The sequence below is a fragment of the Pongo abelii genome, chromosome 4 (assembly GCF_028885655.2).
Source record: "Pongo abelii isolate AG06213 chromosome 4, NHGRI_mPonAbe1-v2.0_pri, whole genome shotgun sequence".
NCBI lineage: Eukaryota > Metazoa > Chordata > Mammalia > Primates > Hominidae > Pongo > Pongo abelii.
The window spans coordinates 95,917,736-96,061,914 of NC_071989.2; the positions used below are offsets into that span (position 1 = coordinate 95,917,736).

The 144,179-nt window shown below is 36.3% G+C and overlaps 1 protein-coding gene and 1 long non-coding RNA gene across 13 annotated transcripts; one reads left to right on the forward strand and one right to left on the reverse strand.

Annotated features, from left to right (window-relative positions):
- Window positions 1-8,398: 8,398 nt before the first annotated feature.
- Window positions 8,399-89,375, reverse strand: TMEM161B (transmembrane protein 161B). Of its 8 annotated transcripts, XM_063724178.1 has the most exons (15): window positions 66,171-66,887; window positions 61,324-61,427; window positions 48,993-49,076; window positions 46,383-46,480; window positions 41,161-41,317; window positions 27,596-27,747; window positions 27,013-27,073; window positions 26,388-26,528; window positions 23,334-23,447; window positions 19,361-19,535; window positions 18,046-18,142; window positions 16,750-16,862; window positions 9,307-9,412; window positions 9,115-9,201; window positions 8,399-8,686 (listed from the first exon to the last, which is right to left on the reverse strand). In XM_063724178.1, the coding sequence occupies exons 1-15, from the start codon at window positions 66,252-66,254 to the stop codon at window positions 8,490-8,492; spliced, it is 1,770 nt and encodes a 589-aa protein (XP_063580248.1). In that variant the 5' UTR covers window positions 66,255-66,887; the 3' UTR covers window positions 8,399-8,489. The 8 variants fall into 8 exon arrangements, with proteins under 8 accessions (XP_063580248.1, XP_054411703.1, XP_009239159.1 ...); XM_054555728.2 differs by lacking the exons at window positions 8,399-8,686; window positions 9,115-9,201; window positions 9,307-9,412; window positions 66,171-66,887 and adding an exon at window positions 89,293-89,375 and having other exon boundaries at window positions 15,569-16,862; XM_009240884.3 differs by lacking the exons at window positions 8,399-8,686; window positions 9,115-9,201; window positions 9,307-9,412; window positions 66,171-66,887 and adding an exon at window positions 89,226-89,370 and having other exon boundaries at window positions 15,569-16,862.
- A 24-nt stretch (window positions 89,376-89,399) lies between these two features.
- Window positions 89,400-114,123, forward strand: LOC129059459 (uncharacterized). 5 transcript variants are annotated; one of them, XR_008525364.2, is made up of 3 exons: window positions 89,400-89,580; window positions 89,960-105,152; window positions 106,254-107,631. It is a non-coding gene; the product is annotated as an uncharacterized LOC129059459 (long non-coding RNA). The 5 variants fall into 5 exon arrangements; XR_008525365.2 differs by having other exon boundaries at window positions 89,400-89,532; XR_008525366.2 differs by lacking the exon at window positions 89,400-89,580 and adding an exon at window positions 107,958-114,123 and having other exon boundaries at window positions 89,689-105,152; window positions 106,254-106,364.
- The last annotated feature ends 30,056 nt before the right edge of the window (window positions 114,124-144,179 follow it).

The window sequence follows — 144,179 nt, forward strand, 5'->3', positions numbered from 1 at the left end:
AAAATATCTCATGTATACACCTACTATGTAGCCACAAAAATTAAAAGTTTTAAAAAAATTAAAGTAGGTGTTTGTGTATGTATGGGTCAGTTCCTGGAATTTCTGGTCTGTTTTATTGGTCACATTTTTCTAAAACCACTTAGCAATAGCACATCGACTTTATTAGAAGAACTTTAGAATGTATCATTTTCTCTGGGTTCTTCTTTTTCAAAATTGCATCAACGAATCTTGGTTTTTTGTACTGTATATGAATTTTTAAATCAACTTACTAGTTTCCACAAAGATAGCTGCTGGGCTTTTTATTGAGACTGTACTGAAATTGTAGATTTGAGGGATTGACATCTGTGCAATAATACTTTATATATCTCTCCATTTATTTAGAAATTCTTCACTTACAAAAATGTTTTGTAATTTTTCAGTGAGGAGGTCTTGGCACATCTTTTATTAGATTTAGTCTTATGTATTTGGGGACTTTTGATGTTACGGTCAAGGGCAACATTTAAAAATATTGTTTTCAGTCAGTTGCTGGTATGTGAAAATACAACTAATTTTTTAAATATTGACCTGTGTACAGCAACCTTGCAAATACAGTTTAGTTTTTATATTTTGATAAGGAATTTTAAATACATATTTTAGGTACACATACACAATCATATTGAATAGTGAATAATGACAGTTTTGACCCTTCTAATCTTAATGTTTGTTTGTTTGTTTTGATCTTGCATTACTTTACTGCCTAGGACCTCCAGTACAAGATTAAATGGAAGTGGTCATAGTAGGAATCTTTGTCTCATTTCTGAGCACAAGAGAAAAGTCTTCAATAACATGCTTCAAGATTAATGTTTGCTGTTGGTTTTTAGTAGATAATCTTCCTCCAATTAAGGATGCTTCTCTCTCATCCTAATTTTCCAAAAAGCTTTATTGTGAATGGCTACTACATTTTGTCAAGTGCTTTTCCTGAATCATAAGATTTAGTTTAGCTGTTTGCATTTTTTCCTCTCAATCTGATAAATTATGTTAACTGGCTTTTAGATGTAAAGCGAACCTGGATTAAATCTCACTTGGTTTGATGCATATATCACTAAATTGGATTAGCTAATATTTTTACTAAGGGTATTTACATCTATAATTATGAGAGAGATTGGTTTTTAATTTGTTCCTTTCTTGTAATATCCCTATCAGATTCTGGAGTCAATATTACCTTGCCTTATAAAAAGAGTAAGGAACCATTCACTCTGGAAGAGTTTGTGCAAAATTGTTATTATTTCTTCCTCAATTATTGGGCAAAATTCGCAGATGAAGCCATCTGGGCTATGAATTTTCTTTGTACAGAAATTTTTAAATAATGGATTTCCTTTATTTAATATAAGATTTTTCTATTTCTTCTTTTGCTGCTTTGGTAATTGCCTTTTCCAATAAATGTTTCTCTTCATTTGTCAAATTTATTGATGTAAGGCTGTTCATAATACAGATTATCTCTTACCCAAAATGCTTGCAACCAGAAGTGTTTCAGATTTGGGGTTTTTTCTGGTTTTGGAATATTTTTGCATTATACTTACCAGTTAAGCATTCCAAATCCAAAAGTCTGAAATCCAAAATGCTCCAATTAGTATTTCCTTTGAGCATCATGTGGGCACTCAAAAAGTTGTGGATTTTGGAGCATTTCAGATCTCATATTATCAAACTTAGGATGCTCAACCTATATACTCTTCATTTTTCAAAATTTCATTATAAATATTTCAAGTAATATTCTTGGAAGGTTGAATTTTACAATGAACACACATGTATGCTTCACTTGGATGCTACATATTTTATGTTTTAAAATGTATCTATCAACTCATCTACTCATAGTTCTAGCAATTTATCTTATTTCAGTAGGAATTTTTAATTTTTACTTCCCCCTAAATATTCTTTGCATATTATTCGAGTTCAATATGTTTAGTTTTTTTCCTCATAGTTTTTTCCTTTTTGGGTAAAATTTACATTAAGTGAAATGCACAAATTTTAAGTGGACATCCATTGAATTTTGACAGAGGCATATACCCATTTAACCCAAATCCTACAAGATATAAAACATTCTCATTCCAGAAAGTTTCCTTATGCCTCTTCCCAGTCAATCCCTACCTCTACCCTTCCTGAAAGTCAACCATTCTTCTGATATTTTCCACCGTACATTAGTTTATTCTAGAAATTTATATAAATTGAATTTACAGTATGCACTCTGTTTTATAAGACTTATTTCAGCATATTAAAGATTCATCCAGGTTTTGCATAAATCATCAGTTTGTACTTTTTTCACTGCTATTATTCCATTGTATATTTATACCAGTGTGTGTATATATTCTACTACTGATAGACACCTGGGCTTTTTTTAGTCTGGGACTACTTTGAATAAAGCTGCTATAAACATTCTTGACCTTTTTGTAGGTGTGTCTTTCTCTTGAGTAAACACATAAATGTAAAATTGTTGGGTCACAGGATAGGTGTAAATTTAGTTTTATAAGAAACTACTACAACATTTTTGTAAAGTAGCCGTGTCATTTTCATAGTAGTTGTACCCCAAAGTATCAGAGTTCCAGTTGCATCATATCCTTGTCTACATTTGGTATAGTGGTATTTCATTTTGATTTTAATTAGCATATTTCTGATGACTAATAATGTTGAGTTGCACATCTTTTAAAATTGTATGTGAATGGAAGCCTGTCTCTGAAAGGAATATTACTGGGGGAAGAAAAATTCTCTAAGAAGAAATTAAAATCAGAAGCTGGGGACTTCCTCTTCCAATTAAGGTGAAATTAATAGGGAGCAGATTCACTCCTCTATTTTACAAAACTAAATAACTAAAGAAATTCTACATGAAACCTTGATTGTTCCAGCTTACTGACTTGATTGTCCAGTCACAGCACAGGGGAAAAACTAAACAAAGCCCAGTGGTCTTCCTGAGTTGAGAATCTGGTAAGGCTAAGGGAACTACAATTGACAGAAAACAGTACCAGAAAGGAAGGCTGCGGGGTGAGGAAGCTCTATAGAGGTAGAGGGTTCCCTCACATCTTCAGCCAAGTTCTGACCAATGCATGCATTTGAGGAAATTTCTAAGTGTTGGGGAAAGAATCACCAAAAAGGACAGGCAGAACAATCCTCTGGACTCATACAAGGATAGGAATAGTGTAATTCCTGTTCCCATTAGCCAAAGTAGGAAAACCTTTTAATACCTGGGGCATTGGTAGAGTATTCAAAAGGGTATTGCCTCAGTATGGGTAAAAATTAGCATGAAATTAAAGTCTGATCTCACCTTAAATACAAGCCTCAAAAGAATCAAAACTGCCTCCTTGGTTTCCTATTGACTTAGTTGGATTCCAGCACAAAGCTCAAGAATACAATTATGCACTGGTTAACGATGGAGACAGGTTTTGAGAAATGTGTCATTAGGCAATTTAATCATTGTGCAAACATCATAGGGTGGACTTACACAAACCAAGATGGTGCAGCCTACTACACATCTATGTTATATGGTATAGCCTATTGTTCTTAGGCTACAAACCTGTGCAGTTTGTTACTGTCCTGAATACTGCAGGCAATTGTAACACAATTTTAAGTATTTGTGTATCTCACGATAGCTAAACAGAAAAGGTATAGTAAAAATACTGTATAAAAGATTAAAAATAGTATACTTGTCTAGGGTACTTACCATAAATGGAACTTGTAGGACTGGAAGTTTCTTTGGATGAGTCAGTGAGTGATGAGGGAAAGTGAAGGCCTAGGACATTACTGTACACTACTGTGGACTTACAAACACTGTATACATAGGCTACACTAAATTTACAAAGATATTGTCTTTCTTTAATAATTAATTAAACTTAGCTTACTGTCACTTTTTACTTTAGAAACTTTTTATTTTTCAATTTTGGGTTCTTGTAATAGCTTAGCTTAAAACACAAATACACAGAACTGTACAAAAATATTTACTTTCTTTATATGCTTATTCTATATGCTGTTTACTATTTTCAAAGCTTTTTATTTTTATTTTTTATTTTTTAAACTTTTTGTTAAAAAAACAAGACACACCTGCATTAGCCTAGGCCTGCACAGCGTCAGAATCCTCAAAAACCCTGTCTTACCCTCTACATCTTGTACCACTGGAAGGTCTTCAGGGGCAGTAAGAAGCACGGCACTGTCATTTCCCATGATAACAATGTCTTCTTCTGGAATACCTTCTAAATGACCTGCTTTTTTCTTCTAATAAGTAGGACTATACTCTAAAATAATAATAAAAAGTATAACAAATACATGAACCAGTAACATAGTAGCTTATCATTGTTATTAAGTATAATGTGCTGTGTGTAATTGTGTGCTAGGCTTTTATATGGCTGCCAGTGCAGCAGGTTTGTTTACGCCAGCATCACCACAAACATGAGCAATGCAGTGCACTACAATGTTATGATGGTTACGACATCACTAGGTGATATAAATTTTTCAACTCCATTATAATCCTATGGGACCACCATTATATATCCAGTTCATTGTTGACCAAAAAGTTATTATGTAGTACATGACTCTATTTAAGGAAAAAAATACCTTGTACTCAACAGGCAAAATTCATAATGTCTGGAATCCAGTCAACGATTTTCAGTGACACAAAGAAGCAGGAAAACATGACCCACAATGAAAAGAAAAATCATTCAATAGACACAAGATAAAATTAGTAGATAAGAACATTGAATCTGCTATTATAACTATATGTTATATGTTCAAGAAAGTAGAGGAAAGCATAAACATATTTTTAAAGACTCAATTTGAACTTAGTTCTAAAGGTTTTTTAAAATGTCTGAGATTGAAAATTTCACTGAATTAGTTAAATACCAGACAGGATGCTGCCAAAAATAAAAAGACAAATTGAAAACATAGCATAGCAACAAAAACTATCCAAAATGAAACACAGAAGGAAAAAGGAAACCTGGAAAAAAATGAACAGAGCAACAATGAGTTGTGGGACAAATTCAGTCAAACGGACCAAAAAATGTTTGTATTGCTTTACAAGTTAGCAACAAATACAGCTGAATAATCATAAACATGGCACTTCTAATTCTCAAATTGGAGGGACAAGACCAGGAAAATGCTCTTCCACTTAAAACGCATTTGTTAAAACTGAAATCCACAACTTCTGTCAAGACCCTCAATATTCTCAAGCAAAATCAACACCTATAAAGAGTCAAAGAAGACTATTAATAGTATCAAGTTTACTCCACATGTCTGAGTATGTAACTGAAAGGTCTTACGTGTTTTTATACAGGTAGGGCTTTTACTAAACATTTTATGTAGCCATCCTAGGCACTTTTAAGAATATAACACCCTTTAAACATATTCTTTTGCAGAAACAGATGTCAAGAAAATTGTAAAATCCAACGATGCATTGCAATCAAATTTCTCCTCTTTCCTCAGGAGGAAAAACTAGTCAGCCTTTAACATGGCCTGAAATAAAAAGCCAATGATCAAAGAACCTGAATGAACCCAAGAAATAAGAAACATAAAACAATACCAAGGATCATCATAATTGAATTGCTAGAGGTTGAACACTTTTTCATGTGCTTAATGGTCAACTGTGAAGTGCCTATTCAAATGTCTCACCCATTTCCTAATCTATTTTTTTAATTCTTTATATATCCTGATTCCAGTCTTTTGTCTCATTTAGCAAGTATTTTATTTCAAGTTGTAACATGTCTATTTCCTTAACTTTTTTTGATGAGCATAAGTTTTTAATTTCTATGAAATCTTTTATTATTAAAAACAATTTTATGGGGGCCAAGTGCGGTGGCTCACACCTGTAATCCCAGCAATTTGGGAGGCCGAGGCAGGTGGATTAGCTGAGGTCAGGAGTTTGAGACCAGCCTGGCCAAAATGGTGAAACGTCTCTACTAAAAAAAAATTAGCCACACGCCTGTCCTCAGGAGGCTAAGGCAGGAGAATTGCTTGAACCCAGGAGGCAGAGGTTGTAGTGAGCTGAGATTGTGCCACTGCACTCCAGCCTGGGCAACAAAGTGAGACTCCATCTCAAAAAACAACAACAACAACAACAAAAAAAAAACCAATTTTATGGTTAATACTTTGTGTCCTAAGAAATCTATATCCACCACTAATTGCCAAACTATGTTGTAGCTTTTACATTTGGCTCTTGAATTGATTCTTGTGTACAGTATGAGGTAGGGGTTGAGGTTGATTTTTTTAAAATGTGGACATCCAATTATTCTAGCACCAGTTGTTGCAATGACTCTCCTTTCACCATTGTATTGCTTTGACACCTTTGTCAAAAATTAAATGAGTGTGTAAGTATGAGACTATTTCTCAGCTCTCTTTCATTGAACCATTTGTTTGTCTTTACGGCAGAACCACAATGTTGCTTTATAGTAAATCTTCAAATCCTCTAATTTTTTCCATTGCAAAATACTTTGGACAATCTAGGTAATTTACATTTCCATATAAATTTAAGATTAGACAGAAAATTTTTATTTGAGTTTGGTGAAACTATTATTTGGATTGTGTTGAATTTATATAACATTTGTGTTAATTTATATAACATTAAGTCTTCCAATACTTTCATGTGAAACATATAATTTACTTATGTCTACTTTAATTTCTCTTAACGTTTTGTAGATTTCAGTGTATAGGTCTTATACATGTTGGTAAAAAGCTACTTCTAACTTGCCTTTTGACACTATTGTAACAAGAATTACTAATTTTTCAAGTGTTCATTGCTGTATTCTTACTTTTTAAATGTCTGTAGTCATCTCATATTTTGATTACTGTTTTTTAATTAGCATTGACATGGGTTACTGTTTTTAACTTTATTTCTCCTTGAACCAATTTTGGTAAGAATATAATCAACTTCATTAATCTTTTGGAACAATCATTTTTAGCTTTATTAATTTTCTCTATTATACATTTCTGTAGTATTTCATTGGTTTTTGCTGAATTATTCCTTTAATTCTACTTCCCTTAGGTTTGATGATCTCTTATAGCTTCTTGAATGGGAAACTTTAAATTTTGTTCTACAATGGGTTAAATAGCATCAAAATTTGATGTCATGTTCTTTACCTTTCAAAATACTTCATAGTTTCTTTTTATTTGCTCTTTAAACAATGAACTATATAGAAATAGAATGCTTAAAGTTAAGGTAGTTGAAATTTTGTTCTCTTTTTTATCATTTCTAGCTTAATTCCATGGTGGTCAGAAAACATTACAAATGATTTCAGTATTTTTACTTTTTTTTTGGAGACACGGTTTCACTCTTGTTGCCCAGGCTGGAGTAGAGTGGCATGATCTCAGCTCACTGCAACCTCCGCCTCCCAGGTTCAAGCGATTCTCCTGCCTCAGCCTCCTGAGTATCTGGGATTACAGGTGTGCGCCACCATGTCCAGCTAATTTTTTTATATATATATTTTTTAGTAGGGACAGGGTTTCACCATGTTGGCCAGGCTGATTTCAAACTCCTGACCTCAGATGATGCACCCGTCTCAGCCTCCCAAAGCGCTGGGATTACAAGAATGAGCCACTGTACCTGGCCATCTTTTTGATAATTTCTAGCTTAATTCCACAGTGGTCAGAAAAACATTACAAATAATTTCAGTATTTTTACATTTCTTAATCTATTTTTTATTTGAATGGCCCAGAATGTGGTTGTGATGGTTAATTTTGAGTGTCAACTTGATTGGACTGAGGATACAAAAAGTATAAAGGATAAAATAAAGCAGGCAGAAGAAAGTGGAATTGCAGCAGGATGAGCCACAGAGAAAACTCCTCAGACACCGGATTAAAGGAAGAGGTTTTTTATCCGGCCGGGAGCATCAACAGACTTGCATCTTAAGAGCTGAGCCCCCTGAATACAGAGTTCCTGACCTTTTTAATGGCTTACAGCTCTAAGGGGTTCCATGTGAAAGGGTCTGATGGACTGAGAGCACATGTGGTTAGAGTTGGGGGGGGTTAATCTTTTAACCTCAGGCTGGGTCATCAGTGGCACCGGCTGGTCTTGCCACTGACTTCCTTCTTGTTGTTTTTCAACTTTTACTTCCTCCTCCTCTTCAGAGACAGGAGACAGTAAGAGAAATGGCTTCGCTCCTCATTCCCCCCTTTGAGAACCTCACTCACTAGTGGGAGTTCTCACTCTCATCTACACTACCCAGGTCTTCCTGCCAGTCCAGTTCCATTGACTCCTAGAGTTACATACTCTCCCGCTTTCCAACAGGGATTAAGTAGCTCTAATGGGTTATAGCACACATCAGTCTGGTCACTTCCTGGGCTGCATACCTTGTACTGGGTGGCATTATACACACAAGTCCCTTTTAAACAAAAAAGACTATTTTAACTTTTTTTTTTTTTTTTTTTAACCCTACCTCAGTCTGAGGAAGGTCAGTTGAAGTCCTTACTGTATAAGTCCAAAATTTTAAAAAATGAGTTCCACGATGAACTTCCTCATGCTTCGGCCATGCGTGGACCAGTCAGCTTCCGGGTGTGACTGGAGCAGGGCTTGTTGTCTTCTTCAGGGTCATTCTACAAGGGTTGTCCAGGCTTGGTCTTGCCTCCCAGGTTTCAGGCGCTGCAGGTTTTACATGGCTGTGGTGGATCCAGGCTGGGATTCCCTCTACCTTCACAGCAGTGGAAGTGGTCAGGACAACAATCTGGGGTCCTTTCCACTGTGGGCACGAAGAGGCTACATTCCAGTCCTTGATCCACACTCAATCATCTGGGGAGAAAGGGTGAACTGGGGAGAATAAGCTAACAGGGCATCTCTCATTTACCCAGGTTGAGATTGTGTAATTTTTCCTAAAGCCTGTAGCTGTCACTGTAACTCAATTTCACCTAACTCTTGGGGAGTGCCTGGAAGTCCCTGCAATATGGGAGGGGGCCTATGATATAGTATTTCATAAAGGGAATATCCTGTTCTTTTAGAAGGGGTACATCTAATTTTAAATAATACCATAGGGAAAGCCTGTATCCATTTTAATCCTTTTTCCTGACATACTTTCCCTAAACTATTTTTGATAGTCTGATTCATCCGCTCCACCTTTCTGGAACTCTGAGGCTGGTAGGCAGCATGCAGTTTCCATGTGATCCCCAATATCTTTGCCGTCTTCTGTACCAAGTCAGCCACACATGCCGGCCCATTATCTGAGCCGATCCGTAAGGGCAGTCCAAATCTAGGAATAAGATCTCAAAGAAACACATGGGTTATTTCACAAGCTTTCTCAGTTCGTGTTGGATAAGCCTCCACCCACCCAGAGAAGGTACACACAAGAACTAGTAAATACTTGTTACCTCCACACTTTGGCATCTCTGTGAAGTCTGCCTGGAGATCTTTGAAGGGGGCTGCTCCGTAAGCTTGTATGCCGGGTGGAATGGCTGGACCTTGCCTTGCATTATGCTGTCGGCAGGTAACACACCGCTGTGTCACAGTTTTGGCAAGGGCTGACAAATGCGAGATGTAGAAATACCGGCCTAACAACTTTTCAAGTGACTCCTGACCTAGATGGGTGGTTTCATGCACAGCCAGTACAACTGCAGGTCCTAGCAGCTGTGGCACAGCTACTCTCCCATCTGGTAACTGAATCCATCCTTCCTCCATCACTTGTCCTCCCTCTACCTGGAGAAAGTCCTTTTCTTCTTTAGAATAAGTATGTACAAGATCAGGTGCTTGAGGGAGCAGAGGGGCTGTGACTGATGCCCGGAAAGGGGCAGATGCTGCTTTTGGAGACTCTGAGTCAGTGCAGGAATTCCCCAAACCCACCAAGGTGGAAGCTCGCTGGTGTCCTCTGCAATGCAGAACTGCCACCTTGTGGAGTTTCCATACTGCTTCTAATTGCAAGATTTCTTGCTGATATTTTATGTTTTTTCCCCCAGAGTTCAATAGGTCCTTTTCTTTATATAATGCTCCATGCACTTGAAGGGTTAAAAAGGCATACTGAGAATCAGCGTAAATGTTTACAGTCTTACCTTCACTGAGTTCTAATGCCCGAATTAAAGCAATGAGTTCAGCTTTCTGGGCTGAAGTGCCCTGGGGCAACGATCTGGCTTCAACAGTGTCCAGGGTTACCACTGCATACCCTGCATATCTCTCTCCTTGTGGGTTGATGAAGCTGCTCCCGTCCACATATAGTTCCTGGTCTACTGATGCCCAAGGCTGGTCCCAGAGGTCAGGTCTGCTAGAGTAAACTGAGTCCAACACTTCTACACAATCATGCTCCACAGGGCTCTCTGATACTGGGAGCAAGGTGGCGGGGCTCAGGGTGTTACAAACTTCAATGGTTATATGAGGATTTTCACAAAGCAAACTTTGGTACTTGGTGAGTCTAGCATTCGTTAGCCAATGATGTCCTTTAGCATTCATTAAAGTCACCACAGCATGGGGTGCCTTTATGTTCAGGTTTTGCCCAAGAGTCAGCTTATTTCCTGCCTTTCCTTGAACATCAGACTCCAAGTTCTTCAGCTTTTGGATCTTGGACTGACACCAGTTGATTTACCAGGGGCTCTTGGGCATTCAGCCACAGACTGAAGGCTGGGCTTCCCAACTTTTGAGGTTTTGGGACTTGGACTGGCTTCCTTGCTCCTGTTTGCAGAGAGCCTATTGTGAGATTTCACCTTGTAATTGTGTGAGCCAATTCTCCTTAGTAAATTCCCCTTCATATATACATATATCCTATTAGTTCTGTCCCTCTAGAAAATCCTAATACAGTGGTCATATTGATAAAGTTCCATGTAATCTTGAATGTGATTGTTATTATTTTGTGATCTATTATAGGTCCAAAATTGTTCAGAATTTCTATGGTCTTGTGTGTGCGCGTGAGTTCTTTCAGCCACTGAAATGTGTTAAAGGTGAATGACTTCCGTTATGATGAAATGTATCTCTTTTGTAATGCTTCTTGTCTTAATGCATACTTTGTTCTAATAGAGTAATTAAATTTGGTTTATTTTGGTATTTCACTTTATTACTTTCAATTTTGTCTTTTTAACTTTAGATTTGACCCTTAAAAGTACCATATAGCCAGTTTTGTTTTGTTTTTAAACAATCTGAAAATACTTTTATTTGGGATATTTAGTCCATTTACGTTTAATCTAATTTCTGATATAGTTGCATTCATTTCCACTACTTTTGATTTCAGTCCCATCTGGTTTGTTTTCATCTTTTAAATTAATATTATTCCATTTCCTTCTTTTATTTACTTGTTATAGATTCTTTTATGGATTATCTTAGAGATTACAGTGTACATTATTCTTTTATCACAATACAAATTACATTCACACTTTCATGATACTGCTAAAAACACATTATTTTAACTTCATTTATCCTTTCCTTTTCCATTGTTATTCTGAACTTTAAATATGCTGAATTTTAAAATAACACAGGCATTCAATAATTGTTTTTCGTCCATTTGCTTAAATATTTATGTCTTCCTTGTCCATTTCCATGTCTTCATCTATGATTATTGCCCTTCATCCCGACCACAAATCTCCTTAGTTTTTCTTTTTAAAGTCTTTCTATTAAAAGCCATGGAATCTTATATTAGTAGCTATTTTCTTTTAACATATTAAAGATGTAATTCCAAACGGAGAATGATGTCAGCAAGAAAGCAGAAGAGGAAGTCCTAGACCCTCCTTCCCCCAACAGGGACACCAGCTCAACAATACAAATACAGATATCCTCTATTAGACTCTTCATCTTAATTTATTGTCTGCATTCTCTCCACTAGAAGCTAAGCTCTTGGAGGGAAGAGATTTTGCTGTTTTGCTCATTGCTGTAGCTAGAGTGTGTGGAACAGCCTATGGCACATTACAGGCACTCAACACGTATTTATTGAAAAATAATTAAATGGGTACAAACCAAATTATTCCAGACAAAACACTCTTTGTGAAGTCATTTTCAAATAACAATAAATGAATGCCCTCCAACATGATCTGTAACCATTCCTAAAATCAAACATAGCTGTATATTTTTCTCATAACACAGAGAAATCAGTTATCAGATTTAGAAATACATAGCCGGCCAGGCATGGTGGCTCATGCCTGTAATCCCAGCACTTTGGGAGGCCGAGGCAGGTGGATCACAAGGTCACGAGATTGAGACCATCCTGGCTAACACTGTGAAACCCCGTCTCTACTAAAAATACAAAAAATTAGCTGGTCATGGTGGCAGGCGCCTGTAGTCCCAGTTAACTCGGGAGGCTGAGGCAGGAGAATGGCGTGAACCCAGGAGGTGGAGCTTGCAGTGAGCTAAGACTGTGCCACTGCACTCCAGCCTGGGCGACAGAGCGAGATTCCATCTCAAAAAAAAAAAAAAATATATATATATATATATATATAGCCACATATATATATATAGCCACATATATATATATAGCCAAATATATATATATAGCACCACACGTTTAATGTAAATTCATTTTAAAGATGCAAAAAAAAAATAACTATAGACAGAAATCGGATGAGATGTTTTCTGATTCTTAGATTAGCATTCTGCCTACGAAACTATGCTACTACATTATTTAAGAAAATAAACTGTCTTTTCCCAAACGGGAGAAAGAACAGTAACCACATGCAGGGAGTGATGGGAGGAAAACAAAAGAAAACAAAACAAAAAACAATAGGATGGAAAAATACACACTCTGATCCATTAAAAATAGGCCAGTCCAACATGAATAGTTCATAGCTAAAAAAGAAGTCCCATGGTAACAGAAGGCATATATGTAAAAAGGCTCTACCTGTTTTTGTTCCCCACCTTAGGAAGAAAACAAAAATATGTGAAAATGTTTACCACTTTAAAAAAGGAAAAGGTTGACATTAGCTTGTATTTTAATCCCAAGATATCATCAAGCAAGACATTAGCTTTTTGACCATCCTCGGTGTCCATGTCAGAGTCTTCACGGCACATAACGAGCTCAGCTCTAAACCCAAGGTATGAACATAGTAAGATGGATAGGAGTTAAAAGATGAGATGGTACCACTATTCGAGACACTGGGTTCTAGCTCTAGTATCACTAGTGTGTTTAAATCTGATTCCTTAAGACACCTAAATCTTTGCAAAGACACAGGATGATCTGCATTTAAAAATCACTTAGTTTTATTTTGCTGAATAAAGCCATATACCTTGATAGACCATTTTCAATTAAGTGATGGCTCAGAAACTGTGTATGAATTCAGAGAATGTTGAGACCTTAGGCTTCATAATACTGAGAATTTAATCTTTCATTTGAAAGAATAATATCTATCCAGTGAAGTTCCAATTACAGATTTCATAATGAATTCTATTTATTGCTTCCTGGACCTGTCAATTCCATTAATGGATGAATATCTCTTCTGAATCATAACTGAGGAAGAAATGCCACTATTTTACCAATGATATTTATATCAGAAACAATAAGACAATGAGCCCATTCTGCTTGCATGCATTGGTCATTTTATGCACATCAATTGGGATTCTAGGAGAAATACTGATATAATAAAAATGCACATGGATATTAAGATAAAATTATATGCTTTTCATTTCAGACAAATCAATGGGGGTAGGAGGAAGAATACAGCTCTGATTTTATAGTGCAATGGCTAGCAAGTGGGGGAGTAGGAAAGACAGGAACCAATAAATTGTCACAATCCTACTAATCATACAAAACCAAGATTATAAGGGCAAACATATATAATAAAAATAACTTCATATATGCTTTGAAGCATATTATATTGACTAAAGTATAACATACAAAATAAAATAACTATACTGTTCTAATCTGGGGGTATTAAAATATTATTTGGTTTACATAAAATACAAACCCTTTTGTATTTAGAGAACTCTTGGTTCAAAGACAAAATGCATAAATAAACCAATTAGTTCAAATTTGCTTTGAAAGGCTAAAAAAACTAAACCAAACCTGTTACTTAAAATACTTGGTTTGCCCAAGCCAGAGTATACTTAGAGTTTAAGTTTAAAAAGAATGAATTAACAGAACTTTAGGAATACACATTATTCCATCCAATAATGAATTCTATGTCTTTTACACCGTATTACTGCACTGTACAATCTTTGAAACTTAAAATAATAACTTAAATTTTACTTTTTAAAATGTAGCTCTTTGGTAAGAATGATTATAAATACCAGGTGAGATTCTTCTCTAGTCCAACATGTGAGAACTTTCAGATACAAAACAAATGTCAAATTTTGGTATCATCTTATTATAAAACAAACACATTTTGATAATGCTGATATATCTCAAAATATATTTGAAATGCTTCCTTTGGAAATACACATGAAGCGTCATTAAGATATATTCACAATTCATTTCAGAGTTTTATCCAGTTTAAGTACTTATTACTCAATTTTTTACATGTTTTATTTTAGTTTCAGGGAGTACATGTGCCGGTTTGCTATATGGGTGTATTGCACAATGCTGAGGTTTGGACTTCTAGTGAACCCATCAATCAAATAGTGAACATAGTATCCAACAGGTAGTGTTTCAACCCTCATTTCCTTCCCACTTCCCCTCTTTTGGAATCCCTAGTGTCTATTATTTCCATTTTTATGTCCATGAGTACTCATTGTTCAGCTCCCACTTATAAAAGAACATCTGGCATTTCATTTTCTGTTTCTGAGTTAGTTCACTTAGGATAAGGGCCTCCAGCTTCATCCATGTTGCCACAAAGAACACGGTTTCATTCTTTTTTTATGGCTGCATGGTATTCTATGGTGTATACATACCACATTTTCTTTATCCAATCAACCACTGATGGCCACTTAGGTTGACCCCATGACTTTGCCACTGTGAATACTGCTTCAATAACAGATAAGTGCAGGTCTCTTTTTGATAAAATGATTCCCTTTCATTTGGATTGATACCTAATGATGAAACTGCTCAGTCAAGTAGTAGTTCTATTTTTAGTTCTTTGAGAAATCTCCATACTGTTTTCCATAGGAGTGGAAGTAATTTGTATCCCCAGCAGTGTATAAGCATTCCTTTCCTTTTAAAACATGGCTATTTCCAAAATATTTAAATCTACATCCAAAGACAGGAATTTGCTATATTAAAATTTTCAAATGACTGTGAACCTTAAAAGCCCTGAAAGTTATTCCAAAAGAAGAGTTTCAAATTTGTTTTCAACAGTGGTAACAGCACTGAAACATAAAGACAGCCTCCTAAGAGTTATATGGAAAAGTATATATTCATTTATTTGAAAAGACAAAAAAACTACCTTTATCTCTTACACATTTTACAATCTTGACCCTTCATTTTGAACTTTAGATGTAAAAAGCATCAAAAAGAGTTTTACATTTTTTCATTTCCCTTGAATGTTTCATCCAAATTATCTCAGTTTTGGCCAGTAAAACAAAAATATTTCTAATTCTAGAAAATACAAATTTAAAACAAGTCCTATTTAACAAAGGCATACATGATACCTGTAGACCTGATTTGAGAGGGAAAGATTCTGATTTTTGGAAATGACAGAAAAAGAATTTTAATTTGGGAGAAATCATTAAGCATCCATAAAACTTTAAATACACTCACACATAGGCAACACAAATAAATTGCTTACTCTGCTGAACTTTCAAAATGTATTTTAATCTCATTCCAAAAAGAAATAAAATTTCTAGATACAAATACATCTCATTCAAGTCACTTTTTAACATACATTCTGCAACTTAAAATATTATAAGGATTCGATATTTTCATCTTTTATAATCTCAATATATTATATATTTAATATATAATATATATACAATACATACAGGTAGTCAGCAGGTTTACAAAGTAATTTCTTTAAAGTCTGATCAGTATTGATAAATATTTTTAGCCTATTAAAAGGAACTATTGAGGATCATAGAATAAAATAAAATATGGCAGGTTCAAACCTAATGGCAAGATTACAAATGTTCATATGGCCAGTCATTTTAAAAGAACTCTCAAGTTGGGTGGAATATGTTTTAAAACAATACTCTTGCTATTCTCAAGCAGCAGTAGTTATATATTTTAACCATATTCATCTCCATTAAATTTAAAATAACTATGCAGCTTTCTTTACTGTAATATACAGTAGCTATCTCTTCCTTTCTGTTGGATTTTATTGTTTCAAGAGTAACTAATATATTACCAACAGAAGAGACTTTACTTTAGCCCCTTTCCCTCCCCTAAAGCATGGCTCAGTTTGAAGATTGTTCTATAGGCAGCCACTATGACTATCTACAGTACCATAAAACCATTAAAAGCAATCAATAACTAGAGTCATGTGAGATGTTTCAAAGACTGCTGGAGGTTTCTGTAAACCAGGGTAATCAGAAATATTACCCTTGTAGATAGCCCTCTCATACCAGTAAATACAAAGAGTTAAAATTCCAATGCCACAGTGTAACAGTTAACAATCTATTTTGTAATTTTAAATATTACTACATTAATTCACCCTGAGAATACAGAGGAAACATTTAATACAAGACATTCTGATATGTTTTGTTTTTATTTTTTTCCATTGTATTTGCTTTCTTCTGGTTTTCATCAGCCCTTTAAGGGCACAAATATTTTAATTTAAAGTGTGATTTGGATATGCTTTTTTGTTAACTGAGATTCATGCCACAGTCAGATACTGGTGATAGAAAAGCCCAAAAAGGCTTGTAGAAAAGAGGCAAGCAGCAATCCACCAGGTCAGAAAAGACAGAAGTCCTCGGAAAAGAAGAGGAGTAAAAATATTTTTTAAACTGCTCAGTGCCACTGTTATTTGTGTAACAGTTACCTTCATTTTCCCTTCAGCTGATGGTAATTCAGAGTAAACAGAATTGGACAGTAGACTATTATCCACTGGTAAGGTAGAGATAGATTCTGGATAAATACCCCAGGAATGATTACCTAGAAAATCAAAGACACAAATACAATTTGAAGAGTAACTAATTACAAAGCTTTTTATTAAAAAAAAAATCTTTACTATATTTGAAATTAACAATACTTTTAGTGGCACAGTACATCATTTTATGTTGAAAATAAAGTAAAATAATAATCCTTCTAGATCCCTAAAAAATTAACCTGACTAGAGACTATCTGGCCTCGTCAGTAAAGGTACACATTAAAGCAAAAAGTCTGATATACTTTTAATTAACTGCACTAAAAATTGGTAAAATAACAAAACAATTTCCTCATTGTATAAGAAATGAATCAGCTAACTCTACTGGAGTGACAAGGACAGATTCAATAACTTCTGAGAAATCTTTTCTACTTCTAGAATATCAAAATAAATTCCTTTCTCAGAAACTAAATATGATTTCAATGTGAAAACCTATTAATAGCTTCCAAAAATTTATTTCATCATATACTTTCCTACAGTGGATAGGAAATGAGCCACTTAATTTACAATTGAACTACCTATCCCTTTACATTCCGTAGATTCTTACAGGGCACCTATACCTATCATCAAGTCTATGACACCTACTAGGTCCATGAAGCCAAATAATACTTTTAGTTCTTTTGGGTTTCTTAAACCCTAACAGTGGCTGATTGCCTGATCTAAGAAAGGGGAAATGATGAATGCAATAATAGATACTTCTTGAATAACACCACATAGGGACTTGATAGCTTAGTGAAGAGACTTGTAGAATTTTATACTAAGAAATCTTCACCCTTTTGATGTAAGTTATCTAAACTAGAACTTACCATAGCATTCTGTAATTTATGTAAGTTTATAATTGCCTTGTAATAATTTAAATGTTAGGCAATAACAAAACCTTAAATCATCCTCTTATAACACGAAAGTAACTAAGATCAACAGTGCTTACTAAAATTACTGGGTAAATCTGAGACTTAACCTTTAGTAAACAATTCTTGAAGACAAAGCATAAAGTTATAAAACCATGGGCCTGAATTTTCAAAATGAAGATGATAAATCACCTTCCACAGCTAAAACTTTCCCATGGTTCTTTTTACAACTTTTAAAAAGAGAAACAATTTTAAGAGTTGCATTTCTTTGTTGGTGACAAAAAGCCTTATTAATTATAGGTAGAAAGTAAAAGATGCTTCCTAGTTGCCAGGGCATGCCTACCTAGTGTTTTCAAAAGCAGAGTTGTGTGAAGCAGCATTACCAGAGGCGCCACATACTGCAGTGCAATGACACAAAGATAATAAAAGACTCGAGCCACCTGCAACCAACAACATTCTTAAGTGTCTAATGCAACTGACATGTTAGGAGTGAATTAAACTTTCATATAATTGTCATACCAAAATGCTTAAGAGATAATCCTTTCACAAGAAGGAAGCTAAATGTCAATAAGTTGTGCTGCATGATAAATGTCCCCAAAATGACTTTGGAAAGGCTCAATTTGAAGACAAGTTTTTAGAACGTGAGACTATTAAAATAGATTCCTTAAAAATAATTCTTAAATGATGTATATATATTGGAGAAAATAACGACTAAGATTCAAATGGTATACATTTACTTATATTTCAAAGATAAAACACAATGTAAGGGCATCTACCTAAAATATCCAACTAAATAACAATAGTAGGCAGAGCCACATATGAGCATAAATCCCTCATAAATAAAAATATTAAGTCCCCATTCTACATGAACATATTTGAAGTCAAACTATGGAAAATATAAAAATACATAAAAGGTAAAACAGAAAAAAGTTGTTTAAATCTTAATAAATGCCCCTAACTATGGAGGTGAATCAAAAACTGAAGCAGGTTGGGCATGGTGACTCACGCCTGTAATCCCAATACTCTGGGAGGTGATGCAGGAGGATTACTTGAGCCCAGGAGTTCAAGACAAGCCTGGGCTACACAGAGAGACCCTGTCTCTATAAAAAATAAAATAACAATGATAATAATAAAACAAGGTAGCTAAAAACCACCTCTCTTAAAAAAGATACAATCAGGTTATTGGTCCACTATAGTGGCAGATGGATTCCTTGTCCTTTTATTCTCTGGAAGCCTCAAATAAATTAAATACTTACATTTTATGTTCAATTACATTGAGTAATATTAAAATGAATAAATTTAGCCACTAAAAGTAGTTATTTCCCACTCTTTAAGTCTCAAAGTCTGGACAATATGTTATAATGTCTTTCAAATCAATTAGAAGGGTCCCATTTAGCAATATTAGGCATAAAACAGCTTTGTACCACCCACTGTATGACAGCAAGCACTTAAGGCAGGAAGAGGAATTAAGACCCCTTCCTTCACTTGGCACCAAAATCAGATCACGGTCTCTTTGATATCTGTCAGCTTAAGATTGTTATGTTTATTTATAATAAGAATATGACGGGTTGAAATACTATCTACTAAAGGAAACCAAATTTTTTTTTTTACAGTGCGGGTTTTGCTATTTTTCATTTTGACTAGGGTATAAAACTTACCATTTTCTGTAGCTCAACCGTGCTTATTCGCCCTGCTTCTTTCTTCATCTGATCCACACATTTTTGGGCTAAATTTAAATAAGCTTGCAGGTGACTACGCATCATGGCCAACCGCAAAGCACACAGCAGGATTATTAACCAGAGTCGCAGAGTATCGAATGTGGCTTCTGTCATTCTACAGATCAAAAAGTTGATACGGTGCTCTCAAAGACAACAATATGCTAGCATGCTCGTTATATGTTAATGCTCACCATATAAGATATAAGAAGTCTATACTTCGCAACAGTTAGACACATGAAAGAATCTGACTCTGCCGTAGACTTATCTTTATAATATTTTCACTTGAATAACAGAACTAGATAAATGTATCATGAAAGCATAAGAAGTTAACAGGTATCTAGAAGAAAAAAGTAGAGCAATACATGAGATCCTTTTCTCTATATACCCTCCTCCATGTATAAAAACTGGCGGTGACATGAAAAGACAAGTTGGGGAAAGAAAGAAAACTGCAGGGATTGCCTGTGGGACTAATCAAGTCAATCACCCAGCATCACTGGGTACAGCTTTGCCTGATCATATACCTACTTGGATGGGATCTTTCACTCTGCTGAGCTTTTACTTGGGACCACTGGAAAATCAAAAATTCTGATATATTATGAAGAAATCAGATGCCTGAGATTCCTCTACAACAATTCATTTAACTTGCTATGCATTGAAGCTGGCTCGGTTCTGAGCAATTCCTCAAGGTTAAGGTTAGGATTCCAGGTGAAAATACGTAACGTAAGGACACCGTTTCAGAAACCAGACCACTGATGAGGGCTGCTTAAAGAATTTTTAGAAAGAAGAGATAACGTCTGATGTCCTTTTGGTGTTTAATGTTTTTAAAAGACCATGGGTTTCTGCTCTGATGAAGAACTACATTGCAAGTAATTTGAATGTAGTGACTAGACCACCCTTGGCATCTAGTCTTATATCTAGTACCTATCAGGCACTTAAAATGACTATTGTAACGCACAGACTCATTTGCCAGATAAAACCTGGAACTCAGAAGGGTCTCCCTGAAATTCTTAAGAACATGAGGGTAGAATGGATGCATATAAAGAACAAATGAGAAAAGATTAGAAAAAAAAACCTCATAACTAAAACTACAATATAGGAAAATTTGAAGTGTAAAATTTTGCTCGAGCTGTTTATGAAATGGAGGTAAGAAATGTGGGACAAAGGCTTTACTATATATATTCTCTCATTTCTTTTTATTAAGTCATGAGGGGACATTGACATAAAATTTCAATGGAAAAGCAATGTTGGCTAAGAAAGATAAAGGCATAACATTTTATCAACATGTTTCCACTACAATGAACCATGAGATTAAGGAGCCATCACGTGAGAGTAACAGCACACAAGACACAAGCCTACCCACAGCCTTGACCCTTTCCTGGGGACCTGTAAACAATACTGTGCTCCCTCCAGTTGTGCAGCAAGGACAACTAACTGGCAGCAGCCTGAAGACAGCTACTTCACAGCCTTTGAGAATAACAGGTAATGTGAATGAAAGGAACAGAATAAGGTAGTGAACTAGAAAATTATTTGTTCAGTTTATGAGTTGAGGATTTAGGATAATAGTCATTAAATAGTACTTTCTAATTAGATTATTCAATATCATCATAAATACCTGATAAGTTGATCTGACAGAGTATCTCAAGAAGGAGCATGAGGAGGGGCTTAAGGTATATAGGTAAAGAACAGGCAGAAGAAATTACCCTAAATTCCTGATGCCATTCTGAGCTTTCCTGTATATGCTGTGTTCTTCTTAGGAGGTTATGAGCACACACGGACTCTGTTTACCATATTTTATTTTTTTCAATGCTTTATCAGAGCACATGATGGACTCAAATACATTTCTGGGTTGAAACTACATTATACCATATTTTTTGCTTCTGATTACAAAGACCTTTCCACAAATCAATTTGTCTGTGACAGAAGAAGAACCTGTCACTTCATTTTTCCTTCATCCTACCCTCTTTGACGGGCAGCCATTTTTTCACAATCTATCACATGCACTTTAGATTTTTAACAAAAATTAAAAACTGCCTCTAATAACTTAACCATGAATTCAAATTAAAGAAGAATAAAAGAGAGCAGAGGTAAAACTATAATTTTGCTTGGAATGTTTCTGAAACAGGTCAGAAATGGGGATGGGACAAAGGGGGAAAAAGCTATAGAAAGAGAACCTCAGGTCTTTATATACAAACAACATTTTTCCTATAATTTACTATACACACAAGGGAAAAGTTCCTTATTCCCATTTCTATTAAATAAAGTATTCACTACTAATAAATCCACAAGAAGTTTAATCAGACTGGAAGTGGGAAGTGAATGTTGGTATAACTACCAAGTGTTTTATGTACACGCGATCTGGCTGAATAACCTTAGTCAAATTATTTAACCTCTGAGCCTGTTATTTCATGTATAAAATAGGATGACAACAGCAACAAATGGACAATTACCATAAGAAGACACAATATGTAAAGTATCAATATCTCACATAATAACTGGTATATAAGCGTTTTATAAATGCTAGTTTCCTTATTTTCTCAATTTAACTAAGGCAAATATAAAATCAGGGAACATAGTTACAGGAGTATGAAATCCAGTTTCCATGACCAAATTTCAAGGATTGGGAATGCTTTCAGTATCAAAGATATGAATTAGTAGTTTCTCTGAGACTTTTCTAGAACCTTAGATCCTTAGAATTACTTTTCAATACTTAGGGAATCTGTCAAGTGAAATTACCATTAAGGTAATTAGTGTGTGTCGGCGGCGGGGAAGCATTACTTTTTCAGTGGCTATTTCCCGGGTTCAATAGGATTAACTCTAAAAAGAAAAATTATCATGGTCGTCACTGATTTTATATATGCTCCAAGACAAACCGGTACCAGGATATAAAAGAAGTACACAATATAAAAGGTACACTGCAGAGTCAATGACTAGTCAAGTATTTCTATTTTAATTCTGATCAGGCAAAGCAGTGAAAAGAACATTTATTAAGCACTTAATTCCAGCTGGTTGCATTACATGTGTTCTTTCATTTATTCCAGTGATAACCTTGTGAGTTAGATACTGTATCTTCATCTTCCAGATGGGGAAACAGAGGCTCAGTGAAGTTAAATAATCTGCCTCAAGTGAAGATTTTAGTGAGGAGGAGAGCTGGAGTTTGAACCAGTTCTGTCTGAAACTTTCTATTACTCTAACAGTTCTGACAAGGCTAACATATCAAGTCTAGTTATCAATGCCTATTAATAAACTGTTTGTTTCCTCACCATCTTCTTCTGTTAAAATACAGTTGCCTAACTGTAGAAATATAAACTAGTATTAGATAATAATGTTAAGGTATTAGTATTAGATAATTGTTAGGTACGATGATGTTATTGTTATATAGGAAAATATCCTTATTTTTTTTAAGAGGTGCAAACTAAAGAAAGTACTAAGGGATAAAACTGTTACGTCTCTAATTTACTTCAAAAATGCTTCATCAAAAAACAAAACAAAAAATGGATGAAGCAAATCTGGAAAATGTTAACTGTCAAATATCGGTGTTGAGTATATGAGTTTCCATTTATATTACTTTTTTTCCTCCATAATTTTCAAAATTCAAACAAAAGAACTCCAGAAGGTATCTAAACAATAGCCACAATGACAACAGAAAAATGATGACGACTGGACATAAAGAGGAGGAAAAAAACAGTGTATAAGGTAATATTAGTGCAAGGTAATAATCATTAACATTAATAAAGATCACAAAAATGTTAAATGATGGTCTATAGTTTCAATTTTCTAACACATCTTTTAGCATTCCTATTAATGTCTGAAAAATACAGTGTCCTGATTTTATCACTGAAAACCAAATACAGTAAATAACATTTAGTAAAGCAGTTTTGGTGATAAAAATCAGCCCTCAAATGCCCATACTTACAAAGGGATACTTTCTTTACCCAGTGGTGGGTTCATAATGTAGTCTTTGGTGATTGGTTTTACCCAGAGCAGAACCATAAATAAAGGTGCCAAGAAGTTGATATGAAGTAAAGTTCTGAAAGTATGTAAGAAATAAATATAAAAATTCAGAAACAGTATGTGCTAATAAACTACAGAAGCTGGGGTCTTACCAAAATGGAGGTAGGAACTTACTTGCAGTATTCTACTACTTACGATACTACTGTCACCATCATTTTATATTTATCATTATGATTTAACACTGATTTGAGCCTGTGAGAAACTACATCATTATCTTAATTTTTCAAATGAGAACATTTAGATACAGAAAAGTTAAATGACTTGCTCTTTTATAGGACTAAAATTCAGATTTGTTCACTTCTATTCTAATATTCTTTAATAATCCCATACTTTATTCCTGATTTAATAAGCAGGTATTTAATGATTCTAACTTTATATAGTCAATGAATCTAATGGATTTTCAGTACAGAAGAGTCATCTGATACTTTCTAGCGCAACTGAAACAAAGTGTCTCCTCATTATCTACAAGTAAATGATAGTGATTAGCCAGGTCCATATTACTAGAAGGCATATGGCAGACGGAACCTACTGCAACAACCTGCAACTGAGGAACCTTTTAACGTGTAATGATCATTTATAATTTTTAACTTCCATTGTTAACAATCGTAAGTGATTCCACATTTTAATTTCTTTTTGAATGAGTATGAACACACGACATAATTTCCCTATCCTACATATAATATATATATAGTATATATACACTATATATATATATAGTGTGTGTGTATATAGTGTGTGTATATATATATACTATATATATATAGTGTGTGTATATATATATACTATATATAATATAGTGTGTGTATATATATACTATATATATATAGTGTGTGTATATATATATACTATATATATATAGTGTGTGTATATATATATACTATATATATATAGTGTGTGTATATATATATACTATATATATATATAGTGTGTGTATATATATATACTATATATATATATATCAAAAAAATTTGCATTACTCCTGACAAGGCAATATACCTAATACAGCAAAGGTTTCAGGTCTGTACTATAACTTCATTGTTAATTGTCCAAGTTTGTATCCTACAGAGACAGATGGCTAATAAAAACTTTTCTTATCTTAGAAAAAAGGCAAATTCTTCACATATTTTGTTACCATAAACTGCTTTCATTATCAACCACACTTAAGAGCTAAACTGGAGGGTTCAAAATACACACAAACACCACATTTTAAAGTATCATTACACAGGCAGACAGTGATCTGTGTGAGCGAACAGGGCTGGGTCAGGAAGCCACAAACACCTGACAGGGAAAGGCAGAACTCCTGCTCTAACCTCTGATATAAAAACACGTCCTAATACCTAGCCATAGGGGTGAAGAGAATGCTGCTCTTTGTGCCAGTCATGTTACTCTCACAACAGAACTAGCTTGCCCACACCCTTGTATCAAGGCAGAGTGCTACAACACAATGAGGGGCTGCAATAAACTGAAAATAAAATAAAACCCCAAATCCCCCAAGGGAAAAAATCTTAAAATGAAGCCACATTTTACTAAAAAGGACACTAAAATGTGCACTCCACCCCCAACCACCACTAAATGCTTTAAATGTTTTTATAAAGTGATTCTTTCATCCCACAGCCTGGGTAAACCATCGATGTGGGGAAGAAAGAAGCAGTATTAGGTATGCAGTGTTGCTAGGGAACACTCCAGTATCAAGGAGCAGCCCACAGCGGTTTCAGTAGCTTGTGAAGGGCTCCCCTCCACCCACCCTTTTCAGCTTATTTAAATCATAACACTGGGGTTAGTGGACTGAAGTGTGTGTGCAGAGAGGAGGGGGAGAACCAGGTTTTGTCTTAAAAGAAGCCATTAGGGAGACGGGTGGTGGGAGAAAGACGGGATGCAGCCAAAAGCACACTGAGTAAAAGGAGGAAAAAAAAAAAAAGAGGGATGAAGGAGTGTGTAGTGGGAGGTGATAGTAAGTAAACACACGTACAAAGCTTATGTAGAAAAATGGAACTGAGGTAAAAAAAAGACAGTCAAAATTAAATTAAAGGGAAATGACATAGGTAAGAGAGACAAGAATGTGAAAAGACTAAAGAATCAGCATCATTAAAAATAGGTTTTAAATAGAAATGTTAGGAAATAAGATCACCCAGAGAAACTTAATGGTTATAAATACATATCAAAATGAAATATTCTCAAGTTGGGCTTCTACTGCAAAACAAAACGGTGAGACAGGAACTTTGATCTGAATATGATTTGAAGTAGATATAAGCCTATCTTTCTGCCAAGATGTCTACATCAACAAAAAAAAATCTGTGACAACCACAAAGAATATAGTAAATGGGCTTTGAACTACATATAAAGATGAAATATGACTTGTCCAAACTAACATATAATTTCAGAACTAAAACAGAATTTGGCAGTTAGAAGTAATGTACAACATATAACATTGTAGAGTATTAACAATCCCAAAATAATGTATTATTTTAATAAGAGTCTAATAAGCAGGTCAGTAACTTAAGGAAAACAAACATCTCTTACAAACAACTTTAAGTTTTAAAATGTTTTTAAATAAAATTTCACATTAAAAAGTTAATTTAAATAGATTTATATAAAAATTTAAAACAATATTTTAAAGTAAAATGATCTTATTTTTTAAGGGAAATTTCTATGGAGCCTCAGTTTAGTTGTAGAGATTGCAATATAAGCCCTTGAATTAGAAAGAACATAAATTTTAAGATTTTCATTTTAACAGATAAGACAAATTTAGTAATCGACGGTGTATCTTTTTAAATACAAGACAAAATTTAGAAGCAAATAAAAGAAACTTGCTTATAGTTGAAAGAGGAAATAGTGTGACATCAAATGGTTATTAATTTTCAATACAATAATTTATGATTACATTACAATATTATACCTTCATTAAGATGGAAAACATATATTTATCTGCATGTGCTTATGTACATTTTCCGCTTACTGTGTAATTTTTTCTGTTGCCAAATTCAGGGCATCCAGATGCATTTGAGCCAGCCGTAATCCAGGAAATGTCAAAAAAGCCCCAATGAGTGAACAGAAAATAGCCAGGAAAAATTTGAAAGTAAGTTTTGAAACAGGACTCCTAAAAATAAAATTTTTTAAAAAGCTGATAAATTTTTATAATTAGCTTCTGAAGAATTTCTTTTCTTCTAATCAATTATCTTACAAATAACAATAACAGTAAAACAAAGCAAATTTCTACAAAAAGATTGCTATTATTCAAGTACCTATAATGGATTCTGGTGAACTGTAAACTAAATGAGGCATCTCTTTAGTCATAGTCACAGCAACCTAACCTACACATTCAACAGGGAATTGACGTATAACTTGGATATAAATTTAATCTCTTGAGGGAGAGGAATTTAAGAAATGCAAATTTACATAAGAATTCTATAAAAGATACTAACTTTATATAGTCGTAAAAATTATGAGTAAGGATGTTTCTAGAAGTGACAGTTCAACTTAAAACTCTCTACTAATTTAAAACAGCTATTTATAGTAAATACTGCTTTATTACAAATAGAAAATGTTAAATTTAAATAATGCTTAATGTTTCAAAAACTTACTGAGATTCTAAACCTTGCTTTTCAAGAAACTTCATCGCACTATCTGAAAAATTTGTAAACCCTGTAGAACAAAAAAAAAAAAACAGATTACTCTTATCACAGATGTGAAATACAGAATCTTTCCGTGGAAATAAAATGCTAGAAAACAGAGCATCTTAAATTTTGAAGTGACTAGCTTAGCTCTTTCATGTGTTAATTAGTATGCCATAATGCAATAAAATTTGGTTATTAGCAGAAACAGTCTTTGAAAACATCCCTTTGATATTTGCACATTCCATGAGTGTGCATAAAATTTGCATTAATTCTTTAACTATGTGAGTAAACTTTAGCATTACAGAAACTTATTTAACTGTAAGGAAAAAAATGAGACAGTATTTTTGGAAAAAAATTAATTAAAAACAGCTAAAACAAAAGCAAAAAATGAAGCTATTAATAATAAAGGTTAATTATTTTGAACATTACAGAGTATGCACTTTAAGTTTAATTTTAAATATTTATTAGATATAAAACTTAAATACTGAAGTCAAAAATATTAACACTAGATAAAGCAAAATTGATTTTTAAAGTTCTATGAAACTATTACCTGTTTCAAGTCCAAATTCCAGATAATTTTCTGTTACAATCAACACTGCCATTGCTTTGACAAAGAAAAAAAATCCAAAGGTGACACAAACAGATCTTTCACCACCATCTTCTACTTTAAAATAGTGTGTAGTTAATGAAAATAGAACTTTGCTGCAGAAGGAAAAGTTCAGGAAAAACCACAATAACTTTATGGGAGCTATACACAATGATCTTTATAGGACTTGACTGCAATAAAATTTGACTACAACATTTATTTCTAAGTGGAGTTTATAACATTTTTAAATTAAGGAAAAGAGCACCCATATACTAAGTTGTAGCTAGGGAATGTATTTCTAGTTTATCTCACTCAAATTTTACTAGAAGGTTATTTCAAGATTTTTATGCAATATGTTCTCAGTGACATGAAAAGCCAGGGTAGAGGTTATTCTAGAGAACTGTCTTTATTAGGCATGTCTGTTAAACCAGTTTACATTTATAATTAAACACATAACATAGGAATCATCCGTAATAATTCAACAAGTTAAAATTTGAGAATTTTACTAGTAGCTATTGTTGATCTGTGGTATGAAAACTAAGTCTGTGGTCACCACTGTACATTAGTAATAAGAAAAAATCTTTAGAGAAAACAAGTTCCAACTGAGTATTCAAAAACAGCCAGTTTCAACATGCTCACCTATTAAAATAGGCTGAAGAGATTATCTTATCTGAACCACTCCAACACACACAAATTGATTTAATCAAGGTTAAATCAGTGCATGGCCCAAAGCTAGAACTCAGATCTCCATTATACACCAAATTGTTCTCCTTGAAATCGCAAAACAAACTAAGGTGCTTGGCAAACAAACCTAGAAAAGCAACCTTTACGTAAAGTTTATGTCAAGCATGGAAAATAACAGCTATCATTTAGTACTTGCCATGTGCCGGGCATTACCAATTAACTTTTAATTCTCACATTAACCACATTATTATTGCTACTTTACAGACATTTTTAAAAACTTAAACAAAAAACAACTGTGGGCCGGGCGCAGTGGCTCACGCCTGTAATCCCAGCACTTTGGGAGGTCTAAGCGGGCGGATCACCTGAAGTCAGGAGTATGAGACCAGCCTGGCCAACACGGCGAAACCCCGTCTCTACTTAAAATACAAAAATTGCCGGGCGCGGTGGCTCACGCCTGTGATTCCAGCACTTTAGGAGGCCCAGGCGGCTGGATCACGAGGTCAGGAGATCGAGACCATGCTGGCTAACACGATGAAACCCCGTCTCTACTAAAAACACAAAAATTAGCTGGGCATGGGGGCGGGCGCCTGTAGTCCCAGCTACTAGGGAGGCTGTCGCAGGAGAATGGCGTGAACCCCGGAGGCGGAGCTTGCAGTGAGCGGAGATCTCGCCACCGCACTCCAGCCTGGGCGACAGAGTGAGACTCCGTCTCCAAAAAAAATTAGCCGGACATGGTGGCACACGCCTGCAATCCCAGGTACTCGGGAGGCTGAGGCAGGAGAATCGCTTGAACCCGGGAGGCGGAGGTTGCAGTGAGCTGAGATAGCACCACTGCACTCCAGCCTGGGCAACAAGAGTGAAACTCCGTCTCAGGAAAACAAAAAACAAAAAAACAAACAACAACAGCAACAAAAAAGCAACAACTGTGGCAGAGAGGTAAAAGTAAAAATATCAAAATCACAGCTAGATTAGAGAAAGTTGAGGTTTAAAACTAGACAGTCTGGATCTAGAATCTGTGCACTTAACAATTGATTATATTGCCTCTAAAACACTGTACATAGCACCTAAGTCAATGTGGTACTTTTAGCAGTAACACATAAAATCTTTTCAAAACAGAACTGCCCTGACAGAAGTAAAGAATTAAAACATTCTCATAATCAGAAGAATCCTTTCATATATATCTCATACACATAGTCTGAAGGTAATTTTATACAATATATTTAATAATTTTGTGCATTAAAAGATTTTTGACTGCATTTTAACCGCAATCTCTCACATGAGGCCCAGTGTAAAGTTTTCTACTTCTGGTGTCATGTCAGTACTGGAAAAGTTTCGGATTTTGGATTGTAACGGTCAACCTGTATCAAACAATACAGGTCCATCCATCTCTTTCTTGGCATTATAAGGAAGAGCTTACATATTAGAAGAGGACAAAGAAAGATGAATATAGTCAAACTGCAAAACTACAACTGCTTTTAAGATACAGCTATGATCTCTCATAGCCTAAATGCCTTAAACGCATGTTTGAAAAACACTGCTTTATTTTTAAGGAAAATGTTTACTAGAATCTATAAGGAGACAATTTCCAACTTCTTTCTTAAACTGAAAAACAAAATAGTATCTTTGGCCAAAAGTGGTACCAAATCATCAGAATAAAATTTCCCAAAAATTACACCTACCACCGCACTTTGTTATCCTAGAATAATGAAATTACAAAATATGTCAACACTAAAGGAAAGCAAAATTACATGCAATCTGATCCAGACATGAAGCATGATCTTGCACTTATCACTAATACTTTACAGTCCCACACCACAAATGCCTAAAATGGTATAATCACTGCATCCTCACTTCATATTGCATACTGGATAAATCTTAAAAACCTAATTATTTATTAGGTTCCACATTAGAACACCATCTCCCAATAACCCATATGTAATACTATGATCTGGCCACACTCACATGTTCAAGTTTTCATTCAATAGTCCCCAAATCTGCACCTCACTCTGAATAGTGTACTTGCCATCTCCTGAGTGTCATCACTACACTGTCTTGGATCATAATCTATCATATGAACTGCCCTCTTCCCTCCTCCTACCTAATTCAAGACTCAACAAAAGCTCCACATCTTTCATGATACTTAACATTACCTTCCCAGCTGAGGCCATTCTTTTCCTCTTTTGAACTTATTGTATCACTTACTAATATAATTCACTTGCCATGTAATCATATACTATCTTAAACTATAGTGTGACAAAGTTGTAAGAAAGCATTCTCTAGACCTAGAGTGTCTGGCTTAACCCTGGTTCTACTCTTACTAAACTATGTGATCTTCCACTTGAAAATTAATTTCTCTGTGTCTTAGTTTCTTCATTTGTAAAATGCCGCCAGTCCACAACCTCACAGGGCTGTTTTGAAAATCAAAGATTAAGTCTTCCTAGTTCTCGGCAACAACTTAATGTTTTCTAGACAACTGAATTAAATATTTAACATGTAATACCAAAAATATGGGAATGTATACAAAAACATATGGATCAATACAATACAAACAGATAATGATACCATTCCTGATTGTGTTTAAATGTTTAAAATTCTATGATAATTTATTTTAAGAGGTACAAGATTAAGAAGTATACAGGCAGTGATGTGCTGTGCACTGACTTCTATGTAGGTGGCAACTAGACTCACAACTCTCCACTCTGCCTTTCTATGCAGCCAGACCACTATGACTCCAGCAGAAGACTAAGATTTTTGCCCCTGAAGAAACTGAACCTGAGGCACAGAAGAGTTTAGATTCAGTCAACTGCATCAAAAACAGGATGATTAGGTGAAAGTCTACACACTCAAAGGTAGTACTCACCTTGGAAACATGTGTAGCAGGTTTGTACACTCCAGGCAGGAGATTAAGAGATTCTCCTCTAGAGAAACTGAAAGGCCTCAAGGAAACGACCAATAAACAATGACACTATGGGCTACCTAAAATAAAGCTGGTTTTAGTATTACCAAGCTATTCTTTAGTGAAACTAACCAAGCCCTAATTACATACAGAGCTTCCAATCAGCTTTTAGAGGCCATCTCTTAAAAATCAAAGGAATCCTTAGACATTAAAAAAGGAATCGGAAAACATTTTCTATGAAAGACCAGATAGTAAATACTTCAGGCTTTGTGGTCCATATGCAGTCTCTGTAGCATATTCTTCTGCGTACTTTGTTCCCCTAATCCTTTAACAATGTTAAAAAGCCATCTTAGCTCAAGAGCTGTACAAAAACAGGCTGCAACCCAGATACTGCAAGCCATAGTTAGGCAACTATTATTAGATGTATCTAATATATCTAATAAGATGTATTAGAGCATCATATCTTATAAAAAAAATACGAGCTAAAATCGGCAACAGAAAAAAAGTAACTTCAAGAAAAAAAGAGATGACAGACATAGCAGAATAAAGTTTAGGTATATAACTATATATACAGAAACAGATACACACATATTTTTATTTAGAGATATTTATAAACATAGGATATGTATATTTCATAAAGCTAGACAAAGATGAACGCATCTTTGAAATAAGAGCAGGATGCTATGAAAAAGGAATGGTCAGACATCAACGAGAAACAGGACAGGAAAAATAAGAAAAAAAAAAAGTCAAAAGTTCCATCAAGCAGAACAAAAAGACAAAATGAAAAGTAAGACAAGGCCGGGCATGGTGGCTCGCACCTGTAATCTCAGCACTTTGGGAGGCTGAGGTGGGCAGATCACCTGAGGTCAGGAGTTCGAGACCAGCCTGGCCAACATGGCAAAATCCCGTCTCTACTGAAAATACAAAAATTAGCTGGGCGTGGTGGCGGGCGCCTGTAATCCCAGCTAACTCGGGAGGCTGAGGAAGGAGAATTGTTTGAATCCAGGAGATGGAGGTTGCAGTGAGCCGAGATCGCACCACTGCATGCCAGCCTGGTAACAGAACAAAACTCCATCCAAAAAAAGGAAAAAAAAAGTAAGACAAAAACCGATGAGAGGTTAATCCAGAACATACAATATCTGACTAACAAAAGTGAGACAGAAAAAGAAAATGGGAGTGGAGGGACAGAGGGAAGAAATTCTCAAAGACATAATCAAAGAAATTTTCTAAACTTGATGTTTCCAAATTAAAGAGCCTACCAAAAGTGCACCACAAGGAAGTAAAAAAGATCCTCATGAGGTACATGAGCATGAACTTTCAGAAACAAGACAAATCAAGAGACAACTGTAAAAGTTTCCTCAGAAGAAAAATAAAGCAAAACTAGGTATATGCAAAAGATTAAATATCACCATGATAAGTAATTCTTAATAGCAATTTTCAAGGTTGAGGACAATGGAGCAATGCCTTCAAAATTATGAAGAAAAATATGGATAACCTAGAATTCTATAACCAACCAAATGCCAACAGAATGAGTATAAAATTAAAATACTTTCAAAACTGCAAAGTCTAAAAATAGTTACCTACCCCATATTCATGCTTTAGCAGAAAGCGCCACCAAAACATTTCAACAAATCAAGAAAGAAAGACACTAAATTCTAATAGGAAAGAAAAGTCAAGGACAAGTAGGACAATTTCCTCAGGAGGAAGTATTTTAAATATTTTTACCTTCAAGCGAAGATAAGCTTCCAAATGATGAACAGATTCAAGTTTTAGGTCTAAAATGGCAAATTTCTCTCAGATTTAGAATAACAACTTAATTAAATAACATATACCTATAAAAGTACTATTATGGGCTGGGTCCAGTGGCTCACACCTGTAATCCTAGCACCTTGTGAGGTCGAGGTAAGCAAATTGCCTGAGCTCAGGAATTCATGACGAGCCTGGGCAACATGGTGAAACACCATCTCTACCAAAAATACAAAAAATTAGCCAGGCTTGGTGGCATGTGCCTATAGTCCCAGCTACTCAGGTGGCTGAGGCACAAGAATCACTTGAACCCAGGAGGCTGAGGCTGCAACGAGCCAAGATCACGACTTCACTCCAGCCTGGGCGATGGGGTGAGATTATCTCAAAAAAAAAAAAAAAAAAAAAAAAAGTACAAGTACCATTATGTTTCAACTTAGTTTATAAACTACTTTAAAGGCCCAATTCTCAAATTAAGAAAATGCTGTTTATACGCTAACATCCTGAGATTATTCAAAGATATTTTATCAATGCTCTTTTGAGAAGAAATAGACAATATTCCAAGAAGAAATATTTTGTTGCTAATACACAAGTATGATAAATAGTATCCTAAGGGATAAACACAGAGATTTCTCAAAAAACTTTCACAAATTTATGATTATCTCTTTAAAATAGAACACATTTCCACTCAACTAAGTGATTTTTATGTAAACTGAGTTTTTCTATTCTGTGAAAAAAGATTCTATTGTTTTTCTGACCGCTGCTACTAAATAAAATCCCTAGTGTTTTTCTATTCAAATAATTAAATCTTCCACCTCTGTTTTTCCATAAGAAAAGGCAACTAAAATACTCAAAATACATTATACTTCACATTCTACATTGCAAAGAAACCTAGAAACTATACCAAGAACTTATTACAGATATACACTGAAAACTAAAAATAAGTACATTAATCCTAATGACCTATTAAGTAAAAGTCTTAAAAATAATCTGATCCTATCTTCCAATGTTAAAAAAATTTTTTTAACAAAAATAATTTTAAACTAAAATATTTTTCGTACTTTCTTAGATATGCAGGTTCCATTACTTTAATTACAGAGAAAAAGAACCTAAAATTCCCTTAGATATAAGCAAAAAACTATCATGCGTGTTTAAAACGCCATTCCACAAAAAAAGCTCACAGCCAGCCTCAGCCTAACCAGACTGTGAAGAGAATAGCCAAAAATTTCTGAAAGCATAATATACAACCTTTATTTAAAATACAAAAGAAAACTATCTTTTAGTTTCAGAAAAATTTTTATTTTCAGAACAAAATTTTAGTTTCAGAAAAAAAATCACTTTTCAGCTAAAAGGGCAAAGTCAGACTCAATTATAAATTAATAAACAGAAATAATGTCCTATTACCCCAAATCCCTATTTAACTCTAGGTTTTTGTTTTGAAATCTGAGTAATATGACAGCATTAATGTCACAAAAAAATCTCCATGTTCATACAACAAACAAGCGTTGACATAACATGACATATACAAATTTTCAAGATAAAACAAGTACCTTGGCTCAGATTCAATAACTCTGAGTTTCATTCCTTTTCTCACTAGAACTGAAATCTTATGCAGTTTACTTCAGGGTTTAATGTTTTGTTTTTCCTTATTAATCTAAAGCAGAACATTTTTGTAAATAAAAGAACATAGTAAGTTAGAGCCTTTGAAGGAATTTAGAAATGGTGACTAAGTTGTACTAGTTTGTTGTAGTTGTCTATTTCCCACAGCAAACAAAAGCAACATTTGTAGACTTTTAATATACAAATCTACATATAGAACTGAATATTAAACCAGAAAACTTTAAAATTTATTTTAACTTAAACTAGTCACAGCTTTTAGCTTTGTATAAAATTTGTATGCCTGGCAACGAAAGAAAATTAAAATTTTAACATAGCCATGAAAACATACATAATAGGGTTTTGTACCTTAAACCTCCACATTGTAAAATACAAGCACTGTGGAAATGTGACTAATGATCCAGGCCTTTAACCAAATATAATAGGACTACTGAGAAGCTTTATCACTCTTTGTAGAATAGCTTTCTTCTCACTTAAATTCACATAATTGACTCAGTATTACTCTCTGTGCTACAGCTTATTTCTAAGAAAGGTTCTTGGGAAAAAAAAATCTATACATTGTAAAATATTTTCATTTTTTAAAGTTTTACTTCCACCAAAGGACCTCTGGCTTTGCAAGCAACATTTTTACCTTTTTACTTTTCATTTTTTCATAAGCGAAAATGATACACTTCATATCCATAAAATCAGTACACATTCCTACAGCGACTCTAAGACTTCATGGGCCATCATACAGGAAAGACATTTACTAGAAATACTCCATCCTCATTGCAAGGGTTTCTTTACCTTTTTCCTTCCCCATAACATGTAACTTGGCATAAATGGAAGTGGAACACACAGACTTGGTCAGAGAAGATGGTTAGAATTACAAATGAGAAAGAAAGAAGAGTAGAGCTAAGAATTAGTTTGGGTTTAGGAGTGAGATTGAAAGCAGCTGTGATGGCTGAGATGCATGAACAACTCAGGTGAAGCAGAAAGCAGAGCTGATGACAAGAGAGGACTCAGTTCTAGGTTTCAGGGTTCAAGGTTTTAGTGTCACAAATTTTAAAACGTCATTCCTGTGCTTTTAGAACTTTTAAGATTCTGTAGAAAGCATAATTTGCTGTCTTATGTATGTCACATATAAGTGATGGGGGAAAGAAAACAAAATGACCATGGAAATTAAATACTTTGCTTACTTTTAAGTGAACTGATTTTTAAAGTTTTATGTGTCTAATTTGGGGACCACTTTAACAAAGAATATTTCATCAGTAACAACTGCAGAGAATTTCTGAATTAACTGAGGTATGTATGACTATGGAATTAAGCAAAGCTATAGTCCTGTGTAATCAGTGCAGACACGTGTTTAACTACTAAGTAGGCACATACAATAAGAAAACAAAGAGAAGCCAGGCGGGTTACTTCTGCTATATTCCAATCATAAGGTATGAAAGGAAAAACAGGTTATGTTATAACTAAAGATAAAAGCTAGGATGTAAACTTATTTCTCTCTGTTGTTAAACTGGATGTTAACTTTATCACATGATACAGGTTTGAACAATAACAAAAAAATCACATACCCAAGCATACACACAATTTTACTGCCTTCTTCCCCACCCTCTTTTTGGAGAATCAAAGCTGGCAGAAAGTAGCTTGGCCTGTAAGCTCTTCAGAACTTTCTGTCCTCTCTGGGATAGGGAGACAGCCAGCCAGCTACAGGATTCCTGCAGAGATGTTACTGTTTGATGCCTTTCAGGAATGGATTACTTAAAACGAAGCAAAGTCAGTTCAGTGCTAAAGGCTGTGTGGGACCTTTGCTCCCACATTATTAGGCATTATAGAGTAAAATGAAAGATAAAATTTACTCACATAAACAATATGAATAGCTATTAAAAAGTATATTTTTCTAATTTCTCTGGTAGGTATGTATCAAGGGCTCAATCACATTAAAATAAAACTGCATATCAAGTATATGCATTCCCACATATGTGTAAACCATGAAGAAAGTAAGGAAAAGAATATTCAATAATAAGCAATACTGGCAGGGCACAGAGACTCATGCCTGTAATCCCAGTGTTTTGGGAGGCCGAGACAGAAGGATGGCTTGAGGCCAGGAGTTTAAGGCTAGCCTAGACAACATAGTGAGACCCCATCTCTATAAAAATTAAAAATTAGCTGGGTGAAACTGCAGTCCTAGCTGCTCTGGAGGCTGAGACAGGAGGATCACTTGAGCCCAGGAGCTCAAGGATATGGTGAGTTAGGACTGTGCAACTGCACCACAGCTTGGGCGACAGAGTGAGACCTTGTCTCTGGGGAAAAAAAAGAAAAGGCAATATTTTGGAGAACATGAGAACTCACTGAAATATAAAAAAAGTAACATGACATATAATCAGCTCATGCTAATTATCACGGGAAAATATTTTTGATGTGTTTTATATGACTTGATGTCTAGGGATAGGTCTTTATTCTGATTGAATGGTATTTTCACATATTTAATACTACAGAATTTAAAAGGAATATTTCATGTGCTTGAATTTAAAATCTGCTCTTGGAGTTAGTGCAACACTGGATATCTAAGATGTTTCTCAGCTGACACACATGATTAGTATTTCTACCCAGTACACTACATACTTTGTGAGGATATTGACTCTTAAGACTTTGTTCTGGCTCTTCTAGTCTAAACTATACCTAAATCAATCCAAAAGAGGCAACGGAAAGGTAGTACCCTGGTGATGAACTGTCAAATTATATCATATATTTTAAATGGTATCCACTTAACAGGTTTAAAAGATGGTGCCACAGTCTCCGGTTAAATATTAAGATGTAAGACAGGCATTTCCTCTGCTCATTCTCACAATCTGACTAAGGCACATAAAAAAGTAAAAAACCTCAAGAACAGATAACAGAAAAAGAGACAACAATTAGTAAGTAAGTAAATAAATAAATAAATAAGAAAGCAACAAAATTTTGGAAGATGTTAAGTGGATAAAAAAGCAATTAGGTTTCAGCTTTTTCTGCTATACTTGATCTGCAAGGGAAGGAACTCAGTAAGAAGAAAGCCAATTCATTCATCAGAAACTTGGGAAAAGTGCTGTAGACACGAGGTACCTTCAAATACAGGGTTGATGAATGGATAAAATAAGATTAGAAGTCTGTACTGCAGTTATTAAGACTTCCCGGATCTAGCCAGTTGTGCTGGCACATGCCTGTACTCTCAGCTACTTGGAGGGCTGGGGTGGGAGAAACATTTGAGCTCAGGAGTTAGAGGCTGCAGTGAACTATGATCACACCACTGCACTACAGCCTGGGCAACAGAGCAAGACCCTGTCTCTAAAAAAAATTTTTTTAAAGACAGATTAAGCAAATCAGTTACTTTTTATCTCTTCCTAAATCCCACCAAAATGATGGTAAAGGAATCTGGCTTTAAGGAACATAAATGAAGTAAGAGAAAAAGCAATAAAATTGTGGAAGCTAGAAAGCAGACTCAACAGAATGAGGAAGCTCAATTGGACGCTGAGAAGAAATTTGACTTTTTACTGCAAAACTCCCCAGAAGGATAAGGAATTGGTTAGATGACAAATAACTCTCTACACTAGGGTGAAAGTGCTGGTTACTGAATCTGTGTGTGGTGGTGGTGGCAGCAGTGGGCGAGGGGGTGGTGGGGGGTAATAATAGGAGGTATTAAAAATAAGTACTAATGAAATTAGTACTTTTTAAAAGTAACCAGTTCAGTCTGCCCACATCTGAAGCAAGTATGGAGATTTATGCTTTGGAGAGGCTAAAAAGATAATCTCTGGCCTACCCATATGATTCAGCAACTTACCTCACCATGTGCTCAGAGCTTCCATTCAGCTTTTTAATGTCTCACACTTAATTACGGACAGGCAAACACCAATCACTAGAGCTCTCTAAGAAAAGCCTTTGATGTGAAAGACAGCAACCAAACAAAAGCAACTCAGAGTAAAAAGATACTAGGCAGAAAAAAAAAAACCTTAACAAAATCTATCATTAATATCTTAAATAGACACGGGAAGATAATGTAATCATAAAACGAGCAGAATTCCATCAAAGGGGCAGATGAACAGAAGAGGTTGTGAAAATTAAAAATTATATCAGAAATTCAAAATAATAAACTCAATAAAAGGTTAAGAAACTTAAGAAAATTTCCCAGAAAACCAAATAATATAAAAATATAAACATAAACATATGCATGCAAGAAAGAGGATGACATTCCTGGGAAACCAGTCTAGGAGATCGAATATCTGAATAATAAGCATTCCAGAAAGAGAAAATAGAGAAGAGAAAAATCACCAATAAAATAATTTAGATGAGATTGCGTGTGTCCAGAGTGGTATGGCTGTAGACACGAATAAAATAATTCAAAACAATTTTCTAGAACTCAAGAACATGAGTTCACAGACTTGTAAAGTCCCAACACAGGCGATGAAAACAGACCCTAAATAAGGCACATCATCATAAAATTTCAACACACTAGGTGGCTAGCTAAAAAAAGATGGTAACGATAACACAGAGAAAAAAACAGAATTTTAAAAAAAATCAGATGGCTGGGCACAATGGCTCACACCTGCAATCTCAGCACTCTGGAAGGCCAAGGCAGGAGAAGCCTTGAGGCCAGGAGTTGACACCAGCCTGGGCAAGCTGGGGAGACCCTGTCTCTACAAAAAATAAAGAGAGATGTGATTGCACTACTGCACTCCAGCCTAGGCAACAGAGTGAGACCCTGTCTCAAAAGAAAAAGAAAATAAATCAGAAATTGGATTGGCAGCTGCAGTTCTTAAGAGTACGAATGGAACTTCAAAGACAAAAACATAATTTTTGGCCTGGAATTCTATTCTCAGCCAAAGGAAAAATTAATTCTTAGGGTAAATTTAAAATATTTTCAAAAGCGCAAGGTCACAAAAAATGTAGTTCCCATGCAACCTTTTTGAAGATGATACTGAAGAATATGCTCCACCAAAATCAGAAAGTAAACCAAGTAGGAGGCAGACATAGAATATCTTTAAAAAGAGCTCCAATTTGAGGGAGATGCAAAGAGAATCTCTAAGAAGATGATAATGAGTGATACTAGGGGCATAGGTGCACATCAGGTGGGAAGGTCAACCAATCTAGACTGGAGCTTATCTGAGGGTTCCAGGAGAAGAACTCTACTCAAGATGAAATTGACATATTACTTGATACTTCTGAATATATTAAGGCAAGTATTCATCTGTGAATGGTGTTTACATGATCATAACATAAACACTGAATACTGTTCTAAAAACATGACATCACTATATGTGGAAGATGAAATGAATAGAAAATGATCAGTGGTTAACTGGCAGCCCAAAGATATGTGCTTAATCCTTATTTCCAAAGTGAAATGGCAATAGTTAAAGCTTAAAACTAAAATCAAGGAATGGCCTTGAAAGTACATGGAAATATAAAAGTAAGCATGAAACAGAGAAGAGCAAGAAGAAGTTGCCTCTGGAGAGATGGAAATAGAGAAAAGAGTAGGGAACATATATAATTTTAATAAAAATAAGAAAACAAAAAAATCTCCCAGTAGTAAAAGACATGAGTTTTAAAGGGTAAATCTAGAACTTAGCACAATGATAAAACGTCAGAAACCAGAAGAATAAAAAGAAAAAAGCTTCCAGAGGGTGTATGTACAAGGCAAAGATAGGTATATATGAAAAGCAAAAGGATATCCAATTTCTCAAGAGACTTCAAAATTCTGAGGAAAACCTATTTCTTTCTTAGAATTTTCTACTGAGCCAACCTATCTATCAAGTATGAGGGAAAAAATAAAGATAATTCCAGGCAAGCAAGATTTCAAAAAACAATTTAGCACCCTTTCTAAGGACACCATAGGAGAATGTACTCTGCAAAAAAAAAAAGAATAAACCAAGGAAGAGGAAATCATGAGACCCAGACAGGGGTAGAGGGAATTCTTGGAAGACAGTGAAGAAAGTCACAGGATATTAGCTATGCTGGAAGTTTAGAAAACTGAGGGCTCCAGGAGGATATTTCCATGGGAAAAAAAAAAAAAACAGAAATGAAGTATCTGAACTATTGAGGTTCTACCAATTCTGTGGAAGTTTATAGTTTCCACAATTACAAAAATAAAAAATTATTTAAGGAAGGTAATAATACACTATAATGCCTGGCTGTAAATAATATTTTCATAGGCACAACATGGTAAAAGTGACTATAAATTTAATAAAATGTTATCTCTAACTATTTTGGGAGAATGAAAGAAGGGAAGAAAAGGGAAGAGGGAGAAAGGTGCAATAATATATAAATAGTACCATTATCACAAAATATTTAAACACAAGGAAGGAGTTCCCAAAAGAAATGCCTAAAAGAGGTGAACGTGGCTGTATCTGTGACATTAGACTTGGATAAGAAAAAGCAGGGCACTGGCATTTTTCTTATATTTAGCTTTTTAAATTATTTACCTCTATTACTTTGAAAAATATTTTCAATTACATAAAAAAGATTTCAATAAAGAAAAGTCATCTAATGACATCAAAGCTTTCTCAAATCAGAGATGAGATCTAATGGTGTTATCTGCAAAATAAATTATTATTAATGATGTTTTGAAGGATACATTGCAAAAGACAAAACAAGCAGGCACCAGACTAAGCTGATATTCATTTCCTGTGTAGGCTTCATAAAACTGTAGTAGACTTCAGTTACTAGATACACAACTGTAGCAGCCACTGTGAAATCCACCAGCCACTGGTATTCTGGAAAGTAATGCAATGCTGCAAAAAAAAAAAAAAAAAAAAAAAGATCAAAAAAAAAAGTTTCACTTAAATTTTCATAAATAACTTATGAGGATTTATTTATAATTAAAATATGCTAGACTTTATTTGTTCATTTGCAATATAAGATTTACAAATATATGAATCTAAAAATGCAGGAAATAGACTGAGGAAGTTAGCATCCCAAACTAAATTTTAATACCTCACAAATTAAAATAAACGTTAAAAGATTACCAAAAGTTATTTAAGTTGTTGGTAAAGTACGATTGCAAATTTACTGGTATTGTCTTAACTGATTAGCTACTTTTTACAGAAATTATTAGTGTTTTCTTTTAAATATCTAGCTATGATACCTTAACTTCAGAAAACAACTTAGTCGGGAACACAACAATTTAGTTACACTGTTCACTTTTGTGAAGTAAGAGTTTAACTTTATGTTATAATTATTGGCTGTACTAATTGTAAACTAGTAATTCTGTGAGATACTACAGATTAAAATAATAAACAAGGCTGGATGCAGTGGCTCACGCCTGTAATCCCAGCACTTTGGGAAGCCAAGGCGGGCGGATCACCTGAGGTCAGGAGTTCGAGACTAGCCTGGCCAACATGGCGAAACCCCGCTTCTACTAAAAATACAAAAATTAGCCGGGCATTGTGGCAGGTGCCTGTAGTCCCAGCTACTTGGGAGGCCAAGGCAGGAGAATAGCTTGAACCTGGGAGGCGGAGGTTGCAGTGAGCTGAGTTCACACCATGACACTCCAACCTGAGTGACAGAGTGAGACTCCATCTCAAGAAAAATAAAATAATAAACTAAATATACCTCTTATACCCTATTTTGCTCTGCAAAAAAGTTTATAAAATGTCTGTTGATTTTCCATAAAACCATACCCCTTCAACAAACTATTCCATTCTTAAGAGTTTACATTGAAATTAACATTCTTTGAAAGTAAATATAATTCCATCACCCTTTGCATCTCAGTTGGCATAGGTATTCTGGTTTACTTCTACCAGAGTGTAGTCCAAAACATCAACATCATTTTTTAGAAGGCCTCCTAAAAATGTGGAAGTAAATCATGTACATAACCATCAATTCAGATGTTCTTATGGCACATAATAAAATGATCTGCATTGCTTTGGACAATTTTTAGTCATAAAATATAATACAGTTACACTTGAAGATACGATATCCTTATACAAAAAGTATTTTGAAAATATCACATACAGTAAGACCTATTAAAAGTAGTATCAAAACAAACTAACCAAATTTTATACCATTTCTATAAGATGATCATAACATTTTAATAATCCAAAATCCTTTTATGATTAATTTTTAAATTTGCATCAAGTTATTTTAACACTCTTAATCTGCTTCAACGTACTTTAACTTTTAGGTTAACTGCTTTAGGTTTTCTGAGAGTGCAGTGGTGCGATCATAGCTCACTGCAGCCTCAGCTTCTCAGGCTCAATCTTCCCACTTCAGCTTTCCTAGTAACTGGGACTACAGATGCACACCACCACACTCGGGTAATTTTTTTATTTTTTGTACAGACGTGGTTTCACTATATTGCCCAGGCTGGTCTCAAACTCCTGGGCTCAAGCCATCCTCCTGCCTCAGCCTCCAAAAGAGGTGGGATTACAGACATGAGCCACTGCCCCCAGCCCTGCTTTAGGTTTTCTATTGTGATTGACCTACAGCTTCTGAACATAAGCCTGAAAGATCCTGATGTGGTTACAGGATGTTTACCCTCAATCCCTTCCCCCTGCTAAGAAAAAAAAATCACCCATACTGAGCTTTCTATCTGGAAGGAGGTCAGGGAAGTGGATGGAAAGGATAGACCAAAATCCATTTAAGGTTTTCAATTTTATTATCAATAATTGAAGTAAGCATCCTAATTCTCCAAACCTACCCATACTCATACGGACTTCCTCCATGGAATTCACTTATAGCAAACAGTGAAGTGACATTCAAAAGTTCTAATGTTCTTTAAGAGGTTCTTATAATAGATAATACAAATTAAGATAGACTTTCATGATAATTATTGGGACATCAATAATATATACATTCCATGAAAGTACAAATTATATATATTCTTGGCTATTTAACTCAAGTATTATATTCCTTGTGTAATCAATAATACAATTATATATATGCCTTTTAACAAAATATTGAAATCAAAAGAAGTTAAGACAGAAAACCCTGTACTTTCACCTAATCACACATACAAAACATGCATTCACAAATGACTACAAAAACTTATAAACATATATGAACATCTCCCTGCTATTCTGGTTAACTGGAAATGCTCTTGATATTACATGACCAATTGATAAACGAGTATCATTTGCAACTAGTTCTCAAAATCCTAAAAGTGAAACCAAATGCTCCATAAACTACATGCTAAAGCTACAATACCCTAAATTCATTTTTTTTTTTTTTTTTTTTAGTTCATTGAAATAGCCTAGTTCTCACTGAGTGGCTGTACCACATTCAGTGTGTAACCCTGGTCCATGTTATTGAACTCTTCTTTCTAATGAGTTAAGAAAAAAAAAACAAAAAAAAACTGGTAACAGTTACCCACTTCAGAATTGTGCGGATGGGGTAATACAAGTAAAATATTATAACAATGTCTGATACTCAATAATTTTAAGATCTTATTAATTAGCTGACAAATTATTCAATAAACATTATTAGTAAAAATGTCAAAACTACTAAAAATCAGGAAGAATGTTTATATATTCTTGTATTTATACACATTTATGAACATTTTATACAAGTAAGCACATATAGGAGTAGTGAAACAAATGTGACAACTACTAATCAAAAAGTCAAAGTGCCTTTAAATGTTTTAAATGTTGAATGTAAAATAGTTAAAAAGAAAAAAGAGGAAGACATAACCAGTCTTAAAAGTCTAAATGGGCCAGATGCAGTGGCTCACGCCTGTAATCCCAGCACTTTGGGAGGCCAAGGTGGGCAGATCACAAGGTCAGGAGATCGAGACCATCCTGGCTAACATGGTGAAACCCCGTCTCCACTGAAAAATACAAAAAAATTAGCCAGGCGTGGTGGTGGGTGCCTGTAGTCCTAGCTACTCAGGAGGCTGAGGCAGGAGAATGGCGTGAACCTGGGAGGTAGAGCTTGCAGTGAGCCAAGATAGCACCACTGCACTCCAGCCTGGGTGACAGAGCAAGACTCCGTCTCAAAAAAAAAAAAAAAAACAGTCTAAATGATATTAGACAAGTGATTTATATTGTTCTTCACTGATATTTTTTAGTTCTAGGACATGCTTTACATATACATATAACATTTACAGATGTAATAATAAACTTTCACGTATTTCGAAGCCACCTTGTATCACAAAATAATCCTACTTGAGATGCTAGACCTCTTAAGATTTTTTGATGGTGGTATGACTTAACCCAAGAAGGGTCAAATTACATAATGACACCTTATATGACATTATCAAAATTATTTTTTAAAAACACGCATCATTTCATTTATCACATAAACCAGTGGTTCTCAAACCTACTCAAAAATCAAAATCACTTGGAGCACTTTTAAAAATACAAATTCCCAAAACCTACTCTAGATGTACTGAATCTTCAAGGATGGGAGTAGGGAATCTATTTCAAAGAACTCATCAAGTGGTTTTGATATATCCCCAAGTTTAAAAACCAGTGTTTTAAATTATATCAACTTAGATGCCTTTCCCTTCTAGGATTCAAATAATTTCATATTAATATTATTTTAAACTTGAATCATTGTCATTATATAATTACAAAAATTGAGATACTACATTTCTATAATATATAGGAGGAAAACTAAATGACCTATTTGGAAATAAGAAATGGATGAAAGTAAATCCTGAATAAGTAAATTTTTCTGATTTCTAATCCAGTTCATTATTCTAAAACCATTTTCCTTTCTACTATATGTGAGAATAAAATTGAATTACTCTAAATATGGGTAATTCAATAGAAATGCAGCTGACCCTTGAACAATACAGTTTGAACTGTGCATGTCTACTTATATGCAGATTCTCTTCCACCTCTGCCACCCCTGACCAGCAAGACCAACCCCTCTTCTTCCTTCTCCTCCTCAGCCTACTGAAAGTGAATATCACAGTGTTGAAGACTTTTATGATGATCCACTTCCACTTAATAGGAAATATATTCTTTCTCCCTTGTGATTTTCTTAATAACATTTTCTTTTCTCTAGCTTACTTTATTGTTATAACACAGTATATAACACACACAACACAAAAAATATGTGTTGATTTTTTTTTTTTTTTTTTGAGATGGAGTCTCGCTCTGTCGCCCAGGCTGAAGTGCAGTGGCGCGATCTCAGCTCACTGCAACCTCCGCCTCCCGGGTTCACGTCATTCTCCTGCCTCAGCTTCCTGAGTAGCTGGGACTACAGGCACCCGCCAGCAGGCCTGGCTAATTTTTTGTATTTTTAGTAGAGGCGGGGTTTCACCATCTTAGCCAGGATGGTCTCGATCTCCTGACCTCATGATCCGCCCGCCTTGGCCTCCCAAAGTGCTGGGATTACAGACGTGAGCCACCGCACCCAGCCAAAATATGTGTTGATTTTTTATGTTATTGTTAAGTCTTCTGGTTAGCAGTAGGCTATTAGTAGTTAGGTTATGGCGGGTAAAAAGTCATACTCAATTTTTCAACTGCATAAAAGTAGGCACCCCAACCCCTGGGCTGCTCAAGGCCGGACATTTCAAATGCAGTTTTGCAAGCCACATTAGAAAAGGGCAGACTGAAATAAACAGTAAAAGGAAGTCTAGAATTCTAGATAATAAAAATTGACTGTGAGCTCAATCTAACAAACAGAAACTGCGTAATAAACTTGTGTAAGTTAGCCTCTTCCGAAAACAGGAAAAATAATACAAGTTAGGTGAACAAAAAAATAAATTTAATTCAAATGAAGTCATTTGAGCTTCTAAGTTCTTAGAAAGATTCCATATTCTGTATAATGGACTTGATGAAAATGAAAGTACTTTCACTACTATAATATAAGACTGAGATTTATAGAACATTTTACCAAGATTTCCCTTACCTAAAGTATCCACTTCTGTAACTGACTTTGTTTCTAGATGAAGGTCAATATCCTTTGGAATGGTTAATGGCTTACTTTCAATGTGACCATTATATTTCCTATAAAAATCAGACAAGTGACACAAAAAACAAGTTACCTACACTGTTATCCAAGTGCTTGTTTCAAACTAATTACAGATGAAGTTTTAAATTCCACAGTGAAAAGGCAGAATTTCTAATATTTCATCAATAAGGAGGTAAAGTACTCAAAGGTAGTTTTTAAAAGGGTACTATAAAATTTGAATGTAAATTATCATGTGAATATACAGATTACCAGGGAAATAATTACCTAAATTAGTTACTGCAACAAAATCTTTTTTTTTCTAGCTTAGCATTTCACACCCATTTCTCCTATTCTCTTTTCTCTTTAGGCACAAGAGTAAATGCAAATGAAGACAAAGTGTACTTCTCCTTGAAGTGATGTGTATAAACACACACACATACATACATATAAACAGACCCGGAACCATATGCAAGTCAGAGTTGAAGAAAGATTTATGTGTATGAGAAATTCAGGAACATGAAAGACTAACTCGGAATAGTTTTTACTAAAAATCACAGATGAAGGAAAACAAATTCTTCCGGTGTATCTGTATGATTCCCAAATTTAATTTTCAAAGACAAACATATAGAAAGGAATAAACTAAGGTTTCAATTTATTAATTTATGTATTTCTTTACACAGTTGCCCAGGCTGGACTGAAATTCCTGGGCTCAAACAATTTTCCTGCTTCAGCCTCTGGGTAGCTGGGACTACAGGTACACACCCCCATGGCCAGCTTCAACTAAGTTTTAATAGTATTAATTTCAATACTGAAAAACAACTTTGCATTTATCCTTGAATAAAAAACTGGAAAGCCTCAATAAAAAATAATTTCACGTTAATAAACCAAACAATAATTCTTGTTACTAGGAACAAGGCAGCAATGTTAATGTATCTTTTTGTAACTATAAGGCATGTTCAACCTATTAAAAATTACTGCAGAACAGAATTATTAATTACAAGGCATTATAATAAGGATTCAGGCCAGATGTAGTGGCTCACCTGTAATTCCAACACTTTGAGAGGCCAGGAAGATTGAGGCGGGAGGATTGCTTAATCTCAGGAGAGACCAGCCTGGGTAACGCCGGGAGACCCTGTCTCTACAAATTTTTTTTTTTTTTAAACTAGCTGGGCATGGTGTTGCATGCATCTGGTCCCAGCTACTCGGGAGGCTGAGGTGGGAAGATCATTTGAGCCTAAGGAGGTTGAAGCCGCAGTGAGCCAGAATTGTGCCACTGCACTTCGGCCTGAGTGACAGAGTGAGACTCTTTCTACGTAACTAAATTTTCCAAATGTTGAACATGGTAGCTATAAATAGGTGGAAGTGGAATAGTTAAAAAGAAACAGAAACTAAAAACTAACCTAGATTCAAATCCTGGTTACCAGTATGTAACCTTACCAGTTATGTAAACTTGGGCAACTCATTTAACATCTCTGATCCTAGTTTCTCACTAGTAAAGTGTCAATTACATTATTAGCTAACACGGTTGTTTTGTGGATTAAGTAGAACTAGGTATAAAAGTGCTCTGGAAACTATAATGTTAGGCAGGACTATTTTATTAAAGAACTTAACTACTGGAATAAAAAGAAGGAAGGTTTACTATTAATAGTCCAATGAGCTTCCAGGTATATTTGTAATGATAAGTGAAAAAGGATGGTAGTAAGATCAAAAAAGACAGTCTTTTCAAATTTCCAATTTGATGCCAAATAATCATTAATGTTTAATTATTTTTTAGCTTCTATAAATGTATTAGGCTAGGTTAGCATTTTTATGATATACATGAGAAATATGGTTATAATTTGTTGTCAATCAATCATGATTTCAGAGTCACAGGGGACCTAAGAAGTCCTCCTGGATCCCCAGTTGAGAAAACTACGGTCCATTCAGAGAGGTAATTAACATACACTTTCCCTAAGAATTCTATTTAAATAGAGATATAAAATTTTAAAGCTGGAAGGATTATTCAAAACATTGTTTTGTTTACTCTGTCCAACTCACAGATGAGGCTATTATGGTCTGTTCTGTGAAGTTAATTAGTAGGCAGTTCTCTTCATAAACTTTAAACATGAAAAGAACATTCAGGAGCTGATGGGACCTATACAGTTATATTGTCCATCCCTTTTAATTTTAAAATCAGGAAACTGAGGCCAAGAGCAGGTTAATTTCCCCAATGCCACAATACACAGTAGCAGCAAAAACTGGAAAATAACCCAAATCAACTGACATCTTTAATGAGTTGTAGGATAAAGATATGGGTTATAAGTCTCTCCCCAATCAACCCCCAACTACATTTTCTTTAGTATGATGGCTATATTGTTTTCATGATTTAAACAAAGAATAAAGTTCTTGAGTAAAATGATCTCTATTTTGTGTGTATATATTACTACAGATTAGATTTTCATGGGTTTTGATCTCAAATTTATCAACTACTTACAATATAATTGGTACGTTTCTTTAATCAAAGCACAAAAATGTATTTATATAAATTGTGTTAAATATTTATCACTTTACAAGCTCAATATAACTTACCTATCTTTTTTGGTTTTCCCTTTTTGCTGTTTCCCTGCAAGAATTCTTAATTCTTCTTCTGTAGGATGTTGATACCACCTCAAACTAAGCAAAAAAAAAAATCCTTTTAAATAAAGCACTTAAAATCACCAGAATTATTCTTTATCCTATAAATATTTATTAAGTTTCATATTTGTGAAGACACTGTCGAGAAATATCAGGTGAAAACTGTAATCTGAAACAAATACTACCTCTTAAACTTTAAAAGGGTTTAGATAAACATCCAGCAGACACTTACCAACCACTTACTAGATGCCAGGTCCTACAATGCCATTTGTATGTATATTTCTTACAAATGACAATGTATTAACACATATTAAGATTATACAGGCTTATTATTAAAAGTAAATAAAGTGAAGTCTGTAGCCAAGTGGGCAGGAGCACATTAATTCTCTACTAATCCCTCATTTGAAGGAATTGAGAGTTATCTTAAAAAGAGAGTTGTTTGAATGAATTCTCACATTTACAGGTAGTCTTTCCTTTCTTTCCCTTTTTTAATTTAGTTTGAGAATTCTCAAACTTTGTGGTAGAATAATTACAGAAAATCATTGTATTACAAAACACTTCACTTTTAGCTATATCTAATCTTCCTCAGGTAAGGGGCCAACAACTGGTTGTATTCCTCTCTACCACAGTCAAAATACTTTAATCTGAAGTGAAGAAATACTCACGATCCAAATTAATCAATTATTCCCTCCCAAGTACCAAGTGGCTCATCCTAAATTTCATGGCTTGCCTAGTCATCCCAACTATCTACAAATCACTTAAATTTGATATTCATATCTTATTTTCAATGTGCCCTCTACACATATTATTATTAATTCCGTTTCTCAACTCTTAAAATTCTAAACTCTGCCCTACTGCAGAGACCTTAGTTCAGACCTTAGTTCAGTGTATCTTCCTCTGAACATCTAACTACTGCAAAATTCTCTCACTGGTATCCTCCCTGCCTTCCTGTGGACACATTACTCATCAAATGCATCTAAGCTTACCTCTAGTTATTGGTTTTGTTTTTTATCTTACAGAAAGGCAGACCACCTTTACTTTTTTTTTCCATAATACAAATCTTATCAAGACCCATGCCTGTTTAAATCATTTCCAAGGCTCCTCACAGGGAAAAACAATGAATAAGGCAGCTAGGCAAAAACTTTGACAAAGGCCCTATTATTATAAAGGAAGAAATGCAGATCTAGTATGCTAGACCCCCCAATTCTTCAATTACAAAAATCTAGATTTTTTAAATTTGAAATTTCCCAATTGCTGTTCCTTCCGTCCTCAAAATAGAGACAGGGGCTCACTTGGTTGCCCAGGATAGTCTTGAACTCCTGGCTTCAAAGGATCCTCCCTCCTCAGCTTTCCAAAATGCTGGGATTACAAGCATGAGCCATGGTGCACAGTCTCTTTGATGTGCTGTTTTAAAAACACTGCAGGCCAGGCATGGTGGCTCATACCAGTAATCCCAGAACTTCAGAAGGCTGCAAGATTGTCTGAAGCCAGGAGTTTGAGACCAACCTGGGCAACACAGTGAGACCCTACCTCTATAAAAAATTTAAAAACTAGCCAGGCCTGGTGGCATGCACCTGTGGTCGGGGGAGAGGGTGAGGTGGGAGGACTGCTTGAGCCTGAGAAGTCAAGGCTGTAATGAGCCATCATTGTGCCCCTGCATTCCACCCTGGGCAACAAAGTAAGACCCTATCTCAAAAACAAAACAAAACAAACAAACAAAAAAACCGCAACAACTGTAGAATTGGCAATCTGAGTACTGACTGAATATTTGATGATATTAAAAAATTTAAGGTATGATAATGAGATTGTGGTAATTTTTAAAAATCTCATTATTTTTAATATATACACTGAAATGTATGCTGGGGGAAGTACAGATGAAACAAGTTTGGCCACCAGCTATTAATTGTGATGAGTACACAGGAATTCATAATTCTATCTACTCCTTGGATACTTGAAAATTCCCATTAAAACACATATTTCAAGGCCCACATGTGTATGGGGGTCATGCATTGTCTCTTGCTTCTACAGCCTTTCATGATCTGACCAATGCCTACTTCTCTAGATTCACCTTCAACCATTCCCATTTGAAAGTGACACTTTCTGGCTTGACTAACTGACATTTTCTTCCTCACAAATTCTTTCATCCCTTGGTGCTTTTTGCATATATTCTTCTCTCCTTGTAAACACCTATGCCCCTACTTGGCAAACTCTTAATTTATCTCTTATTGTTTACAAGCAGTCTTCTTGTGGTATAATAAAAAATATATCTGCTCTTTGTCCCCAGTTCTTGGCCCAGAGTTTTAAAAGTCTTTATAAAAACAAGAGTGTAGAAGTATTTTTGTTACGCTAATGAGGTAGGTCAAGGTGGGCCCCAGATAGCTGCAGGATGGAGCTGATTATCAGAAACACCAAGCACATGATTAGAGGGTCAGGACTTTCAGAAACTTGACCTCCAGCGATGGGAGGGGCCTGGAAATTGAGTTGGACCACTGAAATCAATTTTGTATCAATGACTTAAAATTGTACCTATATAATGAAACTCAAAAAAACTCTGGAGTTCAAAGCTCAGAGAAATTTCCTGTTGGTTAACACACTGATGTGCCCAGAGGGTGAAATCCTCAGACTCCAGAGCGAAAGGCATGGAAACTCTGCTCTTTCCCAGAACTTACCCTATGCGCTTCCTTTAAATAAAACTGTAATAATACATAAAGCAGTTTCCTAAGTACTATGAATCATTCTAGTAGATTACTGGATCTGAGGGGATCATGGGAATCCTCAAATTTGTAGCCTATTAATAAGTGAGAAGTGCAGGTGGCCTGGGTACTCTGAAAACTTGAAACTGGTATCTGAAGTAGGGACAGTCTTACGGAGAACTTCGCCTTTAACCTGTGGGGTCTGTACTAACTCCAGGTAATTATTGTCAGAATACAAGTGCAGCATACCCAGTTGGTTTCAGATAAGTTGGATTAAAATGGAATGTTACCCTAAGTGAAAGATTCTTGGAGAAAAGATTTCATGGCTTTCTTGCTTTTTGTATACTTCAAAGCTAGTACAGTTACTGGCATATAGCAAGTGCTCAAAAAGAGTAACTGAACCAAAAGGAATTCAGTTCTTTGCCTAATGAATTTAAGATAAAAAAATATATATATCCCAACCTAAATTACAATAAACAGGTAAGGAGGCACTTCCTGAATTTATACTTAAGTCCAGAATTTTAACTTACAGAATTGATTCTCGTTATTCACGGTAGTTACGTTATTTTATAAAGTTGCCACGAACACTGAACCATTGCTCCTAGGGGAAATACAGGGTTAGGTTCCTGCGAGCCTCTGGTCATAATATTTTCATAAACTGATCAATACCCAAGCTTGTTTTATGTGTGTTTCTGTTTAAAGATATTTTATTTAATATATATCATTGATTCACTAACATTGAATTCACAGCCAAAAGCATAACTCATCCCTGAGCAAAGCTTACCTAATACCAGTAATCATTAAGTATAGCATTTTTTTTGAGTTCTGTGTGTCATTCCAGCAATTTTTTTCCATAAGGCAGTCTTCTTGTGCTTAGGAATACTAGACACTACCTTCAGCACTATGCTTGGGGGCCATTTTAGACAGCAAGGTCACCAATGAAAAGCAAAACTGTAAAAAAAGTGGCCCTAAACAGATCATAAAAAAGAGATTTGTTTACAGTATGACAGCCGAAACAATAAGGCAGACTGTTGCCTTGTTAGACCTCAACCAGGAACATGCACGTATGGACCACTCAAATTTTTCGTCCCTGTCTATGTCCATTAATGACCATAAAAGCACTGATTTTGGAATTACAAATAAATTTTAGCAAGTAGGCAAATCACAAAACAAAATCCACAAATAATGAAGACAAGTGCATAACATTTAGAAGAACACTTATAAGAAATAACTCATATAAAAGAACATGATCCAGAATAACTCACGTATAAAGACTAAAATTAGTTGTTCAGCTTTGAGAAATAATAATTAGTGAAAGAACTCTCAGTATAAGAAAAATTAGGTTTTATTTAGAGCCCTATAGTAATGAAATATTTTAAGACACATTTTCTTATTTTTTTTTCTGAGACGGAGTCTCACTCTGTCGCCCAGGCTGGAGTGCGGTGGCACGATCTTGGCTTACTGCAAGCTCTGCCTCCCGGGTTCATGTCATTCTCCTGCCTCAGCCTCCCGAGTAGCTGGGACTACTAGCGCCTGCCACCGCGCCTGGCTAATTTTTTGTATTTTTTAGTAGAAATGGGGTTTCACCATGTTAGCCAGGATGGTCTCCACCTTCTGACCTCGTGATCTGCCCGCCTTGGCTTCCCAAAGTGCTGCGATTACAGGCGTGAGCCACCGCGCCCAGCCTTAAGACACATTTTCTTTTTAAATATACTCATGTTTGTTAAATCTTATTTTGTAAACTCATTTCTCTAAAATGGCTTAGATTTATTATATTTCCCATGGGATAACTCAGGGCTATCTTTATTAGTGAGAATTATTGTTCAAAGTTGGAATCTAAGGATGCTCGATACTTTTAGGGTCACTTCTAGTCTGTTACTCACCTACCCATTCATTCATTTATCAGTCACTTAGGGAGAACCTTCTGTATTCAGATACTGTGCTAGGCAGAGGAGTTATAATCACAACCAATTAAAGCCAAAGCCTTTGCCTTTTTGATGGTTACATTCCAGTTGGGGTAAAATTTAACCAATTAAACAGTGAAAAATAAATTATAATACCACATGAAAGAATGAAACAAGTGGTGAAAATGTGAGACAGCCTTAGATATTAGGTGAGGAAAAACTTCTCTGAGACATTTAACCAGCAACCTAAAGAATGAGAAAACAGAGGAAGAGCATTCCAGGCAGAGAACACCAAGTCCAAAAGCACAGAGGCATGAAAGAACATAGGACATTACAGTAACTAAAAGGCAATGAGGCAAGAGCTTCAAGGAGAAACATAAGAGGGGGCTGAAGAGGTAAGAAGGGAACAGATCATGCAAAGGCCAATAGGTCATAGTATGGACTTCAGATTTTATGCTAAATAATGGTCTCAAAGCAATGTAGATAAATAATTTGATTCACATTTTAAGATCCCTTTGGTTGTTCTGTGAATTAGAGGGAGACAAGGGCAGTGAATCAACAGGTCTTGCTGATGGAATAAGGGAAGAGAGTGAACAAAAGTAAGCAATAAAGGATAATATCTACATTTCTGATTTGAAGATGATGGTACCTTTTCTGATATGGAAGAGATCAGGAAGAAATCAAGAACTTAAAAATGCTAAGTTTTAAGTACCCATGAGACATCAAGTAAAAGTGACAAGAGGGCAACTACGTATTAGAATCTGCAGTTCAGAGATAATTTGAGGGGATTATATAATTGTGGTACCTAAATCCATAGGGATTAATAAAACCAACTAAAAAGGAACTAAAAGATAGTATAACACTAGTTAATGAGAAAGTGAAAAAGTAAAGTTTATGTAGACAACATTTCAACAAATTCGGCTACAAAGGGAAACAGAGGAATGGCCAAAAACTAAGAAATGGATATGGAGGGGCTTTGTTTTTTAAGGGCGAGAGAGGTAGGGCTGTGACTTCTTTATTCGTTGTTGTTACTTTAAATGGGAGAACTTTAAAAAAAAGTGTGTGTGGTAACAGGAATAATCCAACTGAAATGGAGCAGGTGACAAAATACATTTTACAAATTTAAAGATAAAGAAGAGGGGCTGCACATTTAACCAGAGTTGTGGTTTGGTAGTATAGAGATGAGAGTGATGGGCTCTGGTTTCAAGAGCTTAGGGTGAGGCCGAGGTAGAGATGCTTAAGTTTTGGAGAGAAAGGATTTAGGTTGAAAAAGTTGTCTGAGAAGTACAGCACACAAACTCTGCCAGGCGGTATAAAACAGCCATCTAAGGTCTGTGATCATAGATTCCAAGTAAAACCTACAAGTACAGTTTCACAATTTTCTTTAGCAGTCAGTGTTGCATATACAGTTTGATTCCATATAGTATGGTTCCCACCTACTACATTTTGTATTCTGGTCTCAATTTCCAGTCTTTTCCTTTGGTATTAAGTGGTATGTCTATCTCAGTAAAATGACGGCCTGCTTGCAACTGCTGCACTATGCTTGCCTTTCTAATATGGGCTTGTAAGACAGATACAGATATAAAAGTCATTAGAATGTAGCATGTAGAATGTACTGTTTTTGAAATGGGAAAAAATATATTTCTTAGAAAATAGAGAGTAAGTATTAACAGAATCTCACTTAAAAACTCAGTTGGGTGTGGTGGCTCATACCTGTAATCCCAACATATTGGGAGGCTAAGGCAGGAGGATTGCTTGAGCCTAGGAGTTTGAAACCAGCCTGGGCAACATAGCAGGATCCTGTCTCTAAAATAAATAAATAAGCCTTTCATATTTAAGTTAAATATACAACTTTCAGTACATAGCTTTTACTTTGGCTACTTGGTGGCTTTTTTCACTTATGCTCAGATTATTTGCAGTGACTCTGATAATAAAGCCAATCTGATATTGTACTCTACTAAATTAATTTTTCAATGATCATTCTTATATAAACCTCTAATATAAAATATTATCAGACAACTACAACTCTTACTAAAACAGTTCAACACTGAAAAAACATGTAGCAGAAAATATAGAATGTCCTGACCTAGACTTTATTTTTAAAATTTAAGTAGCATTTATAGTGCTATAGACATTTTAAGAAATAAAACTTTCAGAAATTTAAAATAGGAACCTAAATGTGAGCAAACACAGAAAAGCATAGTTTTAATAGCACAAGCTAAATAAGCTTTAATACATAATCATATAAAACTCTATTTCATGATATACCACATAGGTCACTGCTATAGACTGAATGTTTATGGTCCCCACACCCCCCCAAATTCTTGTGTTGAAATCTAAACCCCAATGTGATGGTATCGGGAGGTGGGAACTTTCAGGAGTTTCTAGTTCCTGAGAGTGGAGCCCTCATTAATAGGATTACTGCCCTTTTAAAAGGAGGTCAGAGAACTAGCTTGTTCTCTTTCCACCAGGTGATGATACAAGAAGTAAGCAGTCTGCAACCTGAGAGAGGGTCCTTACCAGAACCTGACCATACTAGCATGCTGACCTCAGACTTCCAGCCCCCGGAACTGAGAAATACATTTCTGCTGTTGATAAGCCACTCAGTCTATGGTACTTTGTAATAGCAGCCCTAACCTACTAAAACAGTCACTAATGACAGTTTTAGTCTCCATTCTAAATCTATAATTTTGACCAGTAGCGCTTAAGCAAAAACAAATACCACTTAAAACCTAGACAGCATTTCAGCACAAGTAGCTAAAATACTATTTGTTGTACACATTATATACACTTGTTGGAAATTTTGATAGAATATCATGAACATTCTGGAACTGGAAGTTAGAAAAGCTAAGGTGAGGAGAGCAAGGACTCAGGCATTCCATTAAGGGTACTAGCTAAAGGTTTAAACCTTTCCCTTAGGTCATAGGTCCCACCTACTGTGCATTTGAATGGTAGGTTTCTCTCACCAAAGGGAACTTGCAGATTACTGGATCAGGCAACATGCAATAAAGAACAGGCAAAAAGAATTAGAGCAATTGGATATGAAGGTGTTATAACACCCTCTTTAACCGATATGGGATGAGACAAAAATCAGAATAAATCTGACCATAATATATTTTCAGTGAGGGACTTATGAAGGGAAGCAGCAGACCAAACTAGACTTCGGAAGATAAAGGGGTAGAGAAAAATGCATGAGGTTTGAACTGAGCAATTAGAAAAAACAGAAAGCAGGTTCAGCAAGGAAGCTATCAAAGAGAAAAAGCAGTATCCTACTCCTCATGCAAAACCCATTATTCAAATGTACAAAGAATATAACCTAACACTTACCTCTCCAAGAAAAGAGGGGCCAAGCAAACTTCAAAACAAAAAGGAACTTTTATTACAATACAAAGTAGTAAATACTTTGGCTACAAATCAGTGGTATGTGGGACATGATAAGAACGTCTTTAACTGATATGACCAACTGTTAGAACAAGTGTTCCTTATATGAGGGAAAGCAGTTCACAACAGAGAAGCAACTTCTTAGGATTTTTCTTCCCTTTTAGAAAGGAAAGAGAAAGAGACAGTGTGAGGGCATTAGGTTCTTAAACTCTACTTAATACTTAGCATGCTTTTGGTAATCAAATGCTGATGTGCCTTTTAATTTAATTTAAAATAAAAGCTGATTATGTTGTCATGGAGAATCCATAAGAACATAGCAAGTGAACACTACTTATAACCTGTAGGATATATTCTAAAAGACAAAGTATGGCTTGAAAAACAATAGAAAAGGAAAATAATTTAAATAAATTACTCTGTAAACTGCCAACAAAAGTCACAGTGATTGTAGAAAAGTTGTATTTGTCTCCTCAACCAAATTTAAAACTCTATTCAAGTATGACAGTTCCAGGACAAGATATGGAACTGATGAGCAGCCATAAATCACTAAATACTAGACTGTGAATCAGACTTTCAGGATAAGAGGTCTGAATCTGTTTCATTTATCAGTGTGTGAAACTGAGTAAATCATTTAAAACTTGTTTTGTCATTTGTAAAAATGGAGATAATATCACCTATGGCAGAAAGTAACTAAGTACTCACCAATCTTGTTTTTTATATCATAAGTATTATTTCCCACCCTCCCTGCACTTTGGCCAGAACTAGTCACAAGGCCCCAGCCTCTGTAATGTGGGCAAAAATGATGTATCTACTTCTAAGTTTGACATTTAACAATCTCCTGAAAGATCCACAGCTCACTCTCTCTTCACTCACCAACTGGCACAGCAATCTAGCAGGGGACTCCAAGGTAGCAGGGAGAACAGAGGAGCCATAAGCTCGGAGGATAGCTGAGCCCTTGAGTCATCATTTTGTGAGGGACCTACCTGGAGAGCTGCCCAATCCCTTTCTGATTCCCCATTTGACCCTGCTTCCTGTCTGAAGAAACTGAGAAACTTTCATTAATTTTATAACACTGAGATTTTGGAAGTTGTAACATACCACCACATCTCCCTAGCTCAATGAACAGATCTTAATGAAACAAAACATTTAAAAAATTGTATCAGTATAAAATTTTAAACAATTATAAGGGTAATATTAACGGAGTTAAACCAGACTAAACACTATATACACAGTTTCTTTTAAAAAAAAATTTAAAAGAACAGTCTAAAAAAATACTAATAGCAATATGTGTTATTTAACAAGAGCTACAAAATTAGTCAATTTTTTAATATTAAAAATCAACTAACTGCTAATTTGTAAGTAAAAGCTGCTTATTCCTTCAAGTATAATTGCTTATTTTGTCAAGGTATTAACTCTTTCAGGAAAATGGCTTACTCATTAAGTCAACATACAATTGTCCCCAGGTATCTGAGGGAAATTGGGGGTAGGTGGGGGACCATCCGATACCCCCAACACCCCTTCCAGGATACGAAAATCCAAAGATGCTAAAACTCCTTATACAAAAGTTTTTATTTGCATAAAAACCACGCACATTCTCCCTTATATATTAAATAATCTCTAGGTTTCTCATAATACCTAATACAACACAGATGCTATATAGTTTTTATAGTGTATTTTTTTAACTTAAAAAGTTTATTTTTTTTCTGAGTATTTTTTATCTATGATTGGCTGAATCCAGAAATATGGAGGGCGAACTGCACTACAATCAGCTGCAACTTCAAACTCTCCATTTCGAAGGGAAAGAGGTCAATGAGAGACAGGACAGATTAATTGACACCAAAAGAGAAGCCATAACTTAAAAAAAGAACATTTATTTACAACTTAGGATACCAATGGAATAAATGAATATTAACATGATATATACAGAAACAAATTTCTTCTGTCATACTCATGACTAATCTCTCATGTTATCTACACATCTATTTACTTGAACAGTTCTTTTAAATAGTTCTGTTCAATTTAGTCACTCCCAAGCCATCCTACACTATTCATAGTTGTAAAAAAAATTCATGATCCTCTCCCCTTAAATTCCTTTAAGCACTTTACAGACCCTAAAGAATGCCCTCAGATTTCTCTCTTCAACCCAACTGCATCATATGATTTAAAATGCAAATTGTCATTTCTGATCAGTAATATTTTTACATAGGCAATTTATAATTTTAGGTTTTTTTCTGTTAAAACAGAATCATTATATATTACAAAAGGCTCATAAAACAATAATTATGCCAAAAGGATAAAATCAATAATCTTATTCGACTGAGATAAATGACAACATGACCTCAATATTTCAGGACTTAACATTAAAAAAGGTAGATAATCTTAAAAACAAAACAAAACAAAATTGAGAGGAAATGAAACTACCTATAGCAGAAAAGTAACCATTACTAGACTTTCTCGACATCCTTAGAACCTGATATGGCATTAAAGGCAGCATTAACCAACACAAAAGTTAATCTATTTACAAAAACAAGTCAAGATCACAAAACCAATTTCGTGTTTCTTTTTAAAGGCTGAGCTTACTCTCAAATTATCTATGTATACTTATGACACATTCCTATCAGAAAAAGATTTTAAATATAAATCTTCCAATATTAATAAAGATAATCAGTTTTTTTATCTCTCAGGCTTTAGTTTTCACTAGTGAGTATAAATTTTATAGAAATAGATGGAAAACAATATGTAACAAGATGAAAATGCATGTACACTAAAATGGGACAAGATTGTCAAGGTCTTTACAGACAAAGGAGATACGGAAGTGACATTACATCATAAACATAGTTTAGAAACACACAATTCTCAGGAGAAAGTAAGCTACCTTAATGTATGTTATGTAGTTTACTGAGACCCTTTTTACTTCAAATTGATAATTTGCCCAGCTGATGTTTATCTTTTCCTGATCTTCGAAAATGGTTTTGCTAAGCTAAATCAGTAAACAAGATTGCACAGGCATATTAAGCCTACACAGTAAAAAAATAGTTAAAGATTATTTTCACTTATTTTACACTTTACCAAAACTTTAGTCATTATTTATTTTGCTCCTAAAAATGTGCATTTGTGAACAGCTCTCTCACACATTCATTATACACACACACACCTGTGTATCACATTGTTCCAAAAAAATTTTAAAGCAGTCTGAATAATATTTTTCAATATTAAACATCAAGATGGAAAAAGTAGAAAGCATAGAGAAGAATACAAATAATTTAAAATAGAAAATAAATTATGTGAAGGAAATTTAAGCTTTGTAAATGGGATGACCCTGAATGAAAAGCGTATTTGTCTTGTAGAACATGAAATCATTACTAGGACAGGTATCCATTGTTTTTCTAACTTCAATAGGCCTAACCAAAAGAAAGCAGTAACAAAATTTGGTTATTTAACTGAAATGAACAATTGAAATAGTCATGGTACCAAATTTATCACTTACCTTTCACAATTACACAGGATTTTGGCATGTTTTTCTGTGTGCAGACTTTCCTTGATTTCTCCCCACTGTATCTATACCTATACTTTTTTAATCTAATTTTTTTGGGGGGTGGGAGGTACATGTTTCAGCAAGCCTACTTAGCTCCTTTGTGGAAGGAGCAGGGATTGTGAGCTTATAATGTAGTAGACAAAATTAAAATCCCCAACATAACTTTATCCCCCTCCTTGCTAAATTTAACAGTTTAAAATTCTTTGCAGTAAAACTAAGAACTCCTAATATCTGTATTATAATAAATTCTGGACTGAGCCACCAATAGAATATATGCTTTCAGTATTTTCTTCGAACAATAGCAAAAATATTTAAGCACTTGGATTTACAATTTCTCACCCCCTTGTTGACCAAATTTTTTAAAGGTAATTAGAAAAATATGTGGTGTTTTCAGTGACCACAGACTGAAAAAAAAAAGAAGGTAGGGGTGGGAGGACTGAATTCTTGTCCATGACCCTATTACCTTTGTGCTAAACAGATAAACTACTAATATCTCAAACTAAGAGTAATAAGGAAGCTATAACGAGGCAATCCCAGAACTTTGGGAAGCTGAGGTGGGAGGATTTGCTTGAGGCCAGGAGTTGAAGAACAGCCTGGGCAACATAGCAAGGTCTTGTTCCCCCCAAAAAAATTAATTTTTTAAGAGAAATAAGAAAGCTAGATTTTTCTTATGACTTCCCTTTGTTATAGTTTTAGAAACAGTAACTAGGAAGTTAATCATTTTGGTAAACTAGAGATTGAAAGTGTCAGTTGAAATCAGCCTATCCTTGCCTTACCTGCCATTACAGAGTAGCCATCGAGCAAGAGAATAGTGAGGTATAATCTTCTGCATGACACTGGCCATCACCATGGTAACAACCAGCTGTATACCTATCACACCCTGTGTAAAAAAAACAAACAAATTTAATAATGAATGAATTTGGATTTGGGGACATTGCTGGAAAACTTTCTGTACATTTTGAAAATTACATTTTAAGAAAAATGAGTTTACTATTAAAATACATTACTCTCAGCCCTCCATATCTGCAGGCTCCACAACTGCAGATCAAAAATGTGCAGGAAAAAAATACAGTAAAAAATAATACAATTAAAAATATATTACAAATTTTAAAAATAGAGTATAACTATTAACATAGCTTTACATTGTATTAGGTATTATAAGTAATCTAGAGATAATTTCAAGTATACAAGAGGATGTGCATAGGTTATATGCAAATACTATGTCATTTTATATAAGGGACTTGAGCATCCTCAGATTTTGGTATGGGGTGGTCCTGGGACAAATCCCCTGGGCGGATACTGAGGGACAACTGTTAAATTCTGGTAATTAGGTATTCAAGATCACATAGTCTAATATAAACTTAAAATGAATTAGTATACACATCTATAATCTATTCTCAAGAAATGTTCTGCATAAATTAAGGATATCAAAATGAAGTGGAAAGTGATTTCTTCATCCTTCTCCAATTTACTCTACACACTAAAAACATTAGCTTGACAAGCTTTAAAAGTAATATGCCTGGTTTTAATCCTAGGTGGTAGTGATCATAAACCATTAACTATACGAAGTGTGATGGCAGAACTGGCTTGAAAGTCACTAATAAAGAAAACTGAACTCATGCTGTTACCACCCACTTCCAGCGAATGGGTCTTACTGTCCAACAATCCTCTTAGTTTACTCTCATCAATCCTTCCCATATTCTCCATGATGGCTAATTCAAACCTTCTTTCCTCTCTTCACATCTCCAATCCCCTTCAAACATCTAACTCTCCACTCAGTAGAGGACATCTACTTTACAGGAAAAATAGATACAATCAAATGGGAACCCTCTCACTTCCCATCAATAAGCTCACAAAGTCACTTGTATCTACATCTGTCTTTTCTTATACCCGAGAAATAATAGAGCATCTTCCATAGAAAGCAAATCTATCTGTGCTTTAGAGCCCACTCTCTTTGATTTTCAGGAACGTGCGCCATTGAATAGTCTTCCTCTATCTTCTTTAATCTCTTTTCTATTTTGAATCCTTCCTATCAGCATTGTGTAATACCTGTAAGTCTCTTTCATTTTTTCTAGAGAATAACAGTAATTTCCCCCTGTTTGACAGTCTTCTCTCAACCTCATATTCACAGCCACTTTTCAAGACTTGTTCTCACTGTTTCCATTTTCTCATATCTCCCATACAGTATCCATCTGACTTCTACTTCAGCATATTCCACTGAAACATATACCATAAAGGAAGATTCACTCCATCTTGACAAATTATTTTTCCTCAACTTAAATCTCAGCAGTATCCTACATGGTACACCACATTCCTTGCTTTATTACTACACTGATGATCAATCCTTTATCCTCCCCTTTGCTGGCTCCTCCTCTAGCCAAGTACTCCAAAAATAAAGTTGAATTCCTACCTCAAACCTTCTATACCAAAAAAGCACTTAAAAATGTTAAAAAATTTAAGAAGAAAAAACAGTATGCCTATTGGTTTAAGAGAACGGCTTCTGAACCCTAACTGCGTGAGTTAGAAGCTGGTCTCCATCACCTACTAGCTATATGACTTTGGACATGTTATTTAATCAAACATTCTGCAAGTCTAGTTCCTCTTCTATAAAATGGAGTTAGAAATTCCATCTACTTCATCAAGCTGTGATTAGAAATTATGCCTGGTACAGGGTTATGTTAGCACTATTTGTTTTTATTGCCATTGTTATTATCACTACTAGAAGACACAATTTTTCTTATGTCAAGAATAAAGACTTTCGAAAAGAGACAGCAGTCTCCTAAATGATAAAAGAAGACCAAAACAAGTTGAAAAAAATGAAATAAAATTTCTGCATGAAGAAACTATAATATAAACAATGTAAAAAGATTAACTGGGGAAAAGTATAACTCATCAAAAAGAGCTAATTTACTTATTGGATATTATAGAGATTATAAATTAATTAGTAAAAGATCAATTGCCTAATTTAAAAAAGAAAAAATATGTACAGACAGTTCTCAAAAAAGAAATTAAAAATGGTTCTTAAACAGGACCATTTATTTTTTTATTTAACTTTTATTTTAGGTTCAGGGATACATGTGCAGGTTTGTTATATAGGTAAATTGCATGTCACAATGGTCTGGGGTGCAAATTATTTCATCACCTAGGTAATGAGCATAGTACCTGACAGGTAGTTTTTCAATCATCACCCTCCTCCTACCTTCCATCCTCAAGTAGGCCCTAGCGTATGTTGTTCCCTTCTTTGTGTTAATGTGTACTCAGTGTTTAGCTCTCACTTATAAATGAAAACATGCGGTATTTGGTTTTCTGTTCCTGCATAAGTTTGCTTAGGATAAAGGCCTCAAATTCCATCCATGTTGCTTCAAAGGACATGATCCCATTCTTTCAATGGCTGGATAGTATTCCATGGTATATATGTATTAATACCACGTTTTCTTTATCCAGTCTACCACTGATGGGCATTTAGGTTGACTCCTTGTCTTCGCTATTGTGAATAGTGCTGCAATGAACATACACATGCATGTGTGTTTACAGTAGAATGATTTATAGTCCTTTGAATATATATCCAATAATGGGATTACTGGGTCAAATGGTAATCTGTTTTAAGTTATTTGAGAAGTCCCCAAACTGCTTTGCACAATGGCTGAACTAATTTACATTCCCACCAGCAGAGCATAAGTGATTCCTTATCTCCATAACCTCACCAGCATCTGTTATTTTTGACTTTTTATTAACAGCCATCTTAACTGGTGTGAGATAGTATCTCACTGTGGTTCTGATTTACATTTCTCTAATGATTAGTGATGTTTAGCATTTTTTCATGTTTGTTGGCCACATAAATGTCTCCGTTTGAAAGGTGTCTGTGTTCCTTGCCCACTTTTTTTGAAAGGTGTCTGTTCATGTCCTTTGCCCACTTTTTGATTGAGTTGTCTGGTTTTTGCTTGTAAATTTGTTTAAGTTCCTTATACATTCAGAATATTACACCTTTGCCAGATCCATAGTTTGCAAATATTTTCTCTCATTCTGCAGGTTGTCTGTTTACTTTGTTGATAGTTTCTTTTACTGTGCAGAAGCTCTTTAAAAAAGTATAATTAGGTCCCATCTGACAATTTTTGTTATTGTTGCAATTGCTTTTGGCATCTTTGTCAGGAAGTCTCTCCCAGGTCCTAAGTCTAGACAGTATTTCCTAGGTTATCTTCCAGGGTTTTTATTGGTTTTTGATTTTAGGTTTAAGTTTTTAATCCATCTTAAGTTGATTTTTGTACATGGTGTAAGGAAGGGGTCCAGCTTTAATCTTCTGCATATGGCTTGCCAGTTATCCCAGTACGATTTACTGAGCAGGAAATCTTTCCCCATTGCTTGGTTTTGTTGATTGTGTCAAAGATCACATGGTTGCAGGTGTGTGGCATTATTTCTGAGTTCCCTATGCTGCTCCATTGGCCTATGTGTCTATTTTTGTACCACTACCACGACGTTTTGGTTACTATAGCCTTGTGGTATAATTTGAAGTCGAGTAATGTGATGCCTCCAGCTTTGTTTTTTATTGCTTAGGACTGCCATAGCTATTTGAGCTTTTTTGGTTCCATATGAATTTTAAAATATTTTTCTAATTCTGTGAAGAATGTCATTGGCAGTTTTGATAGGAATAGCATTGAATCTGCACATTGCTTTGGGCAGTATGGCCATTTGGACAATATTAATTCTTCCTATCCATGAGCATGGAATGCTTTTCCATTTGTTTATGTTATCTCTGATTTCTTTGAGCAGTATTTTGTAATTCCGGTTATACAGGTCTTTCACCTCCTTAGTTAGCTGTAATCCTAGGAATTTTACTCTTTTTGTGGCTATTGTGAGTCAGATTGCATTCTTGACCTGGCTCTCAACTTGGTGTTGATGTATAGGAATGCTACTGATTTGTATACATTGATTTTGTGTTCTGAAACTTTGCTCAAGTTGTGTGTCAGATTAAGGAGCTTTTGGGCAGAGACTATGGGGTTTTCTAGATATGGAATCACGTCATCTGCAAAAAGGGATAAAACAAAACTAGAGGTATCATGTTACCCAACTGTTTTTAAAATGTCTACCAAACCTGACTCAACTATGGTTTTATTTGTGGATATTTTAATGTCTTAAACTCTATCAACTAGGTTAAAGTTCAGTTCATTTTTCTACTGACCTAACATCAAAGGTTGCATTTTTTACCCTTTTCTTTCACATTTCCTATCATTTGAATTTACTATCCTATTTTCTGTGAGTTTGTGATAGAAGTTCTACAATCTCCATACAATGAATACCATTACAAAGAACTCTTTCAGGCAGAACAAGACCAAGAAATACATTAGTAAGTATGCCAGAAGGTTGGTCTATCTGAGATTACAGACTTAAAAGCAAGAGATCATTTTGTAGTCATGGGAAGTTTTGTAAACAATGGGAACATCAACCTAGCTTTGAAAGAACTGACAGCATTACACAGAATCTTCAAGGTCATAATTCAGTAAAATCTCTCACAAACATCTATAATAATTTATTAAGAGTATATGATTTCTGCTCCTTAACAGCAAAAATTATGTCTCAGTCACAACTACTAGTCATAACTGTTAAATGGTATTTCAGAAAGACTGACCTGGAAGATACATATGAGGCAGTATATAAACTGGGGAAGAGGGCATCTTGCCCAACTCTCCCCTTCCTCCAAATCACCAAACATGATGAGATACTGCTGACAGATCTACCTTTAAAGATGTAAATTATGTTAAGGCAAAAACAAACAAGGAAAAATCAGTGAGCTGGATTGACTAGAATTAGGAAATACCAACTAGCTTTCTGTAATAATCCAGACAAGAAATTATGAAACTTTAAATTACAGTGGTATCTTCGGTACCCAGAAGAGAAATACATTTTAGAGACATTGTTGAAGAACTCAGAGAGTGATCAAACATAAAAGAAAAGAAGAAATTAAAGAGACTGACCATAAGAAAGGCAAGCATCATAGTACATTCTCAGTGTTAATGTTTGACTAAAATAATGTTCAATACAAAAATGTAACCTCACTCTATCTCTTTACTATGCCATTTCCCTCTTCTTAAATGAGGCTGAAAATAATTTCCCAAAACATCACCTGAATACTATGCTAAATAAATATATTATTATATTCTTCTATATAAGTCAACAGATCTATCCTACAGTGTATCTGCTCTTAGGTGACTAAATATGTGCTACTGAAAAAAAAAAGTAACTTTTATACCAATACAGGAATCTAATCTACATAACTTTTTGGAGAGACAATTTTTAAATTGTGTGGAAAATATTTCACCAGTTGCTCCTTTTCATGTAAATTTAAAAATGAATCATCAGAATACACTTTCAAAATAGCAATCATTTTAGAGAATTATATGTATTATCAATTTAGTATATTATTAATGTTGAACTTCAAATCAACTTTTAAGATATTACTATGCAATTGACAATTACAGTGTACATGCCAGGGATTAATGTATTAATGTATAAACTACACAGTTCATTAACTAAGAAACACAATCATTTAAACTTCAAAAACAAACCATTCTAATAACCTGTCTTCACCAACCAATTTAGTGTCACTGTATAAGTTTATACAAAAGCAGAACTTCTAAATGTTCAAAAATCAAATATCCTGAATATTCTTCATAATTTTTAATTAAAGGAGAATGCTTAAATAAATTTATCCATAATCTTAAACATAAATTTCACAATAGAAAACTGGTCAAATGAGCAGAGATGCAATGAAAATACCAAGTCTATCATGGCTGAGGTCTCAAACACACAACCATATGGGTCATTGATTCAAGTAGCCTTAATGGTTTTATTAACACTTCAAAACAATAACTGACCAAAGAGATGGTTTCTGTCTGGATTCAATGCCTCTAGGCACTGATTCTCTTGATAACTGGAACTGGGGAAAGCCATTTAAAAAATAGCTCATAAGCACCCAAGAAGGGTGAAACATTGGGGTAACTTAGGTTTCAACCTTTCCACATCTATTAACCTAAGGCCATGAAGAGCAAGAAAAACTTATCTGCCTTTAGTCTCTAAAAGAATGATCCTTACAATTGTTGTCAGTAATAGTTTCTTGGAAGGTTACAAAAATTCTTAACAAGAAAAATTAAACAATTCTCCAAGAAATAAAATGTACCAAATAACAGTATTTTGTCTCGCTTTATTAATACTGAAAATAAAACCCTAAAAACTTAAATACAAACGTACTGCAATTTATAAATTCAAACTTTGAGTACTGTGTCAACCTCAAGAGTTGACATTTATGTTTCATTAAACTAGCTCTCCTGCTGACAGATTAAAACAAAGCATATATTGTTTACTATTGAAAGGCATATCTGCATATATACTTGGGACTCAGACCACCCCAAATGGTTTCAGTTATCTCCCTAAATATGTTAGAAAAGAGAAAATAAAAAAGAGGATATTATATCCCAATGACCTTCCTATTTGTTTGTTTCTTTACTCTTTACATGTTTTAGTGACAGCAACATACGTTGAGACAGACTTCTTAGGGATGCTCATATAATTTATACTCCAAAAGAAGATGTAAACTGCCATTTCAACCCAAGTTCACATAAAACTTAGAATTCACACTAGATGTATTTAAACAAACCATCTTTGAACAATTTATGTATAAGGAAAACAGGGTCCAAACAACAAACATCACTCAACTACCCGGTTACTGATGTATCTGGCACCCAGACAATTTCCAACTCAATGCTTTTTTCACCAGTCTATTTGGTGTATTCGATGAACATTTATTGAACAACAAACTCCATGTGTGGGGCACTGGACTACTAACAATGGGGGAAAAGCACACATTACAATACAATTGTAATGGTACTGCAATTGTAATTGCTTACAATACAATGTAATAAGACAGGAAGAGGATTCTATGAGAACACAGCAAAAGGAGAGAGAAATTATTGAGAGCAAAAAGGTGTAAAAGGGCATTTTGGAAGGTAATGCATGAGTCAAGACACAGTGGACTGAAGTTTTGTGAATCATCAGTGGTATCTGCCTCACCTGGAAAGATCCAGATAAAAATCAAGGATCCCATTTTTACACCAAATCCTGGGTCCCAAAAAGACAGAAACACTACAGAACAAAATAGTGAATTTCACTGCAAGGACATTTTTCCAAGGCTGGTGGTCAGCCCAAAGCCAATCAGCCCATTCTTCCCACAGGAGTCTTACTTCTCAGTGGGAGGTAGGATGTTTCCATACCTTCCAGGTGGTCAAAAGCATGCTTTTCTTATCTAAACATGCAAAAACCTGAATATCCCCTACGTAACTGCCATTAGCCATCCCTAAAAGTATATCTCCTACCTAGCTATTACACACCAAGGCTAAAGTTCTCTCATAATGCCAAGTAATTTCTGATGTCCCCAAAAGTAAAAAAAGTCAGGTAACACTACACAAAACAGAGCAGCAACTTTGATTCTGAGAGGGATCACTCTGCTTACAATTCTTGCGGTTCCATGAGGAAAACAGAGGTTTCTTCCAAAATTGTGGTACCTCTGTTTTTCCCAAGGAGACCCAGGCTGCTAGAAATTGCCTTAGGTTATCTCACGTGGGCATCAAGGGTAAGAGGACAGACAGAAGCAAATGGAGAAACAATTCAGTCGACTGAGAAAAAAAAAAACTTTTCCTCAATAAAACAAGATCCAAGAAGACAAAAAAGCTTATAAAGGCCTTTTAAATATATGTATAGCTTACCTACCAGCTTTTAATTAACCTGACTTTTAACCATAGAGCTCTTTTAAGGAAATCCTTTTAAATCTCTGTTTACCACACTCTAGCCATGACAAACAGATGACACCTCTGGCTTTTAAGCCTTCTTTTGTTTCCCCCAGTAAGCCTCAACTAAGATTATGACTTAACCACTGACACACTAGGTATTTCCAAAGAAATGGAAAGTGGTTTTATAAATGGCAAAAGTAGCACAAAGAAAGGAAAGTTTTGCCATGCAAACTGGGTACAACTCACATTTCGGTCTGGCCACATTCTCTAGAGTCTCAGTTTCCCAACTAACCATCTACATACAAAGGCCTCAAAGCCCTGTATGCCCTCCACAGAAAGAAAGCAGGAAATGGAAAACTGTCCATGGAAGGGAAAAGGGTCAATAAGAGGCAAAATGTCTCACAAATGTCAAACCAGAAAGGACTCAGTCCCTAAGCCAGGCATTGAATCCAGGCCATTATCACAAAAGGTAAAAGCCTTAGTTACTGAGCTTCAGTGCTGGGCAGTCACCATTACTCTTCCCAGAAGGAGCCTAGCACAGTCATTTTTGAGCTTGCAAAGCATTTCTAACTGCACAAGGGGATTCTCAAGGCTAGTCATGACATTGTTATTTAACCTCTTTTCAATTGTTAAGAATACAAGATTTCTAAAATCTTTTTCTCTTTCAATCGTGCACTTAGTTCCAATGGCAACTCAACCCAAAAACTTTTTTTAAAACTCAGATCGTAATTTTCCAGGTTTTTACCATATAAGCAAGCGGTATTTCCAGAGAAGGAGTAGAGGAAGCATTCCTACTCCCCAGAATTATTATCCCCAATAATTCTCTCTCAGAAAGAATGGGCTTAAGATAGCAAAAGACAATAAAAGGCCCATAGGGATGGGACCTTTTAAGACAAAACTCACTGAAAGACTGGATACACTGGGGCTGAAAAGTGTGCTGGCCTTTCTCAGACTTCCAGTCCTTTCAGATCAGCTGTTTCACATGAACCCCAAAACTCCCACCTCCAGATGGCAGAGACCAAGAGAGAGTATCCCCACGTGGTCACAAAGTCAAGCTCCAAGGACACAGAAGAAGACAAGAGGGAAACCTCATCCCATTTTTGCCTCAGGAACCCACAACAAAGTTTTAACTAACCAATCTGCAGGGCCAGCTGGACCAGCAGGCTTGCAGGGGTCCTATATCTATGTTCTATCCTATGGTATCCTTCACCATGACAGAACAACACAGAAAGACACCAGATTCATTACAGCCTAAGACTAGACTCATAAATCTTTTTCCCATTAATCAAAATCTTGCAAAGGAGACAAACAGTGATTTTTACCATTCTCTGCCAGTTTGCACAGAGAGAGAGAAAGAGAGAGAGAGAGACTGAGACCAGAAGCCTGGCTGGTAAGAAATTCTTACCCTTTTGTTAGCTTGCCAGGTTTCTGGGTTCCCTCTTCCTGAATGGCTCTGGTGACCCTGCATGCTGTGCTATAGCTGTGGGGGCCAAGACGTGTTACAAAAGAAAAGTCATCCTTTTTCCATTTCATAGAACTATAAAAAGCCTCCAATTAATATTTCCCATTCCAGCCAGAGTGATATACATGTAAGAAAACACAGACAAAGACAGACAAGAGGCCTCTCAGAACCAGAATCCCGACCAGAAGAGTGTTTTTCCAAACAAGCCCCTGTTCTCCATCCAACTGGAGAGAAATCTCCCTAAACCAAGACTCTCTGTACAATCTACGGAGAGCTAGGTTGGCTCAAAAGGTGCCAACCAGAACAGGAGAAGGAAGAGGATGTTGGTAGTGCTTTGTACACTCACCAGTCCAGTTTAAAGACATCTTCCAAGAACTGTTTCTTCACTGCAATTAGGCCCAAGCACTATGGGTTGACCGCATCTCACTGGCAGAGACCGTATCAGAGATGGCCCTCAGTTCAAGACAAATAAGCAACTGCCCGAGCTCACCCCCAGTTCCATTGTACCAGTGGAAGGCTGACAGATGGTGGACAGGCACCCAGAAGGGCAGATCTCGGACAAGCCCCTAAATGTGTAATTGCCTGATGGGCTCGTCCTGACTGCTGCACAGACAAAATCAATTTACAGAGATCACGGCATTGCAATAAAGAGTTTAATTAATGCAAGGCCAACCACATGGAAGAAATGGCTCAACTGACTGAGTGAGACTGATTTGAGTGAGAAGCGACTGATTTGAGTGAGACTGATCACTGCCCAAAGTCTCAGAGGCTAAATCTTTTGTGGACAATTTGGTGGACAGGGGGGCTAGGGAATGGAGACTGCTGCTTAGTTGGGGATGAAATCATAGGGGTATAGAAAACGGTCCTCATATACTGAGTCTGCCTCATATACTCAACTGGGCCACAGGACCAGATGAGTCATGAATCATGGGTCTGCATGTGGTCAGTCTGAAAAACATCTCAAAAAAACCAATCTTAGGTATTATAATAGTGATGTTATCTATAGGAGTAATTGGGGAAGTCACAAATCTTGTGACTTCTGGCCACATGACTCCTGAGCAATAAGGGATTATAAAAACTACACCTACATCCTAACAGAACTCAAGCTCCTCCCATAATTCTAATCTTGTGGTCTTTCACTGTCTTAAAAGGCAGTTTCAGGTGGTTTCAATTGGGGGGATTAGTTTTAGGAAGGCACTATTATCATCCTAGCTTCAAAGTTAAACTATAAAGTAAATGCCTCCCAAGGTTAGCCTGGCCAATGCCCAAAAATGACCTAGGACAGCTTGGAGGTTAGAAGCAAGATGGAGTCAACTATGTCAGATTTCTCTTACTGTCATAATTTTGCAAAGGTGGTTTCAAAAAGAACTATGTATCAATATAACAAATGATTTATGATCTTAAACAATGTTAAAAATCACTGTAAATCCAAATTACGTCGCCACAGAAATTATATCTATAAATAGAGCATATGAAAATTCAACTAACAACAACATGCTGTCTACCTAATATGCATCCAGTATCATGCTGTCTACCTAATATGCATCCAGTATCTTCCTGGCTATCATCAGGCACTTGGCACAAAGATGTTTGTGTTCACTGTTATATCCCAAACACTTAGAGCAATGTCATTTAGAATAGTTGATGGCTCATAGTAGCGCACTTGATTACTTGTTGAACGAATGAACAGGACTACTATAAAAGAATTTGTCTTAACAGAGCTTAAAACCCAAGATTAACATATTACATAACAATAAATATACATATTAAAATAATATTTGAGCACAAAATTGCACGGTACTATGAATATGGGTTGTAGAAATTTTTTAAATTGGATAAAGTTTCATAAAGTAAATGAAACCTAAAGACAGAAACTAAAATCACAGAAAAGTAAAGAGAAGGGAATTTCAGGCTAAATGACAAGTGTGAACACAGAAGGTATTTGCAACAGCAAAACGCCTAGCTCAACCAAAGCAAACTTACTAAATAAAAAGGAACAGTGGAAAATAGGATGAAGACTGAATTTTAGCTCCTTAAGTCTTTAAAACCAAGAGGAGGTATTTAGCTGAAATGTTTAATAGAAAGATCACCTAGGACTTCTAAACAGGCAGGGGCAGAGAGCTGAAATAATTCAAGTAACACATAATGAAAATTAGACATAGCGATATATTAATCAATTAAAGATAAAAACTAAGAATAAATTAGTTGAAACAAAAGGAAAGAACAAAGATAAAATCTACTTCAGAAGAAAATCAAACTCTGAATGTGACTGAACATAAAGTATAACAACTGTAGAATAAAACTAAGGAATGTTTCAAAGGTTATTTCAAGATGTTTTAGTTTGGATGATTGGTAGAATACTAGAACCACTGACAGGAAAAGTTGTAGACTGAAAGAAACTCACGAAGAAGGCTGACAAGCTTCAGATAGGCCTCCCAAGGAAAGCACCTTGGGTGCATCCTCAGCTTTTCCGAACACACAGCAAATAGGCTTTTGCTAATACACAAAGGATGATCAATCTTTATGTATTGACAGACTGGTTGTAATAAGGTTTGTAAGAGTTTTGTCACTTAACATACAGTGAAACAAACTATGAAGTGGATCAGATATTTAGGTTTACTAAGTGTTCCATTCGATTACTGTCTTAATGATATACTGGAAGCCAAATTAGAAACAGGATGCTTGGTGAGTAGTGATTTAGGGCAGAATGCAGCAAATATCATTAAAGGATATTTCATTCAAGGAGTGATGAAAGTCTGATGAAATATACAAAATACCACTCTAGAGTGCAGAATACTCTCAACCCCCAAATAATTTTAGGTAAATTACATTCAATTCTAGCTATTTTTATTGATACACTCTTTCTTTAGATAAAACCTATCTAAAAATTACTCTCTTTGGATATGTAAATACCATTAATTTGGCTACAATCTAGTCTACCATGGGTCCTGGAGGGAATACTTAACTTATTTCTTTCATCATATGTGGATTTTATCAAACACTTTAAGTGTTAATCACTCCTCACTGCCACCTACAAATAAAATATAAGTGGTATGGTAGAGATCAATCTCCAGTGTTATGGGAACACTCCAATAGAGTGATTAAATATATAAGGGAGGTCTGGGAAATACCAGTTCACAGAGGTGACATCTGAACTAGTTTGACAAAGTTAAAAAGAGTATTCCACTATCAGAACAGGAAAGGAAGAGAAGGTCAGGCAGTTATACCTATCCGTACAAAGACAAGGAGAACAAATGGCACAATCCAGAAATAATGTGAAGTTCCACATGGCTAGACTTTGGTATGGGTTGCACACAATGGATTCTTCTGAAAGTACTTGGAAATAATCCCAGGATATAAAGCCTGGAAGTAACCAAATCAAATACGTTTGGAGAAATGACTCTGCAACTATAATGGGAAAAATAAATTGAAGGGGTAAAAGTAATTGGAAGCAAGGAACTATATTAGAAATCCACTGAAATAGTCTAAGCAATACCATAAAACTTGAAGCAAAACAGCTTCTAAATCAAAAGCAAAATTTTTAAAATTAAAACTTTTAGAGAAAAAATAAATTAGGCATGAGATTAGTAATTATCTCTGCAAGTTTCAGTAAGATAAGACTTAGGTGATTATGTAAAGATAAAATGGAAATAATGGGCATAATCATTGGATAAACTAAGCAATAAAAGAAAAAACTGATGGTTACTAGAATATATATATATATATAAAATGTTTATTATAAGAGAGAAATGTACATGCTTAAAGCAAAAGCGAAGGAACCAATGTTAGGGAGGTGCTGAAGAGTTAAATGTGGGAATTTAATTGCTTAAGGGTCAGAAATAGGTGAGATCAAAAACATAAAAAAGTTTACCTATTAGAAGATCTCATACATCCTACTGAATTGAAAGCACAAATAGGTATGGAGATGTATTAATTCTGAAAACAGAGGTCTCACAGTTTATATGAATTTGATCAGGGTAGTTGAAAAACTAGGTCAAGGTTCTAGATCTCCTATCTTCCAGTAGATAGAGTTATTTGAAGAACTTATAGATTATTTCAAAATTCAAAATTCTCAGATCATCTTCTAAGAACCACAATGGGGTAAGGAGTTGAGCTGTAAAAGAAAGGAGAGGAAGAAGGGACAGCTAAAATTTGTGAAAATTTTGACAAAAGAGGAACAGAATTGACTGAATGATTGCCAAGCACCTGCAAATCTGCATGATTCAGCATATTAGGTAAAAACATCAGAAAAATGATTGATTTAGCAGGATGTGGTGGCTCATGTCCATAACCTCAACACTTTGGGGGGCGAAGGCAGGAGGATTACTTGAGGCAAGAAGTTCAAGACCAGCCTGCGCAACATAGCAAGACACCCCTCTACCAAAAATAAAAACAAAATAATTAGCTGGGTATGGTGGCATGTGCTTGTAATCCCAGCTATTCAGAAGGCTGAGGTGAGAGAATCACTTTAGCCCAGTAGGTTGAGATTGCAGTGAGCCATGAGTGCACCACTGTACTCCGACCTGACAAAGTGAGACCCTCTGTATCTGTAAAAATTTTAAGGAGAAAAAAAAAAAAAAAAAAGATTGATCATCATGTGACCTTATACAGGTTACAAGAATAGGAAAATCCAGGATGATTAAGTGGGTAATCAAAAGAACCAAAGAAAGCACCAAAATGGACAAGGTTTGAAAGAAAAATTTGAAGAATAACCACACCAAGATCAGGGTCTTCAAAGGAGGAAAAAAATGTCATGTCATAAGATAAAAACCAGGATTACCACTCTGGCAATGTGACTAAGAGGTCTAGAAACTTGAGAAGAAAAGTGTGATGAAACTATGTATGTGGAACTGATGGACCCAAACTGGGTTTTTGAAGATGGTTATTTCCAATAGGTTCTTCAGTAGGTCTGAGGACTGTCTAATCCAGAAGAGAAATTCTCCCACATAATGCCAAAGCTGATAAAAGCAGCATAAAACAATCATGAAGAGACCAGCAGACTTCCTCCCCATAGAGCATCTCTAGTAACCCACTACCGTGGCCTTCACTGGTTTTCTAACATACCTGCAGCCCTTACAGACACAGTAAGCTGGACTGGAAGTAAAAAATGGGGGCCTATACTAAATATGAAACGAAAGAACAGAAGAATTTGGTAGAAAAGCAGCTAAAGAATAAGAACACCTATTGACATCTAATGTACATTTATTGGTTGAACCCTATGAAATTGCTAATACTTAATTGTATTGACCTACAAAATGGCAATTTCATATAGTTCATCTTAATATTACAAATAGAATTACATATAAAACATAATTGTCAACAACTATAATTTGAACTCAGATTTATCTATTTCCAAATTTAATTGTTTACAGAATTAATTGGGTTTGTCAGCACTAACGTTTTACAGCATAAAATACATTTTTAATTTCCTTAAAAAGTGAAAGCATAATTTTTTTGCCATTTTCTAAATCAGAAAAACAAGAAATTTAATGTCCTTCCAAAGGTCAAAAAGCATAAATCCTCAATACCTCAAAATAGCTTTTTGACCCTTTCAAAGGTCAAAAAGCATAAATCCTCAATGCCTAGATACATTCTAAATTTTTTAAAGATTAGAACTACAACAGTAGAATGTGTGAATTTGATGTAACTATCTTAAAAAATACCAGCTCCAGACTTTCAGATAAAGATGACGATATAAAGTCATTTATCAGATTTTGATTAAATTTAGAAATAAAAAGACATTTTCCGCAGTATAAATGATAAGGCAAATGGAAGACCAACAACAAAGACGGAAAGGAAAAACATACTTTTTCATAACAATAGAAAACATTCTAATTAAACACAAGTCATAAACCATTTTAACATATTGGTGTTCAAATTAACAGTTGTTTATTTTAAAAGATAACTTTCCACAGTTAAAAGAGGTTGAATAAATAATGTAATATCTCATATAAAGCAATGCCATAGTCATTAAAGTGTTGCAAGGAAGAAAATAGTCTTAAACATATTAACAAGCCACTTAATCTCTAGCCAAGACATGCATAAATGTTTCATTATAGTACTAAAAAGTAACAAATAAAAGGTTCAATGGAAGAAAGCTTCCTAAATTCTGCCACTCTTTCTTCAGAGTATTTTCTGACATTATAGAAAATATCTCTACAGGTATATATTCAAAGAAGTCATTAGCCAAAATCAATTAATGAAAAGACATGTTTGACATGTACAAATCAACTTGTTTAGACCAACTGCTACTGAGTCTTCAACATTCATGTGCACTATAAAACGTTCATTGACTTTTCAACTTCTACTAAAGAACATATGTCTAACTCCAAAATAACCTGTATCATGCTCAATTGTGACCACTAATTTAAGGGTCTCTCCCCCTCGAAAATGGCATTCATCTCATTTCTTCAGCCTCCACTCCCAGGATGGTGGGAGATGGCAGATATTAAACACAAGTTGAATAAATCTTTACCTTTTGATAAAACAAATGGATAAAGCATAAATTTTTCCCACTGTTCTTCATTGCATTCAGGTTCCTACTGTGTGTCACACACTAAACTTTAGCATAAAGAAAATTATTCACTTTAAGAGTAAAAGACAATATATTGTGCTTTCTCCTTTCTCAAAGGAAGGAGTATATTTGTTTTTACAAGACGATCTTCTCATTTTAATGCGATAGCTTTGTGTTACAAATACTTTCCTTTTAAGACCAGGTGCGGTAGCTAAAGCCTGTAATCTCAGGGCTTTGGAAGCCTGAGGCAGGCACATCACTCCAGGTCAGGAATTCCAGACCAGACTGGCCAACATGGTGAAACCTCCTCACTAGTAAAAATACAAAAATTAGCCAGGAGTGGCAGCGACAGCCTGTAATCCCAGCTACTTGGGAGGCTGAGGCACGAGAATTGCAAGAATCACTTGAACCCAGGAGGCGGAGGTTGCAGTGAGCTGAGATCACACCACTGCTCTCCAGCCTGGGCAACAGAACAAGAATGTTTCTCAAAAACAAAAACAAAACAAAAACACCTTTCCTTTTAACAAACTAAAAATCAAAACTTTGCTCAAAGTGCACTGATAAAGCTTCATGAAACAAATTTAATATAAAAATTTCAGCTTAACTAAATTTTAAGCCATACACAAAAGCCAAGAAAATTTGTTAACAGTTAGGTAAATGCATTCATTGTGAATATTTTTAATGCATTAAATAATTAAACACACTAGGATCGAAGTAGTTCTGTCACTAACTAGCTACACAGCAATTAGAAAAGCTCTCCCTGGGATTCATTCCTTATCTACAAAATGAAAAGAGCTGGCAAATGATCTCCAAAATACCAAACAGATCATATTGTCTATGATTGCAATGTTTTAGCTAAATACACAATTAATCATTGGCATTCACAGATTTAATATTTCTAAACCACCATCAAAGCCTGTGTAATTATTGCTAATGGCAATGAATAATAATCGTTTCTCATAAAGATTCAATAAGCTAATATTTATAAGACCTGAAAGGAAATCAGAGTTCCAAATTAAAGGAGTAAACCTAGCCTACCACCCATCATATTCACCTCAATTAGTAGTTTGTGGGAATTTCTCTTAAGAAAGACTTGTGAATGCCAACAGTTCCATAGTTTTAAAAAAGATCTATCTTTCAGATAAGTGGCCAATTCTCTCTTTTTAAATGATTCATTTTCTGTATAATCTCAACATTTTCTTTTCAGTGGCTATCAAGAGAAAGAACTATGATGACATTAAACACTTCTGATAAGAATGATTAAGTGGGAAGCTCTCTATTAAAATCAAGAGTAAGCATTCAGTAAATGTTAGCTGAAATCAAATTAGAAAATAGTTTTAATCATCAAGAACTAAATGTCTCAATTAAAGTTATGACCTGCAGTACAATGTTTTTAAAGCTTGCTTATCTGTCCCTATTGACTAGAAAACACATTTTGTTGGTAATTATTTCTAATTCCAGTTATCCAGGCTCTTTTCTACTTTTTCTTAAAGACTGTGATAAGAAAAGACTGCTATATTCAACATGCAATATCCTACCCAAACAACTAAACTGTCTAGTAATAACTGATACAATAAAGCTTCATTATCCTGTTGTTAATTAATCTCACAGAGGAAGGGAGGAAGGAGTAAGTATGCATTAATTTAAACATAAGTAAAATTCTAGTAATAAATTTAACCATCAATAAAAACAAACCTTTCAAGAAAAAAATGTCATGCTTTCTCTCTTGACCAAGGGCGAATGCAGAAATAAATGGTTCTAGTTATGGAACATGAATACTTAAATACATATCCCCATAAACCATAAGAATTTGATCATTTATGTTCATTGTAAAAAGGCCCAAAATCTCCAGAAATAACAAAAATACTCAATAATAATCAAGTTAATGAAGTCTTGGCTTCAGTAACAGAATCTTGCTGTATGACTTTTTCTTTTAGAAAAAGAAAGCAGGAAACTATGGCATTGCTTTTTCTAAGTGGTTCAGCACATTGGGGCAAATGGTGGCAATCACCAGTTAAAGATAACAAAAATCAGCTAAGCACTGTGTAAAGGGCAGACATAAGATAACTATATAAACAAATAATTTAGATTAGTATTTCAAAGGGTTTCTAATTACTTATCACAAAGATAAAAGTATTAGTCTTACTTTAAAAACAGCCATAGCCTTATAGTATCAAGTACTCATGGCATTATCTGTTGGCAATCTATAATCATATATTTATAAAATGGAGCAGAACAGCTTGTTGAAGTTCCTTCTTCACAAGCCACTTCCACTAGTAGAGAAAAATCTCTCTTTCTCTCTGCATTGCCACTTACTATTTATCTCATCTCCTCTTCACAATCCGAACCTCTCTACTTCCAAAAATTTACAACATCCCATCATTTTCCCCTTTTCCCCTAAAGGATTTCTGTGATAAGTAAGTAAATAAGTAAATACCTGTGAAGCAGTAACACGGGAATATGACCTATGAAATTCTCGTAGCAGTAAAATCCCTTAAAGGAACTATGTCTGCTGAAGGTATGGAAGGGAAGGCAAGGTACTCTACAAGATTACATTCTTCTTTGCAACCTGAAGAAGAAACAAAGTTCTAATTGAAAATAGCCCAAGTGGAAAAGAAGAGTCCTCAGGAAAAGAACTGGGATAACCGTGAGATAGGCTTGGAACAAGTGTAACTCACTAAGTGCTTACACTGATAAGAAATTCGAGTTCAGCACAACTCATCCCCAATTCCTCAAATTGCTCTTCAACTCATCAGTGTTACTAGAAGTGCATCTTCAGGCCTAAGAGAAACTAAGGCTTTGGTGTAAAGCAGTGCCTTCAGTGGATGCAGTTAAGGTAGAAGAAATATGAAAGAATCTTATGACTTACTGCAGCAGTGGCAGATGTGTTTGACACCTAGTTAGAAATGTCAATCAGTACTGCTATGCCGGACAATAATGATTAATTGCTTGAATACTATAGAGATATATTAGGTATTAACTAGGTTTGGGAAACATTTTCTAAAAATATCGTTACTAATTATGATTTCTATAGGAAAATATTTTTGAATTTCAAACACTAGATTGAACTTGTGAAATTCAATCTTTTCATAAGTGAATCTTACTCAAGACAAACAATAGACTGGCACAACAGCACAATGGACAAGCAGCCTGGGTTAAAAGTCAAATTCTGTCATCACTAGCTGTGTGATTTTGGAGAAGTTACTCCAGTCTTGCTGAGCCTCCATTTCTACATCTGTAAGACAGACGTTTAAAAAAACAGAATTTAACTACTTCATAAAGATTTAAATGAGTCAATATAAGTGGAATGTAGAATAATACCTGGCAAATATTAAATGCAAAATAAATGCAGCTGTTATCGTTATTGAGGAAAAGTAAAATTCAATTTCTTATCCAACGGACATACTTCTACTTACCCTTAAAAATCTAATCCAAACCTTTCTTTGTGAAACCCTTCTTGCATTCCATAGAAACTGAATGTTCCTCTCTTTGTACCCCATAATGTACATTCAGCTAAATGTTCAACAGTATTTCCAAATTTACATAATCAGAATCAAAGAAACTTGAATCAAACCATAAAAATCATAGAATAGTTCAAGCACACTTTCAACGCCATGTATTTATTTTTACTTTTCAAATAGTCATTTTTAGTTTTTATTTTTGTGTTTTATAAGAGTCAGGGTCTCACTCTGTTTCCCTGGCTGGAGCACAGCAGCTTGATTACAACTCACGGCAATCTCAAACTCCTGGGCTCAAGTGATCTACCCACCTCAGCCTCCCAAGTAGCTGGAACTACAGGTGCTTGCCAGCACGCCTCACTAATTGTTAAAACTTTTTGTAAAGAAGAGGTCTCACTATGTTGTCCAGATTGGTCTCAAACTCCTGGCCTCATGTGACCCTCCTGCCTTAGCCTTTCATGAGCCACCATGCCAGGCCACTTTTCACAAAATCATTTTTAGAAATAGCAGCATACAAGCACATCGATTTTCATAATGACTAAGAATTTTTTTAATTAAAATAAGATACTGAGATCCCAAGTGTCAAAATCAAAGTAGCAAAAGTTTAAATTGTTTCAGGTTTTCTAAATCCTATAGTTTATAGCCAAAACGCAAAAGATATTTAACCTACTTTAACAACAGAACTACTACGTCTGTTTTATATAATTAAAAGATGTGAACATAAAAATCATTGGGTAAGTGAGTTGTAATTGTATTCTCTAAGAACTGCAATAACTTAAAAGACTAAAAACAGGTGGCATATCCTGGAACCAATAAGCAATTATAGCAAGGTTGCAGGATACAAAGTTAATATACAAGTCAATCACTTTCCTATATACTAGCAATGAACAAGTGGAATTTGAAATTAAAAATACTATTTACATTAACACCCAGAAAAAAATGAATACTTAGGTATAAATCTAATAAAATATGCCAAGACCTGTATGAAGAAAACTACAAAACTCTGATGACTGAATTCAAAGAACTAAATAAATGGTGAGATATTCCATGTTCATGAAAAGGATATTACCAAGGAGGTAGTCCTTCTCAACTTAATCTACAGATTCAATGCAATTACAATCAAAATCCAAGCAAGTTATTTTAAGGATATCAAAAAAAAAAGAAAAGAAAAGAAAGAAACGTTCTAAGGTTATTTGAAGAGGCAAAAGACCCAGAAGAGCCAACACAATACTGAAGAACAAAGTTGGAGGACTGACACTAACCAACTTCAAGATTCACTAGAAAGCTAGAATAATCAAGACTGTGTTATTGATGAAAGAAGAAATAAACAGATCACCAGAATAGAATAGAGGGGCCAGAAATAGACGCACATATAGTCAAACGATCTTTGACAAAAGGGCACAGGCAATACAATGGAGAAAAAAAAAAAATTTCACCAAATGGTACTGAAACAACTAGACATTCATGTGCAAAAAAAAAAAAAAAAAAAAAAAATGACTCTAGACACACGCCTTACACTCTTCACAAAAGTTAACTCAAATAGAACATAGACCTAAATGTAAAACACAAAGTTATAAAAGTCCTGTTAGATAACATAGATGGCTGTGGACAAGGCAACAACTTTTTAGACACAAAACCAAAGGCATGATCCATGAAAGAAAGAGCTGATAAGCTGGACTTCATTACAATTAAAATCTGCTCTGTAAAAGACAAAGTCAAAGAAATGAGAAAACAAACCAGACCAGGGGAAAATACTTGGAAAAGACATATCTGATAAGGACTATTATACAAAATATAACGAATTCTTAATTAAAACTCAACAAGAAAACAACCTGATTTTAAAAATGCATCAAAGACCTTAAAAGACACCTCGCCAAAGACATACAGACAGCAAATAAGAATATGAAAAGATGTTCCACATCATGTCATTAGGAAAATACAAATTAAAATAAGGAAATACCATTATACACCTATTAGAATGGCCAAAATCCAGAACACTGACAACACTGAATGCTGGCAAGAATGTAGAGCAATGGGAACTCTGATTCATTGCTGGTAGGAATGCAAAATGATATAGCCTCTTTGGAAGACAGTTTGTGGTTTCTTACAGTCTTACCATATGATCCAGCAACTGCACTTGCTGGTTTTTACCCAAAGGAACTCAAAACCTTTGTCCACATAAAAAAGCTGTACATAGAGTTTATATCAGCTTTGTTCATAATTGCCAAAATCTGGAAGCAACCAAGATATCCCTCAGTAGGTAAATAGATAAACTGTGGTACATCAGACAATGGAATATTATTAAACCCTATAAAGAAATGGACTATTAAGCCACGAAAACACAGAGACGAACCTTAAATGCATACTCTTAAGTGAAAGAAGTCAATCTGAAAAGACTACATACTCTAAGATTCCAACTATATCCAAACCCATAGAATGTACAACACCAAGAATGAACCACAAAGTACACTATGGACTTTGGGCAATTATGGTGTGTCAATGTAGATTCATCAATTGTAAGAAATTTACCACTCTGGTGAAGGATGTTGATAACAGTAGAGGACATGCATGTGTGGGAGCAGGGAATATCTAGGAAATCTCTTGTATCTTCCTCTTAAGATTGCTGTGAACCTAAAACTACTCTTTAAAAAGTCTGCAAAAAAATTTTAATGCAACACAAAAATAAAATCTATTACATGAAATTTCACATAATTGATTACTATCTTTAACAAAATACATTTCTATTATTTTTCTGTTTACTGTTTGGAAAGTTGACAGTAAATAAACTTATGAAAAGATTTATATAATTAAAAACAGTATGAGCTCTTTGCTTGCTTTTTAGATACACTGTACTACAATAATTTTACAGGAGCACTTAATAAATATGGGTACCAGGCACGTGGGCTGAATATCTATGCATCCAAATTTGCTACAATGTCACCTCCTCATTGAAGCTTTCCCTACATGCCCTATCTAAAACAGGCATTTTCTATCCCCTTACTCTCTCTCTGTTAAATGTATCACAACTGACATATCACATGCCCATTTCATCATGAGATCATCAGCCTCTCCCAATAAATGAGGGCCAAGATTGTCTCTGCTTTTAAGCAGTTATATCCCTGTTGCCAAGAACAGTACCTGGCATACAGATGGTGAATAAATAACAAATGAATGATTTAAGAACTTTTTTTAAAGTTTGGTGAAACAAAAGGTACAGTCATTTCAAAGCCAAAAGAATATTCATTTCACCATGACTGTAAGGATTTCTTTTTTTCTATAACTCAAGAGTAAGTGGTATACAAAAAGTAGAAAGGCAGTTTACACTTAAGTTTATTTCTAAAAAGTTCCCTTGAGACAAGCTGTATTCATTCTTACTAACATGGGCAAAACCACATTAACAACAGTAAGAAAATAATAACTTCTCTCTTAGAAATGAACGCTTTAGAATATCTTCTGATTTTCTGAAATCAACTTAATGCACTTTAAGCTTTTGTCCCGGAGAAAACAAAAGAACCAATTTTTTTTAAGTGGATCAAAGCCCAAAGTATCAACTAATCTTAAAAACCAACCTTGAACCAACCAAATATTAACCAAGAGAAAAGTCAGTCTATAACATTATTTCAACTAGGCCTCTGTAGTAAGAAAGTAGTGAAGGAAAGCAGTCAGAAGAAAATAAAGTCAGAGAACTGAGAAGAAACCTGAATGTTTATTCTAAAAGTTAACCTTAGTGGTTAACTGCTAATACCTGATCGAATCCATCCTTCAAACTGCACATGTCAAATTACCACTCAGCTAGCAAAAGGACCTCCAGTATCTCCATTAAAGTCTCTTATACTTGCATTTCTCTCTAGTAGGGGTTTAAGGTCCACCAATTTAACTCTTAACTGCATCCAGTGTTAGAGTAAGGATTTAAAAAAAAAAAAAAAACTTAATTGCGGAACTTATTAAAAATGCAATTCTAATATCCAGAATCTACAAAGAACTTAAACAAATTTACAAGAAAAAAACAACACCATCAAAAAGTGGGTGAAGGATATGAACAGACACTTCTCAAAAGAAGATATTTATGTGGCCAATAAACATGAAAAAAAGCTCATTGTCATTGGTCATTAGAGAAATAGAAATCAAAACCACAATGAGATACCATCTCATGCCAGTTAGAATGACAATTATTAAAAAAAGTCAGGAAACAACAGATGCTGGCGAGGCTGTGGAGAAATAGGAACGCTTTTACACTGCTGGTGGGAGGGTAAATTAGTTCAACCATTGTGGAAGACAGTGTGGCGATTCCTCAAGGATCTAGAACCAGAAATACCATTTGACCCAGCAATCCCATTACTGGGTATATACCCAAAGGACTATAAATCGTTCTACTCTAAAGATACATGCACACACACGTATATTTATTGCAGCACTATTTACAACAGCAAAGACTTGGAACCAACCCAAATATCCATCAATGATAGACTGGATCACAAAAATGTGGCACATATACACCATGGAATACTATGCAGACACAAAAAAAGAATGAGTTCATGTCCTTTGCAGGGACATGGATGAAGCTGGAAGCTGCCATTCTCAGCAAACTAACACAGGAACAGAAAACCAAACCATGTTCTCACTCATAAGTGGGAGTTAAACAATGAGAACACATGGACACAGAGGGGTAACATCACACACTGTGGCCTGTCAGGGGGTGGGGGGCAAGGGCAGGGAGAGCATTAGGACAAATACCTAATGCATACAGAGTTTAAAACATAGATGATGGGTTGATAAATGCAGCAAACCACCATGGCACATGTATACCTATGTAACAAACCTGCATGTTCTGTACATGTACCCCAGAACTTAAAGTAAAATTTGAAAAAAAATTTAAAAATACAATTCTAAAACTTCATGCTACCCCAAATTATCAGCACAGTGAAGTGTTTTTTATCAAGTATCACAGGTGATTCCTATGCAAACTCAAGCTTGAAAACTAGTATATTAACCCACTTTTCAAAACTCAGTTGAAGTCACCTACTACAGCTGTCCCCAACCTTTTTGGCCCCAGGGACTGGTTTCATGGAAGACAATTTTTTCACACATTGTGGAGGCAGTGTGGAGGGAGGATGGTTTCAGGATGAAATTGTTCCACCTCAGATCATCAGGCATTAGATTCTCATTTAAGGGTCACCTAACCCAAGTCCCTCACATGCACAGTTCACAACAGGGTTTGCGCTCCTATGAGAATATAATGCCACCACTGATCTGACAGGAGGTGGACCTCAGGCATTAATACTCGCTTGCCCACCACTCACCTCCTGCTGTGCAGCCCAGTTCCTAACAGGCCATGGACCAGTACAAGTCCACAGTCCCAGGGGTTGGGAATCTGTGACCTACTACATGACCCAACCTGCTCTCAGTTAGAAATAATTTCTTTCCACTGTACTCTTTGAGCCTATTATATGTTTCTCTTATAGCATTTACCACACTCTTCCCAACACTCCCCTCCACTCCCCTCAAAAAGAAAACTTTTCATCAAATCCAATTGATTATGGCAAAGGTTTATAACCTCCCCATGGCCTACTCTCCCACACCTGCCCACAAACCATTGTTCAATTCCAGCAGTAAGTTACTACAGGATGATACACAGATCTGCAATTCCAGGAGCTAGCTCTAATCTACCTATCTTCCACAAATTAGCTTGAATGGTAGAAAGATTTCTATTTGATCAAAGTTGGTCTGTAATTTTCAAAAAGGAAAGTGCAATAGAGCAAATGGCTTTATTCCATTAGTAAATTTCCTATAGACTTGTCTTCACAACAACTTGAAAGCATAAAAATTAAGCGTGAGTTCAGTATTTTCGGTCTGGATCACAATCCTATTCTCCTACATTCATAATACAAAAACCTTGTTATAGGCACAGGTATCTATTGAGTTTCGGTTTACATAATGTATCAGAGAATGAGAGCACAGAATTAGTGTATCATTGATTAAAACAAGAATTAAATCAAAACATTCCAAGAGTTGCGTTCCATTCTGGAGCAGTATTTAAGACAGTAGTGAAAGACTTGGCCAAATATACAAAGATTCCAAGTACTATCTATGTGACTTACGAAAAAAATGAAAAAGAGAATGATAAAAGAAATCAAACTTAAGCCAAAATGGCATGGAAACAAAACAGTGGATCAGACTAACTTTTATTTAATCTGAAACATGTAACTATCCTGAAAAATGCTGAGTAGTCATGGAATCATAAATTTAAGAAGGTGCTTTAATACCCATCAAGTCCCACTTCTCTTATCCAGGAGGAATTTGGTACTCTTATCAAAATTGAGTGACTTTTTCCAAATCCATATAACTAACAATGGGCAGAATCTGGGTCCTCTGGGGTCAATACTAATGTTCTTCGCATAATATCATTAGGCCCCAGCAATGCAAAACAAGTTCTGATGTAAACAAGCTGAATCCTCAATAAATTCAGCCCATGCTCACTTCATTTAATGGTTAAACTCTTCCCTTTGAAAAATTCCAAGCATTAACCACACTTGCATATACAGACATTATCAATTTCATAGCTGGGAAAGATAAAACTCAGCCAAGATAATTAGCTCAGAAATATAAGCACTTCCAGAAGGAAAAGAGCCAACTAGTTAGTTCCAAAATGACATTCAGAAAAACAGCGTAAGATTACATTAGTTCCAAACATTAACTACCTCTTTTGAACTGACAGGATAAGAAGGATTCTACTTCTAGTATTCCAAACCACTGAGAACAAGTTCACGTTCAGCTTTTCTGTGACTATGATGATTTACGTATTTTAATTATACTTTATCTTCAACTTTTCAGACCAAAAAGTCAAAAATTAATCTTAAATTTAAAAAATGAAAATATGAGTTTTAGTCCAGACTGCCAAACTACTGTTACTTTAGATAAATCACTGTCAATTTCTAGACCCCAGATTCTTTCTTCTGTAAAAATGGGGATGGAAGAGTGATTACTAGGCTTTGGTTCCTCCCAGTTCTGTTTTCCCTATCCTTGTCTAATTTCACTGATACAAACGAAAAACAACTTTCTTAATACAAACCATATTATTCACTGAGGTTAAAAAAAAAAACAAACTTTAAAGAGATAGGTTATCTGGTAAAGTGCACCAGGAACTACATTATTTTGAAGGTCTTTGTTCTACATTCAGCTAAGTTTCTAAAAGTCATTCAAAAGCCAATCACCACACACATTAACTGAACGTTGGCAATATTTGGCCCTGAAAACATATGACAAACTGAAGCTAAATTCCAGGACAGACGCCTCTGCAGGTGAGGGTTTGAAATCTTGTATACAGTGAAGAAACTGACAATAATGAACTTCACCAGAGCCCTGTGATCTTGAAAAACAGCAAAGGTTAAGAAACCCCTTGCCCCCGTTTGTGTTCTGAGAAATTGGCTTACTGCAAAGAATCACCTTTCCTGTAGAACTCAGATAAGAATAAGGGTTGATCCATACCCCCCTACCCCTTGTTTACCTATAACAAGGCCATAACTAGACCCTTCTAATTCCCATCCTTTGCTTCGTAAATGATTTGCTGAAGTACCTGTCCCACAGATCAACCGGAACAAAATACTTATTAACCAAACTTTAAAATTCTCTTCTATCGGGTACCTGAATTTTGTCCTTCCCTCAGTCTGAAACAATATATACAAACCTCTCTTAACAGCTCCTCCTCAGAATAGATGGGCTCAGGATAAAACATTATCTGGTTAATGTTGGATCATACCCACCTTTTCATCCCAATTCCTGACATCTTATTTACCCCTACCAATAAAAGACAAACCCTTTCTGCCTAACCTTTAAGGTGCATGCAAATCTTACGGTCATTCTCCCTACTGCAACAGTTCCTTCAACCTTCCTCCACACCCTTGCAATATTCCTTTCGAATAAAGTCTGTCCTTACTAAACTCGGGTTTTTTATTTGACACCCTTTTCAATTATGAAATGGCTAAGTGTAAAGAATAAGGGGACTGCCGTTTCTTTAAATGACAGGTGTTGATCTTATACAAGGAGACCCATTGTGTCCACCTGGAGAGGCTAAAAGCATTTCTAAGATCTGAATTTCTTGGCCACTGTTCCGCGGCTGGAGAAGGGGGCGCAGAAGAGGTGATTGACCTGGCAAGGTCAACTCTGGGATCACCTGGCGCCACAGGCCATACACAGTAAATGGGCCATGAACAGGCAGGCTACCCAGTCCATACTCCCTGACAGATACGCCCCTGCCTCCGGCCCGCTAGTCTCCCAGACAGGTAGGCATGTAATGCTGCTTCCTCAGGGGCTCAGACACCCTGGGATAGGTGGTGGGTCCTACCCAGCAGCTCATCCCAACGTCTCAACTCCATTCTGAGCAGAGCACCTGATGGCTCTTTTCACAGGACTGACCTCCCCGCCCTTTTCGCCCCACGGTTGTCACTCCTGCCCTCACAGAAGAACTCACCATGGCGCCTAGGATAGGTCGTGGACCAGACACCCTGGAGTCGCCGGGGCAGTCCCAAACCTCTTACCTCCCGGTCCTTGAGCCGAGAGACTCTCAAACAGCGAAAGAGAGGGTCTTCCGGCTCTGCCGGAAGTTGTGCGCGCGCGGGACAGGAAGTTCCTCCCTTCTCCAGAGCGCCGTCGACCCCACGCCACGTAGAGGTGAAGATACGCAGGACGTCCTCTAAAGCAACTTCCGTGGGTGCCAGGTTATGGGCTGGGGGCGGTGCTGACCTTGAGAGAGCGGAGGAAGCGCAGGCGCAGCACAGGTACGTGGGCGGGCGGATTGTGGTGGCTGCGCTTGCGAGGACCCTGAGGTAGGTTGGGTGGTTTCAGCAGGAACGCATCCACTGTCTGAGGTGACGGAGGCACACGTTGGTGTGGGGAGCGGGAGTGGAGCGGGAGGGGAGCGGGAGGGGGGCGGGGGTGGGAGTGAGGGTGCGCGATGGGAGTCGACTCTAGACCCAGGTGATTTAGAGAGAGTAAAGACCACGTATGGCCGTCATTTTGTCTCAGCTTAACTGACGCCCTCTTTTTACCCTCTAGTTTTCCTGACCCGGCCCCTTATTAGCATATCCTCATTTCCACAGACCTGTCCGTCTGTTGCTTCTGTTCCCTGCCTTAGTGGGTACCGTAGCTCTACCCTCCTTCAGGGCAATGGAATCTCATAGTGAGAAGTTTCTTCACTATTCACAGGTGGCAGTTGAAGCCGGAAGAACATCTACCAAGAGCAGAGAACCCAGGAAGAAAATTCTGCCTGTTTAATACGTTCCAATATGGACGTTTTCCATATAGATAGCTATCTATATAGATAGATGCTCTGGGATCTGACAGTCCTGGACACCTGCATGGCTGTGTGCCGTGGTCTTTGCCTAGCCTGCCGTTCACTGTTGCTCTGGCCACCACCTCCCCTCATGTACAGACCGCGTCTCTGCTCTGCCAGTCTTGGCCCCCGTCGGGCAGCGGTTCACTCCCTCACCAGGGATGTCTAGATAGATAGATATAGATAGATATCGATAGATAGATATAGAGATAGATAGATATAGATAGGTAGATATATGGATATAGAGATATAGATATAGATATTTAGATAGATATATAGACATCTCTCTATAGATATATCGATATATATCGATATATCGGGATTCTCAGCCATCCCAAAGAAGCTTGCACAGGGCCAGTTGCTTTATAATAGGAAAGGGGACACAGACTGAGTGTATGAGCGGTTTTTTTTTTTTCTGTAGATGTATAGATATCTATATCAGATGCAAATAAGTGAAACTCTCATACACCTTTTAATTTTGTGTTTTTTCCAAACTCTATTCCATTCAACTTTTTCTGCCTTTTTATTTGATTATAATGAGACATCGTACTGGAGGCAGGCTTGAAATGGATATACAGAGCACTTTCAACCCAGAAATTTGTCTCACGACTTGGGGATCCTTACTTAAGTTGTAGCTGTTAGTAATTTCATCCATGAATTCACTTTGTGCCATAGTGTGATGTTTTGTTATGAAGTTGGAATTGGGAAGGGAAACTAGGAAGTTTTGGGAGAAGTTAAGAAGGTTGAGTAGGCAGGCGTTGTTATAGATATTAAATTTCACCCTGCTTATCAAAGTACCTGGAGGGTATGGTATCCAAGCTGTAAATGGCCCAAAGGAATCGGGGTTCTCAGCCATCCAAAAGAAGCATGCACGGGGCCAGTTACTTTATGTCAGGAAAGGGGACACAGACTGAGTGTATGAGGGTTTTTTTGTTGTTGTTTTTTTTTAGTTTAAACTTGGTTTTGTGGGGGGACGAACAGCGTGACAATTAAAGAAGATGTAGGAATCGTAAGTACTGACAGAATAGCTGGAGGGACGGTGGGACTGGAAAATAGTTTGTGAAACAGATCCTGCTGAGGATGAATCCAGAACTTCCTGAAGGGTTCCGCTTCTGCTGTGTAGGGACAAGGTTGTAAATAGACAAGCCACAGGGCACCTGCAAATGGTAAGTGTGGTAGAGAGGAGCTGGAATTGTCTGTTGGTGTATCTGTGGGAAGCAGCTGCTATCCTTGAGGAAGAAAAGATGGAGAAGGTAAGTGGCTATCAACCTGTCAGAGACAACATTCTGTGAAGTTGTACTCTTTGATTTCTGACACTGTGGTTCTTAATGTCTGTCCTAAACCTGGCAGTCATTGAGGTTCGCAAAGTATCTCCTTCTATGTGACAGTAAAACTGGAATTACTATCAGAATGGAATCCATTCCTGCCAGAGTAAAACCATGAAAAGAAATCGCAGTTTTGATTATCTGCTTATCATTTTTAATAGATCACGGAGTTCGGTGTTCCTTATTTGGTGTATGGCAAGTTGATAAATAATTCTTGATTAATATCCTTTAATGTTCTATTTCACACAGTTCTCTCAATTACATGTGAAAAATCTGTTATATAAGTAATGCTATTTAATGATTAAAATGGATATATGTTTTAAGGTAGTGCCACCCAGTCTTTTTTATTTTGTAGAATAATATTATTATCTATTGGTTCCCTGCCTTGAAGTACAGCAATTTCCCTGTTTCCATTATTTAAATAGGTGGGTGTCTTTGACGAAGATACAAAGAAAGGGGACAGTTATGAAAAGATAGATGGAGATGAAAAGAAATTCAGTAGTTTCAGCAAGGGAATTAGGAGCATAATCTTTGAGAAAAGTCTTGGTTGCTTACCATTCGGGCTTTGTGATGAGTTGAAATGTCCTGAGTGAGAACTGTTCTCAAATGCTTTCAAGACCAACAAAAAGTTACAATACCCACACTGACCTGGAACTCTTTCAGCCATTGAGATATATCACTTTTTCGCAGTTCAGTCCATATTTTTTGCAAAATGTTCTGCTTAGTTTTTCTGCTAAGAAATTACTGTTTCTGAACAAGGATAAGTGTCATATGATTTCATTGTAATTTTTTTTGCCCTAACATATACTGTTTTCCTAATTAGACTATAAATTCCTCCACAGCTGGGACCTTGTTTTGTTTTCTCACCTTCCCCTTAAGAAATATCATTTAAGTGAATGTTGTAAACAGTTACTTCATTTAAATTGCCCTTAAAATGCTTAATGACAAAGACGTTATTTGTAGTAATACCTATAATGGTAAAAAGTTTGTTGCAGTCTTACATACGATAAGATTAATCAATTGTTATATATGCTTAGTGGAACTTTATCTAGCTCTTCTAAAGAGCCATTAGACTAGTCTTTCTAATGGAAAATGTTTATTGTCTAAGTTAAAACAGCATTTTAGGCCAGGCACAGTGGCTCACTCCTGTTATTGCAGCACTTTGGGAGGCTGAGGTGGGAGGATCACTAGAGCACAAGAGTTGGAGACTAGCCTAGGCAATATAGTGAGACCTCTTCTCTACAAAAAATTTAAAAATTAGCTGAGTGTGATGGGGTGTGCCCGTAGTTGCAGGTACTCAGGAGACTGAGGTGGGAGGATCACTTGGGTCCAAGAGGTAGATGTTGCAGTAAACCAAGATCATGCCACTGCACTGCAGCCTGGGCAACAGAGCAAGATCCTGTGTCAAAAAATTAAAAAGCATTTTATAGACTGCATGTTTGTGTCCCCCCTCCCTCCGCACCAGAATTCATATATTGAAGCCCTAATCTCCAATGACATGATATTAGTAGGTGGGGCCTTTGGGGGGGGTGATTAAATAATAAGGGTGAAGCCCTGCATGGGATTAGTTCCTTTACAACAAGAGACCCTAGACAGCTTGCTTCCCCTCTTTCTTTGCTCTTCACCATGTGAGGACACAGCAAGAAAACAGACAACTACAAATCAGGAAGAGGGCCTAATTTGTGCCAACCATGCTGGCACTCTTCTCTAACTTCCCAGCCTCCAGAACTGTGAGAAATAAATTTCTGTTGTTTAAGTCACCCAGTTTATGGTAGTTTGGTTATAGCTGCCCATATTAAGACAGCAGGATGCAAAATTGTGCCTAGTATGATTGCTTTGACATGAAACAAATTTTAAGCATAAATTGTAAAAAGTAACCAAAACATATCAATCCCCGTTGCTGGTGTTAACACTCTAAAAGAAACTTTGTATGTTGGGGGATTGTATTTATTTATTTATTTTTCTTTATGCTGACCATAGTGGCTGGTGCCTGTCATCCCAGCACTTTGGGAGGCCAAGTCGGGCAGATCACTTGAGGCCAGGAATTCAAGACCAGCCTGGCCAACATGGCAAAACCCCCTCTTTACAAAAATATAAAAATTAACCAGGCATGGTGGCACACCCCTGTAGCCCCAGCTACTTGGGAGGCTGAGGTGGGAGGATCACTTGGGCCTGTGAAGCAGAGGTTGCAGAGAGCTGTGATGGCACCACTGCACTCCAGTCTGTGTGACAGAGCGAGACTATCTCAAGAAAAAAAAAAAAAGGATGAGGTTTTTTTTGTTTTCAACATGCTTTTTAACATCCACTATATTACTCTCATCTTTCTAGGTTGGAAAAAAATGTTTTAAGTGTTATTCTGAAGTATATTGCAACCTTTAACAATTCAATAGACTTCTGAATTTTTATTTTCATGTAGCTTACCACAGTTGTATCTAGGAATATATCACATAGCTGATTAATTGGTGAAATAACCCTTGCAATTTTACACAGGTTGTACAATGCACATTTTCAAGGACCACTCACGTACATCCATTTGATATTTTTTGGTATCAAGAAAGTCTTTAAACAGCCGGTACCACCAAGAGCAGTAAAAAGACAAAACTGTCTGAAAGTACCTATCTGTTTAAAACTTTAATTAGCTTTATCCATCCATTAAATATTTACTGAATATCAAACTGTATCAGTCACTCTTCTACACTCTGAGGAAATAGTGGTAAATAAAGCAGATATTGTCACTGCTATCAGGAAATTTACATTTTAGTAGTAATAAGCCATAAATTAACAAAAATAGAAGATAGTGGTAAGTACTAGGCATGAAATTCAAACATGACTGTTTTAGATTAGGTGATTAAAGAAACTAAAATACCATTTAAACTGCTGTGTAAATGACAAGAGAATCCAGCTTTGTAAAAATTGGGGAAACCTTTGCTTGCAGAAGGGACAACTGCAAAATCTAAGGCATGATCTAGCCTGGAATATTTCAGGAGCCAAAAGAAGGCCTGCATGGTTAGAAAATAATGACTTAAGAGGCAAATACTGTAACTTTGGAGGGATAGGAAAGGGCTAGATCATGTTACCTTTGGAAGACAGGAAAGAGTTTAGATTTTATTCTATGTGCAATGGAAAAAAAAATTAGAGCATTTTAATGCAAAGAGTAATGTAAGATAATATATTTTTAAAATCCACTTTGGTAATTTGTTAATTGGCGTAAAGAGTCTGCTTACATGTAACATAATTACTAACATACTTGGATTTAAATTTGTCATTATTCTTATTTTATTTGTCCCACCTCTCATATGTTCATTTTGTCTTGTTTTGCCTTTTTGATTTTTTTCTTTTCTTAATTAGGCCATAGCACCTGATATTCCCAGGCAGACTCTCATCCAAGTGCCAATCAGCCCCAACCCTGCTTAGCTTCCCAGATCAGATGAGAACAGGCATATTCAGGGTGGTATGACTAGAGACCTTTTAGATTATTTTTAATTATTCCATTTTTTCTACCTCATAAGCTTGACAGATATCTTTTAGTATCTTTTTACTGTTCACCTCAGGTATTAAAACATGGAACCTTGGTTTATCATCTTTAGGATAATTTGGTATCATACTTCTTCCAGGACAATGTAAGGACCTGCGAACGCATCAACTTCATTTACTGCCCAACCTCATGTTATATACATTGTATATTCTTAATATGTATTTCCTAAATTCTCAAGACATTTTTTATACAATATGAATTTACATTTCCCAAACATTTACTTTCTCTATTGTGTTTTGTGGTTCCTGGAATCTGAGCTTCCATCTAAGATCTTATTTCTTCTTGAAGGACATACTTTAATATTTCTTTGAATGTCTACTGGTAACAATTCATTCAGATTTTCTGTCCTGACACTGTTTTATTTTACTTTCATTTTCGAAGAACCTTTTTGCTGAATTAGCAGCTATTTTATCGTTTTGAAGATATATTTTATTCCTTCTGGCTTCCATTATGTCCTCTAAGACATAATGTCCATTTTGTTTTTTTCTCTTCAAAGGTAATCTTTTTTTGGATGGCTACTTTTAAGAAGTTTGTCTTAAGTTTGGTGTGCCCACATGTGTTTTGTGTTTGTTTTTTTGTGTGTGTGTTTTTTTTCCTCTTTGAGATTTATAATGTTTCTTGAATCTGGATGTGATGTCCTTAGGCTGTTTGAGAAAATTCTTAGCTCTGTTTCATCAGACATTGCTTCTGCCTTCACTCTCCTTTCTCCTCTTCTTTTGATACTCCACTTACATGTGTATTTGACAATTCACTTTGTCCCTTGTATTTTCCGTTTATTTTCCTGTCTGTTTCATCCTGAATAGTTCTTCTTAACTTTCAGTTCACTATTTTCTCTTAGTAGTCTAGAATTTGTTAAAAAAAAAAAAAAAATCTCTCTTGAAGCATTTATTTTAGTTATATTTTTGGTTATCAGTTCAAACATTTCTACTTGATTCTGTTTTATTGTTTCCAGTTGTTTACCCAATATCTCAATCTTTTATTTCCTCAAACATACTAATCATAATTACTTTAAAACCTGTATCTAATAACTATGGTGTCTGCTATTATCTGACACTTGTTTCTTGCTGTTATCACATTGTCTTGCTTTTATGTCCCTTATTTTTATGTTATTTTGTATTATTTATTTTATAAACATTATAAATATATAAAACTTGGCTTAGGTTATGTTTTAATTGAATGTCAGAATTGTTTTGATTGAATTGTATATGAGGAAACTATACTTTCAAGTCCAATATGATGGTATTTTCTAAAGAAAGAATTTGCGTCTCCTGGCAAGACCTTTGGACACTAGTAATCCAAGATCATCTTAATCCAGTTAGTGATAGAGACAATTAGAATATAGGCAGGTCTACTTCCTGTTCATACTTTCTCTCACAATGTAGACCTCTGAAGCCCCAACTCAAGCATGCAGAGTTTACCAGATCATGCCCTAAACTTCAGTTTTTGTCTTTTTAATTCTATGGGTTAGAAACTCTGTTCAATTTTTCAGCCATTACCTCAGGAATCAGAAGATACTCCAGAGGAAAAGCTAATATAAATGCTGGATTCAACAACTCTGTTTTTTCCTTCTGAATATTTCATTGTCTCTAATGCTGTCAGATGTTTGTTTTATATTTTGTCCAAGCTGAGTGTGGTGGCTCACGTCTATAATTTCAGCACCTTGGGAGGTCAAGGCGGGACCGTCCCTTGAGGCCAGGAATTTGAGACTAGCCTAGGCAACATAACGAGACCTTTGTCTCTTGGAAAAAAATAAATAAATAAATATTATTAGAAGTGAAAATGGGGATATTGTTACAAATGCTGTAGAGATTGATGAGAAATTATGAACAACTTTATAATAAATGGGAAAATATAAATGAAGTAGGCAGTTCCAGAAAAATGTAACTTTTCAAAAGCCAACAAGTAATGGAAAATATAAATGGTGGGATGTTGATGTAAGAAATCATGATGCCCAGAGACTTTTGCCAAACCTTCAAAGAACAGATCATTACAATTTTACACAAACCATTCCACAGTATATTCCACTTATATACTGTGGAATTAGCCCTTACTGCCCTTACCAAATTTAACATCAAGGTTACAGAAGCTTAATATTACTGCCCTGATTTTATTAGGGCAATAATGATTTGATAAGGGCAGTAAGAATTACAGCCCTGTCATATTCGCAAGGACAAAAATCCTAAATAAAACAGACCTCAGAAAATGTGTTTTTAAGAAAAGATAATAAAACATGATCAGGTTGAATTTAACCCAGGAATGTATTTTATTATATTAAGAGATTAGAAAAACTATCTGGCTATCTGAACAGATGCAGGAAAAGAAAACTATTTGAAAAAATTAACAGACATGGATAAACCTTTGGGCAAATTAGAATTGTGTAGAACTTCCTTGAGCCAATAAAACCTACAACAACAATATTTTAAGATGAAGTATTTGAAGCAGTCCATTAGAATCAGGAACAAGTACTATGTTGGAGATCCTAGCCAGCATTATAAGGCAAGAAAAACAAAAGATTAAAAATTGGAAATAAACATAACTTAGTCTACAGATAAATTATTGAAGAGCTTTGCAAGGATTCTGAATATACTATTGATATGGTTTGGATCTGTGTCCCTACCCAAATCTCATGTTGAATTGTAATCCCCAATGTTGGAGGTGAAGCCTGGTGGGAGATTGGATCGTGGGAATGGGTTTCTCATTAGTGGTTTAGTACCATCCTCTTGGTACTGTCCTTGAAATAGTTCTCAGGAGATCTGGTAATTTAGAATTGTGTGGTACCTCTCCCCCTCTCTTGCTCTTGCTCCCCCTTTGCCTTCCACCATGATTGGAAGCTTCCTGAAGCTGCCTCAGAAGCAGTGGCCACTGTGCTTCCTGTACAGCTTGCAGAACCATGAGCCAATTAAACCCCTTTTCTTTATAAATTACTCAGTCTCCAGTATTTATAGCAATGTGAAAACAGATAAATGTGACTATCAATATACAAAAGTGAATTGCATCTCTCCAGCAGAAATGAACTGTTGGAAAATGATTTTTGTAACATACCATTTACTATATTCCTTTAAAAATATAAATTAGGTAACTTAACAAAAGGTATAGAAGACCTTTGTAGAAAATACAAAACTTTATTGACAGGCATTTAAAAATGTCTAATTTTAAAATTGCCATGTTCAATTATTAAAAGACTCGAGTTAAGATGGCAGTTCTCCACTACACAATGAAGGTAATTGCAATACAAATCCCAAATGAGTTTTTCAAGGAGCTTGACAAACTGATTCTAAAGTCTGTATGACAAAGAGCAGAATTCAGGGTACGCCAGAAGCAGATTTCAAATAGAATTGACTTGTAGATATTCGTAACAGCAAAAAAATAAAAACAACTCAAATATCCATCAAAAGATAAAATGTTTATCCATGAAAAGATACTCAAAAAGTGATGCATTTATATAATGGGATATATTTGGCTGCAAAAAGTAATGAACTACTAATAACCTGCTATAATGTGGATAAACCTTGAAAGCATGCTGAAATAAAGAAGCCAGTCACAAAAGACCACGTATGATTCCATTTAAATAAAATGTATAAAGCAGAAAATGTATTGAGACAATAGATTGTGGTTGTTTAGGGCTTACAAAGTTTGGGGTGATGGGGGCCCGAGGTAGTGATAGCTAAAGGGTGCAGTTTCTTTTTGAGGCAATAAAGTTCTAAAATGTATAGCTGCACGTTTCTGTAGATATACTAAAATCAATTCAGTTGTGCACTTTAAATGAGTAAATTGGTATGTGAATTGTACCTCAATAAATCTGTTAAAACCGTAGTAATTAGGATATTGTAATACTGGCTTAGAGATGGAAAAATTGATTTATAAGGAATCCTGATTGTAAGGAATCTTGACCTATGGCAGAGATGGCATTGCATACCAGCAGGGAAAGCTAGAGCATTTCAATAGATGATGCTGGATATTCATATGGGGGAAAAATGAAATTGGTCCTCCCTACCTAACACCATACAGAAAAAGTAGTTTCAGATGACTTTAAGATGTAAGTGTGAAAGGAAAACATATTAAACCTTCAAAAGAAAGATTGCAAAACATTTTTATGATCTTATGGTAGGGAAATGTAATATGTATAAAGGAAAATGTGTATGTCCAATATGTTAAAGTTAAAAACCTCTGTTCAAAAGACTCCATAAACCCTCGGAATAGCGGTTAATTTCAGTCATGCCCAGGAAACATACAAGATGAGCCTGGAATACCTTGTTGTGCAAGATAGCAAGGAAGCTATTAGAGACTACAAGGGTGTCATATCAAATGGACTCAGGAGACAACTGAAAAGCATCCTTCTGGCCATAGATTAGACCATTTGAGTGTCAATAAGGACAGTAAATGCAATGGATTGGAACATATCAAGTGTCTTTAAATCTGAGTACATAATGATTGTAAAACAAACAGCATTTAGTTGGTCAACAGTAGAAGATGCTGTTGCATCAATTCATTATTTTGAAAACCAGTTTTGTTTTGTTTTTAAAGTAATTAGGCATTTGTCCTGCCTTTTGTATGTGAACTGTAAGTAACCACATAGTAGATGAGGAGAGGGTTCTCTTTGTACATGTATTCTAGCTCATAAATGGAGGAATGATAGAAAATTGCCATTTTGAAATTCCTAATGAACAAATGGATTTATTTATTGCATTTCAACAGCTGCTAACATGACAGACAAGAAAACATGTTTCTTAATGGAAAAACACCACTACTGATTTTAAAATCTTATCAAAAATTTGACCCTGATACTAATCAGGTCTTTAGATCCATCCAATTTGCAGAAAATATAAACACCATTAAAACCTTAAGCCAATGAAACCTACCACAACATAATAGTTTGGAATGGAAAATATAAATGAAAAATCCAATTTTGGAGAATATTGGGACAAATTAATTTCGACAAATATGTTGCAGGAGAAAAGGAGAGGAGAAGGACAAGTGGAGAAAACCGTAGATTACAAGAGACTTAGTTCAATATGAAGCAACCTGTGAACTTGCATTAGTTATCTTACTGTATAACAAATCACCCTAGCTTAAATCTAAAAATATTTATACACTTTCTTAGGATCCACAGGTGGTTTGGCTAGATATTCTGGCCCAAGGTCTAATGAATTTGCAGTCAAGATGTTGGCTGGGCTCTAGTCTGAAAGTTTGACTGGTGTTAGAGGATCCACTTCCTAGAGGGCTCATTCATAGAGCTGCGTGTGTTTTCTCAAAACATGGCAACTGGCTTTCTCTAGAACAGGTGATCCAAGAGAGACAGAAACCATGATCATTCAAAGTGATATAACATTACTTCTATTATATAATGTTAGTCACACAAACATTTCCCTGACAATATATGGGAGGAGATTACACAAGAGCATGAATACTGGGAAGCTGGCTGTCACAATTTGGCTCCAATGATTGATAGTTCTTGATTTGCAAAATATATTCATCCCCTCCAAAAGCTCTCCAAAGCTCTCATCTTATAACACCATTAGTTCAAAGTCTGGAAATCTGAATCAGTTCCAACTGTGGATCACACTCATAGGTGTACTTAAGTACAGCTCCTCAAGAAGAGTTCTTTTTGATCTGAAGACCCATACACTAAAGACACAGTCTCTGCTTCCACATGTAATAGAAAATGAATAGGATAATAAATGTGGACATGTATATTTAAAAAGAGGGAATATCAGAGGTACATAGGTTCACAGAAATTCTGAAACCCACCTGGGCACAGATTGGCAGTTCCTTGGTCAAGTTTCAAGGCCTAGAATTCTCTTAGCTCTGCCTTCTGGGATCTTAGATCTACTCACTGAGTCACCCTTTTTCTTGTTTACAGTTCTGCCTGCTTTCTGCCTATAGAAGCTTGGATGTCCCACAAGCTTCTTTCCATTTGGTTCTCTCTGTGCCTTTCAGTCCAGGCTGGCCGTGTTTCTGCTAATAGACTTCTCTTAAAAACTTTGTGGCTCACTTGTGAATTTTGAGTTCACTCCATTAGACAAAAGCAACAACCACACATCTCTTCCCACATAAACTCTACCTCAAGCTTTTGCTGATGAAAATACCCTTAAACTTTTTAAAAACCTGTGATGTTATTCAGAGATTTTCTGAGACACATTGTTTGTCTGATGAAAATACTCTAAGGCACAATTTAAGATCTTTCTGAGCTATTAAAGGACTTTATAACTACGGCCTCAACTTTATGTTTCACTGGCAGTGCCCTAGATTTGCTTTTTGCTCAGAGACATTCCCCAATTTTAGCATCATTTGTCATCTGCACAGGCTGGGAATCTTCAAATCCAGCAAGTTTTGACTTGTTTTTGTTTGTTTGTTTGTAATAGAGTCTGTTTTTTGCTGTGTTGGCCAGGTGATCTTAGACTCCTGGCTTCAAGCATTCCTCCCACCTCAGCCTCCCAAAGTTCTGGGATTTTAGGTATAAGCCACCATGCCCAGCCATGGCTCCTTTTTGTTTAACAGTCCTTCCTTTGACGGTCTCTCTTCTCACACATTTTACTATAAGCAACAAGAAAAAATACACATGAAATATTTAACACTTGGCTGACAATCTCCTTTGCTAGATCAATCAGTTAATTAGGCATTTTTTCTACTTTGTATGTATCTGTGGATAACAAATTTGCTAAACTTTCTGCCATTATGTAACAAGGATCTCCTTCCCTCTAGTTTCCAAGAGAAGTTTTCTAATCTGTTAAGATGTCACCTACAGCCTCCTCAAAGGTTATCTATTATGCTTCTATAAAAAATGTCTTCAAAGCTCTTCAAACTTTCGTTAACACTGTCCTCCAAGTTCTACCTCCTGCTCACTGCCTCAAAACCACACTTACATTTTAGGTTTTTGCTAACACCCCACTTCTGAGTACCAAAATGTATACTAATTTTGTATTGCTGCATAATAAATTGCCCCAAAATACAACATGTAAAGCAATAAATATTCATTATCTCATGTAGTGTCTGAAGGTCAAAAATCCAGAAGCAGCATAGCTGAGTGGTTCTGATTCATTGTCTCTTGTGAAGTTATCAGTCAAACCATCAGCTGAGACTGTAATCATCTGATGTTTTAACTAGTACTAGAGGATACACGTTCACATGCTATTGGCAGGACACTTTAGTTCTTCACTAGCTATTTAGCAGAATACCACACTTCCTCACCACATGTACCTCTTCATAGAGCTTCCTGGCTTCCTCTAAAACAAGTAATCCAAGAGAGAGAAGCAGAAGCCACCATGTTTTTTTATGCCATTTTTGACCTAGCCCCCAAAGTGATATATTATTACACAGATAGGTAGCCAACCTGTGGGTCACTGATACGGTTTGGATGTGTGTCCCCTCCAAATCTCATGTTGAAATGTGATTCTCAATGTTGGAAGTGGGGCTGGTGATAGGTGTTTGGTTCATGAGGGTAGATCCCTTATGAATGGCTTGGTGCTGTCCTTGCGGCAATGAGTGAGTTCTCACTATGTGAGTTCACACGAGAGCTGGTTGTTTAAAAAAGCCTGTCATCTCTTTTGCTCCCTTTCTCACCATGTGATATGCTGTTCCCCTTCTCTTCTGCCATGATGAAAAGCTTCCTGAGGCCTACAACCAGAAGCAGATGCTGGTGCCATGCTTCTACAGCCTGCAGAACTGTGAGCCAAATAAAGTTCTTTCCTTTATAAATTACCCAGCCTCAGGTATTGTTTTATAGCAGTGCAGAACAGACTAACACAGACACACACACCAACCAAGTACAGTATGAGAAGGGATTATTGGATGCCATTTTGGAGGTTGTCTACCACAGGATTTTATCTGTATCATTATTCAAATTTCATTTTTGAAAAATTTTGTAAGGGCACATTTATAGAAATATGAATGCTTGTTTAATATTTGATGATATTAGGGAATTAAACCATTTTTGTGTGATCATAGTAATTTTTAAAGATTCCTTATCTCTTAGAAATACATATTGAAATATTTAGAGATGTAGTGGTATAATGTCTGGGGCATGCTTCAAGATAAGAGATGCAGAAAGTGGGTGGTAGTATAAATCAAGATTGGTTATGAGTTGAGAATTGTTGAGTAATAGGTATATGGGGACTAAGTATTCTGTTCTGCATACTTTTACATGCAGTAAATCCCCACTTATCTGCAGGGAATATGTTCCAAGACCCCCAGTGGATGCCTGAAACTGAGGATAGTACTAGACCCTGTATATACTGTGTTTTTTCTTTCGTCATTGAGAACTTTTATGTTTTCACTTAAAGGAAGCACTTTATAGCTTCTCTTTGGCATATCCAAATTGCCAGCATCACCGCTCTTGCACTCCGAGCCATTATTAAGTAAAGAACACAAACACTGTGATACCGCTACACTTGATCTGATAACCAAGAAGTCTACTAAGTGACTAACAGATGGGTAGCATATACAGCATAGGTACACTGGACAAAGGGAGGACTCACATCCTGGGCAAGATGGAGCAGAATGGCAGAGTTCATCATGCTGCTCAAAATGATGTGCAATTTAAAACTAATGAATTATTTCTGGAATTTTTCAGTTAATATTTTTGGACATGAGGTGACTGCAGGTAACTAAAACCATGGAAAGCAAAACCATAGATAAAGGGATACTATGGTATGTTTTCATTTTCCATAATAAAAAGTTAAAAAGGAAAAAGACACCATAGGAAAATAGAAGACAAGTCACAAACTGGGAAAAGATCTTTGCAACACATATGACTATCGAAAGGATTAGTATTCACACTGTGTAAAGAACCACTACAATTCAATGAAAATGAAGATAATGGTCTCCACCCCAAACAGGCAGTTCATATAGGAGAAAACCTGAAAAGATACCCAACCACAAGGAAATACCATTTCACACCCACCAGATGAACAAAAATGTAAAAGTCTGGCAATATTACAATTCTTATACATTGCTGGTTGGAGTATGAATTGATATAATCAATTTGGAAAACAATATGGTATTATCTAGTAGCTGAAGATGCACATCTTCTGTGACCCAGGAAAAATGTATAGCAGGAGACATGAGCAAGAAAATTCATAATGGCATTTATAACAGTAAAATGTGGAAGAAAACCCACTGTCCATCAACAGTAGAGTGATTAAATACATTGTATATGCTCATACAGCAGAATATAGTGGTGGAAAAAATAAATTACAAGTTCATGGACATAGATAAATCTCTAACAAAATGTTGAGCAAAAAAACAATTCACAAAAGAATTTTACAGTAGGATTCCATTTATATAAAGAACCAATGAAAGTAAATAGCCTAAGGGTACAAACATAAGAAGTAAATCTATAAATTAAAGCAAAAGAATGATAAGCACAAATTCAAGACAGTGATTTCCTCTAGCTACAGAGGGAAGGGAATGAAGTAAGGAAAAGGTGAACAAGGAGCTTAAGAGTATGATAATTATATGTGTTGGTTTGGCCAAACAGTCCTGGTTTACCTAGCACAGTTCTGGTTTGCTGATTGCCTGGTGTAATGATTAATAGCACTGTCACTCCCCAAATTGTCACTGTTTGGATAATAAATTGTATGCATCCTTTTTAGAGTAAAAGTAACTTTTTTCTCCTTAAACTGGGTGGAGGGCATGTGGGTCTTTATCATTCTTCCTTATACATGTATTTTTAAAATATAATTTAAAACTAGTCAGTATTTTAAAATATAATTAAAAACTTTAGTCAATGTTAGTCACTGTGTTAGTGACAACACAGTAAAAAAAAAAAAATTTGTAAGATAAATAAATATAAATAGGATCCAAATGAAACTCTTTTCATCTGGGTGGATACAGGGATAAATAACATACTATATGCCTGGCATTGTATTAAGCTTGTTACTGATATTACTTCATATTCATAGCAAGACTTTTAGGTAGGCATTATTATCTCCATTTTACATATGAATCTAAGACACAAAGATTATACATAATTTAACCAAAGTCATATTGTATGTGACAGGGCAGAATTTGAACCCAAGCAGTATGACATCAGACTACATGCTCTTAACTACCATGCCAGAGTCCATAACAGATTTTCTTAACGTTTTTTATGCCACAGATCCCTTTGACAGTCTGGTGAAGCCTATAGAGTCCTTTTTAGAGTAATATTTTTTGTACATCAAATATAATGCACAGGATTATAAATAAAGTCAATTATACTAAAATATGGTAAGCAAAATATTTAACAAATGTATACTATATCTGTACTTTTTATTAATGCATTAAATAAATAATAAAATCTAGCAGGTCTAATGTATAATTTTGAAATAATAATACTAATTGTATCTTGAGATATCTACAAATGCAGTAATGTGATAGGAAAATGTTTGTGATTTTTATAAGTGAAAAAGTCACCAAAATACTTGTAATAACACTGTGGTTTTTTGCATATGTTCACAATGGAAAGAAATCCTAAATCTTACCTAGAAGTTAGCAAGAATTATAATATTTTTCCCACCCCAATTCATGGCCCTCTACTTTATGATCTTATTTCATAGGCTTTCTGACATGTTTTGCTTCAAAGAGGTCATATTCCCCATCCCATTTCCTATCTTCTGATTTGGGATTACACTCAAGATGTGATATACTAATAGATTAGTTTATTAGAAAGAAAATATTTTTGCACATGGCGAACTTTAGTGGAGGCTAGCAAATCAGAATGTGCTAAAATAGCCATGTGTACATATAGACAATGGGAAGCTTGGAACTGCTTTAGCTTGTTATACAAAAGACTTAAAACTAATTTCACCTGGGCACTGTGGCTTGGGTCTGTAATCCCAGCACTTTGGGAGGCTAAAGTGAGAGGATTGCTTGAGGCCAGGAGTTCAAGACCAGCCTGGGCAACATAGTGAGACACCCCCCTCCCCATCCGTACAAAAAAATTACAAAATTAACCAGGCATGGTGGCTCACACCTGTGGTACCAGCTACTTGGAAGGCTGAGACAAGAGGATGGCTTGAGCCTGGGAGGTTGAGGCTATAATGAGCCATGATCATGCCACTGCACTCCAGCTTGGGCAACAGAGTGAGACCCTGTTTCCAAAAACAACAAAAACTGGTTTCAAATATATTGCTACATTGGAATTCTCCATAAAGGAATTAATTGTTGATAACACAATGCCCTCAGTATACTATTTGTCAATACCTATAACAATGCAACAAGCAAAAAAGAAAATTTAAATAGCTGGACCACATTAAAAGTTTTATTGGGCTAAAATCAAAAACATCTGACAAGTTTTTGACTTGCCTTTCTCATGATTTAATGTCCCAGCAGAGCAACTGGGAACCTAATTCTGACCAACAAGGAGGAATTGTTTGGCTAATTGGAAGTGACAGAAACCTTGGGAGAAAGCAACCGCATACCAAGGATAATTGTAAGAAGGTAACATGGGCCCTAAAGGATAGTGTCAAGAAACCTGAAACCCCCAAATGAGGTGAGACTTGCAAAAAATGCTAAGGAAGGACAAAGAACAGACCTTTTAAAATTCTGTTCAGAACCAGAAGATGATCAAGAAAGGGAAACGCCCACTAGCAGCTTCTACTGTAAGGTTAGAGCTGACAGAGAAAGAACTCCTTAGCTACTATTTGCTACATTCTCTACAAAGGAAACTAGAGAAGTGGTTTGACATAATAGAACATGTGTTTGTGGGGCCAGGCAAACCTGGGTTTAATTCTGTTTCCACACTGTTTAACAAAATTTATGGGAGGCTATTGTTTTGGATTGGGCTCCTGCACTAGGCCCCTCCAGATCAAACCAAAATGGAGTCACTCATACTAAAACTCCAGGTCACCAAACCAAAACTAAGTTGTTTATCTGACCTTCCAAGAAATCAGAAGGGAGAAAACAACCACATCTCCAAACAGGCCAATTTTAATCAGCGTGATAAGGAAGTCCTCTCTTTTTTAACCCTATAAAGAAAGTAACTTTTTGAAATGATCAATACACTTTTTATTCCTTAGTTCTGCTTTCTTTAGCCCCTTTCTGCCTATAAAGCCAACTTCCTCAGCTCAACTTACTGAAGCAGTATTCTATTTTATAGAATGAGATGCTGCCCAATTCTAGAATCACTAATAAAAGTCAATTAGATCTTTACATTTGTTGAAATTTTGTCTTTGACAACATTACTAGTTATATTATTCTGGGTATCCTTTTCCCCATCTGTAAAATGGACATAGCGATATCTTTCCCATAGGATTTTTCTCATTAATAGAAATAATACATTCAAAACACTGAGCCAGGCTCACACCAATGAGCAACTTGTTAATATTACTCAAAAGCATATTATAGATACTGACAGAAAGCAATACTGTTCCTAACTAGGGAAAGAAATTCTAAAAGAGTACCTAACCAGTTTGAATTTAGATTATAACCTTTGCTCTGAGTATTTTACATTACAGCCTTTGGGGGGAAAAGTACAAATGAGATCTGAGAACAGTGGTACTCATCTTTGAGGAATTATGGAAAATGTAATAGAACACTAAACATGGGAAAACATTAGCCTTCAGGTTGAAAAGTGGAAATCTCAATCCCTGAATTTTTTTTTTTTTTTTTTTACTAAGTAACTTTTTTGCCCATTGGTGTCATTTAACCAAAAGAAGAAATTCCAAAAAAAAAAAAAAAAAAAAAAAAATCAACTGAAACAAAAGAATAGACTGAATTTGCCAAAGGAGTGCTTAAAATGGAGACCTAAGTCTTCAAAGCTAAGGTGATGAGAAAAGAACAGGTCTTAAATTTCTTCAGAGCTTCAAGAGGCAAAGCTTGAAAGAAGAAAAAATTTTATTCTTAGGTAAGATGTAGGGGTAGAATGGTGGCCCCTGCAAAAGGTAAGCCTTCCTCCTAATCCTAGAATCGTGGATGGTACCTTATTTGGATAAAAAGGTCTTTGCAGATGTAATTAAGAACCTTGAGATGAGGAGATCATCCTGGATTATCTGGTGGACTGTAAAGTCAATGACATGTATTCATATATGACAGAAGAGAAGACATGGAGAAGAGGAGGGGATAGTTGTGACTGTGGAGGCAGAGAATGGAGTAATGTGATCATAAATCAAGGAATGCTGACAGCCACTAAAGCTGGAGAAGGCCAAGGACAGATTTCCAATCCTCCCGCAGAAGTACAGCCCTGCTAATGCATTGATTTTGGACTTCTGGCCTCAGAACTGTAAGAGAATAAATTTCTATTGTTTTAAACCATCAGTTTGTGGTAATTTGTTACAGAAGCCCTGTAAAGTTAATACACAGAGTTCAAAGAGAATCCAGTAATATCTCTAAGAGACTTGTGTATTAGGGTTCTCCAGAGAAGCAAAGCCAATAGAATGATACATGTTGTTAAAGCAAATTAAAATGGAGACCATGCCTGAAGAATCTCTGTGCAGACAAACCCAGTTAGGCCTCATAAGTTAACCTTGCTTGATTTGCAAGCATAATCTAAAACTTAACTGGAGCTATTTCCGGTAAATGAATATAACACAGAACTTAAGCTCAATCAGTCAGAAGCAGCTTTATAATTATGTAGCTAGGGACTTTCCAAGAGGATGACCAAAGAAGGAAATGATATGACTGTAACCAATCAAATATTTTCTTTGCTTTCATGTTCCTCCTATAAAAGCCTCCCCACTGCATTCCTTCAGCAGAGCTCCCAAACCACTTCTGGTTTAGAGTTGCCCAATTTGTGAATCACTGTTTGCTCAAATAAACCTTTAAAATTTTATTGTACCTCAGCTTATCTTTTTTAGATAGATGATAGGTAGGTAGGTAGGTAGATAGATAGATAGATAGATAGATAGATAGATAGATAATTTATTATGGGAATTGGCTCAATCACAGAGACCCAAGATCTGACATCTGCAAGCTGGAGAACCAGGAAAGCCAGTGGTATAATTAAGTTCAAGTTCAAAGGGCTGAGAACCAGGAGAATCAATAACACCCAATGTAAGCCCTGAGAATGTAGGGTAGGGATGCTAGTATAAGCCCTAGAGTTTGACTGCTGCAGAACCAGGAGCTCTGATGTCCAAGGGTAGGAGAAGATGGAGGTCCCAACTCAAGAAGAAAGCAAATTCACCTTTTCTTTGCCCTTTTTGTTCTATTTGGGCAGGCCTCCAGTGAATTGGATGATGCCCACCCACACTGGTAGAGCAGATCTTTAGTCAGTCTTGATTCAAATGCTAATTTCTTCACAGAGGCACACAGAAATATTGTTTTATCATCTATCTGGATAGCCCTTAACACAGCCAAGTTGACACATAAAATTAACCATCACAATTAGGTTTCCTAGGTTGGAGGGAATGGGAGATAATGAAATGGGTGCTGGAGGGTAGAGGAGGTCTGAGGGACTTCTTGGTGGGACAATGTGAACCAGAATGGAATGAGCAAATTACACACCCCACAGTTTCTGCTCTGACAGAGATTGCCAGAGTTTGAAATAGACCTGATAGGGTTACTGCAGGTAACCGGGAAGTCATGTGGCAGCCAAGCTAATATCCAAAGATCACCCAAAGAGTATTTCATGTGATCAGAGAACCGGGAAGTCATGTGGCAGCCAAGCTAATATCCAAAGATCACCCAAAGAGTATTTCATGTGATCAGAGAACCGGGAAGTCATGTGGCAGCCAAGCTAATATCCAAAGATCACCCAAAGAGTATTTCATGTGATCAGAGAGAGTCTCTGTTTAATTGACAACTGCTTCTCACGTCCCATCCCCTTCATGTGTAGCAGGAGTCACAGCTGTCTGTATGCAGGTACTTTACTCGACCCTATCCAAACTACTAATAGGAAAAAGTACTTTTTCAGTAGTCTAAGTAGTCACAAACCCTAAGAAATACAGAAAAGATTATGGACATCTACGGGAGTGCCAGTGATATAAAATGATAATCTGTGTCACATGGAAACCCTCCCAAATAAATAATCTTTATTTGACTAGGACTTTATTCATTCAACTGAGATTCTCCAACACCCCTGATAACCAGCCAGGACCGTGCTGATCCTAGGCAACAATCTAAAAGGAATAATTAAAGGATGCTGTGGGAGCATCTATAAGAGAAAGCAGTAATCAATCGAATACAGCACGGGTTTATCTATAATAATTTATTTCAGTCTAATTTAATTTTCTTTCTGATAGTGTTACTAGGCTAGTCAACCAATAAAATGCAATAGGTAATATTTTTCTGGGCCCATGAGGTATTAGTGACTTTTTTTTTTTATCATATCCTTGTAAGTTGGAGGGGTTGGGGAGGCTAGATGGTAGTACTGTCAGAGAAGGACTTAGCATCCAAAGCGTACTGACTCCTAGATGGCAGTCAGCCTCTCCAGAGGTTTTTAGTATAGAAGTACAGTCCTGGGTCATCTGTGTTTCATTGACTTAAAAGAAAACATAGAATACATATTTATCACATTTTTACCTGATTCAAAATCAGGAAGGATAGTATTTTTTCCAAACTTTGGAACAGCTTGATGTTGACTCTGGGCTAAATTCTATATGGGCATAATTAGAATCAATAAAATTTTGAGAGTCTATAACAATATAGGCAGAGTCCAACAAACTAGTAGGATTTTTAAGTTTATTCACTCATTTAGATGTCACAAATTTCTGGAATATCAACTCTGCGTAAATGTCTATGTTAGGCTTTAGAATATGAATAAGGTATGTTGGATTGCAGGAGTTTAAAATCTGGTGAATAAAACAAACGTAAACAGATAAAATATAACAAATATTAATTGTAAGGCACTATATTTAGCATTATATTTAGTAAAAAATAAAAACTACATTTAATTGTATGATATGGACAGGCACTGGCATGTGTGAAATACCTTTAGACATTTAATAAGCTGGAAAAAATAATATTTACCCTAAACATGTACTACTGGTGCAAACATAAAATAGCAATTTTGTAGAAAGTTCTTATGTGCAAGCCATACTATTTAATGCAGCAATTTCCTTCTAAGAATCTACTTTAAAAATAATCTAAAATATATTCATAATGTTATATATATAAGGAAGTTTATAATCAAATTATTTATAATGGCAAAAAAGTTTAACATGAATGATTAAAAAGATAGTATAGGCATACGATAGTGTCATAATCATAAACAGTTGTGTCTTTAAAAAAGGGGTGTCTGAAATATGTCACATTATAGAATAGCATGTTATAGTCAACTAGAAGTCTGGTAAAAATGATTTTTTTACTGTAAAACCTCTTGAATGTTTTGAATTTTGTGTCATGTGCATGTAACACATTCAAAAAATAAACAATTTTAAAATAAAGGATTCAACTTAAATTTTAAAAATACACTTACAGATAGTTTTTAATGATATAAAGAAATACTCATACTAAGTGAAAGGCAAGGACATTACATTATTTCTTGCAGTAGTTATGAATAATTGGAAAATGTATATACTCTGGCTGTATTACTAGGAATATTTTCTTCTGTATTTTGCACCATAAGAAATCTAGGACTGGTTTACATAAAAGCAAGCAGAATGATGAAGAAACTCACCTTAAGAACGGTTGAATGAAAATGTTTAACCTGGAATATATATATATGAGATCATGATGACTGTCTTCAAGCATCTGATGTCCTGCCGTGTGAAAGAGTGATCACGCTTCCACTGGAAGGTCTCAGAGGATGGAACTAGACCCATTGGCAGGAGCTATAGCAAGCCATTTCAACTCGATGTCAAAATACTTGCAGACTTAGTCACTTGCTTATATGTCATTTCAGTTCAATGTCAGGAAACACATCCAAAAAGAACAGGGCAAAAAATGAGTGGTTTCCCAGTCACTTGAAAGATTCAAGCATAAATTATCACTTCCTTGATAGGATATTATGAAAGAGATTCAAGCATCAGAAGTGTGGTTTTTGGGTGTGATTCCAGCTGTACAAGAAGCCATTTAATCCCCCTGGAAATTAGTTCTCTGCAAAATGGGAAAGTTTGAATAAAGTACCTCTATTTCTTTTTGAGTTTTAAACTCTTTTGATTCTGCTTTGGAGTAACAACATTTTTCTCTCTTCCAGATTTATGTATCAGTTCTTTATCAATTGAAATAAACCACCCTGGGCCGGGTGTGGTGGCTCACACCTGTAATCCCAGCACTTTGGGAGGCCGAGGCAGGTAGATCATTTGAGGTCAGGAGTTCAAGGCCAGCCTGACCAACATGGTGAAACCGCATCTCTACTAAAAAATACAAAAATTAGCCCGGCGTTGTGGCAGGCCCTTGCAATCCCAGCTACTCAGGAGGCTGAGGCACAAGAATTCCTTGAACCTGGGAGGTGGAGTTTACAGTGAGTCAAAACCAAGCCACTGCACTCCAGTCTGGGCAACAGATTGAGAGTCTGTCTCAAAAAAAATAAATAAATAAAATAAATAAGCCACACTGTACTTGTGAAGATTAATTGAGATGTTTAAAATATTATTTGCAAAAGTGCAAGACATGATGTAAGTGTAAAGCATTATTAGATATCAACATAATTGACCAATAGAAAAATGCAAATTAACACCTCAATGAGATATCACCAGACACCTGTTAGAATGGTTAAAATAAAAAGTACTGATGATATCAACTGCTGACAAAATGCAGAGTAACTAGATCTCTCATACATTGCTGATGCTAATGTAAAATGATACCACCACTCTAGAAAACAGTTTGGCAGTTTCTTATAAAGTTAAACATGCACTTACTATACAACCCAGTAATACAACTACTGGATATTCATTCTAGGGAGATCAAAATTTACACACAAAAACGTATGTAAATGTTCATATCAGCTTTATTTGCAATAGCCCAAAATGAAACAATCAGATCTCCTCCAATTGATAACTGGTATAACCCTATCATGAAATCCTACTGAGCAATAAAAAGGAAAGCACTATTGATACATACAACAACTTGAGTGCATCTCAAGGCTGTTATGCTGACTGAAATAAAAGCTAATCTCAAAAGGTTATGTATTATGTGATTCTATTTATATAACATTCTCAAAATGGCAAAATCACAGCAATGAAGAACTGATCAGTAGTGCCAGGTGCTAGGGTTGTGGGGAGGGTGTGACCATGAATGGGCAGCATAAGAGAATTTCTTTGGAGTGATGGAGTAGTTTTATATCTTGATTGTGGTGATCATTATATTAAACAATTGCATGTGATTATATAGGACTGTATGCCAAAAATAAATTAATATGTTTATTTTTAAGGTCTGGAAAGCATGGAAATTTGTATCTTCGTTCACTTTTGTTTTCATGGACTCTTTTCATGTTTGAACTTTTCATGGTATGAGGTGTCTTATAATCTATAATATGGAATGTTTCTCATATGAATGTTTTTCTTATTGAAGAATGCCATAGAAATAAGGGTGTGAGGTATACTTACTTGACAGGGGAATTTTACTCGTTTTATTTTATTTACTTATTTATTTTTAAGACGGAGTCCTGCTATGGTGTCTAGGCTGGTCTTGAACCCCTGGACTCAAACAATCCTTCTGCTTGGCCTCCCAAAGTTCTGGGATTACAGGTATGAGCTACAGTGCCCTGAGAGTCCTTTTTAAAGTAGTGAATGCTCAAATGTGGAATTAAATTTAGGCAAAGCTCACTTTTATTTATACATAAAACAACTTCAGCCATGTACCTCGTAACGATATTTTGGCCAATGCCTGACCTTATATACAATGGTTGTCCCGTACGATTATAATGAAGCTGAAAATTTTCTATTGCCTAGTGACATTGTAGTAATTGTAATGTAGCACAACACATTGCACGTGTTTGTAGTGTTGCTGGTGTAAACAAACTTACTGCATTGCCAGTCTAGTATAAAAGTCTAGCACACACAATTATCCACAGTATATAATACTTGATAATAAACAACTGTCACTGGCTTATATATTTGCTATACTATACTTTTTATCATTATTTTAGAGTATATTTCCTATACTTATTAAAAAAAAAAGTTAACTGTTAAGCAGCCTTAGGCAGGTCTTTCAGGCGGCATTCCAGAAGAAGGCATTGTTATCATAGGAGGTGACGGCTCCCTGTGTGTTGTTGCCCCTGAAGAACTTCCAGTGGGACAAGATATGGTGGTGAAAGACAGTGATATTGATGATCTTGACCCTGTGTAGGCTTAGGCTGATGTGTTTGTGTCTTCATTCTTTTTTTTTTTTTTTTTGAGATGGGGTCTCTCACTGTTGCCCAGGCTGGAGTGCAGTGGCGCGATCTCGGCTCGCCGCAAGCTCCGCCTCCTGGGTTCATGCCATTCTCCTGCCTCAGCCTCCCGAGTAGCTGGCACTACAGGTGCCCACCACTACGCCCAGCTAATTTTTTGTACTTTTAGTAGAGACGGGGTTTCACCGTGTTAGCCAGGATGGTCTTGATCTCCTGACCTCGTGATCCGCCCGCCTCAGCCTCTCAAAGTGCTGGGATTACAGTATTTAAAACATTTTTTTAAATTAAAAATTTTTTAAATAGAAAAAAGCCTATAGCATAAGGATATAAAGAAAAAATATTTTTATCCAGCTGCACAATGTATTTGTGTTTTAAACTGTGTTATTACAGAAGAGTTACAAAGTTTTTAAAAATAAAAAGTTTATAAAGTAAAAAACTTACAACACATCAAAAGATAATACACCGTGATCAAGTGGGCTTTATCCCAGGGATGCAAGCGTAATTCAACATATGCAAATTAATAAGTGTGATATCAACAGAATGAAGGACAAAAACTTTATGATCATCTTAACAGATACAGAAAAGCGTTTGATAAAATTTAACTTCCTTCATGATAAAAACTCTCAACAAATTAGGCATAGAAGGAACATACCTCAGCATATTAAGGGCCATATATGGTTAACCCAGAGCTAAAATCATACTGAACAGGCAAAAGCTGAAAGCCTTTCTGCAAAGAACTGGAACAAGACAAGGGTGACCACTTTCACCACTCTTATTCAACATGGTACTGAAAGTCCTAGCCAGAGCAATCAGGCAAGAGAAAGAATTAAAAGACATCCAATTGGAAAAAAGGAGGTCATATATTTTCTCTTTGCAGACAGCATAATCTTATATCTAGAAAAACCTAAAGACTCCACCAAAAAGGCTGAGCATGATGACTCATGCCTGTAATCTCAGCACTTTGAGAGGCTGAGGCAGGAGGATCACTTGAGCCCAGGGGTTCAAGACCAGCCTGGGCAATATAATGAAACCCCAATCTCTAAAAAAAGTTAAAAACTTTAGCCAGGTGTGGTGGCACATGCCTTTTGTCCTAGCTACTTGTGAGCCTGGGGTGGGAGGATCACTTGAGCCCTGGAGTTCAAGGCTGCAGTGAGCAATGATCATGCCACTGCACTGTAGCCTGGGTTGTGACAGAGCAAGATACTGTTAATAAACAAAACAAGACAAAACAGACTCCACCAAAAAGCTCTTAGAACTGATAAACAAATTCAGTAAAGTTTCAGGATCCAAAATCAACATGCAAAAATCAGTAGTGTTTCTATACGCCAATAACAAACAAGCTGAAAAATACATTAAGAAAGCAATTCCATTTACAATAGCTACAAAAAAAAAAAAAAAAAAAAAACAGAAATAAATGTAACCAAGGCGGTAAAAGACCTCTATGCCATAAACGACAGAACATTGATGAAAGAAATTGAAAAGGACACAAACAAATAGAAAGATATCTCATGTTCATGGATAGAAATAATTAATATTGTTAAAATGACCATACTACCAAAAGTAATCTACAGATTCAATGCAATCCCTATCAAAACACCAATAAAATTACTCACAGAAATAGAAAAAAAAATCCTGAAATTTGTATGGAACCACAAAATGCCCTGAGTAGCCAAAGCATTCCTGAGCAAAAATTATAAAATGAGAGGCATTACCCAAGCAGACTTCAAAATATACTACTAAGCTATAGTAACCCAAACAACATGTTACTGGTATAAAAACAGACACATATACCAATGGAACAGAATAGAGAACCCAAGAATAATCCATCTATTTATAGCCAATTGATTTTTTATGAACATGCCAAGAATATACATTGGGGAAAGGATATTCTCTTTAATAAATCATGTTGGGAAAATTGGATATCCGTATACAGAAGAATGACACTAAACTCCTATCTCTCACCATATACAAATATCAATTCAAAATGAATTTAAAAACTTAAATATGAGACTCCAAACTGTAAAACTACTAAAAGAAAACACAGAAGAAACACTTCAGGACATTGGTCTACATTGGTCTAGCCAAAGATTTTATGGCTAAGACTTCAAAAGCACAGGCAACATGAACAAAAATAAATAAATAGATGGGATTATATTAAACTAAAAAACTTCTGCACAGCAAAGGAAACAACAGAGTGAAGAGAGGACTTGTAGAGTGACAGAAAGTATTTGCAAACTATTAATCTGATAAGGGACTAATATCCAGAATATAAAAGAAACTCAACATGAAAAAAAAATCCCATTAAAAAGTAGATGAAGGATCTGAATAGATATTTCTCGAAAGAAAACAAGCAAACGGCCAACAAATACACGAAAAAATGCCCAACATCACTAATCATCAGGGAAATGCAGATCAAAACCACAGTGAGATATCATCTCACCCCAGTTAGAGTGGCTATTATCAAAAAGGCAAAAAATAGGTGTGGTGGCATGTGTCTGTGATCCCAGCTACTCAGGAGCTTGGGGCCAGGAATTTAAGCTGCAGTGTGCTATGATCACACCTATGATCACTGCACTCTAGCCTGGGCAACATAATGAGAACCCATCTCTAAAAAAATACTAATAATTAAACCTTTTTCAGAAGACAAGAAATAAACGCTGGCCAGGATGCAGAGAAAAAGAAACATACGCTGTTGGTGAGAATGTAAATTAGTGCAGCTATTGGCCAGGTGCAGTGGCTCATGCCTGTAATCCCAGCACTTTGGGAGGCCAAGGTGGGCAGATCAGTTGAGGCCAGGAGTTCAAGACCTGCCTGGCCATCTCTACTAAAAATACAAAAATTAGCCAGGCATGGTGGGACACACCTGTAATCCCAGCTACTTGGGAGGCTGAGATGGGAGAGTAATCGGAGTTTGGGAGCTTGGGAGGTAGAGATTGCAGTGAGCCGAGATCATGCCTCTGCACTCCAGCCTGGGTGACAGAGTGAGACTCCATCTCAAAAAAAAAAAAAAAAAACACACACACACACAAAAACAGACAACAACAATGACAAAAACAATTAATATAGCCATTATGGAAAACAGTATGGAGGTTTCTCAAAAACTGAAAATACAACTTCCATATGATCCAGCAATCCCACTACTGGGTATTTATCTCCCCAGAAGGGAAATCAGTATATCAAAGAGACATCTTCACTCCATTGTTTATTGCAGCACTATTCACAATAGTCAAGGTATGAAATCAAACTAAGCATCCCTCAACAGATGGAGAAAGAAAATGTGCTATATATACACAATGGAATACTATTCTGCAACAAAAAGGGAATAAAATCCTATCATTTGTAGCAATATGGACAGAACTGGTGGTCATTATGTTAAGTGCGATTAGCCAGGTACAGAAAGACAAATATTGCATGATCTCACTCATGTGGGAGCTAAGAAAGTTGATCTCATGGAGGTAGAGAGTAGAAAAAACGTTACTGGAGATTAGGAAGGGTGTGGTGGAGTGAGTAAAGTGAGGTTGGTTAAAGGGTAGAAACACACAGAAATAAGGAATAAGTTCTAATATTTAATAGCATGTAGGATGGCTATCGTTAACAATAATTTATTGTATATTTAAAAATAGCTGCAAGAGAATATTTGAAATTTTCACAACACAAAGAAATAATAAATGTTTGAGGTGATGGATATCCTAAATACATTGATTTGATCCTTACACATTGTATGCATGTACCCCAGAAATATGTATATTTATTAGATATCAATAGTTTTTTAAAAGTTAAAAAGGGAGAAAACCATGAAAAATTTGTAGTAAGCTAAGATTAATTTATTATTTAAGAAATATTTTTAAAAATAAATTTGGGGTAGCCTAAGTGTACAGTGTTTATAAAGTCTGCAGTACTGGACAGTAATGTCCTCAGCCTTCACATTCACTCACCACTCACTCACTGACTCACCTAGAACAACTTCCAGTACTGCAAGCTCTGTTCATGGAAGTGCCCTAGACAGGCGTACCATTTTTAATCTTTTATACTGTATTTTTACTGTATCTTTTCTATGTTTAGATACCAAAGTACTTCCCATTGTGTTACAATTGCTTAGAGCATTCAGTACAGTAACATGCTATGTTTATAATCTAAGAGCAATCAGCTATACTGTACAGTCTAGGTGTGTAGTAGGCAATACCATCTAGGCTTGTGTAAGTATATTCTATGATTTTCATACAACAAAATCACCTAATGATGCATTTCTCAGAACATATTCTTGTCTGTTAAGCAACATGTGACTGTGTTTTATTCTTATTTTTAAATTTTACAATCATCTTTTCAAGGAAACCTCTGGAAAAAAAAATTATACCAAAATTTTCACTGCCCACTCAAAGGGGTCTATTTTTACTGTTTATCTTCCAACTGGAGAGACTATCCATGCCTTGCTAAATTCTACTTTAGCTGCTGAGTCTGTCTATATACTTAATAAATTTACTTTCATTCAAATTACATAATAAACATAGGAGCTTACAATTACTTTTCTAGGATAAAATCTATGCAGGAAGTTTGTCTCAAGAGAGGAATTTTTGCTGGGTGTCACATGTCTGTAATCCCAGCACTTTGGGAGGCTGAGGTGGGAGGATCACTTGAGCCCAGGTGTTCAAGACCAGCCTAGGCAACATCGTGAGACTCCATATCTACAAAAAAAATTTTTCTTTTAATAACTGGGTGTGGTGGCATGCACCTGTAGTCCCAGCTACAAGGGAGGCTGAGGTGGGAAGATTGCTTGAGCTCAGGAGGTCGAGGTTGTAGCGATCTCTGATCACACTCCTGCACTCCAGTTTGGGTGACAGAGTGAGACCCTATCTCAAAAACAACATAAAAAGTGGATTTTTAATAAGATAATCCTTATGGATACTAAAATATTAGCTTTCCTTGGACAGTATAACTTCCCCTGTCAATGAGATTACCAATATTTGCCAATATTTTCAGTCTTCCTGTCTTTTCTGGATATGTAAAATTCTACATTTCTTAGTTCTGCAAGTTGAGCAGGGCCATGTGACTAGTTCTACCAATGGACAGTGACCAAAGGTGATATGTATCACTTCCATGCCAAAGCATGTAAGAGTCAGTGTATGATTTGCCCATCCATACTGTCTTTTCTGGAACAAAGAGCCCTGAGATATCACATTGAAATGGAGACACCAGAAAAAGGGAGTAATCTGGAATGTTGAGTCACTATGTGAAGAGCTGACATGGAGAAACTCCCGCACTCTCGGCAGATTTGCCTGAGTAAGAAACTGTTGTGTGATAGGGCTCTCAGATTTTTGTTTAGTTTATAACTATCAGCATTATTCCCTAGCCTTATCCTGACAAACAGAATCTGTATGCTAACTTTGTTTGTTGTGTTAAAAGTTTTCATGGCCTTCTGTGCTCCCATACATTAGATGAACAGCTGTATATACATTTTCAAATTTTCCAGTAAGAAAGGATTTAATATGATAAACATTTCAATTAATAATTTGTTCTATTTGTCTCTAGTACCAACTTAAGATGTCAAATTTCTAATCTAAATGAACAATACTTTTAATTACATATATAACTTTATCTCGTACTTATACCTTGTGTTAATCATTACCAAACAATAGAAAGGGTGCATTTTTGTTGTTGTTGTTGTTATTGTTGTTGTTTTGTTGTTGTTGTTTTGAGATGGAGTTTCATTCTTGTCACCCAGGCTAGAGCGCAATGCCACGATCTCAGCTCACTGAAACCTCCACCTCCCATGTTCAAGCGATTTTCCCATCTCAGCCTCCCAAGTAACTGGGATTATGGGCATGCACCACCATGCCTGGCTAATTTTTGTATTTTTAGTAGAGATGGGGTTTCACCATGTTGGCCAGGCTGGTCTCGAACTCCCGACCTCAGGTGATTCATCCACCTCGGCCTCCCAAAGTGCTGGGATTACAGGCGTGAGCCACTGCTCTGGGCCAGGTACATTTGTGTATGCAGTCTTCTTTTTAAAAATTTTTAAAAATATTATTTTAAAAAATATTTTGTAGAGACAAGGTTTCGCTATGTTTCCCAGGCTGGTCTCGAACTTCTGGCCTCAAGCGATTCTTCTGCCTCAGCCTCCAAAAGTACTGGGATTACAGCATGAGCCATCATGCCCAGCTATACAGCCTTCGAGTTTACTAAATAACGTTGATGTGCTTGATCATGTTCCCTGGAAAACAGACCCTGAGATGGAGATTTGCATGCAGGAATATTTATTCAAGAATGCTCTTAGAATCAACACTGGTGAAATGCAGGATTGAGTAGAGGGAGAAGTTGGCTGTGATGTACTTACAGTAAAGCCTAAGCTGACCCTAGGATGGCTCTAAAGCTAGAGTGGAACTTTAGAGGCATCCCAAATGAAGGCAGGGGGTTGAACCTCTGTATGTACATCAGTGGCCACTCATTTATCTAATGGCTGACTCCTGGAAATGAGTGTGACCTTGAGTAAAGCTGAGAGCAATTCCTGTATGGAGCTGATATTTTGAGAGCCGTCAGCCAACATCATTCCCAGAAGCTGAGCAAAGAACTCTTTCAGCCCTGAAAAGGAATCTCGGTAGTATAGCTGTGTTCAATATAACTGATAATCATAAAGAGACATGTATCTATCTGAAGTTGTTAGATGATCACCAACACCACCACCACCACCATCATCGTCATCATCATCACATTTACACTGACAACTTTAGTATGTGCCAGACACTTGTCCTAAGTGCTTTGAAATAATATATTAACTTGTGTAATTCTCATGTTAACCCTATAATATAATCTTAAATGCTTTGTCCTCAAAAATAAAAATCAATATAAGTGCTTTTTCTGTAACACATTCCAATCCAGAATGCTTTACTAATGACCATTCAGTAATTTCCATTGTATGTTATTTTATCCATCATGAACAGCCCCATTTGGTGATAGTCATTGGCCAAGATAGTTACTTTTGCTCGTGGGTTGCATCTTCTAAATAATGGATGGTATTATGATGTCTGTAATTTACTTTCAAATAAATGATCATAGATAATATGATATTGTGTGGATATATGTGTGTGTGATATTATGTGTGTTAATTTAGGCTATAAGTGTGCTTGTTTGCCATAATTAAGAAGTCACATTCCCATGTGTGGTCAGAAAATATTTAATCAAAAGGCCACACTCCAGAGGAAACTATGTCAAGTGCTCAAGTCATACCTATCTTGAACAACACTATAATTTTTCTAATTAGCATATTGAATATAAGCAATGTGGCAATGTGTTTTCACTGATGAAATTAGTGTTGTTCAAAGTAATGTGCATTGGCTAATATATTTTAGACATTCTGCCTTTGCAAAATGGGGTGTAAAAATCTAGTAAGCATTATAATCTTTATCCTTAGGAATGGCATCCAAGGTTTGATTTCTAAAATGTCCTGTATCTAGCTATTGATTCCATGGATTCTGGTTGCCTAAATCCTGCCTCAACATTGCCGCGTTTGCCTTAAATGAACTTTCATACATGTGGTAGTCATATATGATAGCCAGCCTCCAAGTTGGCCCTCAATGACCTGACACCAGTGATCCTTAGTGTTCATCTCTTTTTATAGTCTCTTCCCATATCAAATAGAGCTGGTCTGTGTAACCGATAAGATATTTTGGAAACATGAGGATTAATTTGTCAATCATGTGAGTGAGCCATCTTGGAAGCAGACCATCCAGTCCCAGTTAAGCCTTAGGTAACAACAGCCCTGGCCAACATCTTGATTCATGAGAGACCCTGAACCAAAACTACCCAGCCAACGTACTCTGAAGTCCCTGACCTACAGAAACTCTGATATAATAAATATTTATTGTTGTTTCAAGTCACTAAATTTTGGGGTAATTTGTTGTGCATCACGGATAACTAATACATGAAAGAGAGAGTTGATGTTAATTGAGTTTATTGAAGAGATTATATGAATTGTTGTGTGTATGATTCCCTGTCAATAACTGTTTATTTTAATTTTTTGAGATGAAGTCTCACTCTGTCTCCCAGACTGGAGTGCAGTGGCGCGATCTTGGCTCACTGCAGCCTCCGCCTCGCAGGTTCAAGTGATTCTCTGCCTCAGCCTCCTGAGTAGCTGGAGTTACAGGCATGTGCCAGGACGTCCAGCTAATTTTTGTGTTTTTTCAGAGACAGGGTTTTGTCATGTTGGCCAGGCTGATCTTGAACTCCTGGCCTCAAGTGATCCGTCCACCTCAGCCTCCCAAAGTGCTGGGATTATAGGCATGAGCCACCACGTCCAGCCATAGTTTTTAAATGTTTGTGTGTACAACAGAATTTGGCTCAAGACTTGTTATATCGTAACTTAGTAGCCAACCCTTTTACTCAACAGTTGGTGACTACCTTTATCTGTCAAAAAAAACAAAATAGTTGTGTGTGACCAAACTTGCTTAGATTGTTTTGCAAGAGAGCCATATTGATTTTTCTATGATAAAAAAATCAAGCCTATGATAGCTTGATTCAATCCACTTCTCTTTATCACCTTCTTCACTCCAGTCCAGTCATCTGTCACTTGGTCTATTACAACAACCTTTTAACTCATTTATGCATATTCATTGGTCTTTTTCCATCCCATTGTCAACATTAAAGTTAGAGTAGCCTTTTAAAAATACAAGCCTATTTATGTAATTTCCCCCATTTAAAATCTTTCAGTGCTTGGGCTGGGCATGATGGCTCACACCTGTAATCCCAGCACTTTGGGAGGCTAAGGCAGGAGGATCACCTGAGCCCAGGAGTTTGAGACCAGCCTGGGCAACACAGTAACTGATCTCATCTCTAAAAAATAAAAGATTTAACTGAGTGTGGTGGTACAGCCCTAGCTACTAGGGAGGTTGAGGTGGAAGGATTGCTTGAGCCCAGTAATTCGAAGCTGCAGTGAGCCATGATCATGCCATTACACTCCAACCTGGGTGACAGAGTGAGATTCTATCTCTAAAAAATTAAGAGTAAAAATAATAAAATAATATAAAATCTTTCAGTGCTTGAAAAAATAAGGCAAAGACATAAGTTAACATGACCTATAAAACCTTTCCATCCTTGTCTTGCACTCTTCTTTCTCTTACTCTCTGTAACCCCACCTCACACTGGCCTTTTTTCAATTACTAGTACTCTTTCTGTTCCCACTTACCACAGAGAATTTGTACACGGTGTTTCTTCTGCCTTGAAATCTCTTCTTTTTCCTCTTTGTCTAGTTTAAGGCTGCCTATCTTTCATATCTAGTGCATATGTGAGTCCCTCAGCAAAACTTTCCCTAATCTCCCTGATTGATTCTCATAGCATCATACATCCCTCCTTTGTGTGCCAGGAACATTGCAATTTTACATTTGTTTGTGTAACTATTTGATTAATGTTCATGTTGACTGCTAGGCCTTACATTCTATGAAAGTAGGTACCATATCTGATATCACTCACTCATGTATGCCTTGGGGTCTACCACAGTGCTGAAAATGTAATGCATATTTGATAAATATTTGAAGAATATATGAATAACTGATTGACTAATTTAATGAGTTCAGGTGGCTACTAATGTCACTTCAGAGTGAGAGTGCCTAGTTTCAAATTCTGGCAGTTCCTAACTGCAATGTTAGGAATGATTTTATCTCATTTTTCCTTCGATTTGTTCTCTGTAAATTGGGAATAATAATTACCTTATAGAGTTTTGAAAGGATTAAATGAGCTAATATACATTAAGGACTTAAAGCAGTCCTTAACACAGCAAGTACTTTATGCATATATAATAGCTACAAGTATGATTATTAACATCCTTAGTCAATCTGTCATACTAGTTCCTTAGGCCATGGCCACCAGTTCCTTGGGTAAATTCATTCTTTACTTGTAGATGCCAAATTTCAACTGTCTGTGTAAGAAACAAGAAGCTATGTCAAAGACACAAATTGAGGGTGGAAGCATATAATTATTGTTAGGTGGTGCAATTTTGACTTAGGTATAGGGATGCTAATGTTAGCCCCCACATCACTGATATTTATATGATATTTACTATTTATACAAAGAGACCAAAGGAGCAGGTTTTGTATTTAATGAGGGAGAGCCTCAAAGAGTTCTATACCTACCTTTTAGTAATGCATCACAAAGAGTTGAGTCCACCATCTCTCCATAAGTTTTTGCTTTGGCTATTAATTTTTGGGATTCCCTTATTAATCTTTATTTGAGCCTCAAACAATGGTAAAATATTAACGTCATATAAAATGCTATTGCTCTCTTTGGGCTATAGACCTGCCACACTAAGGCCCTGACTTTAAAATGCTAAAGCAATAGGTTTATAACTTTTGAATATTATATGTTAGAAACTATTGAGATGATGTTCCTTCTTATTAAACAGTAGAAATGTTCTTCATGCTCAGTGCAAAGGCAGCAATGGTTGGATTTATTTAGCTGCTAATGCTTTTTACAGAAGTCGTGAATGTTAGCATTTTATTATATTCAGGGTCTCCACTTACAGACATGTCCATTGTAAGCTGCCATCGATTTAGGCAATAGGTCATAAACTGAAGAGTTGTTTTGGTTAAGTGTTACCAGTGATGCATTCTGTTCTTTGTTTACTACCAACCATGCAAAACAACACTTTGTACTTTGCAAAGAAACTGAGATCACCCAGTCCTTGCAACTTAGGTCATTTCAGTCTGGGTGAAAAAAAAGAACTCTTCTCAACTCTTTGCCAGTTCCTCCTGGCTTTTTGAGAAGGAGATACCTCTGAAAGAAAATAGATCAAAGTTACGTGGGACTAAGGGCAGATCACATAGCTATACTTTGTAGTCTGTTGAAAACAGAACTAGCTTTACTGGAAAAGAGATCTACTGTTCTAGCTATAAGGGGCAGAGGGAAGGTTAGAGGGAAGGTTACTAACCTAAAAATCCAACCACCATCCCTCTACTAGTTTGTCAGACTTTAATATTCCACCATCAGAAATTCATTTTAAAACATAATTTAAAAGATTTTAAAAGATAATTCCTTAAAGCAGTCACCTGTGGAAAAAAGTGAATTCTCTATCAAATCCTTTTCCTGCAAGTGAATTTCCTGAAAGCACTAAGACTAAGAGGTAACACTGGCTCCTGAAGTTCAGATTTGACTGTAGGGGTGCTGTGGAGAGAAAAGGTTGGAAGAGCACAGAATACTTTTGAAGAGAGACTAGCAGGAAATCTCTGGCCATGGAAAACAGTGATTTCAATGTGTAAAGACTATGAGGAAGAAGAGAAAAAGAAGTGGATTTTTTTTTTTTAATTTGCTGTTCTGGATGTCTATAATAGAAGAAAGGAAACATGTTACCTCTGCTGAGATAAAATGAAGGGACACTCAGACAAAATTTGAGGGTCATTATCTTTTCATACCTAGAATGTGAGGACAACTTCACTTCCCTAAATATTCTGGTCTTATTTTTTGTCTGATTATTATTATGCCAAATTCATTCCTATTTATAAAGTGATTAGTATATGCAAAGCTCCTTGAAAGTAATAAAAAAAAGTTTTAAGTTTTCAGTTTTGGGGGAGCTCTCCATGTGTACTCTCTCCTTGTAATTCTTTCATCAATATACAAATCATTTACCTGTTAAACTAAACATAATAGATTAGGGGTCTCTCCATGATAAGTGAGGAAACACAGGTCACTTTGTCTTGTAGTAAGGAACCACGGAAAGTAAAGATGGGATGAATAGACAAGGAAGGAGGCTGGTACAGATTTATAAGTTTAGTTTTTATTATGTCCTTGGTATTTGCTGGTTGAACTAGAAAGGAAAAGCTATGTATGAAAAAAAAGAAAAAAAATCACCTTGTGCTAAGCAAAGGAATTTTGTTGCAGAATGAAAATCTGCTGATGGGTATAGGGGATATAGAAATGGGAGGAACAGAGTGGTTGTGCCCATTTAAACCCCACCAACAATGTATAGAAGTAGTAGTGCTGATTTTGAAAGTATGTAATGGAATCTGCATATGGTTTTAATTTTAAGTTCCCTGATAAATAATGATATTGAATTCTTTTTAATTTGCTTGTTGGCTGTTTAAATATCTACATTTATGAAAGGCCTGCTTGAATCTTTTGTTCATTTCTTAAAACATTGAATTGTCTTTCTCTTACTGATTTGTAGTCAAGTTTTATATATTTTGGGTACAAGTCATATGTCAATAGTTGTTTTACATTTTTCTTCTCCTAATCTGTAGATTATTGCTCACTCTCTTAATGATGTGTTTCAACGAACAGAAGTTTTTAATTTTAATGAAGTCTATTTGATCAAACTCTTCTTTCATGGTTAGTGCTTTTTGTATTTAAGAAAACATTGCCAGGGGGTATTCCAAAATGGCCAAATAGGAACAGCTCCAGTCTGCAGCTCCCAGCGTGATTGACGCAGAAGAAGAGTGATTTCTGCATTTCCAATTGAGGTATCTGGTTCATCTCATTGGGACTGGTTGGAAAGTGGGTGCAGCCCGCAGAGAGTGAGCTGAAGCAGGGTGAGGCATCACCTCACCTGGGAAGTGCAAGGTGTTGGGGAATTTCCCTTTCCTAGCCAAGGGAAGCCATGACAGACTACCTGGAAAAACAGGACACTTCCCGCCCAAATACTGCACTTTTCCCGAGGTCTTAGCAACCAGCAGACAGGGTGATTCTCTCCTGTGCCTGGCTCGGTGGGTCCCATGCCCATGGAGTCTTGCTCACTGCTAGCACAGCAATCTGAGATGGATCTTTGAGGCAGCAGCCTGGCCAGGGGAGGGGCGTCTGCCATTGCTGAGGCTTGAGTAGGTAAACAAAGTGGCTGGGAAGCTCGAACTGGGTGGAGCCCACCGCAGCTCAACAAAGCCTACTGCCTCTAGACTCCACTTCTGTGGGCAGGGCATAGCTGAACAAAAGGCAGCAGACAACTTCTGTAGACTTAAACGTCCCTGTCTGACAGCCCTGAAGAGAGCAGTGATTCTTCCAGCATGGCGTTTGAGCTCTGAGAACCGGCAGACTGCTTCCTCAAGTGGATTCCTGACCCCCGTGTAGCCTAACTGGGCGACACCTCCCAGTAGGGGCTGACAGACACCTCATATAGGTGGCTGCCCCTCTAGGATGAAGCTTCCAGAGGAAGGATCAGGCAGCTATATTTGCTGTTCTGCAGTATTTGCTATTCTGCAGCCTCCGCTGGTGATAACCAGGCAAACAGGGTCTGGAGTGGAACTCCAACAAACTCCAACAGACCTGCTGCTGAGGGACCTAACTGTTAGAATGAAAACTAACAAACAGAAAGGAATAACATCAACATCAACAAAAAGGGCATCTACACAAAATCTCCATCTGTAGGTCACCAACATCAAAGACCAAAGGTAGATAAAACCACAAAGATGGGGAGAAACCAGAGCAGAAAAGCTGAAAATTCTAAAAATCAGAGCACCTCCTCGCCTTCAAAGGGTCACAGCTCCTCGCCACCAACAGAACAAAGCTGAACAGAGAGTGATTTTGACAAGTTGACAGAAGTAGGCTTCAGAAGGTTGATAGTAACAAACATCTCTGAGCTAAAGGAGGATGTTTGAAACCATCACAAGGAAGCTAAAAACCTTGAAAAAACATTAGATGAATGGCTAACTAGAATAAACAGTGTAGAGAAGACCTTAAATGACCTGATGGAGCTGAAAACCATGGCACGAGAACTTCGTGATACATGCACAACTTCAATAGCTGATTTGATCAAGTGGAAGAAACGGTATCAGTGATTGAAGATCAAATTCATGAAAAAAAGTGAGAAGAAAAGATTAGAGAAAAAACAGTAAAAAGAAACAAGTAAAGCCTCCAAGAAATATGGGACTATGTGAAAAGACCAAATCTACATGTGATTGGTGTACCTGAAAGTGATGGGGAGAATGGAACCAAGTTGGAAAACACTCTGCAGGATATTATCCAGGAGAACTTCCCCAATCTAGCTAGGCAGGCCAACATTCAAACTCAGGAAATACAGAGAACACCACAAAGATACTCCTTGAGAAGAACAACCCCAAGACACATAATTGTCAGATTCACCAAGGTTGAAATTAAGGAAAAACTGTTAAGGGCAGCCAGAGAGAAAGGTTGAGTTACCCACAAAGGGAAGCCCATCAGGCTAACAGCAGATCTCTCGGCAGAAACCCTACAAGCCAGAAGAGAGTGGGGCCAATATTCGGCATTCTTAAAGAAAATAATTTTCAACCCAGATTTCATATCCAGCCAAACTAAGCTTCATAAGTGAAGTAGAAATAAAATCCTTTACAGACAAGCAAATGCTGAGAGATTTTGTCACCACCAGGCCTGCCCTACAAGAGTTCATGAAGGAAGCACTAAACATGGAAAGGAACAACTGGTACCAGCCACTGCAAAAACATGCCAAATTGTAAAGACCATCAGTGCTATGAAGAAACTGCATCAATTAATGGGCAAAATAACCTGTGAACATCATAATGGCAGGATCAAATTCACACATAACAATATTAACCTTAAATGTAAATGGGCTAAATGACCCAATTAAAAGACACAGACTTGCAAATTGGATAAAGAGTCAAGACCTATCAGTGTGCTGTACTCAGGAGACCCATCTCATGTGCGAAAACACATATAGTCTCAAAATAAAGGGATAGAGGAAGATCTACCAAGCAAATGGAAAGAAAAAAAAAGCAGGGGTTGCAATCCTAGTCTCTGATGAAACAGACATTAAACCAACAAAGATCAAAAGAGACAAAGAAGGCCATTACATAATGGTAAAGGGACCAATTCAACAAGAAGAGCTAACTATCCTAAATATATAGGCAACCAATAAAAGAGCACCCAGCTTCATAAAGCAAGTCCTTAGAGACCTACAAAGAGACTTAGACTCCCACACAATAATAATGGGAGACTTTAACATCCTACTGTCAATATTAGACAGATCAATGAGACAGAAGGTTAACAAGGATATCCAGGACTTGAACTCAGCTCTGCAACAAGTGGACCTAATAGACATCTACAGAACTCTCCAACCCAAATCAACAGAAATTACATTCTTCTCAGCACCACATTGTACTTATCCTAAAATTGACCACATAATTGGAATAAAGCACTCGTCAACAAATGTAAAAGAACAGAAATCACAACAAACTGTCAGACAACAGTGCAATCGAATTAGAACTCAGGATTAAGAAACTCACTCAAAACCACACAACTACATGGAAACTGAACAACTTGCTCCTGAATGACTACTGGATAAATAACAAAATGAAGGCAGATATAAAGATGTTCTTGGAAATCAATGAGAACAAAGACACAACATACCAGAATCTCTGGGACACATTCAAAGCAGTGTGTAGAGGGAAATTTATAGCACTAAATGCCCACAAGAGAAAGCAAGAAAGATCTAAAATCGACACCCTAACATGTCAATTAAAAAAACTAGAGAAGCAAGAGCAAACAAATTCAAAAGCTAGCAGAAGGCAAGAAATAACTAAGATCAGAGCAGAACTGAAAGAGATAGAAACACGAAAAACCCTTCAAAAAATTAATGAATCCAGGAGCTGGTTTTTTGAAAAGATCAACAAAATAGATAGACTGCTAGCAAGACTAATAAAGAAGAAAAGAGAGAAGAATCAAATAGATGCAATAAAAAATGATAAAGGGGATATCACCACTGATCCCACAGAAATGCAAACTAGCATCAGAGAATACTATAAACACCTCTATGCAAATAAACTAGAAAACCTAGAAGAAATGGATAAATTCCTGGACACATATACTCTCCCAAGACTAAACCAGGAAGAAGTTGAATCTCTGAATAGACCAATAACAGGCTCTGAAATTGAGGCAATAATTAATAGCCTACCAACCAAAGAAGTCCAGGAACAGATGGATTCACATCTGAATTCTACCAGAGGTACAAAGAGGATCTGGTACCATTCCTTCTGAAACTATTCCAATCAATAGAAAAAGAGGAAATCCTCCCTAACTCATTTTATGACACCAACATCATTCTAATACCAAAGCCTGGCAGAGACACAACAAAAAAAGAATTTTAGACCAATATCCCTGACGAACATCAATACAAAAATCCTCAATAAAATATTGGCAAACTGAATCCAGCAGCACATCAAAAAGCTTATCCACCACGATCAAGTCGGCTACATCACTGGGATGCAAGGCTGGTTCAACATATGAAAATCAATAAACGTAATCCATCACATACACAGAACCAATGACAAAAACCACATGATTATCTCAATAGATGCAGAAAAGGCCTTTGACAAAATTCAACAGCCCATCATACTAAAAACTCTCAATAAACTAGGTATTGATGGCACATATCTCAAAATAATAAGAGCTATATATGACAAACCCACAGCCAATATCATACTGAATGGACAAAAACTGGAAGCATTCCCTTTGAAAACCAGCACAAGACAAGGGTGTCCTCTCTCACCACTCCTGTTCAACATAGTGTTGGAAGCTCTGGCCAGGGCAATCAGGTAAAAGAAATAAAGGGTATTCAACTAGGAAATAAGAAAGTCAAATTGTCCCTGATTGCAGATGACATGATTGTGTATTTTGGAAACCCCATCATCTCAGCCCAAAATCTCCTTAAGCTGATAAGCAACTTCAGCAAAGTCTCAGGATACAAAATCAATGTGCAAAAATCACAAGCATTCCTATACACCATTAACAGACAAACAGAGAGCCAAATGATGAGTGAACTCCCATTCACAATTGCTACAAAGAGAATAAAATACCTAGGAATCCAACTTACAAGGGATGTGAAGGACCTCTTCAAGGAGAACTACAAACCACTCCCCAACGAAATAAAAAGAGGACACAAACAAATGGAAGAATATTCCATGCTCATGGACAGGAAGAATCAATATCGTGAAAATGGCCATACTGCCCAAAGTGATTTATAGATTCAATGCCATCCCCATCAAGTTACCAATGACTTTCTTCACAGAATTGGAAAAAACTACTTTAAAGTTCATATGGAACCAAAAAAGAGCCTGCATTGCCAAGACAATCCTAAGCAAAAAGAACAAAGCTAGAGGCATCACATCACGCTACCTGACTTCAAACTATACTACAAGTTTACAGTAACCAAAACAGCATGGTACTGGTACCAAAACAGATATATAGACCAATGGAACAGAAAAGAGGCCTCAGAAATAATGCAATACATCTACAACCATCTGATCTTTGACAAACCTGACAAAAAAAAACAAGAAATGGGGAAAGGATTCCCTATTTAATAAATGGTGCTGGGAAAACTGGCTAGCCATATGTAGAAAGCTGAATCCGGATCCCTCCCTTACACCTTATACAAAAATTAATTCAAGATGGATTAAAGAGTTAAATGTTAGACCTAAAACCATAAAAACCCTGGAAGAAAACATAGGCAATACCATTCAGGACATAGGCATGGGCAAGGACTTCATGACTAAAACACCAAAAGCAATGGCAACAAAAGCCAAAATAGACAAATGGGATCTAATTAAACTAAAGACCTTCTACATAGCAAAAGAAACTACCATCAGAGTGAACAGGCAACCTACAGAATGGGAGAAAATTTTTGCAATCTACCCATCTGACAAAGGACTAATATCCAGAATCTCCCAACAAATTTACAAGAAAAAAGAACTCCCAACAAATTTACAAGAAAAAAAAAACCCCATCAAAAAGTGGGCAAAGGATATAACAGACACTTCTCAAAAGAAGACATTTTTGCAGCCAAAAAACACATGAAAAAATGCTCATCATCACTGGTCATCAGAGAAATGCAAATCAAAACCACAGTGAGATACCATCTCATGCCAGTTAGAATGGCAATCATTAAAAAGTCAGGAAACAACAGATGATGGAGAGGATGTGGAGAAATAGGAATGCTTTTACACTGTTGGTGGGAGTGAAAATTGTTCAACCATTGTGGAAGACAGTGTGGCGATTCCTTAAGGATCGTGAACTGGAATTACCACTTGACCTAGCAATCCCATTACTGGGTATATACCCAAAGGATTATAAATCATGCTACTATAAAGACATATGCACACATATGTTTACTGTGGCACTATTCACAATAGCAAAGACTTGGAACCATCAATGATAGTCTGGATGGATATCATTGTCCATCAATGATAGTCTGGATTAAGAAAATGTGGCACATATACATCGTGGAATACTGTGCAGCCATAAAAAGGATGAGTTCATGTCGTTTGCAGGGACATGGATGAAGCTGGAAACCATCATTCTCAGCAAACTATCACAAGGACAGAAAACCAAACACCTCATGTTCTCACTCATAGGTGGAAACTGAACAATGAGATCACTTGGACAAAGGAAGGGGAACATCACACACTGGAGCTTGTGGGGTGGGGGCCTGGGGGAGGAGTAGCATTAGGAGAAATACTTAATGTAAATGCTGAGCTGATGGGTGCAACAAGCCAACATGGCACATGTATACCTATGTATCAAACCTGCACTTTGTGCACCTGTACCCTAGTACTTAAAGTATAATAATAATAATAATAATGATAATAAAGAAAACATTGCCTATCTTAAGGACATGAAGATATTCTGTTTTGTTCTAGAGTTCCATTGTTTTACTCTTCACATTTAGGTCTTTTATCTGTTTTAATTAATATTGTGAATAATGTGAGGAAGGGGTCAGGGTTCATTTTTTCCATATAGATATCCAATTGATCCAGAACCATGTATTAAAAACATCATCCATTCTCTACTGAATTTCACCTTTTTCAAAAATTGCATAATTGTATGTGTGTGATAACCTCCCCAAATGTTATTTTAAACATATTATTTGAGTGAACAATGTACTCAATTGCTTTTTTTTAAAATAAGCAAAAAATAAATACACAGAAAAACTAAGTTCAAAAAGGCATAAAATATATATTGTGAGGAGTAGAAATAAGTGTACCTTCTAGCTTGTTCTTCAGTACTCCATTTCTTTTCTCCAGGAGAAATCACAAGTTTCAGTGCCCAGATATGCCAAACATCCCTGCTTAACTTTCTAGGGTCCTAAAAGAGAAAGCCCTTTATCCCAAAGTCTACCCCTTGATTCTTATGTAATGTTGATTCTGACAATGAGTTTCCAGGTGGTTCTGGTACTATGTTCCAATATAGTTGTATTTTTTTTTCTTTTGAGACAGAGTCTCGCTAAGTTACCCAGGCTGGAGTGCAGTGGTGAGATATTGGTTCACTGCAACCTCCATCTGCCTCTCAGGTTCAAGAGATTATAGTGCCTCAGCCATTGGAGTAGCTGGGTTACAGGCAGGTGCCACCGCACCTAATTTTTGTATTTTTAGTAGAGAGAGGGTTTTGCCATGTTAGCCAAACTGGTATTGAACTCCTGGCCTCAAGTGATCTGCCTGCCTCGGCTTCCCAAAGTGCTGGGATTACAGGCATGAGCCACTGTGCCCTATAGCTGGATTTTTTTTAAATTTAATTATTAATATACTTTCAGTTTTAGGGTACATGTGCACAATGTGCAGATTTGTTACATATGTGTACATGTGCCATGTTGGTGTGCTGCACCCATTAACTCATCATTTAGCATTAGGTATATCTCCTAATGCTATCCCTCCCCCTCCCCCCACCCCACAACAGTCCTCTGTGTGTGATGTTCCCCTTCCTGTGTCCATGTGTTCTCATTTGTTCAATTCCCACCTATGAGTGAGAACATGCGGTGTGTGGTTTTTTGTCCTTGTCATAGTTTGCTGAGAATGATGGTTTCCAGCCTCATCCATGTCCCTACAAAGGACGTGAACTCATCATTTTGTATGGCTGCATAGTATTCCATGGTGTATATGTGCCACATTTTCTTAATCCGGTCTATCATTGTTGGACATTTGGGTTGGTTCCAAGTCTTTGCTATTGTGAATAGTGCCACAATAAACATACGTGTGCATGTGTCTTTATAGCAGCATGATTTATAATCCTTTGGGTATATACCCAGTAATGGGATGGCTGGGTCAAATGGTATTTCTAGTTCTAGATCCCTGAGGAATCGCCATTCTAACTGGTGTGAGATGGTATCTCACTGTGGTTTTGATTTGCCTTTCTCTGATGGCCAGTGATGATGAGCATTTTTTCATGTGTGTTTTGGCTGCATAAATGTCTTCTTTGGAGAAGTGTCTGTTCATATCCTTCGCCCACTTTTTGATGGGGTTGTTTGTTTTTTTCTTGTAAATTTGTTTGAGTTCATTGTAGATTCTGGATATTAGCCCTTTGTCAGATGAGTAGATTGCAAAAATGTTCTCCCATTCTGTAGGTTGCCTGTTCACTCTGATGGTAGTTTCTTTTGCTGTGCAGAAGCTCTTTAGTTTAATTAGATCCCATTTGTCAATTTTGGCTTTTGTTGCCATTGCTTTTGGTGTTTTATACATGAAGTCCTTGCCCATGCCTGTGTCCTGAATGGTATTGCCTATGTTTTCTTCTAGGGTTTTTATGGTTTTAGGTCTAACATTTAAGTCTTTAATCCATCTTGAATTGATTTTTGTATAAGGTGTAAGGAAGGGATCCAGTTTCAGCTTTCTACATATGGCTAGCCAGTTTTCCCAGCACCATTTATTAAATAGGGAATCCTCTCCCCATTTCTTGTTTTTGTCAGGTTTGTCAAAGATCAGATGGTTGTAGATGTGTGGTATTATTTCTGAGGCCTCTGTTGTGTTCCATTGGTCTATGTCTCTGTTTTGGTACCAGTACCATGCTGTTTTGGTTACTGTAAACTTGTAGTATAGTTTGAAGTCAGGTAGCGTGATGCCTCCAGCTTTGTTCTTTTGGCTTAGGATTGACTTGGCGATGCAGGCTCTTTTTTGGTTCCATATGAACTTTAAAGTAGTTTTTTCCAATTCTGTGAAGAAAGTCATTGGTAACTTGATGGGGATGGCATTGAATCTACAAATTACCTTGGGCGGTATGGCCATTTTCATGATATTGATTCTTCCTATCCATGAGCATGGAATGTTCTTTCATTTGTTTGTATCCTCTTTCATTTCCTTGAGCAGTGGTTTGTAGTTCTCCTTGAAGAGGTCCTTCACATCCCTTGTAAGTTGGATTCCTAGGTATTTTATTCTCTTTGTAGCAATTGTGAATGGGAGTTCACTCATCATTTGGCTCTCTGTTTGTCTGTTAATGGTGTATAGGAATGCTTGTGATTTTTGCACATTGATTTTGTATCCTGAGACTTTGCTGAAGTTGCTTATCAGCTTAAGGAGATTTTGGGCTGAAATGATGGGGTTTTCTACTGATACAATCATGTCATCTGCAAACAGGGACAATTTGACTTCCTCTTTTCTTAACTGAATGCCCTTTATTTCCTTCTCCTGCCTGATTGCCCTGGCCAGAACTTCCAACACTATGCTGAATAGGAGTGGTGAGAGAGGGCATCCCTGTCTTCAGCCAGTTTTCAAAGGGAATGCTTCCAGTTTTTGTCCATTCAGTATGATGTTGGCTGTGGGTTTGTCATAGATAGCTCTTATTATTTTGAGATATGTCCCATCAATACCTAATTTATTGAGAGTTTTTAGCATGAAGGGTTGTTGAATTTTGCCAAAGGCCTTTTCTGCATCTATTGAGATAATCATGTGGTTTTTGTCTTTGGTTCTGTGTATATGCTGGATTATGTTTATTGATTTTCATATGTTGAACCAGCCTTGCATCCCAGGGATGAAGCCCACTTGATCATGGTGGATAAGCTTTTTGATGTGCTGCTGGATTCAGTTTGCCAGTATTTTATTGAGGATTTTTGCATCAATGTTCATCAAGGGTATTGGTCCAAAATTCTCTTTTTTTGTTGCATCTCTGCCAGGCTTTGGTATCAGGATGATGCTGGCCTCATAAAATGAGTTAGGAAGGATTCTCTCTTTTTCTATTAATTGGAATAGTTTCAGAAGGAATGGTACCAGCTCCTCTTTGTACCTCTGGTAGAATTTGGCTGTGAATCCATCTGGTCCTGGACTTTTTTTGGTTGGTATGCTTGAGGTAAATTATTGCCTCAATTTCAGAGCCTGTTATTGGTCTATTCAGAGATTCAACTTCTTCCTGGTTTAGTCTTAGGAGGGTGTATGTGTCGAGGAATTTATCCATTTCTTCTAGATTTTCTAGTTTATTTGCATAGAGGTGTTTATAATGTTCTCTGATGGTAGTTTGTATTTCTGTGAGATTGGTGGTGATATCCCCTTTGTCATTTTATAATGCGTCTATTTGATTCTTCTGTCTTTTCTTCTTTATTAGTCTTGCTAGCAGTCTATCAATTTTGTTGATCATTTCAAAAAACCAGCTCCTGGATTCATTAATTTTTTGAAGGGTTTTTTGTGTCTCTATTTCCCTCAGTTTTGCTGTGATCTTAGTTATTTCTTCCCTTCTGCTAGCTTTTGAACGTGTTTGATCTTGTTTCTCTAGTTCTTTTAATTGTGGTGTTTGGGTGTCAATTTTAGATCTTTCCTGCCTTCTCTTGTGGGCATTTAGTGCTGTAAATTTCCCTCTACACACTGCTTTGAATGTGTCCCAGAGATTCTGGTATGTTGTGTCTTTGTTCTCATTGGTTTCAAAGAACATCTTTATTTCTTCCTTCATTTCGTTATGTACCCAGTAGTCATTCAGGAGCAGTTTGTTCAGTTTCCATGTAGTTGAGCAGTTTTGAGTGAATTTCTTAATTCTGAGTTCTAGTTTGATTGCACTGTGGTCTGAGAGACAGGTTGTTTTAATTTCTGTTCTTTTACATTTGCTGAGGAGTGCTTTACTTCCAAGTATGTGGTCAATTTTGGAACAAGTGTGGTGTGGTGCTGAAAAGAATGTATATTCTGTTAATTTGGGTTGGAGAGTTCTGTAGCTGTCTATTAGGTCTGCTTGGTGCAGAGCAGAGTTCAATTCCTGGATATCCTTGTTAACTTTCTGTCTCATTGATCTGTCTAATGTTGACAGTCGGGTGTTAAAGTCTCCCATTATTATTGTGTGGGAGTCTAAGTCTCTTTGTAGGTCACTAAGGACTTGCTTTATGAATCTGGGTGCTCCTGTATTGGGTGCATATATATTTAGGATAGTTAGCTCTTCTTGTTGAATTGATCCCTTTACCATTATGTAATGGCCTTCTTTGTCTCTTTTGATCTTTGTTGGTTTAAAGTCTGTTTTATCAGAGACTAGGATTGCAACCCCTGCCTTTTTTTGTTTTCCATTTGCTTGGTAGATCTTCCTCCATCCCTTTATTTTGAGCCTATGTGTGTCTCTGCACGTGAGATGGGTTTCCTGAATACAGCACACTGATGGGTCTTGACTCTTTATCCAGTTCGTCAGTCTGTGTCTTTTAATTGGAGCATTTAGCCCATTTACATTTAAGGTTAATATTGTTATGTGTGAATTTGATCCTGTCATTATGATGTTAGCTGGTTATTTGGCTAGTTAGTTGATGCAGTTTCTTCCTAGCCTTGATGGTCTTCACAATTTGGCATGTTTTTGCAGTGGCTGGTACTGGTTGTTCCTTTCCATGTTTAGTGCTTCCTTCAGGAGCTCTTTTGGGGCAGGCCTGGTGGTGACAAAATCTCTCAGCATTTGCTTGTCTGTAAAGGATTTTATTTCTCCTTCACTTATGAAGCTTAGTTTGGCTGGATATGAAATTCTGGGTTGAAAATTCTTCTCTTTAAGAATGTTGAATTTTGGCCCCCACTCTCTTTTGGCTTGTAGAGTTCCTGCCAAGAGATCCACAGTTAGTCTGATGGGCTTCCCTTTGTGGGTAACCTGACCTTTCTCTCTGGCTGCCCTTAAGATGTTTTCTTTCATTTCAACTTTGGTGAATCTGACAATTATGTGTCTTCGAGTTGCTCTTCTCAAGGAGTATCTTTGTGGTGTTCTCTGTATTTCCTGAGTTTGAATGTTGGCCTGCCTTGCTAGATTGGGGAAGTTCTCCTGGATAATATCCTGCAGAGTGTTTTCCAATTTGGTTCCACTCTCCCCATCACTTTCAGGTACACCAATCAGACGTAGATTTGGTCTTTTCACATAATCCCATATTTCTTGGAGGCTTTGTTCATTTCTTGTTTTCTTTTTTTCTAAACTTCTCTTCTTGCTTCATTTCATTCATTTCATCTTCCTTTGCTGATACCCTTTCTTCCAGTTGATCGCATCGGCTACTGAGGCTTGTGCATTCATCACATAGTTCTTGTGCTGTGGTTTTCAGCTCCATCAGGTCCTTTAAGGACTTCTCTGCATTGGTTATTCTAGTTAGCCATTTGTCTAATTTTTTTCAAGGTTTTTAACTTCTTTGCCATTGGTTCAAACTTCCTCCTTTAGCTTGGAGTAGTTTGATCCTCTGAAGCCTTCTTCTCTCAACTCATCAAAGTCACTTTCCATCCAGCTTTGTTCCGTTGCTGGTGAGGAGCTGCGTTCCTTTGGAGGAGGAGAGGTGCTCTGATTTTTAGAGTTTCTGGTTTTTCTGCTCTGTTTTTTTCCCCATCTTTGTGGTTTTATTTACCTTTGGTCTTTGATGATGGTGATGTACAGATGGGTTTTTGGTGTGGATGTCCTTTCTTTTTGTTAGTTTTCCTTCTAACAGTCAGGATCCTCAGCTGCAGGTCTGTTGGAGTTTGCTGGACATCCACTCCAGACTCTGTTTGCCCGGGTATCAGCAGCGGTGGCTGCAGAACAGCGGATATTGGTGAACCGCAAATGCTGCTGCCTGATCGTTCCTCTGGAAGTTTTGTCTCAGAGGACTTCCCGGCTGTGTGAGGTGTCAGTCCGCCCCTACTGGGGGGTGCCTCCCAGTTAGACTACTCGGGGGTCAGGGACCCACTTGAGGAGGCAGTCTGCCTGTTCTCAGATCTCAAGCTGCATGCTGGGAGAACCACTACTCTCTTCAAAGCTGTCAGACTGGGACATTTAAGTCTGCAGAGGTTACCGCTGCCTTCTGTTTGTCTGTGCCGTGCCCCCAGAGGTGGAGCCTACAGAGGCAGGCAGGCCTCCTTGAGCTGTGGTGGGCTCCACCCAGTTTGAGCTTCCCAGCTTCTTTGTTTACCTACTCAAGCCTTGGCAATGGTGGGCGCCCCTCCCCCAGCCTCACTGCCACCTTGCAGTTTGGTCTCAGACTGCTGTGCTAGCAATGAGCAAGGCTCCGTGGGCGTAGGACCCTCGGAGCCAGGTGCGGGATATAATCTCCTGGTGTGCCGTTTGTTAAGCCCTTTGGAAAAGCGCAGTATTAGGGTGGGAGTGACCCTATTTTCCAGGTGCTGTCTGTCACCACTTTGTTTGACTAGGAAAGGGAATTCCCTGACCCCTTGCTCTTCCTGGGTGGGGCAATGCCTCACCCTGCTTTGGCTCATGCACGGTGCGCTGCACCCACTGTCTTGCACCCACTGTCCAGCACTCGCCAGTGAGATGAACCCGGTACCTCAGTTGGAAATGCCAAAATCACCCGTCTTCTGCGTCGCTCACGCTGGGAGCTGTAGACTGGAGCTGTTCCTATTCGGCCATCTTGGCTCCACCCTGTAGCTGGATTTTTAAAGCCCAATTATATATGGGCTTTATTTCATTAGAAGGATTTAATTTATTTATTTTAATTGTGATTTTATTTATTCCTGCCATTTTATATGATTTACAACTTTTTTGTTTTTTGCCATTTGTGAAATTAAGTTGCTTTCTTCTTTATTTTAGTAGCATAGAAATTATACCTCTGACTTTTCTTCTGCTCACAAATATTTCAATTTTAACCACCACTTTACATGTATTATTCTTCATCTCCTATAATTAAGCAGCATCTGTGTCTTGCCCTTGATCAATTTCACTCCTGTTGGTCCTCTTCCTCCTACTACTGCCATGTTGCATCATTCCAGGTGATAATAATCTGGAATTTACTTTATTGATTTTATTTCCAGTTCAAATAATTGTTTAGAATTAGTTGTAGGTATTTCTGATTTTTTTTTTTTTTTTTTCACACAACCTCTATGGCTACTGCCCTAGAACAAACCATCACCATCTCTGCTTGGCCCTTTCCTGTAACCGCTGACTGGCTTGCCTACTTCAGTTCTTTCCTTCTGTGCCCCCTCCCTCATGTTCTTTATTTGCCACATAAAAGTAAGAGTCATCCTTTTTTAAAAAAAATGCAAATTGTGGTAGCACACCCCTGTAACCCCAGCTACTCTGGAGGCTGAGGCAAGAGCATTGTTTGAGCTCAAGAGTTGGAGGCTGTAGTGTACTATGATCACTCCTGTAGATAATCCACTGCACTCCAGCCTGGGCAACACATCAAGACCCTGTCTCTTACAAAAAAAAAAAAAAAAAAAAAAAAAAAAAAAAAAAAAAACCTACAAGTCAAATTGTGCCTTAAAACTCTCTTTTGGCATTTCATCACATTTAGAACAAAATTCTATGTCCCTAAGTCCTTACCCTGCCTTCCTAGAAGGCTTTAATGATCTGTCCCCTCTGCCTTCGGTGTTCACTCTGCTTTGGCCACTGGGACCTTCTAAGTCCTCAATTCACCAAACACACTCCTGGATCAGAGTCTTTATACTTACTGTTCACTCTGCCTGAAATGCTCTTCCCTCAGATGAGCACTTGGCATGCTCACATAGTTCTTTCAGGTCTTTGTTCAAATGTCACCTCCTCAGAGAGGCTTTTGCTGACCAACCTATTCAAAATAGCATTCTCTGGCCCCACTTTCCACTCTAGTTCCTTACACTGCTTTATTTTATTCTTCATAGTACTTATCATCATTATCAAGCATATATCACTTATTGTTTATTTGCTTGCTTCTTGTCTGTTTTCCTTACAAGATTGAAATCTTCATGAAGGTAGGGAGTCTGTTTTGTTCACTATGTTATTGTTAGTGATAAAAACAGTGCCTGGCACCTAGTAGGCACTTTTTACTTAATATCTAAATCAATACATATATGAATGAGTGAATGAATGAATGAGTGAATGAAAAACTCCAAGTCTACTCTCAACTTCGCAGGAATTCTTTTTTGAGTATCAGTCTGATCCTGTCTGGCTTCTATCTTTTGTGATTTTATAGATTCCTTAAAATTCTAGTCTGCCAATAGTACCTATTCTGATTTAAGTAAAGTTATGAGATTCATTTTGTTTTTATTTTTTTCTGAGGAATATTTTTTTCTGAAGAGATAAGCAGATTGATGAGCTCATCTTGATCTTTGTCAGTATATTTAAATCACTGGTTAGGATAATTTTTAACTTGTTAAACTTTAGCGCTCGGAGACTCTTTAACTCCTCATGTTACAGATTTTAAAATGAGACTCAGAGAAGCGGTTCAGTTTACCCAAATGCCCCTACGAAACACAGCTCTAAATAAATACTAATTCTGTGCCTCTGCAAAATATTGTGCAGGCTCACTTGCAAGGCATGCAGGAAACTCAACAGCTGTCAGAAAGAAAGCTTGGAAATGGCAGAAGGATCTCAGAAATAATCTTAGCTGTAAGGACTGGCCTCAAAGACGGTGGCACCATTTAAATCATAGGGCTTGGCAAACTCAAGGTGATGTCTTGCTTCAAGAGACTTCAACCAGTTGATAGGTGAATTGCAGCAATGGAAATCTCCAGTGTGGTCATTTTTCATTAGGGCAGGGGGAAGAATCTTGGTTCTGGGAAATCTACCACATGACGAGGAATTAGTAATTCAAGAGACAAGATTTGGGCCCCAAATGAGGGGTTGGCAAGGGTTACACAGTTCAATCATGATCGAATCAGGAGCTTATCTTAACCCAGAGATTCCTTTCTAGTGATAATAACTCTTTCAACCAATAAAAATATGTTTAAATCTATCTATGACCTGGAAGTCCTCCCATCCCACCCCTTGCTACCTCCAGTTGTCCTGCTCTTCCATATTGAACCAATGTAAATCTTACATGTATTAATTAATGTATTATGTATCCCTAAATATATATAAAGCAAGCTGTGGCCAGGCATAGTGGCTCACACCTGTAATCCCAGCACTTTAGGAGGCTGAGGCAGGTGGATCACCTGAGGTCAGGAATTCGAGACCAGCCTGGCCAACACAGTGAAACCCCGTCTCTACTAAAAACACAAAAATTAGCTTGGCGTGGTTGTGCACACCTATAAACCCAGCTACTCAGGAGGCTGAGGCAGGAGAATCACTTGAACCCAGGAAGCGAAGCCTGCAGTGAGGTGAGATCGTGCCGCTGCACTCCAGCCTGGAAGACAGAGCAAGACTCCATCTCAAAGAAAAAAAAAAAAAAGCATGCTGTACCCTGACCACCTTGGGCACATGTCACCAGGATCTCCTGAGGCTACATTCTTAACCATGGCAAAATAAACTTTCTAAATTGACTGAGACCTGTCTCAGATATTTTGGGTTCAGGAGTAGTATAGAACGCTAGAAGTTATTCCTCCTATCTAACTGTAATTTTGTATCCTTTAATAAATCTCTCCCTATCTCCTCCTACCCATCTTTTCCAGACTCTAACAGCCTCCGTTCTATTAGGTTGGTGCAAAACCTGTTTTATTAGGTTTGCACCAACCCAAAATCAACTATTTTACACTTCCACATATGAATGAGAGCATGCAATGTTTATTTAATTTTCTGTTACTGGCTTATTTCATGTGACATAATGTCCTTTCGTTCATCCATATTGCCGCAAATAACAGTATTTCATTCTTTTTTTTATGGTAGAATAGTATTCTATTGTGTTTATATAACATATTTTCTTTATGCATTCACCTGTTGTTGGACACCTAGGTTGATTTTATGTTTTGGTTATTGCAAATAGTGTTGCAATAAACATGAGGGTGCAGATGTCTCTTTGATACACCAATTCCCTTTCCTTTGGGTAGGTGCCCAGTAGTGGGAATGCTAGATCAAATGGCAGTTCTATTTGGAGTGTTTTTAGGAATCTACATACCGTTCCCATAGTAGCTGTACTAGTTTACATTCCCACAAGCAGTGTATAAGAGTTTCCTTTTCTCCACATCTTCATCAGCATTTGCTATTTTTCACCTTTTTGATAATCACCATCCTTACTGGGATGAGATAATACCTCATTGTCGTTTTGATTTGCATTTCCCTAGTGATTAATGATGTTGAGTTTTTTTTCATACATTATTGGAGATTTGTATGTCTTCTTTTGAAAAATGTTTGTTCATTGCTTATAGGCCTTTTGGCTAAGATCAAGTGAGAAATGTCTGTTCAGATCACCTATCCCTTTTATAATGAGATTGTTTGCTTCCTATGGTTGAGATATTTGAGTTCATTGTATATCCTGGATATTAATCCCCTGTCAAATGAATAGTTTGCAAATATTTTCTGTCATTCTGTAGGTTATCTTTTCAATCTGTTGATTGCTTCCTTGGCTGTGCAGAAGCTTTTTGGTTTGATATAACCCCATTTGTTTATTTTTGCTTTTGTTGCCTATGTTTTTGAGGTCTTATTCACAAAATCTTTTCCCACACCAACGTCCTAAAGTGTTTCCTTTGTTTTTTTTTTCTAGTAGTTTATAGTTTTGGATCTTACATTTAGGTCTTGGGTCCATTTTGAATTGATTTTTTTAATAGAGTGAGAGGTGGGGGTTTAGTTTCATTCTTCTGCATATGGACATCCAGTTTCCCCAGCACCATGTATTGTAGAGACTGTCCTTTCTCTAATGTATGTTCTTGGTGCCTTTGTCAAAAGTCAGTTGGCTGTAAATGTGAGGATTAATATCTGGGTTCTCTATTCTGTTACATTGGTCTATGTGTCTGTTTTTATGCCAGTACCATGCTGTTTTGTTACTACAGCTTTGTAGTATATTTTTATTCTTTTGCTCAGGATTGCTTTGGCTCTTCAGGGTCTTTTGTGGTTCCATACAAATTTTAAGACTTATTTGTTCAGCCAGGCATAGTGGCTCACACTTGTAATCAATCCCAGCACTTTAGGAGGCCAGCATGGGAAGATCGGTTGAGCCCTGGAATTCGACACCAGCTTGAGCAACATAGTGAGACCCTGTCTCTACAAAAAGAAGAAGAAGGAGGAGGAGGAATAGAAGAAGGAAGAAAGAAAAAAAAGGAAAAGAATTTCTTCTAATCCTGTGAAAA

Bases quoted from the DNA above. Each gene is read 5' to 3' on its own strand.
- TMEM161B (XM_063724178.1), bottom strand. From the start codon at position 66,254: ATGTTTGGTGATTTGGAGGAAGGGGAGAGTTGGGCAAGATGCCCTCTT. The intron at 41,318-46,382 runs GTAAGGGAAATC...TTTTTTTTGCAG, and splicing joins TACAGAAGTGGATACTTTAG to CATTGCATTACTTTCCAGAA. The intron at 26,529-27,012 runs GTAAGTTTTTGA...TTTTATTTTTAG, and splicing joins AAGCAAGGTTTAGAATCTCA to GAGTCCTGTTTCAAAACTTA.